Source organism: Rhinoderma darwinii, chromosome 5, assembly GCF_050947455.1.
Source record: "Rhinoderma darwinii isolate aRhiDar2 chromosome 5, aRhiDar2.hap1, whole genome shotgun sequence".
Taxonomy (NCBI): domain Eukaryota; kingdom Metazoa; phylum Chordata; class Amphibia; order Anura; family Rhinodermatidae; genus Rhinoderma; species Rhinoderma darwinii.
In genome coordinates, this window is record NC_134691.1 from 159,473,080 (window position 1) to 159,617,258 (window position 144,179).

The following is a 144,179-nucleotide window of genomic DNA, read 5'->3' on the forward strand; positions in this document are numbered from 1 at the left end:
GGGGGATTTACCGGAAATCACCCTACTGCTCTCCGACCATGGGGTCAGGAGGAAGTTGGACAAAGATGCTTTGGGGCACTGGTCCCGGCCAACATTAGAATGAGCAAAAGGAGCTGGGGCTTTAATTGTAAAGTATGTGAAGGCAAAATAACACACTGAAAAAAAATTGTTGAAGAGGCTGGCAGCCGTAAGAAGGATGTTTGCATGTGATAAAGACAATGGTTTGTGGAAAGTTGAGAAAGGGAGTGGAGTGGCCAGGACAAGGCATAAGTTAAAAGGACAAAGCAGGTGATTACAGGTGGTTACAAGTAAGATGATGTGAGAAAGAACAATTTAAATACAGGTGTAAATTTTCATTGGAAGAGTGAAGAAAACGGAGCAGTCGGGTACATTGCAGTGACTAATGTGGGTCAGAACGGAGGGAGTGTAATGTGGACAGGTGTGATGTAACATGTGTGATGTGATGAGACATCTGTGTGTGTGTGTAATGTAACATGTCTGAAGTTTGAAACTAATGGCCACAATAAAAGCAGAACTATATTGTATGTTTCCTATTTTTAACAGCAGTAATGTCTAAAAATGTTAGTGTTTTGTGTATGGGGTTAAAATCAGTTCCACTTTTTTTCATTTTTTTATGTAACGTGTCTTATCTTCGCGCACGCGCAGTCGTCTGCAACTACGCCAAGCGAAAAAAATATTACAGCTGGCTGGATCTGTTTGTAAAAAGATAAAAGCTATACTGCAGATTAATGTGTTATAATGTGATAAGATTTAATGTTGGAATGTTTTGATGTTGATTCAAATGAATTAAAATACAGATATTGTGAGACACGGGGTTTTGAAAATTTATGTGCCCCCTCTGTTCTCTATTCTTATGTACAGCTTATTGGTTTGCAGTAATTAATATTACCAGATATATTATTTTCTGTGTTATTGAATAATTAATTACATTTGTCTTGTTTTTTTTTTGTTTTCACACATGAGGCACGTGCTATGGTGCTGCCTAAATGTTATTTTTGAAAATGTGAGATGTTTTACAGGTAAATGGTTGCAGGTCATTTTAAAGATAAAATGTATTTTTGTCAGGAGAAAGTAATCTTTTTTGTTCCAGGCTGTTGTGTATTACAGGGGGTTAAATTACTGCCACCCCGATAGAGTGCCTAATTTTATTATGTTGATATGTAGTTTTGAACCCTGCTACATTACTTTCGCAGAGTCCAAATAGGAGGGAATGGTGAAGGGACTGATCAGGTAGTTTTGTTTTGTGTTTTATTTTGTTTTGAATTAATGAATTTGGTTCTAGGAGATCTACAAAATGTGTATGAGCTTCAAGGAGTAATCCAGATTAAATGTGTATGACAGTAACCTACATTTTGAGGTTTTTCTGTGTAGATGGTTAAAGATCCTTCCAGAACGGTGAATATGGCACTGGGTAAGCTGTGCTGTAGTCTCCACCCAATATGAGGTATTGTGTAAGAGACCATCCCCCTCCAGCAAATTTACACAGGAGTCGAGGTGACGTCACTCACAGATGAGTCTTTATAGATTTAGATGGAGAGAAGGCAAAAAAAAAAATAATTGTTTGAATATTGTTTATTTTATGCCAGATTTCAGTAATATATTTTGTTTGTTTTTGTATTAATCAGGTATTTACAGGACCTGGTGGGTGGGATTTATAAGTGTTCTGGATCATCAGATGAATGTGGAACAATAAAACTTCACCCTTTTGAAATGTTCTATCTATATGTGACATGGGTTTCCAATGTAAATTTGTAATGTAGACATACTTCATCATATACAGTATGTGTAGAACAGGATACGAGGCACAAGGTAAATTACCCAGAAACCACTCTCACCTTCTTGTTCATCTCAAGGAGCGGAGCTGGAGGTGCTCGCTGAGGCTTGTAACCTGGCAGAAGGTAAGACGGCCGACATTTACACTGACTCTAGGTACGCTTTTGGCATCGCCCACAATTATGGGCCCATTGGTAGTAGGAACTTTACTGGATCATCAGGTAAGCCAATTGAGAGAGCGAGAGAGGACAGAACTGACAACAAGGGTATATGCAGCCAGGTGTCAGTAAATTGGCTTGTCCCTGGATACAATAATGCCACCACTAGGTTTGTAGCAGCCGGCATGATGTGCGCACGGCATGACATTGGTAAAACAGCAAAGGTACCTGTGAAAAGTGCAGCCCGGCCAGATTACCAGTCCCAGTGACTGCAGAACATACAACTGCCCGAGGTAGAAGTGTATGACAATGTGCTCGTGTGTGTAGACCTGTTCTCAGGGGGGCCTGAAGCCCGGCCTGTATTTTCCCCACTGCAGACGTTGTGTGTAAGTGACAGGGGAACAATGTTATCCCAAGTATTGACCTGATGTTTGTACAATAAGATATCAGCAGTTCTCCAGATGTTATCCCAAAGTTAGTTTGTTTAATAATTGTATTTAAGAAGTGTTGTGGGAATATTAAATACTGAAGTTAAGTTTCATGTAAAGTTCTGGACCAGCCTTAGCATTGGACTATTAGAGTCATGCGTCAGATAAAAGGTACAGAAGTGGAATATTCCCATTTGAAAACATTTTTAGTTATTTGTTTTTTGTCGTTGTTATTGTGAAAGGAAAATTCTGTGCAGTGTTTGTGTGTGTGTGTGTATATGTAGTGTTGCAGGGTGCTGTCGCCATTTTTTTATATCTGCTGTATATCTGCAGTCATAGGTGTTCTTGCACCTGCGTATTTTGTATCATTTAGTTGGAATGTGCTGTTCAATTTTTGTTGTGTTTATGGTATCCATATATGTGGGGTTAGTGACTGCCTCCACTTGTTGTTCTTGCACTCCTCCCACTCTGCCCTGGGTGATTTTAATCAGTTCAATGCTGGATCCTACCATCCCCAGGTATATATGTAGGCTTAGTCCCAGTTCTGGGTGTATGTGCAGCGTAGGTTCCCACCTTACAGAGATCGCCTTGTCGTGGCAGGTGGGCTAACACTTTTTGATCAAAATGTGCACTAAGAACCTCCCTATTTGTAGGTAGATTTAGCTTTAGTGCATATCTATTTATATTTAGTGGTTTAGGTGGCATTAGTGTTGCAGGGTGCTGTCGCCATTTTTTATATCTGCTGTATATCTGCAGTCATAGGTGTTCTTGCACCTGCGTATTTTGTATCATTTAGTTGGAATGTGCTGTTCAATTTTTGTTGTGTTTATGGTATCCATATATGTGGGGTTAGTGACTGCCTCCACTTGTTGTTCTTGCACTCCTCCCACTCTGCCCTGGGTGATTTTAATCAGTTCAATGCTGGATCCTACCATCCCCAGGTATATATGTAGGCTTAGTCCCAGTTCTGGGTGTATGTGCAGCGTAGGTTCCCACCTTACAGAGGTCGCCTTGTCGTGGCAGGTGGGCTAACACTTTTTGATCAAAATGTGCACTAAGAACCTCCCTATTTGTAGGTAGATTTAGCTTTAGTGCATATCTATTTATATTTAGTGGTTTAGGTGGCATTAGTGTTGCAGGGTGCTGTCGCCATTTTTTTATATCTGCTATATATATATATATATATATATATATATATATATATATATATATATATATATATATAAAAAAAGAAGAAAAATTAGTTTGCATGTATCACTTCTAGTTAGTGCTCAATGTGAACGTTTGATGTAAAGATGTTATTTGTTAATGTTTTTCTTCAAATTAATTATTTGATTAAGATCAATTAATGTTTATACAATGAAAAAGCTTGTTCTCCACAGGAAGAGTCCAACTGGGAGCGGAAGGCGTGAGAACCAGATTCTAACAGAATGTGGACGGATAAGGGAAGGTGAACCGGTAACACCCAAGGCACTCTTGATGGCACTTGCATTGATGGTGTATGACCTCACATATGCCCCAAGACTGCAAGGATCGATTTGGTAAGATCTAATTGGTATGTCCCAGGCTTTACAGCTGTAGCTGCTAAATTCTGTTAGAGCTGTTTGATTTGCCTACAGAACAGTCCTGGCAGACCGATGCCAACCTTATCATACCCGCCTCCCAAGAAGAGAACAGACCTTGAGAGGACTTCACATGCAATACAAATTAGAGTAAGAAAAATTGGTTTGCAACATTTGTCAGGTAAACATATGGAATCTGTGTATATTTTGGTGAGTTAGAAATGTTCCAGGCAATCAGCTCAGATCAAGGTACAAATCCTGCTGGAAAGCGTGACACCAAGTGCAAATGAAATGTACCCAATAATTACACATCTTCTAGGTGCCCTGTCCATTGGAACAGAGAAGTTTTTCTTATATAAAAGGTGTTTGTTTGATTTAGTTTAAGGGCCTGATATTGTTATTGTATGTACTTAGAACAACTTTTATAGTACGTAGATGTTATCACCAGATTAGCATTTATTTTAACAATTGACAAGGGTTGGGGTTCCCCAGCAAGTGCCAGTAAACATGAACTAAAAGATTTTTAATACGATGAACTCCATTACTGAGGTGCGGCAGGCGCAGCCGGAGCCAGTACAACGCGTTTGTCATGAACTGACGGCAGTGTCACAATTCCAAGTAGCCGCCCAGACAAATAACTTACCGGAGGAAGAAGACAGATGAGCGGAGGGTTTGTGGTGGTCATAATAACACTCCACTAATCCGCCTACGTGGGATCTCACCCCAGGCTCACAGCATGAGGTGTTGTGTACAGCCCGGTGACGTAAACTAAAAGAGACGGGGTCTGAAAGATGAGAAGGACCAAACCAAGTCCTGATGACATCAGCAAAGTTTAAAGTAAGGACCAAAGACCTGAGTGAATCCATCAGCAGTATCAAGTGTTTTAATCAGAAGACAGGAGAAGAAGAGGACGATAATGTACATGACTTGTCAATACACTGGTGGGACCCCATACCCTAACCGGACATTGGTGATGGCATCATATTAGTTGTGGCCCTATTGCTATATTGTTTGAGTTTCATAATCATAATATATAATTTCTGTAATTTAATATGAGAAAAAGGGGGGTTTGTGAAGGATGATTTATTTGCTTATATTCTCTGTATGAAATTACATTGTGAATTATCAAGCAGGATGCCGAATTACTAAGATATGTATTATGTGAAAGTGATGATAATGTTTAAATGATTTAGTTTCGTGCAGCAGCCATCTTGTCTGGAGTTCCCATCTTGGTTTTATTGTAGTGAATAGAAAAGTCATTGTTCCTTTAATACAAGTAATGTTGATTTCGTATGTTTTATCTTTGACCTTGGTTCCCATGCGAAGTTGGATAGGGAGGGAGATGGGAGGGAGATGGGAGGGTGGCAAGTATGCATGAAGGAAGGTCTCCCCCATCTCCACGAGGACATTCTGTCCAAAAGAGATTAGACACCTGCAAAACCTAATGTGTGAAGAATTATAATGATGTATCTGGGATGTATTTTATTGTATGCTTTTTACTGAATAACAAATATTGTTACATTGTCTCTGATTGGTTTACCTCAAGCCGACACCCCTTCTGAATTTCAGTTTAACAGTTTGAGTTTGGTAATAAATCCTTCAGAGGAGCATTTTGAACATATCAGAGTGTCTGTGTGTTTTCTTCTCCTCTCTCGATATATATCGGTGAAATATCCTAATTAGGATACTCACTAATGGAGTCTGGCCTTGAGAGTCTGTTTGGACTCGTATAAATTTCAGTCTAATATATTTTGAGCGATGGATTTCCACGACAGGGTGTAATGCCAGGGTTACCTCCCCCTGTCCAAACTTTCCTAAAGGAACACTCCAGTTAAACACAAAAGAATCAGCCATACTTTTATTCGCTGTATTTAATTGCACTCGCTTTAGGCCTCAGATGAAATTGTGTTACATGTCTGAACCCCCCAGATCTAGGTGCACAGTATAACATAAAATACTATACCGTGAACTTATGTTACCTGTTCGAACCTCTCTACCTGAATTCACAGTATAGTAACACTTTCAACGTTATCCTAATAGAGAGCAATTAAAACATTGGGCGCAAATACACCACTATCCAATGGTTGATTCTCCAGTTGTTTTCCTGAACTGGTTTTCTATTATGCATTATAAATACAGGCAACACCTATATAGTATAACTACATATTACTGATAACCAGGGATACACCACAATAGAATCTGTGAAGGAACCACAAAATGAAAACACAAATGAACACAAACGGACAACTGGGGACAAACACAACAGACCATAAACAAACATTATTGACACAACACCTGACTGAACATGCAATTCATGGCCAACTTCCTAAACTCCTCCCCAGTTGTGGTTGGTCATTTAGAACTTTGAGCATGTGGCGGAGCACATAAGGCTGTAAGGAGACTCTTATGCAGCCATTTTTCTAAATCCACCGTTTGTTGTAACGTGGCCATTTTCTATTGCCATTTCGCTAAGCTTTCCATGGTTGATTATGCTGTGGCAGTTCCTAGCAATATGTCCGATCGGACCACATTTAAAACATTTAAACAGGACCACATTTCTTAGTACCCAAAAACTTGCAGTACTTCGCAATATGGCCTGAGCCGGCACATGCAAAACATTTAATAGTACATGCTCTACTGGTCTTAGGGCAGTCAACAGTGCATGATCTCTTAAAGTTCTGCATGGCTAGAAACGCACTTCTAAATATCGTACGCTTACATTTGCGTAACACTTTCGTAACAGTGTTACCTTCAGATTTCTGGATGGGATCACGATTTGGGACATCTGATCCATCACTCTTTCTACTCCCCCCCTTTTTGCCCTGTAGAGGGCAAACATATAGCGGAATAAGGCCTTGATTTTTATAAAAAACACAAGTCGGGTAACATTTTTGAAAAATCCTTTATGATATTTTGCATACTGGTTACCAATTGTGACCTAGCAGCAAGCTCATCATTTAACTTGGCAATGATTGCATTCGTAGATGCCGTCTTATCCTTAAATGCATTGATCACAGCATAAGACTCAGTCAGCCGTGCATCAATTTCATCACCATGATTTCTCAAAACTATCACCTGCGATTCCAGCATGCAAATATGCTTATCTCTAACAATTTTACATTGAGCATTCTCTGCCAGTTGTGTCTGCAAAGCACAAACCTGCTTCACATTGCTGACACAACATTGGCAGTGAATATTTGGGGACTCACTCTTCATTTCTGAGTTATCAGGCTTCCACGTCTACTCATAAACACAGATCAGTTTAGCGAGCATGTGGAGCCGTTTAGAGGTTTTATTAAAAATGCTCTTCTTGCTAATGCTTATCATGTGAATAAGCCTTGTCCAGTGGACCACTGCATTTCTGCTGACTTGTAAGTAGTGCGGGTTACTTGGTTGAATGTACTGTTTTTGGCGAGGTGTTTTAGTGTGGAGAAATCCATACTCACTGTTCCAGAAGTCATCTCCGTCTGCGTTGTCCTCCTTGTCCCCCATTGGTTTGAAAAAGGTCCTTTTCTTCCGGAACGCCTTTTCCTGATCAGCTGGACTTCACCGGAAGGACACCGACGTTGATACTTCTGCAAACTCTTTTGTATGTGTTGCTCGTTCGCCCGACGATTTATCGCCGTAGAGCAGCACGCTGCAAAGCAAAATAAAAGATCTTAATAACTTAGAAAAAAAACAATAGTATTAAGTTCGCTGCTCTCAATTCTATTTTGTATTAAGCCTTAAATAAAATTGTGTTACTCATCTGAACTTCAAAAGGTCTAGGCGCACAGTATAACCCAATGCTACACCGTGTACGTACGTTACTGTTCACGCCTCTCCCTCTATCTGCAGTTCACGTTTTAACACAGTTTTATTGTACAAAACACAGAAATAAATTGAAAACAGTTTGGGCTGGCTCGCCATTGTAAAAGGGTCGTGGGGTAATAGCGGGGTTCACCTGCTAGTGTCACCCACTATTACTACTGCCTTTATAATCAGGGTCACTAGGGTTATGCCTAGCTTCCCTACCTTTTCCTTATACGAACGTCAATCTAATTGCTTTTGCTACTAATTAAGGGAATACGATTGTAAGTAAATAAAGGTAATTTTTATTGATACAAACAGTAATCACACTTAGATGAAGTGCACCAAACACAGTTCACCATAAATAATCACAGTATAGTATCAGTGTATCTTAATACACATAACAAGTTAATATGTATTGAATACAATGACACTATACGGGGCACAGTATACACAAGGTATCACAATCCCAATTGTCACGTAGGGTTCGTGGACCCACAGGGCCGTACCGCCTTGGCAGTATGGCAGCTGGCCAACAAGGTGCAGGTCAGAGTCTATAGTTCATATAGGGTACCTGTGGCAGCTCGGACAGTAGCAAGGCAGGCTTGGCTGGTACTAGGCAGCAGGTAGACGTCAGGCGTGGAGTAGCAGGACAGGCGTGGTATACAGCACAGCACGGCAACAGCTCAACATGGCACTAGATCAGGATACAGGTTACAGGAAACACTGGGAGCAGGAAACACTAGGGGACCATTTGCAAGACAAACTTAGGATACGACAATAACCCTCAGGCGTGGGAGGAAGGGGCTGAGACCTTCTCATAGCCCAGGGTGCTCAGGGAGCAATCAGCACAATCTCCCACATGCCTGCACTCTGGCTTCTTGAGTCTGGACTGAGCTCGCGAGCGCACCCTGGTGGTCACTGTGGAACAGTACGGCCGTATGTGCAAACATCTCTGGAGAGAAGGGCGTCGACTGGATGGAAGGAGTTCGTGGTCAGCGACCACTGACGTCACAGTATCCCCACTCTTACGCCCCCTCCTCTTGGGACCAGAACAAGAGAGAAATCTCTTAATGAGGGTAGGAGGGTTGAGATTCTCTTCTGGCTCCCAGGACCTCTCTTCTGGACCAAACTCCTTCCAATCTACTAAATAAAAGGTTCTTCCTCTTACTTTTTAATGTCCAGGATCTCCTTAACCTCGAAGGCGTCTGAAGGACCGCTGGAGGCAACCGCAGGGCTAGGAGTCTTGGTAAAGCGGTTCAGAAACACCGGCTTCAGGAGGGAGACATGGAAGGAGTTGGGGATCTTGAGGGTAGGAGGCAGCCGAAGCTTGTACACGACAGGGTTGATCTGCTGTAGGATCACAAAGGGTCCGAGGAACCTGGGAGTAAATTTGTAAGACGACACCCTCAGTCGAATATTCCTGGAGGACAGCCAGATCTTCGTGCCAGGAAGAAACTGAGGAGGTTCTCTTCTCCTTGTGTCCGCCTTCCATTTCATGCGGTCGACCACCAGAAGGATGGAGGATCGAGTCTGCTGCCAGATGTGCAGAAAGTCCTGTAAAGCCGTGTCAGCAGCTGTTACCTTGGAAGTATCAGGCACTGTGAGAGGAATTTGTGGGTGTTGGCCGTAGACAATGAAGAACGGTGTCTTCTGTGTGGACTTGCTGGTGTGATTGTTGTAAGAGAATTCAGCCCACAGAAGCAACTGCACCCAGTCATCATGCTGCTTGGAGATGAAGTGGCGTAAGTAGTTCTCCAAGATCCGATTGATCCTGTCGACCTGACCATTGGACTGAGGATGGTAGGCCGAGGAAAAGTCCAACTTTACACCTAGGAGTCCACAGAGGGCTCTCCAGAACTTCGAGGTGAACTGAACCCCTCGATTAGACACAATATGCTGCGGTAAGCCGTGCACGCGGAAGATGTGTTGGATGAACAGCTTGGCCAGTAGAGGAGCAGAAGGAAGACCGGTCAGAGGAACGAAGTGGGCCATCTTCAAAAATCGATCCACCACCACCCAGACATCACTGCATCCAGCAGAGAGAGGCAGGTCAGTAATAAAGCCCATAGCTATATGCTGCCAGGGAGCATCTGGCACAGGCAATGGCTGGAGTAGGCCAGCAAGTCTGGAGTGAGCGACCTTGTGAGCTGCACACACTGAGGGGCAATCAGATCTCGTGTATTACGGGTCCCCGCGTGACCTACCAGTCTAGAGTAGTGTTCCCAGCGGAGAATTCTCCCTCGGTCAGCCAACTTGCAGGGGATTGACAGAGACAATGCAAGACAGATCAATAATGTTCTGTGGCATCTCAATGGTGTCCTCTGTCTCGAAAGACCTCGGCCCTCACATTCTTCTCGGCCTGGCCTACATGGAGACTTTTTGTGAAGCAACGAAATAATTTTAAAGAGGCTCTGTCACCAGATTTTGCAACCCCTATCTCCTATTGCAGCAGATCGGCGCTGCAATGTAGATAAGAGTAACGTTTTTTTTGTTTTTTTTAAACGAGCATTTTTGGCCAAGTTATGACCATTTTTATATTTATGCAAATGAGGCTTTCTAAAGTACAACTGGGCGTGTTTAAAGTAAAAGTACAACTGGGCGTGTATTATGTGTGTTACATCTGGGCGTGTTTACTACTTTTACTAGCTGGGCGTTCTGACGAGAAGTATCAGCCACTTCTCTTCAGAACGCCCAGCTTCTGGCAATACAGACACAGCGTGTTCTCGAGAGATCACGCTGTGACTTCACTCACTTCCTGCCCCAGGTCCTGCATCGTGTCGGACGAGAGAGGACACATCGGCACCAGAGGCTACATTTGATTCTGCAGCAGCATCGGCGTTTGCAGGTAAGTCGATGTAGCTACTTACCTGCAAATGCTGATGCTGCTGCAGAATCAACTGTAGCCTCTGTCGCCTGGTGCCGATGTGTCCTCGCTCGTCCGAGACGATGCAGGACCTGGGGCAGAAAGTGAGTGGCGTCACAGCGTGATCTCTCGAGAACACGCTGTGTGTCTGTGCACTGCCAGAAGCTGGGTGTTAACGAAGAGAAGTGGATGATGCTGATTTGTCAGCATCATACACTCCCATTCACAACGCCCAGCTAGTAAAAGAAGTAAAAACGCCCAGATGTACGCACATAATACACGCCCAGTTGTACATTTACTTTAAACACGCCCAGTTGTACTTTAGAAAGCCTAATTTGCATAAATATAAAAATGGTCATAACTTGGCCAAAAATGCTAGTTTTAAAAAAAAAAAAAAAGTTACTCTTATCTACATTGCAGCGCCGATCTGCTGCAATAGGAGATAGGGGTTGCAAAATCTGGTGACAGAACCTCTTTAACTATAGAGCTACAGCTGCAGTACAAAGCCATACATTGAGTGGTATGCAATCTTGTGGACTGCAGCTATTAATCGATAATTAAAACCAATCAATAGTACTACAAAAGTCTCTGTGTAGCCCAGGCTTGATTAATAACTGAGTGTCACTATTCACACTGTCAATAGGATGTGTCCCTACACAGTTTCATACTATCAGCGATGATGGGACACTGTCCTAGTGTGTAGGGACACAGCCCTTTGACAAGGGGAATGTTAACACCCAATTGTTAATTTATTCATACACTTCCAGGAGGAATAACAGAGGAATGGCATAATGCAGAGTTCTAAGAAAAGATGCTACAGAATTATTTCATGGGGTATGCAAGTAGTTACTAAAACAGACATGTTAGGAGAGATGATACACTGCAGACTGCCTGTGTAGAACTAGTATTTAGTACTATGGCTCTGGGGTTGCCCATGACAACACTGTCCATATATGGACAGTGACGTCAGGGGCTTCTCCTGAAGTGGAATCCCCAGCCAGAGTGTCGTCGGCAATGCTCTGGCTGGTGATTCCACTCCTAGAGGGAACCCCAAAGGCGCTACCTACAGGGAGGGTGGCTGTGTCACACTATCTACAGAAAGCACTAAATTTATGGGTGTACAAACTGGGGGTCTACCTTCTATATGGGGGCATTAACAGGGCCTAAAGTCTATATGGGGGCACAAAGTGATGTTTTCTGCCATTTTACTGCCGCTGTGAGTCCCCCCGCAAAGGGGCCTGCTAAGTCTGTGTCGCCCAAGGGCCCACATTAACCATAGTGTTGGCCCTGGAGTGGTCTTGGCGTGACCCAATAAAGCAAAGTCAGCAGCCCCATGCATTGTGTTCTGGTCATTTTTCTGCAATGTTGGGGCGTTATTGTATGTGGGCTGGTGAGGTTTGGGTGCCAGGGCTGCTTTTTAGTACCAGTCTGGACCTGTGAATGAGCCCTTATGGTAACTTGGTATAATGTTTATACTGTTCTCCAAATATAATCAAAGTTTCTCAGCATCTACAGTCATGTTTAATGGGCACGGCCGAGAGTAAAGATACCACCAGCGACCAGCAGAGGTCAGCAATGAGCCTCAATCTGTAAACTGGGAGTCAGCAGAGGAGGAGATAGCGCAGGGCAAGGCGGGCCAAGCGGGAGCAGCTCCAGCTGTTACTGACAAGTCCCAGAGCCAGGGAAGCGAAAGCAGTCGTGATCCCTGGGATAGCAGTGAATCGCCAGGCACACATGGTCTAGCTGCGGTAGAGCTGCTGACGCTTTGCTACCCGTTGTAGGTGCATTTGCGCTCCAGTCACAGCCATGGGTAATGGAATGAACAAGGTACAGTACACTGCATGACTTTTCTCTACTTGGTCTATACGGCGTTTCCATAGGGAGAGGCGCGCAATTGTTATGACGTAATATTGTTACATTGTCTCTGATTGGTTTACCTCAAGCCGACACCCCTTCTGAATTTCAGTTTAACAGTTTGAGTTTGGTAATAAATCCTTCAGAGGAGCATTTTGAACATATCAGAGTGTCTGTGTGTTTTCTTCTCCTCTCTCGATATATATCGGTGAAATATCCTAATTAGGATACTGACTAATGGAGTCTGGCCTTGAGAGTCTGTTTGGACTCGTATAAATTTCAGTCTAATATATTTTGAGCGATTGATTTCCACGACAGGGTGTAATGCCAGGGTTACCTCCCCCTGTCCAAACTTTCCTAAAGGAACACTCCAGTTAAACACAAAAGAATCAGCCATACTTTTGTTCGCTGTATTTAATTGCACTCGCTTTAGGCCTCAGATGAAATTGTGTTACATGTCTGAACCCCCCAGATCTAGGTGCACAGTATAACATAAAATACTATACCGTGAACTTATGTTACCTGTTCGAACCTCTCTACCTGAATTCACAGTATAGTAACACTTTCAACGTTATTCTAATAGAGAGCAATTAAAACATTGGGCGCAAATACACCACTATCCAATGGTTGATTCTCCAGTTGTTTTCCTGAACTGGTTTTCTATTATGCATTATAAATACAGGCAACACCTATATAGTATAACTACATATTACTGATAACCAGGGATACACCACAATAGAATCTGTGAAGGAACCACAAAATGAAAACACAAATGAACACAAACGGACAACTGGGGACAAACACAACAGACCATAAACAAACATTATTGACACAACACCTGACTGAACATGCAATTCATGGCCAACTTCCTAAACTCCTCCCCAGTTGTGGTTGGTCATTTAGAACTTTGAGCATGTGGCGGAGCACATAAGGCTGTAAGGAGACTCTTATGCAGCCATTTTTCTAAATCCACCGTTTGTTGTAACGTGGCCATTTTCTATTGCCATTTCGCTAAGCTTTCCATGGTTGATTATGCTGTGGCAGTTCCTAGCAATATGTCCGATCGGACCACATTTAAAACATTTAAACAGGACCACATTTCTTAGTACCCAAAAACTTGCAGTACTTCGCAATATGGCCTGAGCCGGCACATGCAAAACATTTAATAGTACATGCTCTACTGGTCTTAGGGCAGTCAACAGTGCATGATCTCTTAAAGTTCTGCATGGCTAGAAACGCACTTCTAAATATCGTACGCTTACATTTGCGTAACACTTTCGTAACAGTGTTACCTTCAGATTTCTGGATGGGATCACGATTTGGGACATCTGATCCATCACTCTTTCTACTCCCCCCCCCCTTTTTGCCCTGTAGAGGGCAAACATATAGCGGAATAAGGCCTTGATTTTTATAAAAAACACAAGTCGGGTAACATTTTTGAAAAATCCTTTATGATATTTTGCATACTGGTTACCAATTGTGACCTAGCAGCAAGCTCATCATTTAACTTGGCAATGATTGCATTCGTAGATGCCGTCTTATCCTTAAATGCATTGATCACAGCATAAGACTCAGTCAGCCGTGCATCAATTTCATCACCATGATTTCTCAAAACTATCACCTGCGATTCCAGCATGCAAATATGCTTATCTCTAACAATTTTACATTGAGCATTTACTGCCAGTTGTGTCTGCAAAGCACAAACCTGCTTCACATTGCTGACACAACATTGGCAGTGAATATTTGGGGACTCACTCTTCATTTCTGAGTTATCAGGCTTCCACGTCTACTCATAAACACAGATCAGTTTAGCGAGCATGTGGAGCCGTTTAGAGGTTTTATTAAAAATGCTCTTCTTGCTAATGCTTATCATGTGAATAAGCCTTGTCCAGTGGACCACTGCATTTCTGCTGACTTGTAAGTAGTGCGGGTTACTTGGTTGAATGTACTGTTTTTGGCGAGGTGTTTTAGTGTGGAGAAATCCATACTCACTATTCCAGAAGTCATCTCCGTCTGCGTTGTCCTCCTTGTCCCCCATTGGTTTGAAAAAGGTCCTTTTCTTCCGGAACGCCTTTTCCTGATCAGCTGGACTTCACCGGAAGGACACCGACGTTGATACTTCTGCAAACTCTTTTGTATGTGTTGCTCGTTCGCCCGACGATTTATCGCCGTAGAGCAGCACGCTGCAAAGCAAAATAAAAGATGTTAATAACTTAGAAAAAAAACAATAGTATTAAGTTCGCTGTTCTCAATTCTATTTTGTATTAAGCCTTAAATAAAATTGTGTTACTCATCTGAACTTCAAAAGGTCTAGGCGCACAGTATAACCCAATGCTACACCGTGTACGTACGTTACTGTTCACGCCTCTCCCTCTATCTGCAGTTCACGTTTTAACACAGTTTTATTGTACAAAACACAGAAATAAATTGAAAACAGTTTGGGCTGGCTCGCCATTGTAAAAGGGTCGTGGGGTAATAGCGGGGTTCACCTGCTAGTGTCACCCACTATTACTACTGCCTTTATAATCAGGGTCACTAGGGTTATGCCTAGCTTCCCTACCTTTTCCTTATACGAACGTCAATCTAATTGCTTTTGCTACTAATTAAGGGAATACGATTGTAAGTAAATAAAGGTAATATTTATTGATACAAACAGTAATCACACTTAGATGAAGTGCACCAAACACAGTTCACCATAAATAATCACAGTATAGTATCAGTGTATCTTAATACACATAACAAGTTAATATGTATTGAATACAATGACACTATACAGTATAAACAAGGTATCACAATCCCAATTGTCACGTAGGGTTCGTGGACCCACAGGGCCGTACCGCCTTGGCAGTATGGCAGCTGGCCAACAGGGTGCAGGTCAGAGTCCATAGTTCATATAGGGTACCTGTGGCAGCTCGGACAGTAGCAAGGCAGGCTTGGCTGGTACTAGGCAGCAGGTAGACGTCAGGCGTGGAGTAGCAGGACAGGCGTGGTATACAGCACAGCACGGCAACAGCTCAACATGGCACTAGATCAGGATACAGGTTACAGGAAACACTGGGAGCAGGAAACACTAGGGGACCATTTGCAAGACAAACTTAGGATACGACAACAACCCTCAGGCGTGGGAGGAAGGGGCTGAGACCTTCTCATAGCCCAGGGTGCTCAGGGAGCAATCAGCACAATCTCCCACATGCCTGCACTCTGGCTTCTTGAGTCTGGACTGAGCTCGCGAGCGCACCCTGGTGGTCACTGTGGAACAGTACGGCCGTATGTGCAAACATCTCTGGAGAGAAGGGCGTCGACTGGATGGAAGGAGTTCGTGGTCAGCGACCACTGATGTCACAGTATCCCCCCTCTTACGCCCCCTCCTCTTGGGACCAGAACAAGAGAGAAATCTCTTAATGAGGGTAGGAGGGTTGAGATTCTCTTCTGGCTCCCAGGACCTCTCTTCTGGACCAAACTCCTTCCAATCTACTAAATAAAAGGTTCTTCCTCTTACTTTTTTAATGTCCAGGATCTCCTTAACCTCGAAGGCGTCTGAAGGACCGCTGGAGGCAACCGCAGGGCTAGGAGTCTTGGTAAAGCGGTTCAGAAACACCGGCTTCAGGAGGGAGACATGGAAGGAGTTGGGGATCTTGAGGGTAGGAGGCAGCCGAAGCTTGTAGACGACAGGGTTGATCTGCTGTAGGATCACAAAGGGTCCGAGGAACCTGGGAGTAAATTTGTAAGACGACACCCTCAGTCGAATATTCCTGGAGGACAGCCAGATCTTCGTGCCAGGAAGAAACTGAGGAGGTTCTCTTCTCCTTGTGTCCGCCTTCCATTTCATGCGGTCGACCACCAGCAGGATGGAGGATCGAGTCTGCTGCCAGATGTGCAGAAAGTCCTGTAAAGCCGTGTCAGCAGCTGTTACCTTGGAAGTATCAGGCACTGTGAGAGGAATTTGTGGGTGTTGGCCGTAGACAATGAAGAACAGTGTCTTCTGTGTGGACTTGCTGGTGTGATTGTTGTAAGAGAATTCAGCCCACAGAAGCAACTGCACCCAGTCATCATGCTGCTTGGAGATGAAGTGGCGTAAGTAGTTCTCCAAGATCCGATTGATCCTGTCGACCTGACCATTGGACTGAGGATGGTAGGCCGAGGAAAAGTCCAACTTTACACCTAGGAGTCCACAGAGGGCTCTCCAGAACTTCGAGGTGAACTGAACCCCTCGATTAGACACAATATGCTGCGGTAAGCCGTGCACGCGGAAGATGTGTTGGATGAACAGCTTGGCCAGTAGAGGAGCAGAAGGAAGACCGGTCAGAGGAACGAAGTGGGCCATCTTCAAAAATCGATCCACCACCACCCAGACATCACTGCATCCAGCAGAGAGAGGCAGGTCAGTAATAAAGTCCATAGCTATATGCTGCCAGGGAGCATCTGGCACAGGCAATGGTTCGAGTAGGCCAGCAAGTCTGGAGTGAGCGACCTTGTGAGCTGCACACACAGAGGGGCAATCAGATCTCGTGTCTTACGGGTCCCCGCGTGACCTGCCAGTCTAGAGTAGTGTTCCCAGCGGAGGATTCTCCCTCGGTCAGCCAACTTGCAGGGGATTGACAGAGACAATGCAAGACAGATCAATAATGTTCTGTGGCATCTCCATGGTGTCCTCTGTCTCGAAAGACCTCGGCCCTCACATTCTTCTCGGCCTGGCCTACATGGAGACTTTTTGTGAAGCAACGAAATAATTTTAAAGAGGCTCTGTCACCAGATTTTGCAACCCCTATCTCCTATTGCAGCAGATCGGCGCTGCAATGTAGATAAGAGTAACGTTTTTTGACCATTTTTATATTTATGCAAATGAGGCTTTCTAAAGTACAACTGGGTGTGTTTAAAGTAAAAGTACAACTGGGCGTGTATTATGTGCGTACATCTGGGCGTGTTTACTACTTTTACTAGCTGGGCGTTCTGACGAGAAGTATCATCCACTTCTCTTCAGAACGCCCAGCTTCTGGCAGTGCAGACACAGCGTGTTCTCGAGAGATCACGCTGTGACTTCACTCACTGCCTGCCCCAGGTCCTGCATCGTGTCGGACGAGCGAGGACACATCGGCACCAGAGGCTACATTTGATTCTGCAGCAGCATCGGCGTTTGCAGGTAAGTCGATGTAGCTACTTACCTGCAAACACTGATGCTGCTGCAGAATCAACTGTAGCCTCTGTCGCCTGGTGCCGACACGATGCAGGACCTGGGGCAGGAAGGGAGTGGCGTCACAGCGTGATCTCTCGAGAACACGCTGTGTGTCTGTGCACTACCAGAAGCTGGGTGTTAACGAAGAGAAGTGAATGATGCTGATTTGTCAGCATCATACACTCCCATTCACAACGCCCAGCTAGTAAAAGAAGTAAAAACGCCCAGATGTACGCACATAATACACGCCCAGTTGTACATTTACTTTAAACACGCCCAGTTGTACTTTAGAAAGCCTAATTTGCATAAATATAAAAATGGTCATAACTTGGCCAAAAATGCTCGTTTAAAAAAAAAAAAGTTACTCTTATCTACATTGCAGCGCCGATCTGCTGCAATAGGAGATAGGGGTTGCAAAATCTGGTGACAGAACCTCTTTAACTATAGAGCTACAGAAGCAGTACAAAGCCATACATTGAGTGGTATGCAATCTTGTGGACTGCAGCTATTAATCGATAATTAAAACCAATCAATAGTACTACAAAAGTCTCTGTGTAGCCCAGGCTTGATTAATAACTGAGTGTCACTATTCACACTGTCAATAGGATTTGTCCCTACACAGTTTCATACTATCAGCGATGATGGGACACTGTCCTAGTGTGTAGGGACACAGCCCTTTGACAAGGGGAATGTTAACACCCAATTGTTAATTTATTCATACACTTCCAGGAGGAATAACAGAGGAATGGCATAATGCAGAGTTCTAAGAAAAGATGCTACAGAATTATTTCATGGGGTATGCAAGTAGTTACTAAAACAGACATGTTAGGAGAGATGATACACTGCAGACTGCCTGTGTAGAACTAGTATTTAACCACTATACGGCGGTATTATTAGTTATATAGATCTTTTTTTATAATGGTAGCATACACTTGTCCCCATACGCATGTCCCTGACCATATGTTTCTATGGTCCATATGTGTTGGTGTGGTTTACATATTTTATGGAGTGCTGCAGGGCCGGCATCAGTACCCGGCGAACCTGGGCAAGTGCCGGGGGCCACTACCCTTGGGGGGGTCCACTCGGCCGCAGGGTGCTGACGCTGCCGTCATCACGGCATGGACAGTGATGTCAGGAGGAGAGGAGTCCCAGGCAGAGCGCTAGCGGCTCTGCACCGGGACTCAGTCTCTGAGGAAGCCCCTGACATCACTGTTCATATATGGACAGTAATGTCAGGAGGAGAGAAGGCGTCCCAGGCAGAGCGTTGGTAAAGGCTCTGCTCCAGGACTCCGTCTCTGGCGAAGCTCCTGACATCACTGTCCATATATGGACAGTGTTGTCAGGAGCAGGAGTCCCAGGCAGAGTGCTAGTAGTGCTCTGCCCGGGACTATGGCTCTGGGGTTGCCCATGACAACACTGTCCATATATGGACAGTGACGTCAGGGGCTTCTCCTGAAGCGGAATCCCCAGCCAGAGTGTCGTCGGCAATGCTCTGGCTGGTGATTCCACTCCTAGAGGGAACCCCAAAGGCGCTACCTACAGGGAGGGTGGCTGTGTCACACTATCTACAGAAAGCACTAAATTTATGGGGGTACAAACTGGGGGTCTACCTTGTATATGGGGGCATTAACAGGGCCTAAAGTCTATATGGGGGCACAAAGTGATGTTTTCTGCCATTTTACTGCCGCTGTGAGTCCCCCCGCAAAGGGGCCTACTAACTCTGTGTCGCCCAAGGGCCCACATTAACCATAGTGCTGGCCCTGGAGTGGTGTTGGCGTGACCCAATAAAGCAAAGTCAGCAGCCCCATGCATTGTGTTCCGGTCATTTTTCTGCAATGTTGGGGAGTTATTGTATGTGGGCTGGTGAGGTTTGGGTGCCAGGGCTGCTTTTTAGTCCCAGTCTGGACCTGTGAATGAGCCCTTATGGTAACTTGGTATAATGTTTATACTGTTCTCCAAATATAATCAAAGTTTCTCAGCATCTACAGTCATGTTTAATGGGCACGGCCGAGAGTAAAGATACCACCAGCGACCAGCAGAGGTCAGCAATGAGCCTCAGTCTGTAAACTGGGAGTCAGCAGAGGAGGAGATAGCGCAGGGCAAGGCGGGCCAAGTGGGAGCAGCTCCAGCTGTTACTGACAAGTCCCAGAGCCAGGGAAGCGAAAGCAGTCGTGATCCCTGGGATAGCAGTGAATCGCCAGGCACACATGGTCTAGCTGCGGTAGAGCTGCTGACGCTTTGCTTCCCGTTGTAGGTGCATTTGCGCTCCAGTCACAGCCATGGGTAATGGAATGAACAAGGTACAGTACACTGCATGACTTTTCTCTACTTGGTCTATACGGCGTTTCCATAGGGAGAGGCGCGCAATTGTTATGACGTTATGGCCCCACCCTGTGGTGGATGGAATAGACAGGACCTCGCTGTGACGTGCAGCCCTAACATACATGTAAATAGTAGGGGAGCAGCCATTATGGGCAGAGGCTGAGTCTGTAGTATGCAGCCACTTTACTGCCCGGTGACCTCACACATGGGTGTGACTTGCCTTGGCTGCTTGTGACTGGAACTTGCTAGAGGCTTCCTCATGTCTGCTCTATAGAGTCAGGCCAGTAAGCTGACAGGTCACGTGCTCGGCTCTGACGTCACACTCATTTACATAGAGAAGTCGATGTGTGTATTCAGGTGTCTCCCCCCACATGCCCCCAATGACGGGTTTATAGCAGGATCAAACTGCTGACCCATCTCCATGTGTTACCCCATTTATATAGTAGAATATATCAGGGGTGGAGGTTCATAAACCAGTAGCAGATGGATTCCTAAATTCCTACAGTGAAACTTGAGGGGTTGTCCTCTCCTTTCCTATGAGCTGCCAATGATGAAGTGATCGCGCACGAGAAAGGGCATAATCAGATGGTGTTGGGGGGTAGAGGCTGGCGCTGATGTAATGCATTGAAATGCCGGGTCCTTAAAGAGACACCATCCCTGATCGGGAACACTGATTCCGTTTATCTTTGGGGTCCCCACTCCCAGGTTATTGACTGGAGCATTAAGGCTATGTTAACACGCCTAACAAGAAACGGCTGTCAATACGGAGCTGTTATCAAGAGAAAACAGCCCCTGATTTTCAGCCGTTTTTTAAACAACTAGTATTTTTTACGGCCGTTTTTGTAGCTGTTTTTCTATAGAGTCAATGAAAAACGGCTCCAAAAAACGGCTCAAGAAGTGACATGCAAGTCTTTTTACGAGGCATTTTTTTTAACGCGGCAGTTTTTAAAAACGGGCACGTAAAAAACGCCCCGTGGGAACGGAAAGCTGGTTTTCCCATTAAAAGCAATGGGTGGGTTTGGAGGCGTTCAGCTCCCGTTTTTCGGGGCGTTTATGGGCCGAAAAATGTCTGAAAATAGGCCGTGTGAACATACCCTCAATAGAAAATATCTCATTGCAGGAACAGTTAATAAATGTAATTACATTGATTTGCGCGATGCAATCTCACCTGCAGGCAAACATTTGGGACCCGATAATGTGTACACCGTTCCGGTTTTGCTACAGGTTTCCCCAAGATTGTGATTGACTTTTACTTATACACAGCAGCTAAGAATTCTAAGGCCCGGTTAACATAGCGGTTATTGTGATGCGGAAACCATGTCAGAATCGGCACAAACCAAAATGCCCCAAGACTCCCTCCATTGATAGGGTTTGCAATGCGTTTTTAGCTTGTGTGGTTTCTACAGGTGTTCACCGTTTATTTTACAAGTTTCACCTGTAAAAATCGCACAGGCAAAAACTGCATCGAAAACCGTGGCAAATTGCAATAAAATTGAATGCGTTTTTTACTGCGCAGCCCAAAACTCTCATCTAAATGCACCTTACACACAGTCGTGTTATGGCTCCTACAAGTTCTGGGTTGTATGGAGATGTAATAGGGCCCCCTACAAGTGTATAGGCCCTTACTGTACAATTTTCTATAGCGGCATACAGAGACCTATTGTGACTTGCTCCATCTGATTCCGCGTTAACGGTGGCTTACCACAGAATACATATGCACAACACCCGATGGAGCCTGCGTGGCAGCACACAGATGCCACGTGGCTCCGTACTCGGGAGCCGTACAGCGTCAGCGCACTGTTTTACAGGCCCCTTGCACCATGAGACCTAAAGCATGGGGAATGTAGTCGGAGACTGAAGCTTCTGTTCAGAGACAGGAATCGGATTTTAGGGCATGTTCACACACACCATATGTTTGGAGCCGAAAAAAACCCCGAGGCTGATTTCAAGAGAAATCAACCTGTGAAAAACAGACCATTCCGAAGTAGATTTGTCAAGCGTTTTTGAAGTTTTTTTATTTTTTTTCAAAGCGTTTTTGGCACTGTCCTTTGGAAATGTTCTGCATCAAAAAGGCAGTAAGGGACATGCTACCTCTTTTTTACGAGGTGTATTTTTACGCCTCATATGAACTACACAGATTTTTACCATTGAAATCAAGGGGAAACAGAATTTGTTGCGAAGTTTGCGTGGACTTGGTAAAAATCTGCAGCATGTCCGCAATAGAATGAGCATGCTCTGAATTCTGCACAGGTTGTTTTTGCTACGTGTGGATGGAGTTTTGGAAAACCCTGTCCACTGTGCATTGTGCTGTAAATTGTCGCAGGTTTTTGGTGCAGAATCCACACTGAAAATCTGCAACAATTCTGCGTTGTCTGAACTTACCCATACAGTGCCACATGGCACGATGTTGGCTTCTCTGCGCACCCAAAAAAAAAAAAACTGCATCGGATGTAGAGACATTAGGGGACGTCTGTGGACTATCTTTGCTGCTGCTTATGGAATCATTCAAAAGACAAGGTGGCCTTTGGTATACCAGCAGCGTGCTGTAAAGCGTTCACTTTCCCTCAATGAACTTTGCTATACCTGTTGGGAACACTAGAAGGTCCCTCTGCTCCCAAGATTTCAGTAATGTCTCAAATCAATGTTACTTAGTTAGTTAGTACGGTTGAAAAAAAGACACCTGTCCATCAAGTTCAAAGTCAATTTTTACTTCTCTCTTTTAGACCTTGGGAAATTATATAATTGAGCCTAAAATGTTCACATCATATTTTTGGCCCACCTTTGGTGTATACGCTGGAAAAATCAGACAAATGCCCAACAGTTGCATCTGTCACCCTTAAGCGATAATTGTGTACGCTTAACGGATACGTCATGAACTCCCATAACCCTTTTCATGACTTATTCATTAAACAGCTTCTATGGGTCATGGATTCCACTGTTAGACATCTGTTTAATGCCTCAGTCACACTTAGGCTATAATGGCACCCATTTTACAGATACGTTATGAAAAGCTATTGGAAACCTCATGACGTATCCGTTTAATTCATGCTATACAGTGACATACATCACCCATACGCTACCATGTTACATGTATTAACGTTTCTTTTTTTTTTTTTTTTACTGGACTCCACTCGATAAAGTGCCTTTTGTTTTTTTGCAGTCTACTAACATATGCCGGCCAGACACTATTTTGGCCTCCGTCTAACAATGGAGCTTTATGGACACATTAAGGCTGGGTTCACACAGTGCAGATTTGCTGCAGATTTTGCATGCGTATTGTAAGCCAAAACCAGAATTGGATCCAGGGGAGCAGACCTATAAGGCTTTTCTTTATATATTTCTTCTGTTTAGGTTTCACTCCTGGTTTTTGCTTAAAAATACATGCAAAATCTGCAGCAAATTTTCACTGTGGGAACCCACCGTTGGGTGTCTTGCACAAGTGCAAATATGGTTGCAATTCCTTAGTGTCAAAATGAATCGAACCTTCTATTTGAGTAGTAATGGCTGCTTTCGTGAAGTTGTGAGCATGTTGGCACCAGAGTGGGCATGTCTTTGCAGCTGGTATCATTATTTTCTGATCCTTCGAATTGCCTTTAAGGGTATGTTCACACGGCCTATTTACGGACGTAATTCGGGCGTTTTTGCCCCGAATTACGCCCGAAAATAGCGCCTCAATAGCGCTGACAAACATCTGCCCATTGAAAGCAATGGGCAGACGTTTGTCTGTTCACACGAGGCGTATATTTACGCGCCGCTGTCAAAAGACGGCGCGTAAATAGACGCCCGCGTCAAAGAAGTGACCTGTCACTTCTTTGACCGTAAATAGAGCCGTTATTCATTGACTCCAATGAATAGCAGCGCTAATTACGCCCGTAATTGACGCGGCGTTCAAGCGCCTGCACATTCCGTTACGGCTGAAATTACGGGGATGTTTTCAGGCTGAAACATCCCCGTAATTTCAGCCGTAACGGACGCCCTCGTGTGAACATACCCTAAGAGATCTAGTTGGTGAATGAAGCTGTTTTGTTAGTCGTGGGGAAGTAGCCCCAGCTTTTTCTTCCCTGAGGTGTATGATAGTACAGTCCTTTTTCGACAGCTTGATACGACGTCATTCCACTCATTTGTAGCATCATGTGCTGCTTTTGTTGAAATATAATATACCGCACGCCCGGCCAGCCAATGGCATGTTGAAAGATGAGCTGCCCAACAGCTGAACTCCTGACGGTAGGTTGCTTGCTCCTGTGCTAAGTGGACCAGCTAGTGATGGCTCAGATGGCACAGAGATATGTACAGTAAGGTTCAGCCTCTACCATACTAGTATCAATATTACAACTAGGCCTCATGCCACACAAATCTCATAACCAGCATCTATAGAACTCTCTGGGCCCACATTGTACCTCCTGTGTGCCTACTATTTTATACAAACAAGAAAACCTGTGGCACACGCAGCGCTTATCGGTTGGTACTGTACCACCGTGCAGCCCTCACTAGTTGTTTAGTGTTACCTAGGATCTTGACTCTACGAACAGCGCAATCTTTTGTATACATATAAAACAGTTGCTAATAAGACCAATATCTAGTACTTTTTCAAAAACCGTTAATGTTACTCAAACATAAGTCTTGTCTTCTTACAAACATTTGCATGGCACAAATACAAGGTGACATATAACCGAACTATAGCAAGTACTCCGGCTAGAAGAACACTTGTGGCTGTGCCAGTGCACTTGCTCTCATTGGGCATCTGCTGTTTTAATGTGTACACATGAGCCTGCACTGACAGTTTATTATGAAATAAATGCATGTGTTAGAATAGACATAGCATTCATAAATGAGATCCTGAAAGATATATGGTGTACCTTATGAAGAAGTCGATTGTTAAATTGTTGGTTGTTTAAAGAGTAACTACGCTTTCATCAAGCTTTTGATATGTTTATAGAGACATATCAAAGTTTGGATCGGTGGGGGCCGGGTGCTGACCGCTCAGCTAACCGCTTTGCTCCTTTGGCAGCGCTCATCGTCAAGCTGAAGAAAGACTCTCCTAGAACGTCTATGTAAGCCATCTTTAGGGTATGTGCATGCACAAAATAAAAAAAAACCTCTGAACATACGGAGATGTTTTCAAGGGAAAACTGCTCCTGATTTTCAGACGGTTTTTATTCAAAGTCGCGTTTTTCGCTGTGTTTTTAACGGCCGTTTTTGGAGCTGTTTTTCTATAGAGTCTATGAAAAACGGCCACGTAAAAAATGCCCCGTCGGAACAGAACGCCGTATTTCCTATTGAAATCAATGGGCAGATGTTTGTGGGCGTTCTGCTTCCGATTTTTGGGGACGTTTATGTCCGAAAAACGGCCGAAAACACTACGTGTGCACATACCCTTAGGCTGACTAGTTCTGATCACAGCTGAAGGTGCAGGGTGCTCAGCCGAGTACTTCTGCACCTTCATTTCTCCCTTCACCTCCATGACCGCACCACAGGAGTTGCTTATTGCTCCTAACAGGGACAGGAAAACATGAGGCTAAAAGCCCCTCCCACCTTGCCTTCACCAGTGTTTTCCTGTCCCTACACGGGGACTATCGTGAGGGGGCTGAGGCCTTCTTACTGCTATATGGGCAGAAGGTCGATCGACAGGCTCCTTCCTCCTAGTATATCTGCCGGAGCACCCGTTCTCTGGAGCGGGTTCCCAGCTGACTGTCTCCAGCGCTTCATAAGGAGTATAAGCTGATCGTCTTCCGACTGTGTGCGCGTTTTCGGTCTCCTCCGGGAGCTCCCTCTACACCAGTTCTAGGGGATTACAGAGCGCAGCACTACTCCCAGCCCAGTGAGTATTATGTCTGGGATTTTTTTTTGGCTGACAAGGACCCCTCACAGAAACTACAGGGACGCAAATGTGCCATTTGCTCAAAAAAATATTTTTTTGTACGTAGCAATTTTGTCAGACGTGTACTTCTAAAATTCTGGAAGACGAAAAACCATCCCTAGTTCAAAAATTAAGACAGATGGTACAGGAAGAGATCCAGATGTCTAACTCTGCTCTATGCCTGACGCCCATTGTGGAACAACCATCTGGATCAAAAACAAAGAAAAGTAAATATGTGGTCTCCTCAGAATCCGAATCTGATCACTAACGGCCGCAGCCATGGATCTGTGAGCGCTGGCCCGCATCTCCTCCTTAGGAGACTCCAGCGCTTACTTCCACTTCATACTGCGGTCTCCCATAGGGTGCGCACGCACGCTCGTTCCCGACCTTAAAGGGCACATAAATTTAATATGTAATTAGCCCATACTCACACTGGACTATAAGAACGGCCCTGCCCCTTCCCTCATGGCCTGATCTTTGTTGTGTTTACCCGTGTTAGTCTTTGCAAATGGTCCTTTAGTGTTTTCCAGTTCCCAGTGTTCCCGTACCTGTATCCTGTGCTACCTTGTTCCTGTGCCGTATACTTCGCCTTCCGTGTTACACCACGCCTGGTGTCTGCCTGCTGCCAAAGTTCCATCCGAGCTTACCATCGCTACTGTCTGAAGTTACCACAGGTACCCTTATTCGAACTATAGACTGTGACTTGGTATCCTGCTAGCCAGCTGCTATCCCACTGCGAAGGTATGGCCCAGTGGGTCCACGCACCCATCGTGACAGTCACACTCAGAGGATCCTAGCGAAGTTAAAACTTTCACTACTCCTTCTGAAGACGACGGAAATATGATTTTTCCTCTGAACATACGGAGATTCTTTTAAGAGCCATAAGGAATACCATGAATATTGAGGTCAGGGAACAGAGGTCCGTACAGGGTGTAATTTTTGCCGGCCTTAGAACAAAGAAAAGAGTGGTATTTCCAATACACGAGAGTGTTCACTCCCTTCTTAAAAATGAATGGGAAAAAACAGAAAAGAAATTGTCTATCCCAGGGGAAATCATGAAACGTTTTCCCATTTAGTCCTGAAGACATTCAGGCTTTGGAAGAAGTCCCAAGGATTGATGCACAGGTAGATATGGTCACAAAGAAAACCACACTACCTTTTTGAAGACTCATCACAATCAAAAGACCCCATGGATAGGGAGGCTGAGAGCCTGCTCAGACATTCATGGGAGACATCATTGGCCTTACTGAAAACAAATATTTCTTCCACTTGTGTCGCTAGGTCCATGCGTATAAGGCTTGACCAGCTGGAAGACAATTTAAATGACCGAACACCAAGGGATCAGATCTATTCCCCTACTAAAAATGGCAACGGCTTTCATAGCGGACGCTTCAGCTGAGTGGATTATTGTGGCAGCGAAGTCAGGTGCCCTTACCAATTCAGATAGACGGGCCGTATGGCTAAAAATGTGGTCAGGAGATAATGTCTCAAAATGATGTAGCATTCCATTTGAAGGTAATTACTTGTTTGGACCAGCTTTGGAAAAGATACTTAAAGAGGCTCTGTCACCAGATTATTAGTGCCCTATCTCCTACATAATGTGATCGGCGCTGTAATGTAGATAACAGTGGTTTTTATTTTGAAAAACAATCATTTTTGACAAAGTTATGAACAATTTTAGATTTATGCTAATTAGGTTCTTAATAGACAACTGGGCATTGTGAAGAGAAGTGTATGACGCTGACCAATCAGTGACCAATCGGCGTCATACACTTCTCATTGTTCCAGCCCATCTTCTTTCACTGCACAGCGTGATTGTGCAGTGAAAGAAGCTGGGCTGGAACAATGAGAAGTGTATGACGCTGATTGGTCACTGATTTGGTCAGCGTCATACACTCCTCTGTACAACGCCCAGTTGGTAAAAAGTAAAAACACGCCCAGTTGTCTATTAAGAAACTAAATCTAAAATTGTTAATAAATTTGTCAAAAATTATAATTTTTCAAAATAAAAACCACTGTTTTCTACATTACAGCGCCGATCATATTATGTAGGAGATAGGGCACTAATAATCTGGTGACAGAGCCTCTCTAAGTCCTCAGACAAGAAAAATTGTCTTCCTGAAGGCAGGCTCTTTAAAAAGAGGGAATCCTTTCGTCCCCCTAGAAACTAGGAGAATTTCAGGGGTAAAGGGAAGACTGGTAAATGGAGCTACCTGAAAGGAGGAAATGGCACTAACATTGTAAAGGATCTGCCAGGCACAGCTTCTGTGTCAACGCCCATAGGTAATCAGTCTGCACCTGCTTCTATGTCTGTGAGACTGACTCCATCTTCCACCACTCAGGATGGCAGGCTTAGGAGTGAGAGAGCCTATCACAGCCTGGCCAGACGGAGCTAGCTCCCGCCCTCTGTCTATTTATACCTGCCTTTCCTGTTCCTCCTTGCTTGTGATTCTTCTCGTTTGGTTTCCTGGCCCTGCTGCAGCTTCTGAACTATTTGACCCTGCTTCATATTGACCCTGGCTTACTGACTACTCTCCTGCTCTGCGTTTGGTACCTCGTACACTCCTGGTTTGACTCGGCTTGTTCACTACTCCTGCTCTGCGTTTTGTACCTCGTACACTTCTGGTTTGACTCGGCTCGTTCACCTCTCTTGTTGCTCACGGTGTTGCCGTGGGCAACTGCCCCATTTCCCTTAGCTTCTGTGTACCCTTGTCGGTTTGTCTTCGTGCACTTATTGAGCGTAGGGACCGTCGCCCAGTTGTACCCCGTCGCCTAGGGCGGGTCGTTGCAAGTAGGCAGGGACTGAGTGGCGGGTAGATTAGGGCTCACTTGTCTGTTTCCCTACCCCCATCATTACAAACATCTTCTATAATCCGGGAAGTTATTCTCAGGATAAGCAGTGACGCCAATACAGTAGGAGGCAGAATCTTTAATTTTCTCCAGGATTGGCGAAAAATAACTAATAACCCCTTCGTTTTTTTAACACAATCCACACAGGATACAGAATAGAATTTCTTTCTTATCCTTCTACAAAATTGGTCATTACAAGACTATTATCTTCAAACTCTCAAAAGAATTCAGTAAAAGAAGTATTAAAACTCCTTCAAATGAACGTAATTACTCCACTTCCCAAACGGAGAAATTAAGGTAAGATATTATTCAAGTCTCTTTCTTGTAAAAAAAAAACGCATGCAACATATAGATTTAAAACCTCTGAACAAAGTTATAAGATACAGACGGTTCAAAATGGAATCTATTCGCTCCATAATTTATACCAAAAGATGCAGTCATGGCCACAATCGACCTAAAGGACTAGTACTGATCCTTACAGAACTCCAGAAGTTTCTCAGATTTGCGATCAAGATCTACTACACTTCCAATTCAGGGCTTTTCCATTTGGAATTTCATCTGTCCCACGGACCTTCTCAAAACTGATGGCAGAGATAATAGCATTCCTACATCTAAGTGGGATAAATATCATACCATATCTGGACAATTTCCTGATCACAGCAGATTCTACAGTCGTTCTATCAGACCATCTCAATACAATGTGTCAGACACTACAAAGTCTAGGATGGATCGTAAACTGGGAAAAATCAGACCTTCACATCAAAAAATCTTCCTAAGAATTCATCTGAATTCTCAGAAACCGATGTTTTTTTTTTTACCACCACATAAAAAGACAGGACGCGTGATACAGAGATGCAGGTTCCAGAGGAAAAAAGAGCGTCTATACAATAAGACTGTTTGTCTTTACTAGGATCCATGACGGCGTGTATTCCAGCAGTTCCATGGACGCAAGCTCACTCCAGAGAACTACAAAAGCTACGTTTTGCCAAAGGTCATATCAGACTTCCATAGATCCCAGGATGTTCTACTATCTTCCTTTTGACAGAATCCAAAATCCAGACAAGAAGACCGTTTCCATAAACTAGATGTTAGAAGAGTCCTTTTGGAGTATATAAAGATCACAAAACCGTGGCCAAAGGATAACAATATATTTGTTTCATTTCAGGGAATAAAGGCAAAAAAGTATCTACACATACAATTTCAAGATGAATTAAAAACGCCATTTGTGAGACCTATAAGATCCAGGGAAAGGCAGTACCACCACACTTAAGAGCTCACCCTACCAGATCAATATCAGTTTCCCTTTTAGAAAGAGCTAACGCTACGATAGAACAGATCCGCAGAGCTGCTACCTGGACAAGTCTTCATACTTTCGCAAAACATTATCGCCTCGACCTAGGTTCAAGCTCTGAACTAGCGTTTGCGAGAAAAGTTCTCCAGGCAGTTGTCCTTTAGTAAAACAAATAATTTGGTATTCTCCTGCGGTACGGTCATGGAGGTGAAGGGTGAAAAGTAGAACTAGTCTTACTGGTAATACGGTTTCTACGAATCCTCCATGACAGCACTGAGTTTCCCCATGTATTCTTTCACTAGTAAATTCATTGCTTGAACGTCATATAGGCGATCGAGTAGGTACTTATAAAACACTGGTCAGGGCAGGGTGGGTGTGTGTATCTTTTAACCTCTCTCGTGTTTTCCTGTCCCTATTCGGACCAATAGGCAACTCCTGTGGTGCTGTCATGTCGTAGAAGCCTTATTACCGGTAAGACTAATCCAACGGTGCAGGTCTCAGCACCCAGACCCCCACTTATCCAAACTTTTGATCTGTCTCTGTGACATATCAAAAGTTTGAAAGTGTAGTTCCTATTCAACTATATAGTAACAGCCCCAACATGTTATTCATATTTAAAATTCTTATAGATATGTTTTGATTACCTACCCTAAAATAATCTCAGTCAGCCTCGCTGTGTGATATCTTTATGGGCTTAAAATACTCCATTACTACATGGCAGCTGAGGGGGGGGGAGGGGGTGTCTGTCAGATTTAGCATATATATGGCATGTGTCCAGGTATCACTCGCAAACTCAGCATGATGAGTGGACATAAAGATCCAGAAAGGAACTGTTAGTTCATGGGGTTAATTATCCATACATGCTATACATGATATATATATATATATATATATATATATATCATGTCTTTTTCAATTTTTGTTTAGGCCATTATTATACTTGGGTCACAAGGGTCTTTACACTACAGTTTGCAACCATTTTAATTGTTTCTGTATTTTTAACTAGTGCCCATATTTTATCTGGAGTACAAACTGCTAAAAGTATGTAAAGTACTGTATACAGTAGTTCGGTCCTTGAGCTGATATCAAAGACAGCTGCTGTATGGAAATTGTGTTTTTCTAAAAACATGTTAGACAGCGTAGATTATGGTCACACTTTTCATATTACAGCGGTCTCCGCTGAGAGATTAAATACATGCCAATAAAGAACTCAACAAGTGCCGAGTGCAACAAGTACAGAACTTTCTTAAGGCTTCATTCACACATTTTTGTGGCGTTTTCGTTGGCGTTAATAAAAAATAAATAAAGTCCTCTATTCTAAAATTGGAGGCAGACCACACCGGATCACACACCATTGACAAAAGGTGATGTCACAGTGCACCGCCTCCCCCTCCCTGCACAGTGACCCCTGCATGTCACAGAGCATGCCCACAACACTCTCTCCCATTGAAGTCCGATCCCTTTTCTGATTGAGGTTTCTCATATCCAGATGGCTGCTGTAAAGCAAATCTCTGAAAAGGTGTTCACAGCTCAGGCAAGATTGACGCCCCCAAAATCATCTAAAGAAACTGAATTAGAACATATAAACAGGTTAGAAAAAAAAGGAATATTTCAGTATGTGGTTTCATTTGAAAAAATATATATAGGTGATACTTTCGCTTTAAAAACTAAACAGATATGTAGTATAAGTGAAAGACGCCAGAAAAGCAAAGACTGATGATCGCACAATTACGTCAACTCTGGGATAGATGTGGCACCTTGTAAAGTATACGTTACAGAATGCAGGATCTTTCAAATAATGGAGTGCGTGCAATAAAGCAAGGACCGCTTTGTTGGTCTTGTATTCCCGTTTGTCCTATTAATTATATTGGGATAGATTACATAAATGTATTTACCCCAGTTTTTTATGAAGCCCCTGTATGGCTTTTTCCAACATGTACGAATTGCATATTAACCCCTTCCAGCCACAGACGTTTTTCAGATTTTCAGTTTCATTTTTTTCCTCCCCACCTTCCAAAAGCCATATCTTTTTAATTTTTTCCGTCAATATAGTCCTATGAGGGCTTGATTTTTGCGGGACGAGTTGTAGTTTGTCGTAGCACCATATAATGTACTAGGAAATGGGGAAAAAAATATTTGTGGAGTAGAAAATGAAAAAAAAACAGCGATTCCTCCATTGTTTTTTTGCGCTTCATTTTTACGGAATTCACCGTGCAATTAAAACAACACGTTAACTTTATTCGGTCGGTCAATACGATTATGGCGATCCCAAATTTTATATAATTTCTTCTATATTTTACAAGGAAAAAGCTAACTGTGAAGATAAAATTCTGAGAACCATAACTTTTTTATTTTTCCGTCGATTATTATTAATAGTTCAGACTTTTACGGATGCGGCAATACCAAAGGGTTGTTTTTTTTGGAACTTTTTTAACCCCTTAACACACCTTGACGTGCACTTACGTGAAGGTGCAGGGGGAGAAGTATGGGGCGATCTCACGCGGTGAAGCGCGCTCCATACCCTGCGGGTGTCATGTGTGTTTTACAGCCGACACCCGCGACTAACGGCCAGGATTGTTGATCGCGCTGTTCCTGGCCGTTTTAACCCCCTCAAATGCTGTGGTCAATCGCGACCGCAGCATCTGAGGCGTTATAGAGAGGGAGACGTCCCCCTTCGACCGCTAATCGGTGGCCCCATAGCGCGATCAAGGGTCGCCAATGGTTGTCATGGCAGCCCAGGGGCCTAATGAAGGCCCCCAGGTCTGCCTTCACTCTGCCTTCACTTCCTTCCTGTGGCAGAGCTTAACAGATGCCTGTAAGGGCTGATTCAGACGAACATGACGTTTTCGTTTCCCTTGCTGGAAATCTCACAGAAAAGATTCAGAAGTGTCAGGATTCTGAATACACATGACGTCCAGGCTGGAGGTCACGTGTATTCATTATCAGGACACTTGTGTATGTGGCTGCACATCGTTCTAGTAAGAACGTGATGCTGCTGTGTAAATGAATGGAGAGGAGTGCATAATGCTGACTGGTCACTGATTCATCAGCATCATACACTTCTATTCACAACGCACAGTTAGTAAAACAAGTAAACACGCCCAGTTAAAAACACAATACACGCCCAGTTGGACATACGAAAAAAAACACGCCCAGTTGTCCATTTAAAACCTCATTTGCACATATAAATATAAAATAGCTCATAACTTGGCCAAAAATGAAAGTTTAAAAAAAAAAAAAAAAACGTTCCTGTTATCTACATTGCAGCACCGATCACATGCAATAGGCGATAGGGATTTGAGAATCTGGTGACAGAGCCTCTTTAAACGCTGCGGGCGCTATTGAAACCAGGATTTTTTTTCAGAACTGTAAAGTTCAAAAAGATATTTCATCCTTGAAGGTCTTTGCTAAACTATGTAAACAAGCAAATGCAACAAATAAAAAAAATCTTGTAATGATGTTTACGTTTATAACAGGCATTGTTGCCTATCGCACGGCTTTCACAAATGCTTTTACTAGATCGCAGGTGGCGTTCCTGTCCATCAGATCCATAGCAATGCCTTTCGAAACCACCAATCTGTCATTGCTAGTTTCTGCAGACCATGCGTGTAAATGGGCAGAATTCTGCCTGGAAAAATCAGCTCTGGTTTTTTCACCACACGTGGTTTTTGCCGCGATTTTTGATGCATTTTTTGCCGTGTTTTTTTAGGCTTTTTATTTTTTATTTTTTTTTAGCTACCTCTTCAACAGATGGAATAACAGCGAGCGGCAAAAAAACACGTCAAAAAACGTCTCCCATTGATTTCAATGGGGTTTTTGAGGCGGAAAACGCTTCAAGATGGGGCATGTCGCTTCTTTTTACTGCGAGCGTTTTTTTTTTTGCTCGTGGTAAAAAAAAACACCTCCACCTCCCATTGAAATCAATGGGAGTCAATTTCGACAGATTCTTGCCGCGGTTTCCGCGGCAAAAAACTCAGTGTGAACAGGGCCTTATGACACAGTAAATAGTCTAGGCGGTTGGACCTCCGCTATGTGTTGCTAACTCGCCAGTTTCCGTGTCTTCTCTTCACTGTAATAGAAAGTGGGCATGCATGAGACCACTTTTCTACCCAAATAATAAAGACCGTAGAGGCGCACACAGGTTATTTCTGTTGGACCCATGTTCCATAGGATTCTGTGTTCTTGAGCTATTTTTCTCTGGAAGCATTGCTTATAGGGGAGAATAACTCTCTAATATGGCACGTCCCGACTGTGTGAACGAGGTCTAAAATCCAAATTAGAGTGAACTTCAGAATTAAAAAGGGAGATGAAAGACTAATATTAAATTGCAACTATTGTTAAAGGGAACCTGTCAGATCTTCAGCCCTAAACCCAGTATATAGTCACGAATTGCTTCATGTATGGTAATGGGGATGGATAAGTCCGGTGGGTGTTTTTCTTAAGAGACGAGCCTGGCGTTCTCCTCTGATTCCCAGTTAAATGCACCTCCTCTTGGTTGATTGACAGCCAGCCCCCTAGTTACCTCAAACAGTGGCTAGGATCCACTGAGATGACATCGGGAGATGACGCGACGATGCGAAAATGGACATATGCAGTACCTGAGCTATAATAACCTGGATGAGATTGCACGGGATTTGATGCACGAACTGGAGGACGTGGCAGGTCGACACCATTGTCAATGATCGGTATGGAGGCCGTCTTAGAGCATGAAGAGAGCAGCGCTGATGACGTTAATTACTTCATTTACATAGCGGGTGGGAAAACATGAGGAAAAAAAAGCACTGACATAGTATTTAGATCTAATGCATCGTGATGGTGCTGGCGTTTTATGGGGGTTAATCCTTATGACAAGTTCCATTTAAAGAAAGCCACCAGTTATGGGGAATTTAATTTTTCACATGTTGCTTATTCTGAAATTCACAATTCCACCATAAACAAAAATAAAATAAAAAAAATAAGGCCATAGTAGGCAACAGATAAAAATTTTAAATTGACTACTACGATATGCCTACTGGCAATTTACCCTATTTTCCGCTCCACTAAATTTAAATTGACTAGATTTATTTTATAGTATTTTTAACCCTTTTAAAAGAATATATGCTGTATTACGTATACTTATTCTAGTTCCCCTTGTTCAATATTACATTTTGTTTGAAGATCAGAAACCATTGTATGACAACCATGCAGTAATAGGGGACTTCTGGAAGGGGCAAGTATTTCTCACCGCAATTAGTGTTAGAATATTTTTAGTAGCATTCGTTTTTGTTGTGTACTAGAACGTAAGTGATGTACTAGACACTCTGGGAGGGGGGGGCAGGTATTTTGGGAGTGACTTAAAAATAGAAGCGATCTGCCACCTCCAGTGCTCCAGTTTTCTGAGTGTGAAGTGACATTAGGTTGAATCTGAAATTCCTACCGTGAGCCAGCCCTTTTTTTTTTTTACTATTGTGCAGTTGCGTACAGATTAAAATTCTAGTAGTACGTGAAATTGCACATTTTAAGGGCATTTGTGGATGTCTAAACAATTTTTTTTTGTTTTTTTTTGGGGGGGGGGGGGGTGTGTCAGGGGGATTTGCACCAGCAGAAAACAGCAGTTTGTATTATGTAAAATGTGAAATATGTGGCCTCTAGTGTGTGGAGATTTAGGCCTCCTTTACATGGTGTGGGAATACCCTTCGATAGTGGATCAGCACATATTTGATATACACTTTCTAGTTTACCATGCGGAAACCAAAGGAAAAGGAAAGGAGTGTGGGGAAAAAGAACTAGTGGCCTGAGGCGGCGGTGAAATGCACATTGGCATGTCCTACCTGAGCATAATCTATTCTAAGGCATATCTACAGCCCAAGCTCAAGATTACTGCCCACAAGCAGGGAGTAGAGATAAAGAACTAACTCGGTCGTCACAAAAGTATATTTGTGGGGACTGTTTCAGAATACCAGTATCGTAATTGTGTGAGCACACCCCGTCTGCACTACCATCTGGTGTGAAAAATGCCACAGTCTTCACGTCGATACCAGTGATGCCTGTCTAAAAGCATCCAATATTAAAACTGCAGGGACGAACTGTGACACAACCTCTCTGTAGTGTTATTAGGTGCTTAGATAACACTTATTTTCGGGATACAGTAAGCAATGTATGAGGTCAATCACTGACCTGCACTGCTAAAATATAACGATCGAGCAAAGTCTTCAGAGTTTGGTCTAGGGCTGGGCGCTTTTGCCAAAAAATAAAATCTAGATTTTTTTTCAACCCTATGGGCGATTTTTCGATTTTTGAATCTCGATTTTATTATTAATGTTAAATAAACTGAAAAAAATACCAAGCGATCATTTAATAAATTATTTTCTTGATATAAATAGCTTTTTAACATATATTACTATAATTGTATGTAACTTCACAACTTTTAACCTCTGCAAATACTTTATCAGAAATAGTATTGGAAAAAATGTATATCTAAGTGATTATAATTTTTGTGTTCCCCGGCAGGGAAGAGGTTAACAGAATCTGTAATCAATGATGTGCTGCGTGCACTACCATCCCCCTCTGCCCGTCACCACTTCAGACGGTCTCTGACATTGCAGGCGAGAGCAGTGTAAATTGCAGCAGGGCCAGGCAGATAGCGCCTTGCGGGCATTCTGGGGCGAGATTACATTATAGTGTCTGTAGTGTGAGCAGGACCCTGTGCAGTACCGACCCCACGATGGAGGGTTAAATGACTTACATTAAGGCCCGATTCACGCGACCGTGAAAAACGGTCCATGTGTGAGCCGGATTTCCCAGCCCAAACACGGTACATGTGAACGGGACTCCTGGCATCATAGTCATTTAGGTTGCAGTCACACAACCGTGAAAAAAAAAATGACAATTAAAAACTGATCAATTGTCAGCTTTTCACGTCCATTTTCCATCAGTGTCTCCAAATTGATCACACTCCCGCCCCCTCCCCCTTGTAGATCACAGCACCCTACCCCATCCTTCTTGTAGATAGCGGCCAATGTAGCTGCCTCTAGGGGCTGAATCCCCGGCCAGAGGTTGCCGACACTTTGACCAGGGATACAGCTCCTAGTGGGAGCTACAGTGGCGCGATCTACAAGGGGGGTGGGTGCGATCTGCAATGTGGGGGGGGTGCGATCTGCAATGGGGGGGTGCGATCTGCAATGGGGGTAGTATCTACAGGGCAATGTGGCTATATACTAGGAGTCTCTGCTTCCCCATGGAACTGCTGTTCCCCAATGTATCATTTTGTTCACTACAGAACAGCTGTTCCGTAGGGAAGCAGAGACAGGACGGGGCAGATCAGGCAGTGACGAGGCGTCGGGCGTCAGGCTTCCTCCTGGAGCACGGCTCTACTAAAAAAAAAATGAATTTAACAATTGTTAAAAAAACAGAGGCCTTGAGGGCGAATTAATCAAATTAATTTGATTAATCGCCCAGCCCTAGTTTGATCGGTTATTTGTATTCCTGGAGACATATTCTGAGCACAGTACATGCAGGACTTAGTAATTTAGCAAACGGAGCGTTTTTTTACCAGGACCTCTTAACTACTCTGAAGGGACCAGAGGTTGTAGATGAGCAGTTTTTGTGCACCAAGCATTTAAAGGGTTATTCCCAACATAGACATTTATGACATATCCAGAGCTGCTTGGCTGTTTCCATAACTCCTATAGAACAGAATAGAGAGAGCTGCTCCACCAGTCCCCACCTGGAATTCGCGTTTAGCAGCTGCCTTATTAATCGGAATGGGGGCTGGGTGACCCCCAGACTTGGGACCCACATCTTTAAGACATTTCGATATGCCATAAAGTTGGGAATACCCCTTTTAATATTGTATATGGTGCATGAAAAAAAGTTGTCTTATGATCACCACATCTTTTTTCCCCACACTACTTTCCCTTTTCTTCTCCGTTTCCTCATGTTAAAGGGCATACAGACTTAAAAATGGGGTCCTAAGCATGTGATACCCCACCATTAGCCGGACCGGAGAGCAACTGCAGCTTTGAAGACTATGCATTATTTTCTGATCCCAAGCGGGTTCTCCTTTAGAAAAGGTAGTTGTCCAGCTGGCTCAGTGGTATAGAAATGTGCAGTGCCCGAACACGCTGGGTGTCATTTATATACCTGTGAAATAATTGCTCTAATCTGTTCTATAAAATGACTTGGGGATCTGGTTGGTTGCTACGGGTGACTGCTCGTGCTTTTGTCTGCACACATTTTTCTGCAGGAGTCTGAGCGTGTGCACTGGAGTATAAAATTTATGGGCTTGTGTGTCTCATCTGACATTTGTGCTGTGGTGACGCACCAGACTAAGGGTATGTTCACACGACAGCGTCCGTAACGGCTGAAATTACGGCGATGTTTCCGCCTGAAAACATCCCTGTAATTTCAGCCGTAACGGCATGTGCAGGCGCTTGAACGCCGCGTCCATTACGGACGTAATTGGCGCTGCTATTCATTGGAGTCAATGAATAACGGCTCCAATTACGGCCAAAGAAGTGACAGGTCACTTCTTTGACACGGGCGTCTATTTACGCGCCGTAATTTGACAGCGGCGCGTAAATATACGCCTCGTGTGAACAGACAAACGTCAGCCCGTTGCTTTCAATGGGCAGATGTTTGGCAACGCTATTGAGGCGCTATTTTCGGACGTAATTCGGGGCAAAAACGCCCGAATTACGTCCGTAATTAGTGTGTGTGCACATACCCTAACACTACATAGTCTCCCTGTGTAAACAAGCCTTTAAGTGTAGGACAGAAACGTGTAAAGTAGCAATTTGATACCTTTTTTTTTATTTTTATTTTTATTTTTTTTATTTTTTTATTTCTATTCCTTATTGATGCTCTGCACTCAACATGATGAAGTTCTGAAAATAGCGTTCTCAGTGTCACAACACAGTTACTCACATATGCACTCTGGCACATTTTAAAAGCATTCCTCCCTTGTATGTTGATCTGGTTGTGAAGATATCAAATGGTTGCTATGGCTAGAGGAAGTGTGTCCAGCCTCTGTGGATACCCATGTATTTATAATCTCTTACATCATCGGAGACCGAGCTTTTGTCTTGATGGGCAGGTTTTGCGTGTTATTATTTAGTGCCATTAGTTTATTCATAATACTTTAACAATGTTAAGCTTTTTACACCTTTTGAAAACCAATTTATTTTTTTTTATAGTAAAAATGTATATCCGTGTGATTGGAGCAACTTTGTAATTACGTTTTTATTTTAAAAAAATTAACTTTTTGAGATAGTTGCTTTGTATCCTGTATAACAGAGCAGCTGTATCTTGCGCTGAGACCTGACTCAGTGGGACTGACGAGTTCAGTGACAGCGGGTCCTCGAGCTGTTATCGATCACGTCTGATGGATTCAAGTCTCAGCGCAAGATATAGCTACTCTGTATACATGATAAAAATCAGCTGTATCTGAAAAAGTACAAATATTTTTTTAATAAAATGTAATTACAAAGTTGCACCAATCACACCGTTACACATTGATATTAAAAAAATAAAAATGTTTTCAAAGCTGTACGTAGCCTTCAGAAAGCTTAAAGAGGCTCTGTCACCAGATTTTGCAACCCCTATCTGCTATTGCAGCAGATAGGCGCTGCAATGTAGATTACAGTAACGTTTTAATTTTTAAAAAACGAGCATTTTTGGCCAAGTTATGACCATTTTTGTAGTTATGCAAATGAGGCTTGCAAAAGTCCAAGTGGGCGTGTATTATGTGCGTACATCGGGGCGTTTTTAATACTTTCACTAGCTGGGCGCTCTGAAGAGAAGTAACATCCTCTTCTCTTCAGAACGCCCAGCTTCTGACAGTGCAGATAAGATCGACTTACCTGCAAACGCTGATGCTGCTGCAGAATCAACTGTAGCCTCTGGTGCCGATGTGGCCGTCACGATGCAGGACCTGTGAGTGACGTCACAGATCTGCACTGTCAGAAGCTGGGCATTCTGAAGAGAAGAGGATGTAACTTCTCTTCAGAGCGCCCAGCTAGTGAAAGTATTAAAAACGCCCCGATGTACGCACATAATACACGCCCACTTGGACTTTTACTTTTAAACACACCCACTTGGACTTTTGCAAGCCTCATTTGCATAACTACAAAAATGGTCATAACTTGGCCAAAAATGCTCGTTTTTTAAAAATAAAAACGTTACTGTAATCTACATTGCAGCGCCTATCTGCTGCAATAGCAGATAGGGGTTGCAAAATCTGGTGACAGAGCCTCTTTAACATTGCTGAAATATTATGCATAAACTAATGACACTAAATAATAACAAGCAAAATCTGCCCATTAAGACAAAAGCGAAAACATTTTTTTAATAAAATGTGATTACATAGTTGCATCAATCACACTGATACAATTTTTTTATTTTAAAAAATAGTTTTCAAAGGTGTACCTGGCCTTTAAAGGTGTATTCCCATCTCATTTATGGCATATTCATAGGATATGTCAAATGTCTGATAGATGACCGTCCCAGCTCTGGTATTATATGTAGATATTGCTGTTTTATATACTTGTTATGGCGCCTCCTGGTGTTTTGTTTCCAGCTCTGAACGTCCATATAATGGGGCAGATAACTAATACAGTCTTCAAGGCTATGTAAGCCTTTGAATGAAATTATTTTAACTTTTTGAGATACAGCTACTCTATATTCTCTATACAGAGCAGCTGTATCTTTAGCTATGACCTGAGTCCGTCAGTCCCGCGGACCTAACTGGTTCAGTGTCCGTGGGTCCTGCAAGTCTCTGACAAGCAGAATCCACCTGTAATCTATCACGTTTAAGTTCCACTGAACTCATTAGTCCGGCGGACCTGACGGCAGCGGGATTTAGCAAACGATACAGCTGCTCTGTATACAGTATACAGAGCAGCTGTATATCAAAAAGTAAAAAGCATTTTTAATAAAAACTATTTATAAAGTTGCACCAAAAACACTGACTGGACCTTTTTGTTAATAAAATAAAAATGCCTTTCAAAGGTTTACATAGCTTTTAACCCTTTCCTGCCGCAGCCGTTTTTCAGATTTTCTCTTTCATTTTCTTCTCCCCATCTTCCAAAAGCCATAACTTTTCCATCAATATTGCCGTGTGAGGGCTTGTTTTTTGCGGGACAAGTTGTAGATTTTCACGACACCATTTATTGTGTTATGTAATGTAGTGGGAAACTTGGGAAAAATTATTTGTGGGGTGGAATAGGGAAAAAAAACTGTGATTCCCCAATCTTTCGGGGGATTTTGTTTTTACAGCGTTAACATTCCGTTTTTATTGCACGGTGAACATTGATCTGCAGGTCAATACGATTACTGTGACACCAAATGTATATGTTTGTTTGTTTTTTATGTTTTACTACTTTTACAAGGAAAAAAATGATTAAAAATGAAATTTTAGTTTTGTCGCCATATTCTGAGAACCATAACTTTTTTATTTTTCTGTCGATTGTGCTGTAGTTTCTACTGGTACCATTTTGGAGTACATGAGACTTTTTGATCAATTTTTATTCAATTTTTTTTGTGGGAGATGAAGTGACCAAAAAACAAAGATTTTTGGCATTTTGAATTTTTTATTTTGTACGGCGTTCACCGTGCGGACTAACTTTTTATTTGACTGTATTTAACTTTTTTTACTTATCCCTCTAGGGGACTTGATCCAGCGATTTGTTTGATCGCTTGCATTATATACTGCAATACTAATGTAGGCAGGGCTTCATCAGGCCCCCAAGCTGCCATGCCAACCAACGGCAGCCCGCGATTGCGCCGCGTGGTGGGCGTTACAATGTTACAAGGGGCCACACTCCTGTTTCCAGCTATTTAAATGCTGCGGTCGCTATTGACCACTGCATTTAAGGGGTTAAACGAGCGGGATCCTTCTCTCTACACTGAAGTGTCGGCTAGAAGATAAAGCCGACATGCTTGTTCTATGGAGTGTGCTCAGCCCATGAGACTGCTCCATACTCCCCCACCCGACGTGTGCTGTGTATAATATATATATATATATATATATATATATATATATAATCAATCTATCGGATGTCGGGAAGGAGTTAAATTCAGACAGTTTAGAATGAGACTAAATGCACCATATTTATCAAAGTGGGTCATGCTGGATTATAAACTTGGCACCTCTTTAGACAAAGGTGTGCCAAACCAACTTTATTATTTTAGTGTCAAATGATTGGCACCAAGACGAAAGTACAGATTAGGCCAGAGTTCTGGCGCAACACCCATAATAAATCTGCCCCAATGTGCCTCACCGTCCTTTTGGACATGAGCAAAAGGATATTGTGCATGCCAGCCACGAAGAATCGCTGCACTAGAAGCAGATTCTTCTTGCTGGGACTGAACACATTAGGTGGGTATTCTGAGAAGGTAATCGTGATCTAACAGAGAAATGTAATATTTAAAGGAGTATTCCCAACTGAAATATTTTATGGCATATCCACGGAATATGCCATAACGGTCTAATGCTGGTACCTGCACTTATCACCAGAGCGGTGGTTACCCGACCCCATCCTGCCAGGTGAGCTGGCCACCGAAAGAGGTGGCTATGACTTTCTCTATTTATTCCTATGGGAGTTACGAAAACAGCTGAGTTTTCTTGCTGGAGATGGGTATGGGTCCCAGACATTTATATCATATTCTGTGGATATGCTATAAATGTTTCCGTTTGGAATACCCCTTTATTCGTGTATTAACACTTTTTATGTTTGTAGCCCTGTAATTTTTGCTTGGTGTACTGTATTAATTTGCTTTTCTTTTCTACAGATTCTCCCTGGGTTGTTCATTGGTAATTTTAAAGGTATGTTCACATTTTACTTACTTTCACATGTGTTACAGTATTTATCAGTTGTCAAATATTATAGATGATTTTAGTCCACATTTTATATATGGCTGTGTAGATCCAAAAGGATAAAATTGCCTGTATATTCTGTACACAAATAAAAAAATTTGATTGTGCAACACAGTGGGTTGGCTCAGATGAAACTGGCTTCCAAGACTACAGCAGAAGGCCTATACAAAAGCTTCTTAAAGAGTTTAATGGCAAACGCTCTATTTTAACCCCTTAACGACTTGTCACCTACTGGTAAGCGGTAGCCGTTAAGGGGAAGTTTGGAGTGGGCTCATGGGCTGAGCTCGCTCCATACTCAGCGGGTGACAGCTGTGTTATACAGCCGACACCTTACTGCAATGGGCGGAATCAAAGATCACTTTGATTCCGCCCATATAACACCTAAAATGCCATGGTGAATCGCTAAATTGTTAGAATCAGGGGGGCGTCCCCCCGAACACGGCATCACCCCCCCCCCCTGCGACGGGATCGGCCGGTGACGACGGGTGTTATGGCAGCTTGGGGGCCTAATGAAGGCCCACCCAGGTCTGCCATCTTTGTACTCCCTTTTAGCCCTACCTCAGGCAGGGCTTCAAAGGAAACTGTCAGAATCACGATATACTGCAATACATTGGTATTGCAGTATATCATGCAAGTGATCCAACGATCGCTGTTTCAAGTCCCCTAGGGGACTAATAAAAAAAAAAAGTTAAAAAAACAGTTAAATAAAGATTTTTATAATGTTCCCAAAAAAATTAAATAGTAAAAGTTAAAAAAACAAACAAAACCTTTTCCCATTCTTCCCTAAAGCAATATTAAAAAAATAAGTTAACATAACTGGTATCGCTGCATCCGTAAAAGTCTGTTCTATCACAATATAGCGTTGCTTAACCCACTGGGTGAACGACGTAAAAAATATATATATATATATATATATATATATATATATATATAAAACATTCAAAAATGCTGGTTTTTGGAAACCTTCGCTCCACAAACAAGAGGAATAAAAAGTGATCAAAAAGTCGCATGTACCCCAAAATGCTATCGGTGAAAACTACAGCTTGCCCCACAAAATTAAAGCCCTCACACCTCTGAATTGATGGAAAAATAAAAAAGTTATGGCTCTCAGAATATGGTGACACAAGAATTATTTTTTTTAGCAAATACTTTTTTTTTTTTTTAAAAGTGTTAAAACATAAAACAAAACATATAAATTTGGTATCGTCGTAATCGTATTAACCTGTAGAATAAGGTGAATATGTAGTTTTTACCGCTTGATGGATGCTGTAAAAACAAACCCCCCCCCCCCAATATATGGTGTAATCGCTGTCCATTTCACCCCACAAATAATATTTTTTTAGCTTCCCAGTACATGATGCGGTACAATAAATGGTGCCATGAAAAACTACAACTTGTCCTGCAAAAAACCAGCCCTCATATGGCTGTTGACGAAGCAATAGAAAAGTTATGGCTTTTGGAATGTGGGGAGGAAAAAACTAAAATCAAAAAACGAAAATTGGCCTGGTCTTTAACTGGTTGCCGACACAGGACGAGAATGCTCGTAACACGATCAAAGCTCATAACTTGTATGGCCAGACAGCCCAAGGTCCATTGAAGGACCCCAGGGATGTCTGAACGTATTACCTGTTGATAGGGCATACTGAGGTATTCCCTAACAACTGCCTGTGTACAATCCGTACAAACTACACTAGATATATGCCAGTACATTACAGTTAAAAAATCAAAATGAAAAATACCTTTATGGGATTAAAAAAAAAAGGTAAATTAATGTAAAAATTTTGTTTTATGGGTTTTTTTTTTATGTTCAATAAAAAAAAAAAAGTTAAAAAATACACATTTTTTACAATAAATAAACTTTTCAATATATAAGTCCCAAAACATGAAATATTATAGACATATTTTGTATCGCCGCGACCGTAACCACCTAAACAACAAATGTATAACATTATTTATTATGATCGGTTTATGGTTTAAGAAAAAAAATATTGGAACAGCTTTTTTTCTGAATTTTCGCCAAAATAAAAATTTATATAAATTAAACGATAATGTATTTGTGCCAAAAAATGTTACCTACATAAAGTACAACTCGTCCCGCAAAAAACAGTCTCATACAACTACGTCGTACAAAAAATTTATGAGTGTCGGGATGCAAAAAGGGAAAAAAAAAAAAAATGTTCTGTCATCAAGGCCAAAATTGGCCATGTCCTTAAGGGGTTAAAGGGTACCTGTCATCTACATTATGCTGTCCTTACTGATGTAGTGACAGACAAGCTGATTTCAGTGGTCTGTCACTTATGTGCTAATGTCCATAAATAAAATAAAAACAGACACCACTCACGACTTGAAAAAATAAACATAATGGTTTATAATCCGGTTGGGCAATGTTTCAGCGGGGCAGCCTATCTCAAGCCTTTGCTGAGCCGTGCGATTTCTGACCATGAATAACGGAAACAGCATAGCTCGTTGAGATACCCTGTTTCCTTAGCTCCCATAGTAGTGAATGGCAGTTACGGAAGCAGCGTAGCATGCGAGCTACGCGGTTTCTGTAACTACCATTTAATTCTATGGGTCTTACGCCAACAGCATAGCTCAGTGGGCTATGCTGTTTCTGTAATTTATGGATGGATTTTATGGTCGGAAATCACACGCTTCAGCCACCACATAGAGAGGTAGAACGGGGTTTAGGGGCCCTGTTCTAGAGATAGGTGCGGATCCCAGATGTGGGACCCGCATCTATCTGACATTTATGACATATCCTGTAGATATCCTCAGAAATGTTATCCTCAGCATGGTTGATATCGGGATTTTTGCTGCTTTAAATACATTATTTTTGGATATCCAGTGGATATGTCATAAATGTCTCTGATGGGAAAACCCCTTTAACTCGTCCCCGACCGCTGGCTGTGTTTTTGCGGTCAGGGTCCTTAAAACGCGAGCCATAGACTTTTTACAGCTCGGGTTTTAACTTGCTGCCCAAGCGATCGGGCAGCTGAATGTCGGGTCTCCGGCTGTCAGTGACTGCCGGGGACCCTGAGGAGAGGATAGAAGCAGCTTTTGCTGCTTCTGTCTTCTCTGATGACTTGTACACAGCGCTCAATCAACGCTGTGTATAGGAATAGAGGCAGCGGCCACGCCGCTGTCTCCATTGCTCCCGGTGTTCATGTGACTGGTCTTACTAGACGCAGCACAGCCCTATTAGTGACAATCGTCACTATATGAGGGCTGATCTCCCCTATAACTCAGGCTGCTGTGCAGCTCCAGTTACAGTGGAAAAGCGTGGTGTAAAAGAAAGGAAAAAATATATATAAAGTTCCCCAAAGGTCTTTTTTGACCTTTTGAGGGACAGACCATAGTAATAAAAAAATAAAAGTAAAGTAAAGTGCAATTTTTTTTTATAATAAATACACATAAAAAACGTTCCCCTCTCGCCAATCATTGTCGTAACGCTAGCCCTGGCCCAATTACCCTAATTGGGTAATACATGTAATATATTAAAATTTACGGTAGACAATGACTATCACAAATAAAAGGTCTATTTTAGGGTAAAACTGTGTTATTACCAAAAAAAAAAATAGCTGAAACGTAAAAAAGCTTATTTTTTTTACTATTATTTTCAAAGTTTAAGAATAAAAATTCTAAAATCACAAAAAGGATGTGTATAAAAACGATAAAAAAAGAAACCTGCTCTGTCTACGGAAAAAAACATTGCAAAAATCACGTCGTTAGCCCAACAAATAAATAAAAAAGTTATAGCCCTTTAACTAATGCGTGCTAAAAAGGGCTAAACGGTGTCTGGTCCTGAACTGGTTAATTCTTACTACACAGTAAATATTTTTTTTGCTGTGCTGTTTGCTTGGCGTATACACCCTAGTATGCTGAACCCTTTGCTTTACAACTGATGCCGCATGAACCCAATGATGTGTGTGTGTGTGTGTGTGTGTGTGTGTGTGTATATATATATATATATACATATATATATATATATATATATATAATATATATATACATACACATCTATATTATACAGTGTGTATGTGTATATATATATGTATGTGTGTGTGTGTGTGTGTATATATATATATATACACACACACTGTATCTTCGCACCTGCAGTGAGCATCTGCATTTTTTGTTACTTGCTATGTTACATATAAGTCATGGCAGATTAGCACCTGCATATTCATTTCATGTTTCAGGGGGAGCTGACTAACCATGTGGTTTGATTGCTATCTATCTATCTATCTATCTATCTATCTATCTATCTATCTATCTATCTATCTATCTATCTATCTATCTATCTATCTATCTATCGGAAATGTAAGTTAGAACAAAGTTAGAATTTTGGTGACTTGTCATTTTGAAAATATAATACATTGTATTTATAATTCTAAACAGTTATTTGGTTTACTTTTATCTTGGTTTTATGATTTTGTCGGGCAGATGTTTTCACGCCTTTAATATATAGTGTTACGTAATTAAACCACCTAATTGGCTTTTTATGAGTCATGGTGTGCCATGTGTTGCAGAGACAACCAACGGTTTTGAGCATCTCCACAATGCTGTGCCCTTGACTGCTGCATGTTTGTCGAATGCAAAGTGTTGACTTACACTTAAATTAGCTTACTTATTGTAACAATAAGTATTACTGCTAGACACCTGGCTGTTACTCATGATATACCCTATGAGCTATTCGGCTCCAGTTCACATTACCTCATAAGTAGTGTACCAGTTTAATGAAATGGTTCTATGTATCCTTTCACATTTAAGTTCAATAGGGACTAAAAGGAACATGCCATAATAGTTAGGGTATGTTCACACGAGGGCGTCCGTAACGGCTGAAATTACGGGGATGTTTCAGCCTGAAAACATCCCCGTAATTTCAGCCGTCACGGCATGTGCAGGCGCTTGAACGCCGCGTCAATTACGGACGTAATTGGCTTCTATTCATTGGAGTCAATGAATAACGGCTCCAATTACGACCAAAGAAGTGACAGGTCACTACTTTGACGCGGGCGTCTATTTACGCGCCGTCATTTGACAGCGGCGCGTAAATATACACCTCGTGTGAACAGACAAACGTCTGCCCATTGCTTTCAATGGGCAGATGTTTGTCAACGCTATTGAGGCGCTATTTTCGGACGTAATTCGGGGCAAAAACGCCCGATTTACGTCCGTAAATAGGCCGTGTGAACATACCCTTAGATTCTTGTATTTTAACATGAAAGAATAGCAGCGCATGCTGTGCAATTGTTGCCTGTTAAATGTCAGACGTTAGCAGTGGTTCCAGTATTTCTATACAATACACTTTATAGAGATTTAGCTGTTTTCACCTTTCTTTAAAATGGTGTACGTTATGTAAGGAAGGCCAATAAAAAAATAAATAATTATTCATTATTTTTGACTAAAAAGATTGCTCCCCTTTCCACTGGATTGGGGATAAATGTTTTTGTCCGGTATACCCCATTTAATGCAACCTCGCTACTTTTATTATAATAAAACTTTAAAATGTTTTTCTTCACTACTAACTTTATAACTGAAATCAAGCATGCCACATCTTAGATCAAATAATAAACCTGTGCTCATGAATGTAAGGGCTAGTTCAAACTTTATACGTGGGCATCTGAGGTTTGATCATCTGTGATGGAAGTCTTAATTTGCATGCAATGTTTTATTTTCTCCAGCATAATAAGACATAAAGAATCACACAATGGATACGTGTGAACTTCGCCTTAGCTTAATATTTCATTAGAGAGTTGCAGTTTGTGCTCCAGAGCTGCTCTTCCTGCTGTACCCCACAAGAATCTCTGGACCAAATTGCATGGCTCTAAGAAGAGTACCATAGTACTTTAATAAAAATCATCAGAGGGGTACTTCATCTCTGGACACCCAACGAAATGGATCTATAGATGGAACAGTCTATTGTAAAATAGTCTATATCTTATTGACAAAATGCAATGAGGCCCTTTATATATTATATAATAGTTATAATTATCAAAACATAATCTATGCGTGAAGACAGACCGGGATGTAGTGTTACTTGGCAAAGCTGATGTTCATTTAGCTTTGACGCCACGAGTGTAGCATGAATTCAGTTGGTATTAATTCTGCCTGAAGACCCCTGTCCGTGCAATTGGAAACATCATCTTCCAGCATACATTTCTTACTGGCATAAGTAGGGTCTCATTAGATGTTATCTCGGGCTCCTGGCTATATAACTGGCCTTATGCACATTCGACTTAATTGCTTTCAGTCGGCTGTGTGCTTTCACCGCACAGAAACTACACCAATCAGCCATAACAACAACACCACTAGCAGGTGAAGTGAATAACATTGATTATATTATTACAATGGCACACGCCGAGGGGTGGGATATAATCGGCAGCAAGTAAACAGTTCATTCTTGAAGTTGATTTGTTGCAAGCAGGAAAAATGGGGAAACCTAAGGATCTGAGTTACTTTGGAGAAAGCCAAATTGTGATGGCTAGATGACTGGGTTAGATCTTCTACAAAACGGCAGATCTTGTGGGATGTTCCTGAATGCAGTGGTTAGTACCTACCAAAAGTGGTCCAAAGAAGAACAGCCGGCAACATGTTCAAGACTCTTTGTAGGCTAGTCCGTCTGTTCCGATCCCACAGAAGAGCTACTGAAGCACAAATTGCTAAAAAAAAGTTAATGCCGGCTATGCGGGAAAGGTGTCAAAACACTGCATCGTAACTTGCTGCTTAGTCACAGACCGGTCAGACTGCACATGCTGACCCCTGTCTACTGCCGAAAGCACCAACAAAGGGCACGTGAGCCTCCGAACTGGACTGTGAAGCAATGGAAAAGGTGGCAGGGTCTGATAAATACCATTTTCTTTTACATCATGTGGAAGGCTGGGTGCGTTGCTTACCTGAGGAAGAGATGGCACTAGGATGCACAATGGTAAAAATGCAAGCCAGCGTAGGCAGTGTGATGCTCTTGGCAAAGTTCTGCTGGCAGACCTTGGGATCTGGCAATCCAGTTTAGCTGTTGCATACGTAAACATTATTTCAGACCGAGTACACCCCTTCATGGCAACAGTATTCCCTAATGGCAGTGGCATCTTTCAGCAGGATAATGCCTTCAGAAATGGTTTGAGGAACATAACAAAGAGTTCAAGGTGTTGACGTGACCTTTTAAAGAGGCTCTTTTTCACTAGTTTGGTAATGCCAAATCTCTTAGCTAATCTAATAGGAGCTGTCACACTGATAATGTCAGTGAAAATTGTGTCCCAAAAAGTTTATTATTTTAAAAATTATAAGCTGCTTTCTAAATATGTAAATTGGCCTTTATTAGACAACCGGGAGGTAACACCAGCGATTCTCCTGAGGTGGAGCTACGTCACAGCCTCTGACGCAGTCCTATCAGCATGAATCTGCTTCACACAGTATGAGACATTCTAGAGGGGAGGGGGATCATTTCAATCAGCCATATCTCGGGCTGTGGACCACCTAGAACAGCGGTTGCATATGAAAGAGGAGATTCTAATAATTTTTTCATGACACCAGGATCTCCGTTCTAGCTGTGATACAACTGGAGGTATCACCAGTTGAATACACAGTCGGGAATGGCAGCTGCGTACTATATGATCATGCTGCGTTGCTGGGCAGGAAAGGGAGAGAACAGCGTCATACAGAAAACCTTACAACCCCCAGAGTGAAAAGAAAGTATAACCTCCTATTTGGCTATTCCAGCTAAATTAGCATATTTAGGCCTTATTCACATGAGCGCATTTCACGTCCGTGTGCTGTCCATTTTTTTTCACGGACACCACACGAACCTATGAAAATCAATGGGCCTATTCGGACATGCGTTGTTTTTCTTGCAGCGCGTATCCGTTGCGTGAAACTCACTGCATGTCCTACTATTTTTGTTGCGTTTTTGCGCACCACGCAGCCCATTGAAGATGAGTGCGTGAAAAAAAACGGACAGCACACGAACGTCATCCGTGTGCTGTCAGTGATTCATGCAACAATTGCTAAAGAAACGATGTGGGGAAAAAACTCACCTCCTTCAGTATTTTTTTGCTGAATTAAAAAACGTGTGACATACGGATGACACTTCCGTAAAATACACAGACACGCACCGCACACGGAACTGCAACGCAAGAAAAATGCTGCGTTTTTTACGTGCGCAAAACTGACACGTTCGTGTGAATAAGGCCTTAGGAAAATGCTCATAACTTTGCAAATAATAAATGTTTTTGAAAAAAGTGCCTATTAGACTAGTTAGGAGATAGGCAATTAATAAAGTAGTGACAGTCTCATTAAATGTCCCAGATCTCATTCCGATCGGCCATCGTGGGATTTGCTGGAAATACAAGTCTGATCCATGGAGGCCTCACCTCACAATTTACAGGACTTAGAGGCTCTGTCACCAGATTATCAAATCCCTATCTCCTATTGAATGTGGTCGGCGCTGCAATGTAGATAACAGCAAAGTTTTTTTTTTTTGTTTTTTTTTAAACGATCATTTTTATATTTATGCAAATGAGCTTTTCAATGGACAACTAGGCGTGTTTTCTCGTTTTACCAACTGGGCGTGTATTGTGTTTTTACCAACTGGGCGTGTATTGTGTTTTTACCAACTGGGTATTGTGAATAGAAGTGTATGACGCTGACAAATCGGCGTCATACACTTCTCATCGTTCCCACCCAGCTTCTTTCACTAAAGACACACAGCGTGACGTCACCCACAGGTCCTTCAACCTTGGCGTCACCCACAGGTCCTTCAACCTTGGCGTCGGACAAGAGAAGACACGTCGGCTCCAGGCGTCAGAGGGTACAGTTGAATCTGCAGCAGCATCACCATGTGCAGGTAAGCATAGTAAACTCCCTAGAGACGAACATATTACCTTCTCGGACGGCTGGAGCCCATGTATTTTCTCTGTCCCACGCCAAGGTTGAAGGACCTGTGGGTGACGTCATGCTGTGTGTCTTTAGTGAAAGAAGCTGGGTGGGAACGATGAGAAGTGTATGATGCTGATTTGTCTGCGTCATACACTTCTATTCACAATACCCAGTTGGTAAAAACACAATACACGCCCAGTTGGTAAAAACACAATACACGCCCAGTTGGTAAAACGAGAAAACACGCCTAGTTGTCCATTGAAAAGCTCATTTGCATAAATATAAAATTGCTCATAACTTGGGCAAAAATGATAGTTTAAAAAAAAAAAACAACTTTGCTGTTATCTACATTACAGCGCCGATCACATTCAATAGGAGATAGGGATTTGATCATCTGGTGACAGAGCCTCTTTAAAGAATCTGCAGCTAATGGTATTGCTGCCAGATACCTGTCTTATGGAGTCAATTCCTCGACGGATCAGAGCTGTTTTGGTGGCACGAGGAGGACCTACACAATATTAAGCAGATGGTTTTAATGTCATGACTGATCTGTGTATGTTTTCTCTGTAATACTGTAAACTGACGCTTACAAGAGTGTCAGCATTTGACGGTATTTAGCAGCATGAACGAAGATAGGCCATCAATTTTCTGTCTCCGGAAATCTCCTGTAATATCTGTATAATGAAAATATAGAAAGTTCTGCACTTTTCTAATGTACTTCAAATTTATTAAGACTGGCATTTCATATGCCAGTCAAGAAATTTAAAAGTAAAATGCGCCTAATTTTATTAAAAGGTGCATGCCTCTTAATAAATTAGGTGCATCTCTGGCTGCCCATTCACTAGAAAGTGAAATCTAGATCAGCCATGAACTGGCGTAGATTTGCGCCATAATTTATGCCAGTTTCTGGCATAAATTATAATTAATTTGTTGGGCAGTGGGTAGCCCTCCCCTTCCGTTAAGCTCCACCAAATTTTTAGAAACGTTCCTTAAATGGTGGAAATGTCACAAAAGTCGCAATTTTTACTGCAGAAATCTGGCATAGTAAAGTTAATAAATTCCCCCTTTGTGTTTTAGTTCCTAACCATTGTTAAGATCTTTGTTCTAGTCCATGGATAGGAACGTTATTTACGGAAAACCGATCTAATATTACTCACAGCTGAGCGTTTACTACCATTATGTACGCCCGTTATTTCCAACCTTTTTAAGCATTACGAAACCTTTAAAAAAAAAATCTATATATATATATATATATATATATATATATATATAGATCTCTGGAAACACCTACCAATTTTACATTTTTTTTTTTCAAAAGAAAAAGGCTGCAAATAAGTAATAGTTCTTTTAAATCGCTATACAAACTGGTAAGCAGAATAATAAATTGACCAGACACCTAAGCTAATTTAAACTCCAGCCCAGACCCTTACGCTTTTTTCACACCCTATGGACGGAAATTCATTTAAATGTGTGGTATGTAATGAATGCTACATACTAAATATATGGCCATACACATGAGATAGTAGATGCTCGTTTTGGCGGCAGCTATCACGACTCAGCTATTAATATGCATGCTCCGCTAAGTATGCATGTTTATTTCAGTGGGGTGAGATTAATAAGTCGCTACTATAGGCCTCTGGTTTATTTTTCATGGGAACAAGGCATAGTGATGTTGAAATCTAAAATTAGTGTTGCCTAGATTAGATTACTGTTTGGTTACTTGTGGAAAAACTATACTTCCTAGCCTGGAAACCGACTCTATACAAACACTGAGCCAACAGTTTTGTGAATGCAGCTCCGGACTATAATTCATGCTGGCTCCTAATTACAAATGTTCCAAAGTTATTAAAAAAAATAAAATAAGTTGTTTGTAATTTTGTTTCAAAGGTGATCAAGCCCTTTAAAGTTTTACCACCCCTGCAAATTCTTAAACATGTTTTCTGCATGAATTTTTTTTCTTTTTTTAATTTCATTATAAAATAGCAATTGTCACACAGAACTGTAAATTACAAAAGTGGGTGCCATTAGGGCTGTCCAGGTTAAGGGCTGTTTTTTATACTGATTACCTATCCAAAGTATAGGTCATCAGTATCTGATCGGTGGGGGACCAACACCTAGACCCCATAACGATCAGCTGTCCCGGCTTCCACTGGCGCCAGAATCTATACAGAGGTCGGTGGATTACTGCAGCTCTGCTCCTATTCACTTGAATAAGATCAGAAGTGCAGCACGGCCGCTATACAGTGGTCGGAGTCATCTGCTTCCGGCATCAGCCCCTGCATAGCTTCCGGCGCCTGGATGCAGCCGGAACAGCTAATCTGTGTGGGGTTCGGGTGTCGGACTCCCACCGATCATATACTAATGACCTATCCTGTGGATAGGTCATCAGTATAAAAAAAATCCCCCAATTAATTTTTGACACATTTGTACAGATCAGATACTATACATAATAGAATAAGCTAATTCCATGGCAATCGCCCGCTTGAATTAAACCCCCTCTTTTAATAAATCATAGAAGGAATAGTCGCAAGAAAGAGAAAATCATTCCTGGATGCGTTTTATAGGCATCTGATGCCATTGTGACATTGGAGGTGGGTCAAATAACTTGAGGCACATATCATTGTCAGATGAGCGGTTTGGTTTCTGGAATTCATTTTTTTAGATTGTAAATGTTTAGGGCTCTAGCTCTTTCTTCATGCTTACTACATTGACGTTGTACTCTTAGTCATTCTATTTTCTCATGTGAACTGTGTGGCAACTTATTAAGATTAACGCTTATATTAACATGGATTTTGCCTGCCAATTTTGCCAATAGTAATGCCATGATGAACAAACTCCTCAATTCTCTGCATAATATATCCAGGTCAGAATACTATCTAATGATTTAATCGTAGGTAACCCCTATTTGGCAAAGCTCCATTTGGCTAACTAGGTCATTCCTTTAATCTGAGTCCTAATTTTAGAATATCTCGCTCGAGCTTTAGGCTCCTAGCAATGATTCAGAAATCAAGAATATTTGTTTTTTTCCATTTGGCTGAATGTGACCTTTTTCTTTGTACCTCTTTTCAGATGCTCGAGATATTGAACAGCTACAGAAGAATAACATTACTCATGTTTTGTCTATACATGACAGTGCCAGGCCTATGTTAGAGGTAAGCAGAACTGCCTTATGATTAATTGCATCCTTTCACATGTCCTTGTCCGTAAAATTGAATTTAGAGACTAGGGCGTCTTGAAAATGCCTAAGTTCCACTCTGCAGTTCTCTTTCCAGACTCCTTACATTCTTATTTAAACTGACCGTACAATGTGGAAATTACTGATCTGATTTTACAATGAGCTTTCTTTCATTAAAGTAGTTCTCCATGATGGCCTATCCTTAGGACAGGTCATCAATATCAGAACAGGTATGGTCCGACTCCCGGCATCCCCAATGATCAGCTGACTGAATTGGCCGCGTCGTACACTTTTGTAGCGGCTGTGCCTGGGATTGCAGCTCTGCCCCATTGACTTGTTGAATGGGACCGGACCTGCAATCCCAGGCACAGCCACAATGCAAACTCAGTCTACAGCGTTGTGCCTGTGAACTGAGGAAAGACCGTGGCGACGAACGTCAGACCCCCACCGATCTGATATGGATGACCTATGCTAAGGAAAATGCCCTGACAACCCCTTTTATTGTTTTATGTTTTTTTTTTATATATAAATTATTGTTTTTTTTCTATTTTTTTAAGAACTTTTGTAATTTGACTTTTTTTTTAATTTATTTTTTTTATTTTATTTTTATTCAGGTGTTCTGTATCCTGTATAAATAGAGGCTGTATGGTTTTAAATCAGCCGATTTCAGTCAGTTCAGCTGAAGTGACGGCTCATCTTAGAGCAGGTCCTGCATGTCTCGGACACACAGGATCTAGCTAATATCGATGATTGATATTAGGTGGATTCTGTGTGCCAGAGACATGCAGGACCCTCTCTCAGCCGAGCCATCAGTTCTGCTGAACTGACTGATTCGGCTGAAAGAGATACAGCTTCTTTTTATATAGGATGCGTACAGGCTGTGTCATGAAAAGTAAAAAAAAAATAAAATTGAAAAGTCCATTACAATAGTTCTTAACGCAAAAAACATTACTTTAGTAAATATATATGTATGTGTGTGTGTATGTATGTGTGTGTGTGTATATATATATATATATATATATATATATATATAATATATTTCAAAAGTGCACACAGCCTTTAAGCTTCACATTTGTGTGAACTTTCCACTATTCAGAATTGCCTTTGTTTCAGTCTATATAACTGTGTATCTGTGATATTACATAGTACTGCAGGTAAACCTACTAATCTTTTTCGGTAGGAAAAAGTATCCTCTCTGTTTATATTTGTCAGTCTACAAGAGCTGCAAGCTCCTGAAACGCACAGTTTTTTTTAGATGCCTAGCAAAAGAGGGGTCTGTGACTTTGACTTCCTCCATATGTAACCTTTTAGAAAGAGCGGAGTTTAGTTCTGCTTGTTAATTGCACTCCTAGCACAGGGGAAGGTTTCCACTACCTCCCAGCCAGGACAAAGCATTCGAAGCCCTACCTCCCTTTTCAAACCTGTTGTTCACATACTACAAATTGGGAAAGTAGGATTTAAAGGGGGAAATAAAATGTAAAAAAATGGAGATGGAGACCTTAGAACTGTATTGTGGGATATGCCTACTGATGTAGGTTATCAAGAAGTAGAGGAGAGATTGAAAGGAGTATGACTGCAAGATAAGACTACACATAGGAGCTGCAGACCCAAAACGATGGACATTTTTAATCAAGTCCACTTGCATAGTTGCTTTCATTTTTATTTTAGATGCGTTAGAAAAATAAAATAAAAAAAGTTGGTTACGAAGGTGAACATAGCCTTTAACCCCTTAAGAACATGGCCTATTTTAATTTTTTTAAGGGGGGTAGAAAACAGCAATTTTTGGGGTTTTGTTTTTACAGCATTCTCCGTTTAGTATAAATGATATGTCAAATTTATTCCGCGGTCAGTACGATTAGAGCGGTACAAAATTTATATTTTTATGTTTTACTACTTTTACACAATAAAAACCTTTTTTTTTTTCTTTTTCTTTTTTAAAAAAAAGAAAACTATTTTTGTCTCTAGTCTAAAAATGTTATTTTTCTGTCAACAAGCTGTGTGAAGGTCTTTTTTTTTTGCGAGATGAGTTTACTTTTTTTCATTGGTATAATTTTGAGTTACATACACTTTTTTTTTCTTTTTTTTATTTCTTTATATTCCATTTTTTGGGAGGCATGGACTTGAGGAAGGCCAATGTAATACTGGGGTAGGACTGGAGTTTAAAAAAATAACTTTTACTGATATAACTTTTTTTGTCAAAATTAAAGTGGAGTAAATTACACTACAAGATACCTTTGGTAATAGGTGTTGAAATTCACCACCTATATTCAATGTATTACTGGAACGTTGCCTACACTGTCTATGCATACATTGATGTAATAAAAAACATTTTATTGGCGATCTGGTACCGTGAGTTGGTGGTGCCTGTAGCCATTAATTACACAGATATTTCTAAGGGCTACTTCTACATCAGGATGAACAAAAAAAAGCAATTCTGGCATTGTTTTTTATTTTTGCCATAACAACCCTCCGGCACCCAGAAGTTCTCTCTGATCCTGTTAGTAAGAGCAATGTGCCAACTGTATATTACAGCCAGCAACCGGAAGTCACGGTACATCTCCTTTGCCTGTGCCATCACCTATTGGGAACTATATAGTTACCATGATGTAAATGTATGTCATGGGGTGGCAGGAAGTTAAAGAGGCTCTGTCACCACATTATAAGTGCCCTATCTCCTACATAAGGAGATCAGCGCTGTAATGTAGGTAACAGTGCTTTTTATTTCGAAAAACGATCTATTTTTACCACTTTATGAGCGATTTTTAGCTTTATGCTAATTAGTTTCTTAATACCTAAGTGGGCGTGTTTTTACTTTAGACCAAGTGGGCATTGTACAGAGGAGTGTATGATGCTGACCAATCAGCGTCATACACTTCTCTCCATTCATTTACACTGCAGATAGCGATATAGCTATATCGTTATGTGCAGCTACATACACACACTATAACATTACTACAGTGTCCTGATAATGAATATACATTACCTCCAGCCAGGACGTCATGTGTATTCAGAATCCTGACACGTCTAAATCTTTTCTGTGAGATTTCCAGCAAGGCAAACGTAGTCTCGCGAGACAGGTTCTTCCCACCACATATAGGCCTCTGACAGCGGCTTATTCGCCTCTCCCATTGACATAAACTTACATGCTGCGCTGTGCCAAGCTGCATGTTTATGGGACTGTTGGGGAGATAGATGCCAGCCGAACGAGTGTATAGCCGCCAGCTATCTTGTGTGTCTTAGGTAAGCTGTAATACTGTATGTATTTTCGGAAGGCCAGTGTCTTTTTTTTTTTTTTTTCTATTAGTCAGAGACCTATTCTTTTACTTTCCATGTGAAGTCTTAATTCACAGTTTAAATAATATTCCATTTCTAATGATTGAATATGCAGTACGTGTCTCCAGGAAAATAACTAGCATTTTTTATTTCCCTAATGTACAGGCTTTGTTGTATTCTGCCTGTACTACAAGAAGAATGCAAATTCAGTGATGTTCTAATGTAAGGAGTATAGTACATCTGGTTAGTCAGTGGACCAAGAAGTCTGTGCACAGTATTACTTACTAAAGATATCACAAATCATAGCAAGCTGCCACATCAGGACATTTGGGAAATGTTATTTGTTTATAGTGTACTCTGCTGTACCTAAAAGCTGGCTTCTGGGTATGCGTCTCTAAACTTATTCAGTCTGAATTAGATGTCATACTTTAGTTGCAGTTTTTGGCTGTAATGTAAACTGTGTTTGTGATCCTGGCCTGTAGGAGGCATTAAGTTATTCACCTGTGTAATGTGGGTGTAGGATAAGTTTGCTCCATAAGTAATTTCAGCGATACTTTTAAAGTGTGTTATGTATTTATTTAGGCTTGGTGCACATCATATTTTTGGCCTATGCTTAATGTATACACCGGAGAAAGCTCCCAACTTATAAGATAAACATAGGTTGTGACGGATGCCTTAACAGTGGCATCCGTCACCATAGCATTTTTATGCTGTATGTCAATTGTATATATCATGAACTCTTATGACACTGTTCACAATGTATACGTTAAACGGATACCATTATAGTCTGTTAAGCATCTGTTTAACCCATGAAGTATGCCCATAGACTATAATGGTATCTGTTTAACATATACGTCATCTGTTGAAAAGGCATTGACGTATACGTTAAACGTATACATGTGATGTATGCCATCTAGTAGCATGTGTCACTCAGACTCCCATGTTAAAAAAAAAAGAACCACTTCTACTGCACGGTATATGTATTTGCACTGGATCGAAAAGGGTAGTCTACTACGCTATTCCATACACAAAAAAAAATAAAGGTCTACTGACTTATACCAGCTAAGCTAATGGAGCCATATGGACACGTTAAACGAAGAGCCAAAACATAGTGTGCAGAGAGCCACAGTCTAGATTTACTTAGCCTAATATTATTATTGTGTAATAATTGAAGAGAAATACTTTTCCATATGACTGTATGTATGTTGTCCATTGCTATCAGCCACTTGGATATTGTAGCCAACACAGGCTGACATTTTTCGTCATGACCAAAACTCTGTGTTCCTATAAGTTCCTGAAACATGTCCAGCACGTTCTATACAGACCACCCATCCTGTAAAACATCTCTGTGCCCAGTAAACAATCCGAACTGAATAGGATTCACATGTGTATGCTGAAAAGGTGTATGGTACCGTAGATGTTCCTGCTACTAATGTATACGGAGAAGCCACATGATCGGCTGTACAGTCAACACTTTTTGAAGATCTACTTTTTTCATTATTATTGTTAAAGCATATATCCACCCATTGTAGAAACTTCCTTCCCAAAAGATAAAAAAAACAAAACCTTGGTTGTTTCCTAGCAACTATATTCACAATTCCTTCAGTACTTTCACTATATTGCTAAATAGAAGATTTACACAAAGCAGCTGATTTCTTTGAAATAGTTTTTTCATGGCCAAATAGTTTTTCATAAGAAGGCCATTTTTCAAATTAATACAACCCTAGTGAAGTCTTGGATAATGGCAGCAGAGAAAGGAGGGGGGTGACTGATAACTATTTGCATAATATTTACTGTAAATTTACTGAAAACATACGTATTTAAAGGGATTGTCCAACTAGAAGTACACTCTTTCTTGTGACCACTCCACTGAGGGTGATCTAATCACATGGGGGTCACGCTACTGGCACTCTCTGGAATGACAGCTGCAGGCTTGTCAACGTTTTGTTAAGGGGATATGTAATATTACATTGCACCTATTAAATTTAATGGCTTGACCTGGTTGCACTTGGTTGTGGAGTGAGGGCCAGTCTTTTGCATCAGCTCTCCGCACTTGCTAATGGAAGGAGATGTCCCATTAGGCGATTTTATGACCTCATAAACTCTAATAGAGTATATTTATTGCAGCTGTCCTATGTGTACAACCCGTTTTAAGAAAAAAAACAAGGCTCTGCACATGGCCGTACTACAGCCCCGTGCATGAGTCTAATATTTCGTTCTGGGACAGCCATGTACATAGAGCATAGGGCGAGCGGGATAAGCAACTGCCAGACAACTGTCACCTCCTATCTCCAGGGCAAACAAAGGATCGAGTATATTAACATCCAACGTCTCATCCTTGCCCCCCCCCTCCCAACTTCAAAAGTGACAACAGGAAGAGCAGCCATATTGCTTGTCCTTTTTTAAATTAATCTCTTCGCAACAGATGAATGAATTGTACACGTGTTATTGAGTGATCATTCTGACAAAATGACAATTTACCATCAGATACGAAGAAGCGAATTCATAAGTGACAACCAAAGAGATAAGTGTAGACATTCATATAGGTATTGTGCAGGAGATTGAGCTATTGTTCCTAAGAAGAACAGGAACATTTACTAATCCTTTTATCCATTTTATTGACAATAAGGGGGGATTCACACGAGCGTGTATTCGGTCCGTGCGGGCCGCGTGGTTTTCACGCGCCACGCACAGACCAATACAAATCTATGGGGCAGTACAGACAGTCCGTGCTTTTTGCGCAGCGTTTGTCAGCTGTGCAAAAAGCGCGACAGGTTCAATATCTCCACGTATTTCGCGCATCACGCACCCATTCAGTCCGTGCGAACCGACTGAAACAGCGCACCAGCTGTCAAAAGGATCAATGTAACCAGAAAAGCACCACGTGCTTTTCTGTTTCCAAACATCCAAGTGGAGTGTCTTTGAGATGAGCGAACCCGGACAATCAAACGGAACTTCACCGGGTTCGGCCGAACTCGGCAAAAAAATTTCCGGTACGCGACGTCTGGAGATAGTCACTGTCCAGGGTGCTGAAAGAGTTAAACTGTTTCAGCACCATGGACAGTGACTACCGATCCCAATAAACATGAACCTGTAAAAAAAAAAGAAGTTCTGACTTACCGATAACTCCCGGCTTCTTCCTCCAGTCTGACCTCCCGGGATGACAATTCAGTCCAAGTGACAGCTCCAGCCAATCACAGGCCAAGCACAGGCTGCAGCGGTCACATGGACTGCCGCGTCATCCAGGGAGGTGGGGCCCGATGTCAAGAGAGGCGCGTCACCAAGGACGCGTCACCAAGGAAGCGTCACCAAGGCAACGGCCGGCAAGTTCTCGGTAAGTACGAACTTTTTCTTTTTTTTTAACAGGTTGCTGTATATTGTGTTCGGCATTCACTGTCGAGGGTGCTGAAAGAGTTACTGCCGATCAGTTAGCTCTTTCAGCACCTTGGACAGTGACGGGCGTCGACTAGCCTCATCTCTATGATGGCGGCTGCGCGAAAATCACGCAGCCGCGCATCATACACGGATGACACACGCAGCTGTCAAATGGTTTTTGCGCGCGCAAAAACGCAACATCCGTCTGTATCTGCCCTAAATATCATACAAGCACTCAATGAGGTTCCAGTATTTTGAACATTTACGATTTAGATAATTCGAAGATCCAGACTGTCAATGCCCGTTTTACTGCAGACTGGTGGAAAATTCGATTCTTGGAAGCCTAATATAGAATATTGTCCTAAATTAATGACAATGTGTCCCATAAATACTGTTCTCCAATAACCAATGCGATTTTAACAGCCGTAGGTAGTAATTTTGGGAAGGGTTTATCAAATGTCTGACTAGTATAAGCTCTGCGGACATGATATTTTTTTGCAAGAAACCTAATCCTATCATAATGCCCATCATTTAATATGCTTTTTCATCTTGACACTGATGCATTGACTGCTGGTTGATAAATGCTGCCTCCTGAGCTATACTTTTATTACACTCCAGTACACACTGTCAGTCATGGCTTATGCTTAGAAAATGTTCATGAGTCATGTTAGCTGAGGCAGGCAGATGCATAGTTCTTATTGTGGCATGATGGACATCCTCCAGACTTTCAGTGTTCCCTCATGCAACCACTGACAGATTTCATACTGACAACATATGTACAAAATGTCCTTGAAAATGGGCTATTTTGGTCCCCTGTTGCCGTAAAGTCAAATAAGGGTTGACCAATCTGAAAGGACTAGCCAGGTGGCAAATAGTTATTTGCATATAGCAAAACAAATTAAACTTTCGGGTTAACTCTAGAGCAAGATCTTATGTGGCATGCTTTCCTGAAAATCATTTGTGAAAACTAAATACAATTTTAAATCAAAAGGGACATGTTCGAATTGGAGTGTTATAAAACACTGTCCTTCTCAAATCTATTTATGATTTGTGGTACATATAGTTCTAATTTATCACACGAGCCTTCTTTCAAAATTCCATATGTTTATTAAGACTAGTGTTACAGCAGGGTAAACTGTGCCCTAAATGTACCAGTGTAATTCTGCCTATGCTGTAATATACACACTTTGCATATTCTGTAATCAATTGTTTTGATCTGTAGCTCTTGGTGTTGATGTAGCGAATACTCCTTTAAAAGTATTCAAGATTCATAGCCTATAACTTTCTAAGATGTTATAATGCTTTAATTTTTGTATTCTTTTTGTAAGTTGCTATTACTAATGGTAGCTCATTCATAATACATGACAATGGTCTGTTCTAAGGGTACTATTGCATGGGCCGTGTAAACGAGCGCCGATCAATGAGAGCTCGTTAATAGGGGTTTGTTTTCTCCTATCACATGGCGCAATGATTGGATATGTATGGGGAGAAGGGCTCATTACTACGATCGCCCGTTCCGATACATATCCAATCATGTCGGCTCGTCTTCCCGATTTACACTAGGAGATGTGCTGCCGACAACGATTAATTTTAATTCTGCATAAAAGAGCAGATCAGCCGAAGAATGTGTGTTTGCTCGTTCATCAGCTGATAGTTTCCCTGATTACACAGGGCAATGATCGGGAACGAGCATTTGGTCGCCAAGTCATTGGCCCGTGTAATCGGGCCTTAACTCTGTGCACCGTCAAATTTTAAAAAGGATGTTCAGATTATTTTAAGTGTGAAGAGAGGTTATCTAAGAAAGAGAAAAGTGGTGGAATTTAGTCAAGAATATTTTGAGTAAGGCCCAGTTCACACAGTTTTTTTTTGTTTGTTTTTACGCTGATTTTTATGCGGAAACTGTGTGGAAACCGCTGCAAATAACGTTTAAAACCGCCTCCCATTGATTTCAATAGCAGGCAGGAGGCATCTTTTTTTTTGCTGGCAGTTTTTAGCCGCTCACGGTAAAAAAAAAAACAGAATTCTCTTTCTTGCCACAGTTCCGCCTCCGACCTCCCATTAAAATCAATGGCAGACAGAGAACATTTTCGTGGCGGTTTTTGGCCGCAAGCGGAAAATCACAGCAAGAATTTGCAGACAGGTCAAAATCTGCCTTAAAATTCCTGAAGGAATTTTAAGGCAGATTTTTCTGCCTGCAAAAAAAGAACTGTGTCAACAGGGTCTAAGAAGCTTTGTTGGTAAATTTAATATAATGAACAGTAGAATAGATGTTATCATGTGAATACACAACACAATATTTCCTTATGAGGTCAAAAATAGACATGACCAATTATGAATGGAGTTTCTGAAATAATAATAATCAAAGATTTTTCATATATAGGTATACAGAATAATCATTTAAATAAATAAAGACTATAAACTACCAGCTGGATCCCCCTAGAGATCTTGAACAATATACAAAGGCATATTAAAACCATCTCTACTGACCCGATATTATTCATAGGAGATTTCAATCAAGTAGTAGATGAAAACTGTGACCGGAAACTAAGCATAAAACACTCCCTACAAATCCTAGCAAAGAGGACATAATTTGGGAACTACATAGAGGAGATGGGATGGTAGGATCTGTGGCAGGAGCGGAATCCCGGGGGAAAAACTCTCTTGCTACTCTAAGGGCGGATTTACACTAGCGTGTGCGTTTTGCGCACGCAAAAAAACGCAGCGTTTTGCGTGCGCAAAAGGCACTTAACAGCTCCGTGTGTCATCACATAGGATGTGCGGCTGAGTGATTTTCGCGCAGCCGCCATCATTATGACACTCTGTTTGGATGTTTGTAAACAGAAAAGCACGTGGTCCTTTCCTTTTTAGAAACATACTTTTGACTGCTGTTGCGCGAATCACGTGCGTCCCACAGAAGTGCTTCCGTGTGGTGCGCGTGATTTTCACGCACCCGTTGACTTCAATGGGTGGGTGATGTGTGAAAAACGCAGAAATATATGAGACCTGTCGTGAGTTTTACGCAGCGGACTCACGCTGCGCAAAAATCACTGACAGTCTGCACTGCCCCATAGACTAGCATAGGTCTGTGCGACGCGCGTGAAAATCACGCGCGTTGCACGGACGAATTACACGTTCGTGTAAATCCGCCCTTAGACACACGACACAATGTCCTGAATAAACCTAGTGTTATTATATAATTCATTCATAATTGGGATTAAAAAAAAGGTGAAGCAGAGGGAATTCTTTTATAAGATTAATCTCTTTTGGTTCAAACTAATTGAAAAGAAGATAGATATTAAATAGGAAGTCAAAGCATTTTTGGAACTGAATGTCCCTCGTAGTAATATAAGAGTAGCATGGGATACATTAAGGGACTATTCCAAGTTTAGAGATTTATGGCATATCCACAGGATATGCCATAAATGTCGGATAGCTGCAGGTCTCCGCTCTGGAAGGTGGGTGCTGGTTTATTCCTTGCGTGAGGGGGCTCCCGTACGTTCCATGGGAATTACGGAAACATCCGAGCAGCGCAACAAATAGTCAAACCACCAGGAAAAACAAGGTCTCTCCCTTTAACCTACAGTCAGAATCCAGAGCCAAAATGCACAGCAAACACGAGTACTTTAAGTGTAGCTAAACGTTTGACAAACTTCAGACATGTCATAGTGACATGCCAGAAGTTTGGATTGGTGGGGGTACGATCACTGAGACCCCCACCATTCGTTAGAACAAAGCAGCTGAAGCACTCGTGTGAGCGCTCAGCCGCTTCTTGTCTGTTTGGCTTTTTCCAGAAATCGATGTATTGGTGTACAGACTCAATAGAAAGTCTATGAGCCTGTACTCCGATACATTTATTTCTGGAAAAAGCCAAACGGCTGAGCGCTTACACGAACGAGCGATTCAGCTGCTTCGTTCTAGCGATTTGGTGGGGGTCTCAGAGCTCGGACCCCCACCAATCCAAACTTCTGACATGTCACTATGACATGTCAGAAGTTTGTCAAACGTTTAGCTACACCTTAATGCTTAAAAGCTATGTAAGCCCTTTGAAGGGCATTTTTTTTATTATTTTTTAGTCAGTCAGTGTGTTTGGTCTAACTTTTTAATTCGTCTTTATTAAAAATGTAGTTTTATTTTTTTAGATACAGCTGCTCTGTATTCTTTATACAGAGTAGCTGTATCTTTCGCTATGACCTGAATCACTCAGTCCCGCGGACCTGATGACTTCAGTGTCAGCGGGTCCTGTGTGTCTCTGACACGCCAGATCCATCTGTAATCTATCACATCTAAGTTCATAACTTAGATGTGATGGATAACAGGTGGATCCTGCGTGTCCGAGACACACAGGACCCGCTGACACTGAAATCATCAGTCCCGCTTACCTGACTGGGGCAGGATTTAGCGCTACATACAGCTGCTCTGTATAAAGAATACAGAGCAGCTGCATCTAAAAAAAAGTAAAACACATTTTTTAATAAAGACTAATTAAATTACACCAAACACACTGACATATTTATGAAAAAAAAAATTCCCATCAAAGGTTTACATAGCCTTTAACTTCTTTATAAATAAGTGAAAGTATTACGATACATATGCAACAATAATCAAATCCTTCAGTGCGTATCATTCCTTGTTTGTTTGATCTACCAAAAGTCCATGTGGTGGTTTACCAATAGTCCACATTGCTCTCGGCAAAAATCAGCATGGAGACGTCTAGTTACGTGGAAAGAGTATCTGCACATCTATGTGACGTTTCGGGGGACCTTAACCTTTCTCAAGCATTCACACTGTATCCCAGGTGCATGAAACAATATTCTCTATCAAAAGTTTCCAACGGTACAACCTGCTAAGCGCAAGTCCATGTTTATATCAATATAAACATAAGTTCCATAGAAAGATATTACTCGTATAATTAGCAAACTACTAATATACAGTATTATAAAGCTATCTTTATAAATATCGCAATATGTGATATTTTCAAAAGTAGCTTTAGAATAAAGTTAAGTAATGAGCACTCCCTCCAAAAATGGAAAAATTACAAAATGTACAATTTAAAAATAAGGTACAATTGTCCGTTCATTGCTGGTACCCTGCAGAAGATTTTTCAGTATAAAATAATGTCATTCAAGAAGCTTTTTACTTTATCCCAATAAAGCGTGCCACGTAAAATATTTATTTCGACTACATTATATATTCAGATATCACATGGGTACATCTTGTGTAGTCATTTTTCTAATGTTGCTGTTTGGAATTGCTTGACGTGTAGCAAGGCTTTTATATACCACGCATAGAATTATTTTTTTTTTTATTGTTTCCCATATGTGCAGTAGGCAGATCTAGCAGTCATGATAGAAATTGAACAGTATGTGTATACAAGTAGTTGTCACCACTTCAGCTCTGTATATGGCGTCAGATTTTCTAAACTAATAATAAATATATGTATAAGTGTGATAAATGTATTGTGCTGATCAATCCAATTCCTAACCACCAAAACTAGATGAAATCATTGCCTCTCCTGAAACCAAAAATCAGTTAAACCGAGTGAGAGCTTGAAACACAGAACAAGTTGTAGGATTTTCAGATTGTCAAGACTTGAAACAAGCGAGAGTTAAATGTCTACAACAAAATCACTTTACTCCAAAGCATAAAAATGGTGAAGACAAATGGAAGCAGTGAAATGAATTGCTTTCATGTTCTACCATCAGGTGCTTTCAGCTCCGCTTCAAGTTGCTATGAGAAATGGGGTTAAGCTACGGTAGCTGGTGTGATGACTAGGTCATGCGCGTTTTGGTTATTGGTTAACACATTTGTAGCTTCATTTATTTTAGAAATAAATGCTTTCAAAATAAAGTAATTTGTACAGTGTAATAACCATAAAGAAGTGTTAACATAAAATAAAAAAATATGCCCGTAGTGTTGTAGGCTGTTACATCTGAGATTTTCAGGCTTACAAGCAGTGTGATATGAGATGAGAATAAAATAAATAAACAGTAATACTTCCTTTTAAATGCCCTTTAATTGTATTTTTAGTTCCTGTCTGTAATTGTTAACTGACTGCCCTACATACTGATGTACTTGGAACACGTGTAGGTCCTCTATATGTCACTTAGTTAACACTTACGCAATGTCCTGGCTGTCGGGTTGCCTGGTATCCATTTCTAACATCAATGAAGTAATGACTCTAGGTTACGCTTGCCTTCCTGTTTATTTGGTTACCATTAAAGCGATGAGCTTTATCGCCTCCATTATCTTGCTTTTAAAATAACCTCATTATTGCTTCCCGTTGAAGTCCATCCTGACCTCTCTGCATCCACACAGGTTGCTCCTCCTAAATTGTGTGTTGTGGGCTACAGTGGGAGAACAATTTATCAACCTCATTTCTTCAATTATTGTTTTGTAATTTTTTTGGATTGGGTTGTGTCCATTAGTTTAGCAATGTTCTTTTTTTTTTTATTTTTTTTTTTTTATACTGTATCTATATTAATTTCTCTCCATGCTGCATTTGTAAGATATCGATTTTTAGGTTTTACCTAGAGCTTCTCGGAGCATGGACTATGCTAATACCGTAGTAATTCAGAATGTATATAGCAAAAATAAAATAAAAAATTCTGAAGGACAGAGCTGTAAAGGTTAAACAACTTTTTTTTTTTTTTTTTTAAATGGCAATCCTTCAAAAAAAAAAAAAGGATTGGATAGAGAACCCCCTACTGTAAAGTAAAAGAATATTAAGTCACCAAGAAGTTTCATGACCTTATAAAAACGTGGCTACAGGCAAAGTGCATGTATGGATATATACAGCTCATTGAATGTGGAGGGGCAGCAGCAGCTGGAACACAGAATAGTAGCTGCTGAGGAACCTCTTATTTAAAAAGTGATGGAACACTACTGTTCTAGGCTGTCTGTCAGTGCTGGGGTACAGCAGAAGCACCTACGTAGCGCCACCCATCTCCGTATAATTGTCAGGTTTTGACATCAGGATGGGATGTTTATACAAATATTATTTACTGACCTGTCAATAGAAATTTCCATGAATTGACATGTATTATAATATTGAAGATGCCATCGTAGTGGTTTGATGCAACCTTATGGACTCTGATTTTATTAATTTATTACAATATTTCACAATTTTTTTTCTTCAATATTGGAAACATTATACAAGATTTTGTGGTAACACTATTGTCAACTTCTTGAATTTATAGTAAGAATTAAACAATGCAGAATAAACTTCACGTGCAGCAGACAAACTGTATTCTACCAAACGGATTTTAGCTTTATTTATGAATTTATTTTTAGTCTCCTTAAGCCAGCTGCATACACTCGATAAAGAGTTGATAAAAAGCTAAGGAACCTCCTCATGAAAAGCATATTTTTGATAGAAAGCGTTAACTTTAGGTTTTTTTTTGAGAATTTCTAAGCATATGAACTTTTTTAAAATTGATTCTTAATATGTAAATATCTCTTGGTTATGTAAATTTTGTGGGTTTCGTTGAAATCGGTAGCTATCTATATTGTTGTGCAATGCAAATATGTTTCCATCAGTTTATCTGATCAATAATTTGTTTTATACAACATATGTATATGCGTACATTTAGTTTTCTACATGACACCTTTGGAAGCGCTCCCAGTACTATGCGGCATGTCAACATGTTTACTATAGTGTATCTCTGGGTTGTTGCATTTGTGCAGGCAGTTCTACCACTGATAACCTCACAGCTGCCGAACAGATTCTTGTGCCACAAACACCTGTTTTTCATGTGAAACAAAAGCTCTCGTTATAGCTCGGCATGTTTCACATAGGCTACTTTTTCTTCTCTCGACACTTAGCTTTCGAGTTTCATATGACACAGCTGCCTTACTTTTAAAGTAGTTTCCTATTTATAAACTTTTAGAGGTCTTGATATAAAGTGGTTGTATTATACAGCAGTTTCAAGGTCATCAAACATTGTTCTTGAAAAGTCACTTTGATGTTTAGATTGCTTTGTGATTGGTTATATGGTACTGAGCACAATTTAGGGAAACAACTTCTGAAATAAAAACACTCATTCTCTTCATACAATGATGAAGTATCCTATTATATAGAAAGAAAGTGACCCCCTAACGCACATTACATTGTGGTAAATGGGAAATTCCATTAACAAACTACAGTCGGAGAGCCTAGGCCCCTTTGTTCTACTAATCAGTGTGGTTCACAGGGCACAGATCCATCAAGAACATCTTCTGACAAAATGTTGCCACCAGGCTTCTCTGTATTGAAGTGTAGTTGGTGAGGCTACAAAAAAACAAACTACTAGGTTCTTACTAAGCATTGTTCCATCTCACCCAATCAGTGACTGGCATAAATTTACCCAGATTACCAATCCCAGACACCCAAAACAGACTAATTTAATTGGATTATGCTCAATCAAAAGCTCTCTCGTATTCTAAACGGCTCACAGGCTACAATTCTACAAAATCTGGTATCCATGTACACGTTACCTCTCATGGTGGTTTGCGCTATACACTTTGATTATTCTACAGTAAGCCCTTTTACACACAAAAAAAAGTATTCTATACAATTTTGATATGGGTAATCTATATACATAATCTTCAACTGTATTTTATTTTTATTCTTTTCTGATTCAATTTGAAGAATTGCCAGTGTTTTTGTCCGACAGTTAAGCCTCGGGCATCTTTTGTCCTCAAATGCTGCTCCGCAGTCATGCAGAAAATCACCACAAAAGTTTACTTTTTTTTTCCTTTCAATGCACCCATGTAAATCAAGACAGATCCTTTAAATTTAGGGCATCTAGCAGATACTCTTAGTAAGCACAACCAGCATGTGCTTTTACTTAGAAAGTGTGCCCTTTTATGTTAATTGAGCACCCTAATTGGCCAATTGGGAGCACATAGTTATATCTGTAGCACTTTACATACTAATGCATCCACAAATCAGCCAAGTGGTGAAATGCTTTTTTAGCATAGAGGGCATCTGTTAGGTACCATAGGTTAAAGGGACTTTCTCCATCAAGATACATTTTATATATCTTTGATAATCAATGTGACTCTTCTATTAGTGTTATAACAAAGGGTAAATTAAGTGCCTCCTAACTACAATCAAAACTTTATTTACATCACATTAGAGCCATATGTTGGGTATACGCGCCAAGAAAGCTTCCAGGGTATACGCCGAATGTATCACCAAGTGTGACTGGGCTGGTGTGCGCTGGCATGCTTTTTTTTTTTTTTTTTTTGTATAGAATAGTCTTGTAGACTACGCTATTCTATACAGAAAAAAAAATGATTATACTGTGTGGTGTACATTTTAATGGGAACTTATTACACCTGTATCACACTGTAAGCCTATACAATGAGATAACCGTTGCACCATTTTGTCAGAGGTATGTGTCACGAGATAGTCCCACTTCATCAAATCTTTGCTCTTAATTTACAATAAGTGACTATAGCGTAAATCATTCTGTATGCATAGGAGAAATAGGGAAAGTTAACAGATCATAGGGGGTTTAAAGGGAAACGGTCACCAGCATTTTACCTATTGAACTTTAGTTATCCCTCACTGGCCGCTGCTATCAAAAGTTCATTACCATTATCCCCTCTCCTAAACTCCTCCGACTGTAAATAACGGTCTGCAAACATTCCGCACTTTTTATCGTAATAATCCGGTGTGCCTTTGTGCGCACACACCAGAATAGGAAATCAATGCACAAGTGCAGGATTTTGTGTGCTGGGGGAGGCGAGGAGCTGTCAATCAAAAGTAAGGAGGCGGGGTAAACTCGGAAAGACATGAGGAATGAAGATATGACTCTTTTCAAACTAAGATTTGACTATTTTCAAACGATGTCACTCTCTTATTCTCATTCGCATACGGTGTGGGAACACTAAAAAACTGAATACTAGAGCTACAGAGCCGACTAAGAAGACAATTATAGGTTATATAGAAATATTTTTTCACCCACTACCAACTGGTATTGCTGGTTTAATAGGTGAAATGCTGGTGACAGGTTACCTTTAAACTGGTCCTATTGTGGTTGGCAGGAGCATATTGGGGAACACTATAGCCAACATAAGTCTAAAATTATTCTACCATTTGGTATGTTATGGAAATGGGGCGGAATAGAAAGACTCCTTTTGAGGGAAGGGAAATTTTTGGGAGCAGAACACGTTTTGATTCAGTTTTTGAGCTATACACGGGAGTTTACCAAAAAAAAGAAGAAACTTATAAAACCAAGACTGATTTGGCCTTGTGAACACGACGATTTTTTCAAATCTGACGTTTCACTTTATGTGGTAATAACTCCGGAATGCTTTTACCTATCCAAGCGATTCTGGGATGGTTTTGTCGTGACATATTGTACTTTATGTTACTGCTTTTTTTTTTTTTTAAATTTAATATTTATTTGTCAAAAACTCCATAAGCATTTTTCTAAATTTAAATGTATCTACTTGTAAAACAGATGGTAATACCACACAAAATAGTTACTAGTTAACATTTCCCATATGTCTACTTTGTTTGCATAGTTTTTTTTTACGTCCTTTTATTTTTCTAGGACGTTACAAGGCTTAGAACTTTAGCAGCAATTTCTCACATTTTCAAGAAAACTATTTTTTCAAGGACCGGTTCAGTTCTGAAGTGGCTTTGAGGGCCTCATATATTAGAAAGTCCCCATAAATTACCCTGTTTTAAAAAATACACCCCTCAAAGTATCCAAAACAGCATTCAGAAAGTTTCTTTAACCCTTTATACGTTTAACAGGAATCAAAGCAAAGTAGAGGTGAAATTTACAAATTACATGTTTTTTGCTGAAATTCATTTGTAATAAAGAAAATTCTGTAACACAGAAGGTTTTACCAGAGAAACGCAACTCCATATTTATTTTAGAAATATCCCACATGTGGCTCTGGTGTGGTAATGTACTGAAATACAGGCCTCAGAAGCAAAAGAGGACCTAGTGGATTTTGGGGCCTCCTTTTTTCTATGAATATATTTTAGGCACTATGTCAAGTTTTAAGAGGTCTTGTGGTGCCTACATAGTTGAAACCCCCCAAAAGTGTCCCCATTTTTGAAACTACACCCCTCATGGAGTTTTTCTAGGGGTACAGTTTGCATTTTGACCCCACAGTTTTTTTTTTTGTGGGCTTAGGGAATGACACCGATGCTTCCTGTCAGAGTGACAGGAAGTCAATCGATAGGCCTGTCGATAGGCTTCCATCCATGGCAGACACTGAGGTCATTGTTTGGCCTCCAGTCACAATGCCAACCATCGGCAAAGCCTGCGATTTTATCATGGGGTCTACCGATGTGCTAGAAACCCCTAAAATGTGGTGTTTGCAACCGATCGCTGCATTTAAGGGGTTAATTGCCGAAATCAGCAGCAAGGCACCACTGATTTTAGATATCTGCTTGCTGCCATTCAATAGAAAGTTTAATTGTTCACTTCTAGGGAATAAAAAGCTCCTGGTCATGTGAGCGGACACACAGGTGTATGACTCGGTACGGTACAGTTATCAGAGTTCTGTCTTGTAACGAGCCGTGCACCTGTGTCCATCACATGACCAGGACACTTTTTTTTTTTTATCCCCTAGAAGAATACCATGAAGTATTCCATTGAGTGACCGCAAGCAGAGATTTAGAAAACATGACAAATTGATACAGAAATGATATTGTATAACTTTTCATTATATAAAGAATAAGGCCTCATGCACATAACCGTGGTTTTCACGGTCCGGACATTGTCTGGGACCCCAGACCACAAAAAATAGGACAAGTTTTGCAGTCCGGGCTCCTTGAAGTCAATGCACATCTTGTATGTGCACGGTCCGTGATTGCGGAAGGCCCACGGATGACACTCCTCGGGCCATCCGTGCCGTGATTATAGGCCGTGCAAACCGCTACGGTCGTGTGCATGAGGCCTAACCTTTGTTTACTAAAAATGCACTAAAAAAATACGCCACAGCTGTTTCTGATGATTGTTAACATTAATAATTACAACTTCACATTAAAAAGTGTCTTAAGGTACATATTACATATTCATATAGCGTGTTCTTATCTCCACAGGGCATGAAATATCTTTGCATTCCAGCATCTGATTCACCAAATCAAAATTTGTAAGTACTTACTTTGGCATTGTATGGAAAGGTTCTTGAATCATAGATGAAAAGATGAATAATATAGAAAGCAAACAAGTACTGGATGACTAACATGACTTACTGTTAATCGTAAACCAATTTGCAATAAGGCTAGTTTTAGGCAAGCATTTTGCACTAGTATTTAGCGGTCTGTAATACAGACCTATTACCCCCACTATTCTAATGAACCGAACTTAGATCACCATTGAACCCTGTAATGTGACCGTTGGCAATATGCATAACATATTCGCTTTCTCCTATTTGGTTATTTAGTACAAGCACATTGGGGAAAAATGGTTTATTGAGAAATGGTTCTAGTGATCTAATATTGACTGTTAACTATGGACAGATGTTGAAAATGAGGTACAAATTAAAATACCTTTTAAAAAAGGGAAACTTGGCAAACCGTGAAGTGAAAAAAAAGGACGTTCAAGGTGTTGTAAAGGGAAAGTCCCTCTTAGTATGCAAAAATTAATCCAAAGTGAACTTGATAACGTGACACTAATGAAGAACAATTTGCCCAATGAAGAGGACAACATGTCCTATTTATAATTAGGATGTATTTTCCTATACGTGCATGGGTTGTTAAACATGTCGTTTCAGTTGGGTGAGGGGAAACCTTGTACCCATTAGAAAATAGGGATGTTCAGCATGAACTATGACTCATTGGCATACACCCTTTCATTTAAAATGTTCTATTTCACTTTTATTTCCACAAAACCCAGTTGAAGATGATTTCTTTTTTTTAGGACTAATCTTCCGTTTTGTTAAATTATATTGATAGAGAAGTCCATCACATATCTTTTGGGAAAAGGTCTTGTCATAGTTCTAATGTACTAGTAGCTGAATAAACCTAATATACTTTTCTTGAGTCTAAAATACTGTGCAATAAAATTAAAAGTCCCCACAACAAGATAAAACATGTTTCACTTTATACTGTAACAGTTTATTCTGGATAGTAGTTTGTGAAGATGATTCTGGACTGACATCACATGTGCGCGGATTTGATATTTCCACCGGTCTACGAGCTCCACTCCCAAACAAAGTGGGCTTGTCAGGCAGTAAAGAAGATGTAGGGCAGGTAACATTAATTCTGAACTGTTGCGGTGCAGATAGTTCATTCGAGTGCAGTATGATACGGAATTGCTCTTTAAAGCTTCGTATAGAACATGGACCTTTTAAGTAAAAAAAAAAAGATGGATGCTCCCTCCAAAACCAGCTCAATACAGTTTTTATTATTCAGTTTGCATACATAAATTTTGACCATCCAAATTTGTTCCCCCTGTGACCATATGATCCAGATCTGAGGCAATGGAAATACGCTGCAACGTAAGTAAAACTGAAATAAGAAAATAGTGAGAGGAAAAATATTTTCTCAAATGAAACTAAAATAAGAAAGTAAACAGAAACTGAATCCAACTGTTTTAAAGAAAGATTAAGATTAAGTTTGGTACAGTCTATGGGTTTGGACAACCTACAATAAAGTGGTAATTCTTGAGTGAGCCACCTGCTAATATATTTTGCAATAAAATGAGTATGATCCACTGAAGACTGGCTTCGTTATTGATATAAACTACAGCGTTGTTGTAAGACCTTAGCATTAAATCTGATCAAGCCAAAATCTCACTGAAATGTGTGTTCTTGCATACCTCCCAACCGTCCCGATTCCGGTGGGACAGTCCCGGTTTCTCACCGCTGTCCTGCCCGGTCTTCAAAATGTCCCGCTGGGCGCTGCATCAAAACAGCTGATCGCTGCTGACTGCAGCAGCGATCAGAAGAAGGCAGGAGCCTTGCCGCGGTGTTCTCACTAGGATTGATGCCGGCCCATGAGTGGACCAGTCCTGTCACCTGACTTCACCAGTGAGAACGCCGCTGCAAGACTCCTGCCTTCTGACGGTGAGTGAAAGCTGTATCTGGAGCGATCTACAGGGGGGCTATGTGTGGAACTATCTACAGGGGGCAGTGTGTGGAGCAATCTACAGGGGCCTGTGTGTGGCGCTATCTACAGGGGGCGTGTGTGTGGCGCTATCTACAGGGGGCGTGTGTGTGGCGCTATCTACAGGGGGCGTGTGTGTGGCGCTATCTACAGGGGGCGTGTGTGTGGCGCTATCTACAGGGGGCCTGTGTGTGGCGCTATCTACAGGGGGCCTGTGTGTGGCGCTATCTACAGGGGGCCTGTGTGTGGCGCTATCTACAGGGGGCCTGTGTGTGGCGCTATCTACAGGGGGCCTGTGTGTGGCGCTATCTACAGGGGGCCTGTGTGTGGCGCTATCTACAGGGGGCCTGTGTGTGGCGCTATCTACAGGGGGCCTGTGTGTGGCGCTATCTACAGGGGGCCTGTGTGTGGCGCTATCTACAGGGGGCCTGTGTGTGGCGCTATCTACAGGGGGCCTGTGTGTGGCGCTATCTACAGGGGGCCTGTGTGTGGCGCTATCTACAGGGGGCCTGTGTGTGGCGCTATCTACAGGGGGCCTGTGTGTGGCGCTATCTACAGGGGGCCTGTATCTGGCGCTATCTACAGGGGGCCTGTATCTGGCGCTATCTACAGGGGGCCTGTATCTGGCGCTATCTACAGGGGGCCTGTATCTGGCGCTATCTACAGGGGGCCTGTATCTGGCGCTATCTACAGGGGGGCTGTGTGGAGCGGTCTACAGGGGGGCTGTATCTGGAGCTATCTACAGGGGGGCTGTATCTGGAGCTATCTACATGGGGGCTGTGTGTGGCGCTATGTACAGGGGGCTGTGTGTGGAGCAATCTACAGGGGGCTGTGTCTGGTGCTATGTACAGGGGGGCTGTGTGTGGAGCTATGTACAGGGGGGCGCTGTGTGGAGCCATGTACAGGGGGGCTGTGTGTGGAGCCATGTACAGGGGGGCTGTGTGTGGAGCCATGTACAGGGGGGGCTGTGTGTGGAGCCATGTACAGGGGGGGCTGTGTGTGGAGCCATGTACAGGGGGGGCTGTGTGTGGAGCCATGTACAGGGGGGGCTGTGTGTGGAGCCATGTACAGGGGGGGCTGTGTGTGGAGCCATGTACAGGGGGGGCTGTGTGTGGAGCCTTCTACAGGGGGACTGTGTGTGGAACCATCTACAGGGGGGCTGTATCTGGAGATATGTACTGGAGGGCTGTGTGTGGAGCGATCTACTGGGGGGCTTTGGTGGATGATTTTTCCATTGACCGGTAGCAGAGTTACACAACAAAAAAATCCCCATCATGTAACTGCTACCTGTCAATTGAAAAGTCATCCACCACAGGGACTCCCTCTTGACTTTCATTGTTCTCAGCCTTTTGGTTTGTCCTGCAGCTGCCGCCATGATGAGCAAATGTTATACCCAAGATAGGAAAAGTAACACATAGACTATATAACCGGATCCATAATATCTGTGATATCCAGACAGTCTAGAGAGCCGCAGTGAGAATGTGCGCGCGTTATGTGCAGAAGGATCTGGCCGCGATTTGATGTGTTGATGCCGGATATTGGGCGTGGTTAGGGGGCGTGGCTTAAAATGTCCCTCTTTTCCAAATTCAAAAGTTGGGAGGTATGGTTCTTGCCATGTTTCTGTGGGATTCCTTCTACCGCAGTCTGCAAACCTTACTTCCCATTCAGATATCTGTATGCGTGCCTCTTGTAGAGCATTAGAATATATATACACCTCTTAATCATTGAACTCAGGGATTTGGGTGTTTCATTCAGTCCCATTGCCACAGGTGTATAAAATCCAGCACTTAGTAGCCACGCAGTCTGTCTTTATAAACATTTGTGAAATAATGGGTCATTCTAAAGAGCTCACTGAATTCCAGTGTGGTACTTTAATAGGACGCCACCACTTCGTAAAGAAAAATTTCCCTCCTAGATATTTCAAGATCAACTGTGAGTGGTATTATTTAAAGTGGAAGCGTTTAGGAACCACAGCAACACTGCCACAAAGTGGCAGGCCATGTAAAATTTCAGAGCAGGTTCGTCGATTGCTGAGGCGCATTGTGTTTAAAAGTAGTCAACGCTCTGCTGACTCCATAACTGCAGAGGACCAAGCCTCTTCATTAACATCCGCTCAAAATATGTGCCCCCAGAGTTTCATGACGTGGGTTTCCATGGCCAGGCAGCTGCATGCAAGCCTGACATTACTATGCACAATGCCAAGAGTCGGATGGATGGGTGTAAAGCACGCCAGCGCTGGAATTTGGAGCAGTAAAAACGTGTTGTGTGGAGTGATGAATCACGCTACTCGATCTGGCAATCCGATACATGAATCGAACTTTGGCGAATGCCAGAAAAACGTTACCTGCCTGACTGCATTGTGCCAACTGTAAAGTTTGGTAGAGAAGGGATAATGTGGGTTGGTTTTCAGGGATTGGCCTCGGCCCCTTAATTCCAGTGAAGGGAAATCTTAATGCTTCAGCATTCCAAGACATTTTGGACAATTGTATTCTTCCAACTTTGTGGGAGCAGTTTGGGGAAGGTCCTTTTCTGTTCCTGCATTACTGTGCCCTAGAGCAAAAAGCAAGGTCCATAAAGGCATTTTCAGGTGCATTTGATGTGGAAGAACTTAACTGGCCTGCACAGATCTCTGACCTCAACCTCATCGAACACCTTTGGGATGAACTAGAACTGAGATTGCGTACAGCGCCCCCTCGTCCAACATCAGTGTTTGACCTCACAAATGCTCTTCTGGATAAATGGGCAAAATAGAGCATAAAAGGGCCTTCCCCAAACTGTTTCCACAAAGTTGTCAGCATACAATTGTCCAAAATGTATTTGGTATGCTGAAGCATTAAGATTTCCCTTCACTGGAACTAAGGGTCCTAGGCCAACTCCTGAAAAACAACCCCATAGCATTATCCATCTTCCACCAAACTTTACAGTTGGCACAAAGCAGTCAGGCAGGTAACGTTCTCCTGGCAATCCCAGACTCATCCATCAGACTACCAAACAGAGAAGCGTGATTCATCGCTCCACAGAACACGTTTCCACAAAGTCTAGTGGCAGCGTGCTTTATACCACTCCATCTGACGCTTGGCATTGTGCTTTGTGATTTAAGACTTTAATGCCACACAGCCCCCCTGTAGGTAATGCCACACAGCCCCCCTGTAGGTAATGCCACACAAAAAATCGGTCGTGTGAATAGCCCCATTTGGGGTCTATTGTTCCTACTGCGGCCATGTGACGAACGTTTTTTGAACGGGTGTCACACGTTCGGGAACCCTGTCGTGTGAATAGGGCCTTAGTAAAAAAGCAGCGTAAATCCTGAAAGGACTCCTATGGGAGACGGTGAGCGTCCTGCTTCCTAGTCCACAGGCAGGGATTGTCAGGCTGTACACACGTTGATATAGGGAAAAATGTCACTCCGCCAGTGTGCACAGGGTAATAAGGGACTCATGGTCTCTCCTAGGAGCCCCGTCAGGATTTACTCTGCTTTTTACTCAGAAATCCTGCTTCAAATTACAGCGCCTAGCTTCTTCTCTCCCTCTATCAAATGCTGATCTCAGGAAGAGCAGCATTAATCACCTGACCGGTTCACTTTAAAGGTGAATATCTTCATAAAGTTTGCAAAGAACCATAATTGTTGGATTACATCATAAATATAATTTATATACATCTTGCATAATAAATATCTTAAGTAGCTGTACACTGAAAAAACAAACCTTTTAATGGGTTTTCCAGTCCCTAAAAAATGTATGGCCTATCCTCCGGGTGGGCCATCAATAGCTGATCGATCGACTCTGACTGCCAGGAAACCACCGATCAGCTGTTTTGAATGAGCCGCAGTGCTCGTACAATCAATGCTTCCCCTTCATTACAGTTACTGCTTGTACTCTGAATCACCAATACAGCAGTAGCGGCAGTTCACAGTATTACAGCCTTCTCCCATTCACTTCAATGGGAGAGGGTTGTAATACTGTGAATCGCCGCTACTACTGTGTCGGCGATTCACAATACGAGCAGTGACCGGAATGAAGGGGTTGTTGCAATGCTTGTATGCAGGGCCGCCATCAGGAATTTCTGGAATGATATCAGGAATACAGCCATGATATCTTGGCCCCCCCCCTCCATTACTGCGGGTGGGCAACGGAAAGTGTGGCGCTCACGTTTGTACGTTATTCGCATTAAATGATTTTGGTGCTGATGTCAATTACAGTGAAGGAAACCATGGAGCCGGCAGTGACCGGTTAATGCTCTGGATTTTGATCTATTTAGCTAAAACGTATCCGACTGTATGGCATACAGTGGGATACGTCGCCTGGGGAATGGCCCAGGGGAAACTCCTGAAGTTACTGTCCATGAACAGGGCTGGAGCCTTCTACTAGCGCTCTGCCCAGGGACTATGGCGCCGCTCCGGATTCCAGCCCTGGAGAATCCCCTAATGTCACTTTACATATATGGACAGTGATGTCAGGAGCTCCCAGGGACAAAGTCCACGGGTAGAGCACTTGTGATGCTGCCTGGGGACTCCGGAATAACAAAGTTTACTACGCCATTTCATCCTTCGAAAAGAAGGTAAACCGACGTCCACAAGCACGGAGGCTAAAAGGACATAATGGAGCCCTGTGAATTATCGTCTACGTTGTTTATACTGTAAGGTAGGAGATTTCCTGACTACACGATAAACTTAGGGCAACAATACGATGTGAAGGGGCCTTAAAGAGACTGTCACCACATTATAAGTGCCCCATCTCCTACATAAGGAGATGGGCGCTGTAATGTAGGTGACAGTAATGCTTTTTATTTAAAAAAACGATCTTTTTTCACAAAGTTAGGAGCGATTTAAGTTTATGCTAATGAGCTTTCTTAATGCCCAAGTGGGCGTACTTTTACTTTCGACCAAGTGGGCGTTGTACAGAGGAGTGCATGACGCTGACCAATCGGCATCATGCACTCCTCTCCATTCATTTACACTGCACTAGCGATATAGATATATCACTATGTGCAGCCTCATACACAAGCCCTAACATTACTACAGTGTCCTGATAATGAATACACATGAAATCCAGCCTGGACGTCATGTGTACTCAGAATCCTGACACTTCTGAATCTTTTCTGTGAGATTCCAGCAACGGATACGAAATCTCGCGAGATCTCGGAGCTAAACGAGATTTGGTTTCACTTGCCGGAATCTCACAAAAAAGATTCAGAAGTGTCAGGATTCTGAGTACACATGACGTCCAGGCTGGATTTCATGTGTATTCATTATCAGGACACTAGTAATGTTAGGGCTTGTGTATGAGGCTGCACAAAGCGATATATCTATATCGCTAGTGCAGTGTAAATGAATGGAGAGGAGTGCATGATGCCGATTGGTTAGCGTCATGCACTCCTCTGTACAACGCCCACTTGGTCGAAAGTAAAAGTACGCCCACTTGGGCATTAAGAAAGCTCATTAGCATAAACTTAAATCGCTCCTAACTTTGTGAAAAAAGATTGTTTTTTAAAATAAAAAGCATTACTGTCCCCTACATTACAGCGCCGATCTCCTTATATAGGAGATAGGACACTTATAATGTGGTGACAGAGTCTCTTTAAAGAGGCTCTGTCACCAGATTTTCAAACCCCTATCTCCTATTGCAGCAGATCGGCGCTGCAATGTAGAGAACAGTAACGTTTTTTTTTTCTTCAAAAACGAGCATTTTTGGCCAAGTTATGAGCATTTTTATATTTATGCAAATGAGCCTTTCTTAAGTACAACTGGGCGTGTTTAAAGTTATGTCCAAGTGGGAGTGTATTGTGTTCGTTACATCTGGGCGTTTTTACTTCTTTTACTAGCTGGGCATTGTGAATGGAAGTGTATGATGCTGACGAATCAGCATCATCCACTTCTCTTCGTTAACACCCAGCTTCTGGCAGTTCACAGACACAGCGTGTCCTCGCTCGTCCGACGCAATGAAGTTCCTGTGGGAGGAAGTGAGTGACGTCACAGCGTGATCTCGCGAGGACACGCTGTGTGTCTGTGCACTGCCAGAAGCTGGGTGGTAACGAAGAGAAGTGGATGAGCAAACACGAGTTTTCTTAAAAAACGTCTGAAAATCAGGAGCTGTTTTCCCTTGAATATCTCTGTATTTTCAGACTGTTTTTGCAAATTGTGTGAACATACCCTAAGGCCTTATTTACACGACAGTGCCCCGCCGTTTTTCCCGCCCGGTTTGCATTAGTTTTGCATCCGTTCCGGGCTGGGCATATCTGGACAGTGACATCAGGGGCAACTCCTGAAGGGGAATCCCCATGTGGCCCCATGTGTCGTCTGTGTCCATTTATGGACACTGAACGTTACTGGCTTCTCCTGGTGTGGAATCCCCGGTCACAGAGTGTTCGGGGATTCCGCTTCAGGAGTTTCCCCTGATGTCACTGCCCAGATATGGACAGAGACATCAAGCGCTCTGTCCAGGAGCGGAATCCCCGAACACACAGGGATTCCGGTCCTTCAGGGAGCTAAAGTGGGGCTAGCACATAGCAGAGCAGGGACGAAGCTACAGCAGTAGCAGCCACAGCAGCTGCTAGTGGCGCCATCGGCCATGGTAGGTGTCGCCGCTAGCAGCTGCTATGGCTGCTATAGCTGTAGCGATGCCTGAAGAAGCGCCAGGGCGGAAAGGAGGCTGATTCGCCGGGCCAGGGCGATTTGGGAAGGGAGCCAGCGTTGCGCCCCCTTCCACCTGCTGTACACCCCAGCCCTGCCACACAGTACCCCTGCACATAGCAGAGCAGGGACGTCGCTACAGCAGTACCTCCACAGTGTTACCTCCAGCATAGAGCGCTTCTTCTGAATGAGATACACTCCTCCTCCTCACATGCACTCTGCGCTGTGAGGAGGAGAGAGCGAGCGACGGTAGACACGGCCATCACTCGGGAAACATTCCGGTGATGGCCGTGTATTACCCGGCCCCATAGACTTCTATGGGAGCCGGGCGGCCGGGTAAACGGCCGAAAATAGGGCATGTCCCATTTTTTGACGGCCGGTTTTCCCGGCCCGTCAAAAAATCGGTAGTGTGAATAGCCCTTTAGGGGTCTATTGTTCCTACTGCAGCCGGGTGACGGCTGATTTATGAACGGCCGTCACCCGGCCGGGAAACCCTGTTGTGTGAATAAGGGCTAATAGGGATGCAGCTTATTTAACCCCTTCCCTCCTCAGCCATTTTTTGGATTTTAACTTTTTTTTTTCCTCTCCACCTTCCAAAAGCTATAATTTTTTTTACTTGAGGGCTTGTTTTTTGCGGTACAAGTTGTAGTTTTTCATCGCACCATTTATTGTACCGCATAATGTACTGGGAAGCTGAAAAAAAATTATTTGTGGGGTGAAATGCTGCACGTGCATGACGTTCTGACAAACCCCATTCACATGAGATGGGGCTTATTCAGACTAAGGTGTTAATCGTCCGTGTGAAGGACGTTTTTTTAATGGCCGTCACACGGCTGCGTGTATTTCTATGGGGCTATTCACACGGTTGTTGTTCTAACGGATCGTGTGAAGGGCCTGTAATAAAATAGGACATGTCCTATTTTTGTGCGTTTTCACGGATCCCTCAATAGACTCAAGTCTATGAGGGATGTGTGAAAACCGGGTCCCGCACGGCTGCAAATCGGCCACAAAAAACGGCCGTTCTTCACGTCTGATTTCACACACGTTGGTCTGAATATCGCCTTAGGCTTTATTCAAACGAACGTGTCCGTTTTGCACGCGCAAAAAACGCTGCATTTTGCCCGAGCAAAAGTTCAGTGTGGCGTCAGCATATGGTGCGCGGCTGCGTGATTTTCGCGCAGCCGGCATCATTATGACACTCTGTTTTGATGTTACAACACAGTAAAGAAGGGGGGGCTTTTATGTTTCCCTTCACTTCTTTACCTACTGTATCACGAATCACGCGCGTCACCCGGAAGTGCTTCAGTGTGCCGTGCACGATTTGCACTCACCCAATGACTTCAATGGGTGTGTGCTGCGCGAAACACGGGCAAGTATAGAACATGTCGTGAGTTTTACACAGCGCACACACGCTGCGTGAAATTCACTGGCAGTCTGAACGGCCCCATTCACTAGCATAAGTCCGTGCGACGTAATAAGTATCACGGACGTATAACACGTTCGTGTGAATAAGGCCTTATATTGTAATTTGTAGTGAATTTTCAGTGCGCAATCCGCACCAAAAATAGGAGGCAAGTAAGTGGCTTATTCAGATGTCCATGTTCGGTCTGTGATATAAGGACCATGTATCGGCCATATTTCCCGGACCGACCACAGTTCAGGGAGCCGGGTTTCTAGCATCATACGATATCACGGACCGAACGCGGCCGTCTGAATAAGGCCTTAGTCTAGTTACACAGTGCGGTGAAATTCCATTTTTTTGCCACAATTTTTGCAGAAACGTGACTTGACCGCACTGTGAGAATATAGCCTAATAGCACTTTTCATGTTTTGTATATATATTTTTTTAATGCAATTTTCGTAATTGCGGCACAAATCACGCGGTTTTGCCGCGATTTTTATATAATCGCGGCAAAACTGCGCCATTTTTGCCGCGATTACGAAAATCGCGGCAAAAAACGCTAGGAAAACGAAAAAATACCAAAAAACTTTTTAACCAACTTTATACAATCTACAAATGGGGTCAGGGGGATGGGAATCGGGATGAATAGGGGAACATACTCGCCAGCCTGCAGGTCCTGTCGGCAGTGTAGAGGAGCTGGGGGGCGGGATCTCCACACGCAGCTTCAGCACATGCTGCATCTTCCCCTCCAGTGAAGCTACAACAGGTATGCAGGGGTTGCCGCGTGTTTCGCTAGCGGGGGGTGTCGCTAGGGGGGCCCGTGAGCGTTCCGAGGGGGGCCCGTGAGCGTTGCGAGGGGGGGGGCGCAACAGTCCGAGGGGGGGGCGACGGCAGCCCGGCGGGCCCCTTTTCTTCATCCATGTGGCCGAGCCCCTGACGGGAGTACCAGTAATACCCCCCTGATGGCGGCCCTGCTTGTATGTAGTATAAGCAGTACACTCCACAGAGTAAGGCTTTATGGAAGAGCGGCCATAAAAAAAGTCGCTTCTTAAAGTGAAACAAAAGAAAACATATTTTGAGTTTGCCAAACTGCATGTGGCAGATTTCCCAAACACATGATAGAATGTTCTGTGGACTGCTACATGGATGTAGCGGTCCTTATCCTGACTGATAACTTGCTGCAGCGTGACAAAAGCCATTGAAAATTCAAGTTAAATTTTCTTGCCACTGTATATTTAATGTTTTAAAAGTCAAGGTAAAGATTGGCACATCTGTAAATTAGTAACTTTTTGACCATCATGGGAAATGCGATTTGTGGTGTAAACCCAACACTTCCCGTCACCTAAAGAACACCAATCACAGTGAAGCATGGTGGTGGCAGTATCATATTGTGGGAATGCTTTTAATCTGCAGTGACTGGACAACTGGTCAGGATTGACGGAAAGATGGATGACGGTAAATACATGGCAATTTTTTGCATAGTTAGTACGGTTGAAAAAAGACACATGTCCAACCAAGGGATGGGAAAAGGGGAAGGGATGAAACAAATTCTATACACTCATAGGAGCTGATATTTTTTCGTTCTAGGAAATTATCTTCCTTTTTTTAAAGTCATCTACTGTACCTGCTGTGACCAGCTCCTTCGGTAGGCTATTCCACAGATTCACCGTTCCCACAATAAAGAAGGCTGGTCTCTGGAGAGAGAACCTTTTTTTCTCCAGATGGAGGGAGTGCCCCCTTGTCTTTTGAGGGGGTTTTACATGGAACAGGATTTCACCATATTTTTTTTGTATGTGCCATGCATATATTTATATAAGTTAATCATGTCCCCCCTTCGTCGTCTCTTTTCAAGGTTAAATAGGTTTAATTCTTTTAATCTTTCCTCATAACTTATATTCTCCATGCCCCTTATTAGTTTAGTTGCTCTTCTTCGTATTTTTTCCAAATACAGGGGATCCTTTCTTTGAACTGGAGCCCAGAACTGAACTGCATATTCTAGATGAGGCCTCACTAATGCTTTGTAAAATGGTAATATTCTATACCTGTCCTGTGAGTCCATGCCTCTATTAATGCATGACAATATCTTGCTGGCCTTCGAAGCAGCTGATTGACATTGCATGCTGTTATTTCGTTTATGATCTACAAGTACACCCAGATCCTCCTCAACAAATGACTCCCCCAGTATAGCTCCCCCTAGGACATATGATGCATGCAGATTGTTGGTACCCAGATGCATAACTCTACATTTATCTACATTAAACTTAATTTGCCAAGTGGATACCCAAACGCTCAGTGTGTCCAAATCAGCTTGCAATTTACGAATATCTTCCATAGACTGAACAATACTACATAGCTTGGTGTCATCTGCAAAAATAGAAACCGTACTATTAATCCCATCATTAATAAATAAGTTGAATAATAGTGGTCCCAGCACAGAACCCTGGGGTACACCACTTCTAACCGGGGACCATTCAGAGTAGGAATCCTTGACCACAACTCTCTGGATACGGTCCTTGAGCCAATTCTCAATCCAATTACAAACTATACTATCTAAACCTACAGTTCTTAATTTACTCATTAGGTTTCTGAGGGACAGTGTCAAATGCCTTTGCAAAGTCCGAAAACACTATATCCACAGCGGCCCTTCTGTCTAGGCTTCTACTCACTTCTTCATAAAAACAAATCAGGTTGGTTTGACAACTTCTGTCCTTAGTAAAACCGTGCTAGGTGTCACTTATAATTCTATTTTTTGTCACATACTCCTGTATATAGTCCCACAATAGCTCCTCAAACATTTTCAACGTTGGATGTTAAAGAGGCTCTGTCACCAGATTTTGCAACCCCTATCTGCTATTGCAGCAGATAGGCGCTGCAATGTAGATTACAGTAACGTTTTTATTTTTAAAAAACGAGCATTTTTGGCCAAGTTATGACCATTTTTGTATTTATGCAAATGAGGCTTGCAAAAGTACAACTGGGCGTGTTGAAAAGGAAAAGTCCAAGTGGGCGTGTATTATGTGCGTACATCGGGGCGTTTTTAATACTTTTACTAGCTGGGCGTTCTGATGAGAAGTATCATCCACTTCTCTTCAGAACGCCCAGCTTCTGGCAGTGCAGATCTGTGACGTCACTCACAGGTTCTGCATCGTGTCGGCCACATCGGCACCAGAGGCTACAGTTGATTCTGCAGCAGCATCAGCGTTTGCAGGTAAGTAGCTACATCGATTTACCTGCAAACGCAGATGCTGCTGCAGAATCATCTGTAGCCTCTGGTGCCGATGTGTCCTCGCTCGTCTGACACGATGCAGGACCTGGGGAAGTGACGTCACAGCGTGATCTCTCGAGAACACGCTGTGTGTCTGCACTGCCAGAAGCTGGGCGTTCTGAAGAGAAGTGGATGATACTTCTCGTCAGAACGCCCAGCTAGTAAAAGAAGTAAAAACGCCCCGATGTAACGCACATAATACACGCCCACTTGGACTTTTACTTTTCAACACGCCCAGTTGTACTTTTGCAAGCCTCATTTGCATAAATACAAAAATGGTCATAACTTGGCCAAAAATGCTCGTTTTTTGTAAAATAAAAACGTTACTGTAATCTACATTGCAGCGCCTATCTGCTGCAATAGCAGATAGAGGTTGCAAAATCTGGTGACAGAGCCTCTTTAAATTAAAAAAAGATGCTAATTTTTCTCAATTTTCTCAATTTTGCTATTTTTCTCAAATATACAGTCACTGTATCGACCAAATTTTACTACTAACATAAAGCCCAAATGTGTCACGAGAAAACAATCTCAGAATCGCTTGGATAGGTAAAAGCATTCCAAAGTTATTACCAAATAAAGTGTAATATGTCAGATTTGAAAAATGGGCTCTGAGCCTTAACCCCTTAAGGACGCAGCCTAGTTTTGGCCTTAAGGCTCAGAGCCCATTTTTCAAATCTGACATATTTCACTTTATGTGGTAATAACGTCGGAATGCTTAAACCTACCCAAGCGATTCTGAGATTGTTTTCTCGTGACACATTGGGCTTCATGTTCGTGGTAAAATTTGGTCGATATATTCAGTGTTTATTGGTGAAAAATTGCAAAATTTAGAGAAAATTTTGAAAAAATTGCATTTTTCAGAATTTAAATGCATCTGCTTGTAAAACAGACGGTTATACCACCCCAAATAGTTACTAGTTCACATTTCCCATATGTCTACTTTAGATTGGCATCGTTTTTTGAACATTCTTTTATTTTTCTTGGACGTTACAAGGCTTAGAACATAAACAGCAATTTCTCATATTTTTAAGAAAATTTCAAAAGCCTTTTTTTTAAGGTACCTCTTGAGTTCTGAAGTGGCTTTGTGGGGCCTATGTATTAGAAACCCTGATAAAACACCCCATTTTAAAAACTAGACCCCTCAAAGTATTCAAAACAGCAGTTAGAAAGTTTTTTAACCCTTCAGGCATTTCACAGGAATTAAAGCAAAGTGGAGGTGAAATTTGCAAATTTCATTTTTCTTGCTGAATTTCAATTTTATTCATTTTTTTTTCTGTAACAAAGAAGGTTTTACCAGAGAAACACTACTATATATGTATTGTCCAGATTCTGCCGTTTTTAGAAATGTCCCACATGTGGCCCTACTGCGCTCGTGGACTAAAAGACAAGCCCTAGAAGCAAAGAAGCACCTAGTGCATTTTGAGTCCTCTTTTTTATTAGAATATATTTTAGGCAGCATGCCAGGTTTGAAGAGGTGTTGAGGTGTCAAAACAGTAGGAATCCCCCAATAGTGACCCCATTTTGTAAACTACACCCCTCAAGGAATTCATTTAGGGTTGTTGTTACCATTTTGACCGCACATTTTTTTCACAGCACGTATTTGAATTGGGCTCTGAAATGAAAAAAATGTCATTTTTTCCAATAAAATGTCATTTGTGATCAAAATTTCTTATTTTCACAGGGAACAAAATACCCCATTTTGTTGCCCAATTTGTCCTTAGTGTGGCAGTACCCCATTTGTGGTGATAAACTGCCGTTTGGGCCCATGGGAGGGCTCAGAAGGAAAGGACCACCATTTGGCCTACTCGGGATTTTCTAGTGCGAAGTCATGTATGCAGAAGCCCCTGAGGTACCAGTACAGTTGAAACCCGCAAGAAGTGATCCCGTTTTAAAAACTACACCCTTAAGGCATTCATCTAGAGGTGTAGTGGCCATTTTGACCGGAGACCTACACCCCATAAACTGTAATGTGGGTTCTCCCGGGTATGGCAATACCCTACATGTGGCTGTTATCAGCTGCCTGGACACACAGCAGGGCCCAGAGGGGAAAGACTAGGGGGGATAAGCTGTGCGGAGTGCATCAGGGTAAGTAAAATTGGGGTAAATTATAAACCAAGGGATGTATGATAAATTTTAAAACACTTTCATACAGAGCTCTGGTTATTCGGGACACGTGTCACATTGATATATTGTGTCCTCCCTTATCCCCCTCTTATAGCAGACTTTGCACCTCTTTTGACTTTTTCCCTTCTTGCCAGTTTGGGGAACTTCCCCTGGAAAGTGTTGCCCTGGTACGATGCGTGTGGGCTCGCTTCCAGAAGTACTGGGTGCCCCCCCTTCTTGGTCCCTAAAGATTAGGTTCTTGATAATCACCTCTTGAAATTCCAGGAAAGTTCCCGTCTGGCCTGCACATCGACGTAGCACGTACGCATTGTACAAAGCCATCTATATGATGTTCCCGGCCAGCTTCTTATACCACACCGCATGGCGCTGTAGGGCTTCAGGGCTTGATCTTACAAGTCCATCACTCCCATGTACCTATTGTAGTCCAGGATGCAGTCTGGTTTGGGGGTGGCCTTTCCTTCATATATCCTAAACCTGTAGGTATACCCTGATGCACTCTCACAGCTTATACATCTTCACGCCATACCTTGCCCTCTTACCCGGCAGGTACTCGCGGAATTGAACCCTCCCTTTAAAATGTACCAGGGACTCATCAATAGAAATACACTTCTCGGGGGTGTATGCTTGGGAAAACCGGGCACTGGAACGGTCTAATAAGGGTCTCCGTTTAGACAAACGGTCAAAACTGGTGTCATCTCGGGGTGGGCACGGCTCATTATCAGTATTATGTAAGAAGCGAAGTATTGCCTCATTTATTTATTTTTTTAGGTTCCAGTTCAGTTCTGAAGTTGCTTTGAGGGGCCCATATATTAGAAACCCCTATCAAATACCCCATTTTAGAAACTAGACCCCTCAAAGTATTCACAACAGCATGTAGAAAGTTTATGAACCCTTTAGGTGTTTCACAAAAATTTAGAGCAAAGTAGAGGTGAAATTTACATTTTTTTTTGTCAGAAAATCCTCTTTATACCATTTTTTTTATAACACAAAAGGATTTATCACAGAAACGCAACTTAATACGTATTGCCCAGATTCTGCAGTTTTGAGAAATATCCCACATGTGGCCCTAGTGCGGTAATGGACTGAAGCACCGGCCTCCGAAGCAAAGGAGCTCCCAGTGGATTTTGAGGCCTCTTTTTTATTAGGCACCATGTCCGGTTTGAAGAGGTCTTGTGGTGCCAAAACATTGGGAACCCCCCAAAAGTGACCCCAATTTGGAAACTAGACCCCTTGAGGAATCCATTGTAGTTTTCTTGGGGTGCATGCGGCTTTTTGATCAGTTTTTATTCTATTTTTAGGTGGCGTGGTGACTAAAAAACAGCAATTCTACTATTGGTTTTTTTTCGTTTTTTTTTACAGCGTTCACCGTGCGCTATAAATGACATATTCACTTTATTCTGCGGGGCGATACGATTACGGCGATACCAGATGTTTATAGTTTTTTTTTATGTCTTATGGCGTTTGCACAATAAAATACGTTTTGTAAACAATCATTCACTTTTTGTGTTACCTTATTCTAAGAGCCATAACGTTTTTATTTTTCAATCAATAAAGCCGTGCGAGGACTTATTTTTTGCGTAACGAACTGCAGTTTTGATCAGTACCATTTTTAGGTACATGCGACCTTTTGACCTCTTTTTATTCCATTTTTTGGGAGGTGAAGTGACCAAAGAATTGTGATTGTGGTTCGGTTTATTATTATTTTATTTTACGGCGTTCACCGTGCGGGATAAATAATGAAATAATTTTGTAGTTCAGGCCGTTACGGACGCGGCGATACCAATTATGTATAGTTTATTTGTTTGTTTATATATTTTTATTAATAATAAAGGACTGATAAGGGAAAAGGGGGGATTTTTACTTTTATTACTTTTAAATCTTTTATTTTCTAATTTTTACACATCTTTTTTTAACTTTTTTTTCACTTTATTACTTTGTCCCACTAGGGGACAAGAGGGCAGGAGGCCCTGATCGCTATTCTAATACACTGCACTACATGCGTAGTGCAGTGTATTAGAACTGTCAGCTACTCACTGACAGCAAGCATAGTGGGTCCTGACGTTGTCAGGACCCACTAGGCTTCCGTCTATGGCATAGCCGGACGCCATTGTTTGGTGTCCGGTTGCCATAGTCACCATCGCCGGCCGCTATCGCGTAGCAGGCCGGCGATGGCAGCTTAACCCCTAAAAAGCCGCGATCTCTATAGAACGCGGCTTTTAAGGGGTTAATCAGCGGGGACACAGCGATCGGTCCCCGCTGTAGGAGCTGTGACAGCTGCTGAACAAGACAGCAGCGTCACAGCTCCTGTATGTGTCGGGAGGACGGCCGAAACGGCCGTTACTCCCGAGACGTACTATTACGGCATGGAGCGCTAACGATACAGCTGCCATGACGTAATAGTACGTCAAGGAACGGGAAGGGGTTAAGGTCCAAAGTAGGCTGTGTCCTTAAGGGGTTAAAGTGGTGGGCATGCTGTGTAAATCAATGTTGTAATGCAGAAAAACTCCAAATATTGTTTTTGTTTGGATCTTTTCTAGGATACAACATTTTAAAGAAAGCACAGCATTTATCCATGAATGTCGACTGAAAGGTGAAGGATGCCTTGTCCACTGGTATGTATGTTGACAAATCTTCAAAAATCACGTTAAAAATAATAATTTATTATATCTATATTCTCCATTGTTCATATGATGAACTTCTAGTGTCCTATGAATAGTAAATTACTTTAGAACTGGCCAACCATGACCCTATTCCGACCAATGGTCTGTCATACCTTTATAACATGACTATATTTTATGGTAGTAAATTTTGAAAATATTTGCAAAAAATGTTTTATATATACACGTTTAAACTAGAACTTTGTTTTAAAATAACTTTTTTTTTATTTTTTTTAGCATGACCACATTGAATGGGATTTGTGAAATTTACTTGTTTTTTTTTTTTCAAGCTTGGCAGGTGTGTCCAGAAGTGTCACTTTGGTAGTAGCCTATGTCATGACAATCACAGATTTAGGGTGGGAAGATGCGCTGGCTGCTGTTAGGGGAGCAAGAACATGTGCCAACCCCAATATGGGTTTTCAGAAGCAACTTGAGGACTTTGGAAAATGTGATGTTCACCATGTAAGTAAACATTACCTGTACTTTATTAGTAAGAAAGTGCGAGGCTAACGTGACTTGTCAAACAATTTAAAAAGCTTAAGAGAATACTTTTTTCTTTTTTTAATGCTTTTGTCATGCAATAAGTTTAAATAATTCGCTGTACAGGAAAGGCACAGTGCAAAATAAAGTCTGCTGGCTACTTTGAGAGTCAACTGTTGAAATCTGTTTAATGCTGACTCATTTCCACTAGACATGAAAAATCCACTTTAAGACCAAAATAATCCCCCCTCCCTCACCATTAAGTTTTGTTTAACTGACTGAATTACTTCCTCATCCCTAAAATACACATTTCTGTTAAGAATCAAGGGCTTAACCGTATGTACTGTATGTGGGGCTAAAGACCTCACTTAAAGAGGCTCTGTCACCACATTATAAGTGCCCTATCTTGTACATGATGTAATCGGCGCTGTACTGTAGATTATAGCAGTGTTTTTTATTTTTTAAAAACGATCATTTTTGACAGTTATGACCTATTTTAGCTTTATGCTAATGAGTTTCTCAATGGACAGCTGGGCGTGTTTTTACTTTTTGACCATGGAGGCGTTGTGGAGAGAAGTGTATGACGCTGCCCAATCAGTGACCAATCAGCGTCATACACTTCTCTCCATTCATTTATTCTGCACATGGTGATCTAGTAAGATTACTATGTGCAGCCACATAAACGCACACTAACGTTACTGACGTGTCCTGACAGTAAATATACATTACCTCCAGGCAGGACGGGAAGTGTATTCAGAATTCTGACATTTCGCTAACGTTTGTGGTTGATTTACAGCACAGAAGGCGTAGTCCCGCTGTAAATGACAGTTTACAGTGTAATCTCGCGAGACTACGCCTGCTGTGCTATAAATCAACCACAAACGTCAGCAAATTGTCAGGATTCTGAATACACATCCCGTCCTGGCTGGAGGACTATGTAACTGCCAGGACACGTCAGTAACGTGTGTGTGTGTGTGTGTATATATATATATATATATATATATATATATATATAGTGAACAACGCAGGATCACTAGGTGCAGAATAAATGAATGGGGAGAAGTGTATGACGCTGATTGGTCAGCGTCATACACTTCTCTCCACAACGCCCACTTGGTCAAAAAGTAAAACACGCCCAGTTGGGCATTAAGAAACTCATTAGCATAAAGCTAAAATAGGTCGTAACTCAGTCAAGAATGATTGTTTTTCTAAATAAAAATATTTTATTTTATTTATAATGTGGTGACAGAGCCTCTATTTAAATCTATCTAAAATATGCATAAAATTTTAGCGACTGCTTTTCTTCACTGATCCTGAGTTGCATTGTGTGATATAGTCCATTCTCATCCAGTGCTGTGTTTCAAATACTTCTGAACTGCTATCTCTCAGCAATTATTGTTGGTTCATTGTCTGTCATGCTTTGGTAATTTCCATAAACTGTGTCTCCCCATTGAGTACAGGATAAATTGAGTAATTTGTTTTATATAGACTGGACATTATTCTAAAATCTACACTGACATTTCGTACAATGTAATCTGTTGTAGTACAGTATGCTTCTTGGAACACAACAAGGCCTTCTTAAAACATTTTCACTTCCATCACATATCCACACACAAATAATCCGCATTCTGGGATAGTAGGCGGAGACATGCAAATTGTTCCTTTCTGCCCCTAGTGGCCAAGTATGCAGTAATCATAGTAAGCAACAACGATGCTCCGCATTACTGAATCCAACCCTTCTATTCGCGTTTTCGAGGGATTCAATATTGAGGAGTATTGTGGCAAGGAGCAACTCATTGCCAACTTCTAAGATGGCTACTTTGGAGTGCATGTACTCGGTACATGCTTCCAGTCTGGCTTCAAGTGTTATGAAGATGCGAACGGCGCATGGTCATGCACACTTGGTGTCTTCTGGATGCCAAATCATATTAGGGGTGTGATGGTAATGGCGGATGGACATGTGCTACTTAAACTACAGTTGGTGTTTATGAACTGGAGGTAAGCCCACCCACTCTCTGTATTAGGTAAAGCATCTACTTCCCCCACCATCTCTGTACCTCCAGAGAAAGCTTGATGGCGAAATGTGTGTCAGGGTCTGAAGTGGTGGTTGGGAGAACCACCTACAACTGTATGGCTTATTCTGATTAGTACATATATTTTTTGGCTAAGGTTCATATTACTTTGACCCATTTGGGTATTAGATTTGATATTTATTATTGCAGCCTATGTTTAACTATGTATTAGCTCTAATATTGAGTTTGAGTTTATACTGCTGGTTCTGCCCAACCAACCTGGCTCTTGATTACTATTTGTTATGTGCATTTAATAAACACACGTTTTTATATACTATGTCATTATTTACTTGTGACGCTGTGACTCTTGTTGGTTCTATAAAGGTTAGGGTATGTTCGCACGCACTGTTTTCAAACGTAATTCGGGCGTTTTACGCCTCGAATTACGCCTGAAAAAACGGCTCCATTACGCCTACAAACATCTGCCCATTGCTTTTAATGGGTTTTACGATGTTCTGTTCCCACGAGGTGTAATTTTACGCGTCACTGTCAAAAGACGGTGCATAAAAAGACGCCCGCGAAAAAGTGCATGTCACTTCTTGGGATGTTGTTGGAGCCGTTTTTCATTGACTCCATTGAAAAACAGCCCCAAAAACATCTTAAAATCAGGAGCTGTTTTCGCCTGAAAACCGCGCCGTAATTTCAGACGTATTTTGCTAAGCCGTGTGAACATACCCTTAGCAGTAGTCCACCTTTTGCTGTGCCTAATAGAAGGGGCCCAAACGCCACTATTTTTTTTTTTCTTTGGTCTTTCACTGAAGATTTTTAAATTTACCATATAGTGCATTGGAATACCTATGTATTCCAAAGCATTATATTATGTCAGTATAAAATTGACAGGCACCTATTAGGCCATGCCTCTGGCACAGCGTAATAGGCATTGACTGACGCAGCCTTGGGAGCCTTTGTTAGACTCCGTGTGGCCATAGAATGGCATCAAACCTCCCTCTCCCCAGGATGTACCTTGGGTTGTTCTGTGTCTTCGCCAACAGCACTAAATAAGTTCCCTAGACCTGGCTTTCTACTACTACTACAGCTCTCTTACGTCTCTGGAGCACCCTCCTAAGAATGGTGACTGGTTATTTACATGTGTAGTAAAGATAGAATTTGTGTGCAAACTTAACAATGTGCTTTCTCGTTTTTATCTTGGGAACCCCTGATACCTTTTGGTGGAACCCTGAGGTCTCCTGGAACCCGGTTTAAGAAACTTTGTAGTAGTAGATTTAACGATCTCCTTTCATTTTATGTTTAGTTACTTAGCTGGGACTATTTCTCTACTTCGTATTAGTATTAGTTACCGCCCCACACCCTCAAGGAGCTTGCCAACTTGCAGCACTGCCCTTTCACAGTTGTTGCACACCCATTATTAGTGTTTGGGTGTACCACTCACATGTTACAGTCCTTTCTCTGTACAAACCGTTCTCTCAACCAGATTCAATGAATTACCTCACGCAAATTCTGGGACTACTCCAGCAAGCTAATGACATAGTATTTAGGAATAGCAACAAAAATAAATGTCATTACATGGCCTAATTTCTGACACTGCTGCTCATGTTATAATTTATTGCATCTGAACAGCTTAAACATTTTTGTCCCAAAACACTGAGAGTTGTGAACCGTGAAGAGTCGTTTGTAAAAGTTTTTCCCAATCACACTCAGTCTGTTGGGTTTAAAGAAATTGATGAAAATAGGTACTTTCCATCTCCTTCATTTCTTATGAAGGGCCTTAGTCATTTATGTGGTGTGATAATGCATAAGCATTGCAAAGCAAAAAAAAATAATAAAAAAATGTGACAAAAATCATTGTAGGTGATTGAATTTGATAAGAGCTTCCCAGTTATCTTGAGTACAAGTTGTACATCAGTGTCACCAAAATTGCTTATAGGATTTATATAAAATATTTTTTTATGTTCTGATATGTTTATTTAGATTATCTAGTGATAGTTTTTGTTTTTATAGGGGACATTTTTTAAGAAATCCTAAACTGCATTGCCCTTTTTCATTGTGGATTCATTTGTGTAGTTATCTATGTTAACATATCTGCTATCTTAGATATCCATAATTCATTCAACGTATACATTTCTAGTCCTATCTAGTGTGGAATACACTATACGGAGATCAGATGTAGCTTAGCTGTATCTTTTATTCAACTGCTTCTTTTGTTCATCAAGATAATAACCTGGAACTCTGAGAACAAACTCCTGCTGCATTGACATCTCTCTTTTTTTTTCTTCTTCTGTACATTAGATGCCATTTAATATTTGCGGAGCTTTTTCTGATATCCTATCTAAAATCTTGGGGAACCCCTGAGACCCCTTAGTTGAACCATGAGGTTCCCTGGAACATAGTTTGAGAAACGCTAGAATTTATATTCCATGCAGCTTATCCGACAGCCCATATAGTGCCCATAGCATGACAGACAATGGCAGGAAGTCAATCTCCAGACTAAAAAAGAACATTTCAACTTTGGAAGGCATGTAGAGCTCCATATCTCTACCCAAGTTTGACTTGCCTAAAGAACGCCGTTCAGGAGATCTCAAGCTGTCCTCTACTAAGAAACCTGCTCTGTTATTTGAATGCTTCTGATAATACATGCACTTTAGGGGAATTCATGGAAAAATTTATAAAAATTATTTACCTTCTGTACATTGCCGCTCTCAGCCCTCTGCCTCATACTATTGTAGCCCCTGCATTTGAATCGTCCTTATTTGTAAGTGACTACTGAAAATCTGCATTAAATTTTTGAATATTAACAATCCAAGCACCTAAGGAAACTTCAGCTAAAAGGGAATGTGTAATCTAGATTTATTTTTACTAAATAAAACCAGATAGTGAAAGATAATCTTTTTAAAAATTGTATATTTTTTAATTCTATTTTCTGTACATGATTATGGGACAGCATTTAGAGATATACTTGTCTTCTATAGGAGAGTGTTCTAGGCATGCTCAGTGACCTGAGGTAGGAGGGGAGCGGTGTCCATCACCTATTATGATGGTGGATGCTGGGTTATTTGTAAATAGATGTTACCTTTCATTGTAATCCTGCCTGTGATGTTAATGAGATTAATGCTGAGAAGGGATCCTTACAGAACAGGAAGTGTCAGTCTACTGTGAGGCTCAGTGGTCAGAGTGAAAACTGTAAGATTTTAGTTTGTTTGTTTTTCCATAAAGATAACCTGGAAATTAAAAATAAAATCACAGAAAATTCTTTAAAAGTATGATGAAAAACTTGATTTAAACAATAGATTATTTTCTGATGACATTCTTTTTAAAGGGGTTATCCCACAAATCATTTTCCTACCAAAATAAAAAAAGCTTTTGTTTTAGGCCTTGATCACACTGCATTAAAAAAACAAAAAAAAAACAAAACTTAGTGTAAACGTGTCAAAAACTGCATCAGAAGATGCAACATTGCTAAAAGACCGAATTGGGGCAGTGATAAAACTTGGTTTTAATGTTTTTTTAATTTATTTTATCTTAATGTTACTTTTTTCAGCTAAGAAATTGGTTGAAGGAGACATATGGCGAAAGCCCTTTCCTTGATGAAGAAGAAGCCAAACAACTTGTTGTCAAACATAAGCAACATGAAGAAGAATCAAGTGCTGGGAGTTCAGGAAGACAATGGAGCAGTCACTTAACCTCTCTCTCATCAATGGCATACAGCAATTACACTACAGAGACTTAAGTTTCTTTTATGACACTTGTATCTACTATCTAATGTACCTTAAACAGTCACTTCTCTGAAGGTGATTGCCAATCAATGAAAAGAGAGCTTAGATGAGTTAAGTGGTCTTAAAAATGTATGTTTCTCTCTATAACCTTGCAGAGATGAGCGGTGCATTACAAAATTGAAGTGCAGCTCTTGAATCGAATTCGAGTTTGACGTAGGAAAAGGTTTAATTCCACTATAGTGTTTGATTGGCATCTTGGCACTTTATTATATGTTTATCTTAAACACAAGTCCCCTGAAAGCATTGTTATAGGTAAGAACTGTGTCATCGCTTTTACTGTTCTATTGTTTTTAATGTATACTTTAACATTTTCTACCTCAAGATACCAATTATTTGTACAGTTACCAAACACAACCACTTGTACCCTAGCCAACTCAATAAATAATTGACTGTATTTCTCAGGTAGGTAATGACAACAGAAATGGTTTTAACATTAAGTTCTAAACAAATTTGCTGTAACGTCGGTGCCGATAAAGACTCCGGTAATGAAAAAGAGACTCGTTGCCTGCATAAAATATAAAATCATTTTTGTGGCTTAAAGCTGAGCGCATCAATGTTCAGAATAGATATGGACATGATTAATAAGGATGTCCACTATAAAAGAATATGTATTTTGCTGAATGGAAGGAAGTATGGGTTAAAAAGAAAAATGACACGATTACACCTTGACTCAATGTTACGTCTGCCCTGCTACTTTCATACTGTGATATGTAAGGTAAGCTTATACCCACTTTTATATATACAGTGGTCTATTGTTTTACATTGTTGCAATATGGCAAAAGGTTGGTGTGGAAAATATTTATACATTTTTTAATTTTAATTGAGGAAGTCATTTATGCATAAAGTATGTGAGTAAAATTGCAGGAAATAAGGACTTTGCACTATGAATTAAAATGACTAGCACACATTTATAGACTTTACTATAATAACTCACAACAATGGGATCAAAAATTGCAAGTTTGTGTACTACATACTCCTCTGGATGTCTTTATCTAAAATCATGAAATGGGCATCAGATAAAAACAAAATTACTGTTGCTTCTAGTATGTGGTTAAAATAAAAAAATATGTATTTACCAGGTCAAGATTGTTTTAGTTCACATGTGAGTCACTCTCACTTCTATGCGTATGCAAAATCCCTGTAGGTCACGGTCAAGACTACAAAGTTTGTAATGTATTTTGTGTATTATGGTGCCATTAAAGTGGACCAACATATCAATATTGCCATGTTATGTTCCATGCACTGTAGTATTATGGACAAGACATCCATTAATTCAAGTAATATCATCAATCGGTATACCATTAAAAATACCTTTTATTAATATAGAATTTTTTTCTGGCAAGACCATCATATAATATAGGTCTAAAGCCATGGCACATGACTATCATACCTTTGCTGGGTTACTTACCTTATCTTTCAGTAGATTGCCCAGTTCTACACTGGTTTTTGCCCATATTTTACACCCTGTTGCATCTTATTGTCAAGTGACAACCATACTGACCTGGTTCTTGATGTCCCTCCAGAAATTCTTAAGGTACAGCCTTTTTTAGGCTGGCAAATGTTGAAATACAGGTCCCCTGAAAATAGGCTTTATCATAGGCTGTCTCGCTGGTGAGACACTAAACAATCAGCTGTAATCTGCAAGAGAACCTGGCAGCAAGCGTTCAATTACTCTGCAGCGCCACCACAGGGGAAAATGAAGCATTACATGGTGCACATTGGAATTAAGTTTGTTTGTTAAATGCATGGATAGGCAGGGTCCTCCAAAGAGAGGGGCACTTTTATTAGCTGCTTTTTGCCTTAATAGGGTATTTGAACATTTTCTAAACCTTTCAACCCCTTTAAAAGCAAAGGAGTGATGGGAAGATATGCAACTCGAAGGGGAGCATGGGACATGGTGATTTATGGAAATGCTGAATCCTAGGTAATAAGCTATGACTGCGAGGGTAAACCCCATTATATTAGGGAATTTATGATAATTCCTATTGAGATATCAAATATAACCAATGTATTTGCTGCATAATTACTCTGATATATAACTTTCCTATCTCTGTGTGTAAATATAAACTGAAATTTTGTTTTAATGTCTTTAGGTGTGGATTTTTATTTAATTTAACAAATGGGGAACCTGCCAAATACATGACATTTCTTCAGTCTATAGACTCGGGACCAGAGTGCAGTTCTGTACCATCAGCCATAATGCTTTCTTAATGATTGATCTGTGGTCTGTTTGACGCGTACCTCCAGATTTAGAAAACCTCTCGTGTGATATCAAAAGTCTTTATCAATTGGGGATCAGGTTCTGAGAACTCCACATTCACTAGAACAAATCTGCTAAAGTGCCCCTGTCAGCTGTATAGCCAACAGGAGCTAAAGCTGCTATGACCCAACAAATAAATAAAAAAAAGTTAATTTGGTAATTTGAACTGATCTTGAGCTGACGCTGCTATAAGCAGTTAAAATTAACAAATATACTATATTTTTTTAGTCCATAGCAGCTTAGATTCCCTTTGGCTTCTCCAGTTTCACTCAGGGGCATCCCCTGCTTAGAACCTACTCTGTGAGCCATCTCTGGCAGACTCGTCCACCCCCCCCCCCTCCCCCTCATATTGCCCGGGCGCCTGGACCGCAAAAAGATAGGATGTGTCTTACTATGGCCGCATTTCACGGTCTAGGCTCATTGAAATGAATGCATATGGCCATGTGCCCGGCCCGTGATTTGCGGACGGCTTGCGGGTGACAATCCGCGGCTGTCCGAGTCGCAAATCATGGGCCGTGCACACCACCACGGTCCTGTGCACGAGCACTTCTACTTTAGTCATACTCCCTTTTACATCTCTACGTTTTGTCCTTATACGTCTGATTGATAAGTTTAGGATCGGTAAGTTATAGATGTGTTGGAGCAATAACAAATAGTTGCAAGTGTTTACATAACATTTTATCATTATATATGAAAAGTTATGCACCTTATATACTTTATCAATCCTTGACTATCTCTCAAGATCTTTTTGCTGTCAATAATTAGAAACACTTGTGTACATTACTGTACAAACCTAATAATACAGATGAAAGTTTACGCTGGATACAATTGTAAAAATTGTATCCAGCCTAGGCAAGCTTCTGTAACCTAAAAACATTAGCAGCAGCGCCACCAATCTGTCTTCTGTTTTGATAGTTGTTTAGCTCACAGAGGATTCTCTGGACTGGATACAATTATAGCAAACTCTCCGCTGTGAGAACTATTTGGTCAGTATGCATTTTTAGTGTTTAATACTGTTATTAAAGGGTTATTACCACATCCAACGTGCGTTTTGCTGAGAAAACCAGCTTCTGAATGCCTGAGGTTAGTATCCATCTTCTCACTAGAATGGCAATGACACCTGCCACCTTGCTTTACCTAATGTAGGGAGTTCAGGTCAAGTACCAGCTCTGTTTAGCAGATGAAGTGGGATGCATTTAGCTATGCCAGCCCAGCGGTGTGCTTTTGTTTGTTTCAGAGCATATCCCACCGGACAGGCTTTATCACAGGGGTATTGCTGTTTGCGATACAGGATCAGATTCAATCCACTGACCGGGATACATCCAGCAGCATTGTTATTTCTTATGTTGAAAAATGAAGAAGGAAACCTGGACTGCACATCCACAATACACACTGATCTGTAACTACTAAGCCAAAAAGTATTTCTATAAACATGAACATGAGGTTCTTTGTTAACATTTTGATCAAATTGTATAAGCCTACTTGCCACTTCACGGCGACTTCTTTTAAAGTGGGTCCCTACTCTATTGGCTGCATCCGCTACCGCGACACTGCACACGCTGAAGGAGTCAACCCAGTGGCCCACTTTAAAGAGGTCGCCGTGAGTTTGATCAAAATGTAAACTAAGAACCTCATGTTCATACATTGTTTCATTTTGCCGATCCTTAATAGATTAAGTATAGCACAGTGGATGTGCGGTCCACGTTTTCTCCTCTCCCATTGGTGTTACATATATTCTTTCTCTTTTGCTGGTACCAACACTCCACCCATTTGGCCCAGGTGGTTTTAAATAGCAGGAGAATGCATGAGGATTTCTACCCATCTTTTTCTCAGTTTGGCCACAGAGACGACAAGGAGGGGTGAGCTTTTTCCATCTGTTCACTTTTTTGTGGTGGTCAGTGTTGCTGTGTCTGTGGGGGGACATGGCCCAGAGCCAAGGTGGCTTATACTGGCAGCATGGGTGCTGTTGGTCTCCTGGTTTACTCTCTGTGCAGGTACTGTGTGGCAGTGGCACTGGTTGCCATGGGATACTACACTTGGTAGAGTAGGGACCCACTTTAAAGAGGTCGCCGTGAAGTGGCAAGGGAGCTTATACAGTTTGATAAAAATGTAAACTAAGAACCTCGTGTTCATACATTTTTTAATTTTGCTGATCCAGTATAGCACAGTGGATGTGCGGTCCAGGTTTTCTCCTCTCCCAGAGCTTCCGTTTTACAAAGCACCACCTATTAAGTAAAATCTGTGTCTTATGCGCATGCTCTGACTACTGTGAGCCACAGTGATTTATTCTGACCTAAGAGTAACTCAGCATTACTATCAGTGGAACAGCTCTCACTCTGCACCGCACCTCAATAATAGCAGTGCCAGTAGCCTGAGTTAGTGTAATCCCAGGTCACTATTACCAATTATGAACTGGGACGTACTCACATCGCTGCTGGTATCACACTAATGCATGTCAGGGACTATATACACGCCACTAGCTTGGTCTGGGAGTACAAGGACAGCTACATAATTAATTATTTGTTTCTAATATAATCACAATAATTGATCCTTTACATATTTGAGATATGATCTATCCGGAAATAACAACCCCTGATATTAAGGGCAGATTCACACGAACGTTGCGTTTTTGCGCGCGCAAACAACGCAGCGTTTTGCGAGCGCAAAAACCATTTGACAGCTGCGTGTGTCATGCGTGTCTGATGCGCGGCTGCGTGATTTTCGCGCAGCCGGCATCATAGAGATGAGGCTTGTCAACGCCCGTCACTGTCCAAGGTGCTGAAAGAGCTAAATCTTTCAGCACCCTCGACAATGAATGCCGAACACAACAGCGAAAAACCTGTAAAAAAAAAAGATAAAGTTCCTACTTACCGAGAACTTCCCGGCCGTTGCCTTGGTGACGAGTCCTTGGTGACGCGTCCTTGGTGACGCGCCTCTCTTGACATCGGGCCCCACCTCCCTGGATGACGCAGCAGTCCAAGTGACCGCTGCAGCCTGTGATTGGCCTGAGCTGTCACTTGAACTGAAGTGTCATCCCGGGAGGTCGGACTGCAGGAAGGAGACAGGAGTAATCGGTAAGTTAGAACTTCGGTTTTTTTTACAGGTTAATGTATTTTGGGATCGCAAGTCACTGTCTATGGTGCTGAAACAGTTTAACTCTTTCAGCACCATGGACAGTGACTATCTCCTGACGTCGCGTACCGATAATTTTTTTGCCGGGATCGGCCAAAACGAGTTTGGCCGAACCCGGTGAAGTTCGGTACGCTTGTCCGGCTTCGCTCATCGCAAAGACACTCCGTTTGGATGTTCGGAAACAGAAAAGCACGTGGTGCTTTTCGGTTTTCATTCATCCTTTTCACTGCTGTTGCGCGAATCACGCTCGTCCCACGGAAGTGCTTCCGTGTGGTGCGTGTGATTTTCACGCACCCATTGACTTCAATGGGTGCGTGATGCGCGAAATACGCAGAGTTATTGAACCTGTCGCGCTTTTTGCGCAGCAGACAAACGCGCAAAAAGCACGGACTGTCTGTACTGCCCCATAGACTTGTATTGGTCCATGCGTGCCGCGTGAAAACCACGCGGCCCGCACGGACCGAATACACGCTCGTGTGAATCCCCCCTAACAGTGCATCAGCATTCGAGCAGTTTTGTTTGTGTGGATCTCAGAAATTTCCAGTGGGGACAAGAGGTCCAATCGAGAAAATGTATACAACACAGGACGTTTGACAACAGAGCTTCTATTTTTAAGCGCAGCATTACCTTACAAATATAACCTTTAGGGTATGGCCACACGGAGCAGCCCAGACACGGTCGCAACGCGGCCAACAACTGCGCTGGCACTATGTAGGCGTGGCTGTCAAATACCTCGTTAAGAGGTATTCCGGTTACATGCGCATGCGCATGCGCACTGCTGCTCCATTCATTCTCTAATGGGAGCGCCGGAGATAGCCGAGTTCAGTTTTCGTCTTTTTCCGGCGCTGACATAGAGAATGAATAGGGGGTAAGTTGTTGTAAAGTGCAAAATCGTGTGGCCCTAAAGGGTGTATTAATTGATGGCCGCACGATTTTGCAGATAAAGGGACGGTTTACCCGCGTTAACATGTGGCCACTAACAGGCTGTTTGACAGCTGCACCGAACATGGTGCCAGCGCGGTTGTTAGCCGTGTTGCGACCGTGTCAGGGCCGCTCCGTGTGGCCCTACCCTTATTGAATTATAATAAATCACCGAATAGGCCATACTTACTCATGAGGGCAAGCATAACACCTCCTGGCAGGATGCAGACAAAACACAATGCTGCATAGAGGGAGATCACGCATGTGCAATATACTGATGAAACACCCACTCACACGGCAATTATCCAAGAGAGGGTCGCTGCTTAGTATTATCATTGTACAAATATAGCTTTTATGAGTGTGACATGGGTACATATAGTGCACCATGCTGGCTTACAGCCTATTAGTCACACCCATAATATTAGACAAGGCGGGCGTGTGAGTGGGTGTTTCATCCGTATATTGCACGTGCGTTTTCTCCCTCTATGCAGCATTGTGTTTTGTCTGCATCCTGCCAGGAGGTGTTATGCCTGCCCTCATGAGTAAGTACGGCCTATTCGGTGATTTTATTGAATTATAAAAAATTTGAACGTTTTAGAAAATCATCACATTATTTATCTTACCTCTATATCCCCGGACTGCTGAGGCCCATAGTGTATAAAAGTCGCCAACACTCAAACTCTGAATAACTGCAGAGTTACAAACCTCCTCTGGCATTAACATCTGCGCAAAAACTGTGCCTGAGAATTTCATAGCATGGGTTTCCATGGCTGAACAGTTGCATGCAAGTCTTACATTACCAAGCACAATGCCAAGAGTTAGATGGAGTGGTGTAAAGCACGCTCCACTGGACTGAAGCAGTGGAAACATGTTCTGTGGATCGATGAATCATCCTTCTCTATCTAGAAGTCTGATGGACGATTGAATGCCTTTGAAATAAACTACAACGGAGATTGCAAGACAAGCCCTCTCGTCCCACATCAATGACTTACCTCACAAATGTACTTCTGGATGAATTGTCAAAAATTCCCAAAGAGACACCCCAAAATCTTGAAGAAACCCTTCCGAGAAGAGTGAAAATAGTTTTAGCAGCAAAAAATGGGGCCAAATCCATATTAATTCCAATGGATTTAGAATGGGATTTAATAAAAGCTCCGGTAGGTGTCCCAATATTTTTGTATCTATAGAAGATTCAGCAGGATGGTGGAGCAGTGTAGCTGTGAATTCAGCCTGGGGTGAAATATAACACTTAGGGTATGTTCACACGGCCTATTTACGGATGTAATTCGGGCGTTTTTGCCCCGAATTACGTCTGAAAATAGCGCCTCAATAGCGCTGACAAACATCTGCCCATTGAAAGCAATGGGCAGACGTTTGTCTGTTCACACGAGGCGTAAATTTACGCGTCGCTGTCAAATGACGGCGCGTAAATAGACGCCCGCGTCAAAGAAGTGACCTGTCACTTCTTTGGCCGTAATTGGAGCCGTTACTCATTGACTCCAATGAATAGCAGCGCTAATTACGGCCGTAATTGACGCGGCGTTCAAGCGCCTGCACATGCCGATACGGCTGAAATTACGGGGATGTTTTTAGGCTGAAACATCCCCGTAATTTCAGCCGTTACGGACGCCCTCGTGTGAACATACCCTTCGGGTATGTGCACACGTAGTGACCAAAAACGTCTGAAAATACAGAGCTGTTTTCAAGGGAAAACAGCCCCTGATTTTCAGACGTTTTTTGAGCAACTCGCGTTTTTCGCGCCGTTTTCACAGCGTTTTTTACGTCCGTTTTTGGAGCTGTTTTTATTGGAGTCTATGAGAAAACAGCTCCAAAAACGTCCAAAGAAGTGTCCTGCACTTCTTTTGACGAGGCTGTATTTTTACGCGTCGACGTTTGACAGCTGTTAAACGACGACGCGTAAATTACAGGTCGTCTGCACAGTATGTCGGCAAACCCATTCAAATGAATGGGCAGATGTTTGCCGACGTATTGTAGCCCTATTTTCAGACGTAAAACGAGGCATAATACGCCTCGTTTACGTCTGAAAATAGGTCGTATGAACCCAGCCTTAAAAGGAAGCTGCTGCAGCGTCTCTGTGTGTCTCCTGTTTCTCTCTAAGGGTATGTTCACACGAGGGCGTCCGTAACGGCTGAAATTACGGGGATGTTTCAGTCTGAAAACATCCCCGTAATTTCTGCCGTAACGGCATGTGCAGGCGCTTGAACGCCGCGTCAATTACTGACGTAATTGGCGCTGCTATTCATTGGAGTCCATGAATAACGGCTCCAATTACGGCCAAAGAAGTGACAGGTCACTTCTTTGACGCGGGCGTCTATTTACGCGCCGTCATTTGACAGCGGCGTGTAAATTACGCCTCGTGTGAACACACAAACGTCTGCCCATTGCTTTCAATGGGCAGATGTTTGTCAGCGCTATTGAGGCGCTATTTTCGGACGTAATTCGGGGCAAAAACGCCCGAATTACGTCCGTTAATAGGCCGTGTGAACATACCCTAAGGGTATTTGCACACGACAACGCCAAATACGCCATTGAGCGCCGCGGGCATAAAACAGCGCGAAATACGCTTTCTCTGCCTCCCATTGAAGTCAATGGGAGGTCAGAGGCGGAAGCGCCCGAAGATAGGGCATGTCGCTTCTTTTTCCCGCGAGGCAGTTTTACTGCTCGCGGGAAAAAGACGCCGACGCCTCCCATTGAAATCAATGGGAGGCATTTTCGGGCCGTTTTTGCCGAGTTTTGCGAAGCGGTTTCCGCGTCAAAAAACTCAGCAAAATACGTGTGAACATAGCCTTACTCTCCTCCTGATTTTCTCCTCCCCTGTCCACAGACTTTTATGGGCAGCTGTAAACTGATCCTTCAGTAATCTGAGAGTCTGTCTTGTCTGAGATAAGACAGAGAAAGCCGTAAATTCAGAGTGATGAACAGTTAGGGTATGTTCACACGGCCTATTTTCAGACGTAATTCGGGCGTTTTATGCCTCGAATTACGCCTGAAAAAACGCCCCTAATACGCCTACAAACATCTGGCCATTGCCTGCAATGGGTTTTACGATGTTCTGTTCCCACGAGCCTTTATTTTACGCGTCGCTGTCCAAAGACAGCGCGTAAAATGACGGCTCGTCATAAGAAGTGCAGGACACTTCTTGGGACGTTTTTGGAGCCATTTTTCATCGACTCTTGAAAACCGCTCCAAAAATGGCCTTAAAAAACGCAGTGAAAAACGCGAGTTGCTCAAAAAACGTCTGAAAATCAGGAGCTGTTTTCCCTTGACAACTGCTCCGTATTTTCAGACATTTTTTGTTAAGCGTGTGAACATACCCTTAGGAGGGGGAGGGTAGCCTGACAAGTGGAGTAAGAGACCGGTTTCCCTAATAAGATATATTGCAAAGTTTCATATTCGCTTATGCTATTGTTTTATGTAAAGTTTACTCAAAATTCAGTGCCTATTGACATATCATAATAAAGCATGTTTGCCCCTATTTGACATCCTTCTATGGCTATTATGCTACCCTACAAGAAGACAAAGTTTAGAATCTTGATTACATTTGTTATATTCACAATATTGGCATGCTGCTTGATGTTTTTACTATAGTGTTTTAAAAAAATTCAAGCTTCATGCAGGAATTTCAATATATTTTGATGTCTCTGAGAGCTGTATTATAGGGAGGACAAATTGGGCAAATGGCTCTAAAGCATGACTATCACCTGTTTGCTAATGTTCAATAGTCTGATTTTTAATCAAAACACTTCATTAACTTACAGAATAATGTTGCCAAAATATTATTTTATTTCCTGTTGTTAATATAGCAACATTATATACTGTAGCACTGTACAGAGATTGTTAGCACTCACATCCGTCCCTGTCAACAATAGAACTCGCAATATCTAATATCAATATCTTAGACACACACTAGCGACTATTTCTTACAAAGCCAATTGACCTATCAGTGTGTTTTTACATGAATTATGTCCAAATTACTGGCTGGAAACGACACCAAAAGATTATTTCCAGTGTTGCCACTTTGTGTTACTGCAGGGTGCTACCCAAAACAGCATTATTTTTATTCTGCACTGTGGCTGAATATAACAAGTAATATTGGATCACGACGGTATTTCTTTTGTTCAAGAAAATGTCCCTTATTTTATGATCCACCAACACTGATATGGTCCAAATGTCTCTTCATACTTTACAGGCACAAACTGGGCAGACCAAGGAAAAATAGTGGGGTCATGTTTAGTATATATGAGCGATTGCATTAAATAAGATTTCCTTATGTTACAAAAGTAAAGTAAATATAAAGTTAGGCAGTTTCTGCACATTGTTCTTTTGTTAGTTTCTCGCTATAATTGATCTCTAAAGCAACTTACTGTAAGTACAATTTATATAGTCTGAGTTTTGATTAAATGTTAATACCTTCGGTTGAGTAGTTTAATGGTTGTATGGATCTATATCCTTTAGATTGCTACAGTAGGCATTTACATTTTGAGTTTTAGTTTTCTGTTTTTCTCATGTTGGTATTTCTGTATCCCAAACAGACTGATTTATACTCTTTATGAATACAACCAACAGCTCATTCTTTTCATTCTTATTTCATGAGAAAATAACTTCCACCAGTAGTTTTGGCCATCAGCCACTATGTTAAGCGTGCACTGAATAACTTGTTCATTTGATAAGCTAAATATATACTTGTTTTGTGTACCACAATTTAGTACCTAATAAGGGTAGACAATCCCTACATGCCGTTTTGTCAGACACATTTCTAGAGAAAGATTATGCAAAATGTAATAAATTGTGCTAGCCACAAAAATGTTGATTTACAGTGCCATGAAAAAGTATTTGCTCCTTACCTGATTTCTTATATTTTGGCTAATTTGTCACATTTAAATATTTCAGATCATCCAAATAATTTTAAATATAAAATAAAGATAACACAAGTAAACACAAAATGCAGCCTTTAGATGATCATTTCATTTGTTGAGGATAAATATTTTTTTGAAACCTGTATCATCCATGTGAAAAAGTAATTGTTCCCTGAACCGAATACTGGTTGTGCCAACCTTGGCAGTAAAGGGATTTTTACACAGGACAATTTTAGGGCAGACGAGCGTTAATATAACGCTCGTTGCAGATAATTGACCTTTGTAGTAAGGGCAGTGATCAGCGGATGACGTTCAATCGCTCGATCATCTGGTCGTATAGTTTTAAAAAAATAAAAGATTATAGTTGTCGGCAGCACATCTCCCTGTGTAAACAGGGAAATGTGCTGCCGATATGATAATAATGGATGGGGATGAGTGATCGGAGTAACGACCGCTCGTCCCCATCCATAGCTCCGTATGACAGGAGCAAGCGAGTGCCAATCAACGATAAACCACAAAAAAGACCATACTTACTAAATGGGTGGGTGAAAACCAGTCAAAAAATGCTGCAGAAGGAGGGTGCATTAAATAGTGATAGCCACTCCCACTAGTCTTGAGGGGAGTGGCGAACTAAGTGCTCACAAGTGTGCGATAAATGAGTGTTAGTGTAGTGCTAGGGTGTGAATGTATGGTTAAAAAGAAATGTTTATGTATGGAAGTGTCAGAACTGTGTGATAACGTAATAAAAAATAAATGAGTGTGATGAATAGGGATCAGTGCTGTGAATAGTACATGGGGTGTCAGTACTATGTGTAATACGTGGAGGGATAATGTGCTGGTCGTCAGGCATAGCATATCTTGCCGGATCACAGCCTATTTGTAACGCTGCTACTGTTAGCTAAGGCGGGCTGCTCTGCATGCCAAACCAAACACCAGCACATCATGCCCTCCCAGCATATAAGACCTGGCCGCGTCCTGGAAAAAAGTATACATAGTAAAAATATCCATGAAACATGGGGTATTAGTTGTTATTTTGGCCAAAATACCTAAAGCTCGCAACCCAACGTCAAGGGTCCCCAGTGCCTTGCGAGTCTCTAACATGATGTCTCGTTGATCAGCACTCGCTGCACTGGCCTAGTGTCGGCCGGTGTAAAAGGGCGTTTTGAATTTCAATCAAATGTTTACGATAAATTGCGATGAGTTTTTACACCTCTCTGGAGGAATTTTGGCCAACTCTTCTTTGCAGAATTGTTTTAATTCGTCTACATTGGATTGCTTTTGAGCACGAACTGCCAGTTTAAGGTCTTGCTATAGCATTTCAATAGGATTCAAGTCGAGACTTTGACTCGGCCACTCCAAAACCTTATTTTTTGTTTCTTTTGAGCCATTCGGAGGGGAAAGGTGAAATTGCTTGTGTGCTTCGGATCACTGGTGTAACGTCTATGGCCGCGGACCGTCATCCTGACACCCTCTGACGTCCGCGGCCATAGTCGAGCGAGTTGCCGGCGGCATCTCCCTCCTGGGAGACGCCGGCACTCGCTTCCTGGTCCGGACACCCGCAGGGCGCGCGCACGGCCTTAAAGGGCCAGTACGCGCACATTTGCAGAATAACTGCAATTAGCCCAGAATGCTTCTGGACTATAAAAGGGGCTCTGCCCTCTCGATCTTTGCCTGAGCGTTGTTGTGTTACCTTAAGATTGTCCTTGCAAATGGTCTCCTAGTGTTTTCCAGTTCCCAGTGTTACACGTTCCTGCTGCCTGTACCCTGTAACCCTTGCTACCATGCCTCTGTGCCTTCAAGAGTTGGAGTCGTGTTGTGCCATCCGCTGCATCTATGGTGTCACACCCCGCCTAAATCCACCGCTACTGTCTGCATTGCCTCAGGTACCCTTTCTGAACTATAGGCATTGCATTATACCTATTTGGCCAGCTGCTATTCCGCTACGCGGTACGGCCCAGTGGGTCCACACCCCACGTCGTGACAATTGGCCTGTTTCATAACCCAACTGCGCTTAAGCTTTAGGTCATGAACTGCTGGACATTCTTCAGGTTTTTCTGATAGAGAGCAGAATTCATGATTCCATCAATTTTGACACGTCACCCAGGTCCTGCAGAAGTAAAGCAACCCATATCCATCACATTACCACCACCATGTTTGTATGTTGTATGATGTTCTTATGGTGGAATGTGGTGTTAGCTTTACACCAGCTGTAACGAGAGCCATGTCCTCCAAAAAGTTTCACCTGTGATTTATCAGTCCACAATATATTATCCAAAAAGTCTTGGGGTTCATCTAGAAGTTTTTTTGGCAAATGTGAGACGGACCCTTGTGTTCTTTTTGTTCAGCAGTAATTTGCGCCTTGCAGCTCTATCGTTGATGCCATTTTTGCCCAGTTTCCTTCTTATTCGTGTACCTTGACTTTACAGGCTATATACACCTTTGCAGGGCAATTTTATTTATTGTTTTTAATAAAAAGGTGTATCAGTGTTATTGGTGCAACTTTACAAATCCTTTTTATTAAAAATGATTTTAACTTTTTTTAGATACAGCTGCTCTGTATTCTCTATACATGCAATTGTAGGGGTGCTGACGGCTGCTATGGCAACAGTTTGCCTAACCATGGCTTCCTGGTATGCCGATTAGGTAGTGCAATGTATTAAACAGAAATCAGACAGTTAGACCTTCAAGTCCCCTAGTAGGACTAAAAAAACAAAAACGTAAAAAATAAAATAAAAGTTTCAAATAATAAAATGCAATCTACCTTTTTCCCTTATCAAGTCTTTTTATTTTTGTATTAAATAAATAAACCATACATATTTGGTATGGCCGTGTCCATAACAGCCTGGACTATAAAAATTATGTTATTTATCCCGCGCAGTGAGCACCGTAAAAATTTCAGAATTGTTGTTTTTTGGTCACCTTCCCTTCCAAAAATTGGAATAAAAAGTGATCAAAAAGTCGCGTGTATCAAAAAATGGTACCAATAAAAACTATAGCTCACCTCTCATAAATAAGCCCTCATGCAGCTCCGTGGACAAAAAAAAATAAAACGTTATGGTTCTCAACATGGCGACATAAAAAAACATTATTTTTACTAAAGTCATTTTATTGTGCAAAAAGTTGTAAAACATAAAGTGCTATAAATTTGGTATTTTGTTGTTGTTTTTTTTACAACATTACTATACCACCTTATTATGCCCTAATTTACTCTACCCAGCTACATATGCCCCTACGTTATAAACTGAAATACCAGTAAAACTCCAAACAAAACTACTACCAAGCAAAATCCGCATTCCAAAAGCCAAATGGCGCTCCCTCCATTCTAAGCCCTGTACTGTGCCCAAACTGCAGTTTACTTCCACATATATGGCATTGCCATACCTGGGAGAATGATTTTTAAAAAATTTGGGGGTTTGTGTCTCCAGTGGAACAAACTAAGCACAACATGTTTGTTACTGAAATGGCATATCTAGAGAAAAATTAAAATTGTTAATTTGCACCATCCGCAACACACAATCATTTATGAAAAAAACCTGTAGGTTAAAGTGCTTACTACACATCTTAATAAATGCCTTGAGAGTGTAGTTTCCAAAATGGGGTCACTTCTAAGGGGTTTATTTTATTATCAGATCCTCTGCAATTACTCTACAAATACTTTGTAAATCGCCAAATTAGTCCTCAATTTTGCATGGTACTCTTTCACTCTGGCCCCTGTTGAATGTCCAGACATTAGGGCCACATGTAGGGTGTTTCTAAAACTGGTAAACACAGCATAATAATTCTAGAGCGGTCTTTTCATGGTGGCACAAGATGGGCACCACATATTAGACATGGGGTCTTAAACACGCAGGCCGCATGCGGCCGCTGAGGCTGTCATCTGCGGCACGTGGGACATCGCAGCTCCCTCAGGAGAGGAGAGAGCAGGCCGGTGAATGACGAAGCCCCTGATGTCACTGTCCATATATGGACAGTGATGTCAGGGGCTTCCCCAGAACCGGAGTCCCAGAGCAGAGTTTATACTAGTGCTCTGCTCCGGGACTCCTGCGCTGAGGAAGCCCCTGACATCACTGTCCAGGGATGTCAAGAGCAGAGGTGGAGTCCCAGGAAGAGCGCATTTATGATGTCCGGGGCTTCCCCAGAGTTCCGGAGCAGAGCCTATACCCCTGACGTCACATTTCGGTCCAGGGGTATCCCCTGACATCACTGTTTATGGACAGTGATGTCAGGGGCTCCTCCAGCAGAGGAAGCCCCGGCCTATACATCGGCAATGCTCTGGGGATTCCACTCCTAGAGGGAGCCCCAATGGAGCCATCTACAGGGGGGGGGTGGCATTATCTATAAAGGGGCTGCCCAATCTTCATATTCTTGTGTCTGCCAAACGCTGCCAACTGAGTAGCCAGACTGCATTTAGCGACACTTAAACAGGAAAACTGGATTGTTATCATAAGCACGTGGAGTAAACTCGCAAATTTCTGTTAGGTTTAATTTGAGCGCTATTATTATAATAATGTAATGTAGTATTGCTATAGTAATGTAATGTAAGTATTGTTATAGTAGTTCAAATAACTAATTGATTAATAATAATTTTGTATTGTATCGAATCTGAAGGAAATGCGGCCCGTCAACTTCAAACTTTTTCTATATGCGGGCCATGTACCTGGCCGAGTTTGAGACCCCTGTATTAGACAATGAAATGGCATATCCATGGAAAAATTGCCATTTTCACTCTGCAACATCTAGTGCACACTAATTTCTGGAAAACACCTGTGCTCACTACACCCCTAGGTGAATACATTGAGGGGTGTAGTTTCTGAAATTAGGTCACTTCTGGGGGTTTCCACTGTTTTGGTCCCACAGGGGCTCTTCAAATACGACATGGTGCTCAGAAACCAATCCAGCAAAATCTGCATTCCAAAAGCCAAAGGGCGCACCTTCCCTTCTGAGCCCTGCCGTGTGCCCAAACAGCAGTTTACGACCACATATGGGGTATTGTCGTACTCTGAAGAAATTGCTTTACAAGTCTTGGTGTTCTTTTTATTTGTTGAGAAAATTAAAAATGTTGAGCTAAAGCTACATTTTTATTTTATGCTCACTACACCCCTAAATGAATTCCTCAAGGGGTGTAGTTTCCAAAATGGAGTCACTTTTGGGGAATTTCCACTGTACTGGTACCTTAGGGGCTTTGCAAATGCGACATGGTGCAGAGAAACCAATCCAGAAAAATCTGTGCTCCAAAAGCCAGATGGCGCTCTTTCCCTTCTTGAACCCTGCCTTATGCCCCGACAGCAGTTTATGACCACATATGGGGTATTTCCATACTTTGGAGAAGTTGCTTTACAAATGTTGGGGGGATTTTTCCTTGTGGAAATTGTTGTTGTTTTTTTAGCTCATTTGTTCATTTTCACATCCAAATTCAAATAAAATCTATGAAACACCCCTGGGGTTAGAATGCTCACTACACCCCTAGATGAATTCCTTGTGAGGTGTATATTCCAAAATGGTGTATTTGGGGGAGGGTGTTTCCTTTGTTTTGCCACCACAAGTTCTCTTCAAACCTGACATGGTGGCTAAAATATAATCTAATAAAAGGAAGGCCCCAAAATCCATTAAGTGCTCTTTTACTTCTGAGGCCTGTGTTTCAGACCATTAGCATACTAGGGCCACATGTGGGATATTTCTAAAATCTGCAGAATCTGGGCAATAAATGTTGATTTGTGTTATATATAACATATAGGCCCCTCAAAGCCACCTTCTTCAAAATGTGAGAATTTTCTTCTAAACTTACAAGCTGTCACGATCACAGGGACCCACTAGGCCGCTCTGCCGTAGCGGAGAGGCAGCTGGCCTAGTCACAGTCTATGCAAGAGTCTATAACAGTTCGTAGCACAAGGGTACCTGAAATAGTCCAGACAGTGGCCGAGGCTTCAGTACGGATGGAGGTGGGTGCGCAACCTGCGCCAGACGTGGCGGATAATACTGGACGTGGCGGATCAGACTGGTGCAGTAGGACACGACTCCAACACTGACAGGCTCAGGAACCAGGGCACGGGTAACAGGAACAGAATAACACTAAGGGACCATTTGCAAGACAGACATGGGATAAACTAACAACGCTCAGGCATTGCGCAAAGGGCAGGGCCCGTCCAGGAAATCATGGGCAGTTGATGATGATGATTTCCTTTGTGTGTGCGCTAGCCCTTTAAGGCAGGGCACAAGTGTACGTGTGCACCCTATGGGACACAGCGGCCTGGAGCGGAAGTGAGCGCTGGCGTCTCCTGGGAAGGAGATGTGAGCCAGCGCTCACAGATCCATGGCTGCGGACGCCGGAGGGTGAGTCACAGTATCCCCGCTCTTACGCTCCCTCTTCTTGGGGCCAGAGCGAGAAAGGAACTTCTTAATGTGAGCAGGGACGCTGAGCTTCTCTTCTGGATCCCAGGACCAAACCCTCTCCAGTCCACCAAATAGAAAGTCCTTCCTCCTACCCTTTTGCAGTCCAGGATCTCCCCCACCTCAAACACATCAGATGAACCGCTGGGAGCAACTGCGGGACTGGAAGTCTTAGGGTATGTGCACACATACTAATTACGTCCGTAATTGACGGACGTATTTCGGCCTCAAGTCCCGGACCGAACACAGTGCAGGGAGCCGGGCTCCTAGCATCATACTTATGTACGATGCTAGGAGTCCCTGCCTCTCTACAGGACAACTGTCCCGTACTGTAATCATGTTTTCAGTACGGGAGAGTTGTCCTGCAGCGAGGCAGGGTCTCCTAGCATCGTACATAAGTATGATGCTAGGAGCCCGGCTCCCTGCACTGTGGTCGGTCCGCTACTTGAGGCCGAAATACGTCCGTCAATTACGGACGTAATTAGTGTGTGTGCACATACCCTTACTGTAGCGGTTTAGGACCACTGGTTTCAGGAAGGACACATGAAAGGAGTTGGGGATTCTGAGGGTAGGAGGCAGCTGAAGCTAATAGGAGACAGGGTTTATCTGTTGCAATATCTCAAAAGGTCCAAGGAACCTGGAAGCAAACTTGTATGAAGGCACCTTTAACTGGTTGCCGACACAGGACGAGAATGCTCGTCCTGAGCGGCGAGTACTTAGCGCATTAGGACGAGCATTCTCATCCTGTGTGACAGCCGTCTGTGCGCGCCATCGAGAGCAGGGCAACGGCTGTAATACACAGCCACGGCCCCGTTCTGACAGCGGATAGAAGGGAAGCATCATCTCTTCGCCGTTAACCCTTTGAATGCCGCAATGAAAGCTGATCGCGGCGTTCAAGGAGAGGGGACTGCACTTTGATCGCATCACAGAAAATAACTGACGCGATCAAAGCCCATAACTTGTATGGCCAGACAGCCCAGGGTCCATTGTAGGACCCCAGGGCTGTCTGAACATATTTCCTGTTGTTAGGGCATACTGAGGTATGTCCTAACAACTGCCTGTGTACAATCAGTACACAGGCTAATGTACTGGCATATAGATCTATGCCAGTACATTACAGTTACAAAATCAAAATGATAAATCCCTTTATGGGATTAAAAAAAAAAAGTTAAATGAATGTAAAATAAATTAATGATAAATAAATAAAAAGTTACAAAAATACACAAACACATTTTTTTTATACTAAATAAACTTTTTAAAATATAAGTTCCAAAACATTAAATAATATAGACATATTTGGCATCGCCACGACCGTAACAACCTGTACAACAAGTGTATAACATTATTTATGATGATCGGTGTAAAAAAAAAAATATTAAAACTGCAGCGGAACTGCTTTTTTTCTGCATTTTCGCCAAAATCAATATTTATAGAAATTAAACGATAATGTATTTGTACCAAAAAATGGTACCTACATAAAGTACAACTCGTCCCGCAAGAAACAAAGTCTCATACAACTACGTCGTACAAAAAATAACAGTTATGAGCGTTTGGATTCAAAGAGGGAAATATAAAAAAATTGTTCTGTCCTCAAGGCCAAAATTGGCAGTGTCCTTAAGGGGGTTAAACTAATGTTCCATGAGGACAGCCAGACTTTGATACCTGGAAGATACTGAGGCGGCTCTCTTCTTTTTATATCCGCTTTTCGCTTCATGTGATCGACTGCCAGCAAAATAGAAGACCGGGTCTGTTGCCAGATTTGCAGAAAGTCCCCAAATGCAGTCAGCAGCGCGTACCTGAGATTTAGTCGACACAGGAAGAGGGACTCTAGGATGTTGACTGTACACAATGTAGAATGGTGTGGAAGTGGTGAACTCACTTGTGTGGTTGGATACGACTCCAACACTAACAGGATCAGGAACAAGGACACCGCACGGGATACAGGTAGCAGGGCACGGGTAACACTAAGAGACCATTTGCAAGACTGATATGGGATAAACTAACAACCCTCAGGTAATGAGAAAAGGGGCAGGGCCCTTCTTATAGTCCAGGAAATCATGGGCAGTTGATGATGATTTCCCAAGTGCGCGTGCTGGCCCTTTAAGGCCATGCACGAGCGTGCACGCACACCCTACAGGACACAGCGGACCAATGGCTGCGGCCTCTGGGGGGTGAGTAAACCCGACGGTGCGCGGCCATGGACACAACACAAGCCTTGTTGAATCCTATAAAAGGATGTTCAAAAAACAGTGCCAACATAAAGTAGACATATGGGAAATGTTAATTAGTAACTATTTTTTGTGGTTTAACTGCCTGTCTTACAAGTGGATACATTTAAAATTAGAAAAATGCTTATTTTTTGCCAATTTTACCTAAATTTTTGTGTTTTTCCACAAATAAATGCTGAATGCATCGACTGAATTTTACCTCTGAAAAAAAGTACAATATGTCACGAGAAAACAATCTCTGAATTGCTCGGATAGGTAAAAGCATTCCAAAGTGCTTACCACATAAAGTGACACATGTCAGGTTTGAAAAATGAGGCTCTGTCAGGAAGGTCAAAAGTTGCTGCAGCGGGAAAGGGTTAAAGTAGTTTGATGATATGAAACTTTCAAGTGTGACAAACATGCAAAAATAGAAGAAATACTTTTTCACAGCACTGTAGTAAGGATTTGACTATTCAACAGCACTTGACCTCTCTTAATCTTCTATGGACATTCAGACTGAACACGAAATAAACATTCAAATATTTAGAAAATAGAGACGACACCTTTCATGTCTCAAGTATCTACCAGAAGCAAATGTTTGCGGATTGTGGTTTGATGCACTTGGCAAGAAAAATACATGTTACCACTATATACTGAATGGGGAAAAAACGGTGTAAAACTGAGATGAAAAAGGACTTAGGAGTTTTATTTGACCGTAAACTTAACTGTAGCAAACTGTGTCAGGCAGCTGCTGCTAAGACAAATAAAATCATTGGGGTGCATCGAAAGAGGTATTGATGCACATGATGAGAACATAGTTCTACCACTTTATAAATCTCTAGTCCGACCGCACATGGAATATTGCGTACAGTTCTGGACACCAGTGCACAAGAAAGACATAATTAAAGCTTGAGCAGGTTCAAAGGCAGCAACTAAAGTAATAAATGGAATGGGTGGACTACAGTCCCAAGAAACTAGAGTAATTTTGTTTAGAAAAAAGACAACCGAGGGGTAACGTAATAACTATCTATAAATATATCAAAGGTCAATACAAAAATCTCACTCATGATCTATTAATACCCAGGACTGTAACTATATCAAAGGGAGCATCCTCTAGAAGAGAGCATCCTCTAGTAGAGAGAGAGCATCCTCTAGGTCTAAAGGAAAAAAGTTGTTTTTTTAAACACAGGTATTTTCTTTACTATAAGAGGAGTGAGACTATGGAACTCTCTGCCAGAGGAAGTTGTTATAGTAAATTCACTGAAAGTGTTCAAAGGCGGCCTGGATGTTTTTCTTGAGTGTTAGGATATTACAAGTTATGGGCACTAGATTACTGTAGATGGGTCGTTGGGATTTAGTCCGATTGCCATATTTAGAATCCGAAGGGAATTTCTTCCCTAAGATAAGGAAAATTAGCTTTTGCCTCATGAGTGTTTTCACCTTTTTCTAGATCAAGATAACAGGATAGTAAGCTGAACTAGATGGACGTATGTCTTTTATTAATTATTTTTTTATTTTTTTAAGGCTCACATACTATGTTACTATGGGACTGTAGGTTAGGTGTTTTCTTAGAGTGATTGTAAAGGATCTGCCAGGCACAGCTTCGGTGTTAACTCCCATAGTTAATCAGTCTGCACCTGAATCTACGTCTCTGAGACTGACTCCATCTTCCACCACTCAGGATGGCAGGCTTAGGAGTGGGAGAGCCTATCGCAGCCTGGCCAGACGGAGCTAGCTCCCGCCCTCTGTCTATTTTATACCTGCCTTTCCTGTTCCTCCTTTGCTTGTGACTCTTTCCGTGTGGTTTCCTGGCCCAGCTACAGCTCCTAACTATTTGATCCTGCTCCATACTGACCCTGGCTTACTGACTACTCTCCTGCTCTGCGTTTGGTACCTCGTGCTCTCCTGGTTTGACTTGGCTCGTTCACCACTCTGGTTGCTCACGTTGTTGCCGTGGGCAACTGCCACTTTCCCTTTGCTTTGTATTCCCTTGTATGTTTGTCTCGTGCACTTACTGAGCGTAGGGACCGCCGCCCAGTTGTACCCCGTCGCCTAGGGCGGGTCGTTGCAAGTAGGCAGGGACAGAGTGGCGGGTAGATTAGGGCTCACTTGTTCGTTTCCCTACCCCCGTCGTTACATAATCACAAGCCCATACATAGTCTACCCTGGTCCCTGACACCACTATGGACCCCCTTGAGACCCTGGCTCAGCAAATGCAGGGTCTCTCCCTACAGGCCCTGGCTCAGAGGGTCAACCAGCCTGATGCTACCTTGGTAGTTCCCCTCACCTCACCTCCTGAACCCCACCTCAAGTTGCCCGACCGGTTCTCAGGGGACCGGAGGGCTTTTCTCTCCTTTCGGGAGAGTTGTAGGCTTTACTTTCGCTTAAAGCCTCATTCCTCAGGTTCTGAGAACCAGCGGGTGGGTATAATTATGTCCCGGCTCCAGGAAGGGCCCCAAGAGTGGGCCTTCTCCTTGGCTCCTGACGCCCCTGAACTTTCCTCCGTTGATCGTTTCTTTTCTGCTCTCGGACTCATTTATGACGAGACTGACAGGACTGCCTTTGCCGAGAGTCAGCTGGTGACCTTACGTCAGGGTAAGAGACCTGTTGAGGAGTATTGTTCTGACTTTAGGAAGTGGTGCGTAGCTTCTCGGTGGAATGACCCTGCCTTAAGGTGCCAGTTTAGGTTGGGTCTGTCGAATGCCCTGAAAGACCTGCTAGTTAGCTATCCCTCTTCTGACTCCCTAGACCAGGTTATGGCTTTAGCGGTACGACTTGACCGACGTCTCAGGGAACGTCTTTTTCTCCTCTGACTCCCCCATGATGCCTCCCGAGGTTCCGTTGCTTCGTTCCTCCCCGGAAGACTCAGAGGTACCTATGCAACTCGGGGCCTCCATGTCCCCCCAACAACGTAGAGATTTCCGCAGGAAGAATGGTCTCTGCTTCTACTGTGGGGATGACAAGCATCAAGTGAACAACTGTCCTAAGCGTAAGAATGCAGCCGGAGAACTTCCGCGCCTAAGTGATCATTGGGGAGGTCACTTGGGCGCACAGGTATTTCCCGTAAATATGAAACGTAATAAGATCTTGCTTCCCTTTCAGGTCTCTTTTGGTGGTAGGTCTGCTACCGGCAGTGCCTTCGTGGATTCAGGGTCCTCTGCTAATATCATGTCTGTGGAATTTGCTATGTCTCTTGCTATGCCCTTGATTGATTTGCCTAAACCTGTCCCGGTAGTGGGTATCGACTCCACTCCTCTTGCTAATGGTTATTTTACACAGCATACCCCTGTTTTTGAACTCCTTGTTGGCTCCATGCATTTGGAGCAGTGCTCTGTACTGTTGATGCAGGGATTATCGTCCGATTTGGTTTTAGGCCTTCCCTGGTTGCAGTTGCATAATCCCAAGTTTGACTGGCATACTGGGGAGCTTACCAAATGGGGTAATGAATGTTTGACGTCATGTTTTTCTGTTAATTCTATTTCTCCCCCTGAGGAGGTGAACACTCTACCTGAGTTTGTTCAGGACTTCGCTGATGTTTTCTCTAAGGAGGCCTCCGAAGTGTTACCTCCTCATAGAGAATACGATTGCGCTATCGAATTGGTACCAGGAGCTAAGCTTCCTAAGGGTAGGATATTTAATCTTTCTTGTCCCGAACGTGAAGCAATGAGAGAGTATATCCAGGAATGCCTGGCCAAGGGTTACATTCGCCCCTCTACTTCTCCGGTAGGTGCTGGCTTCTTCTTCGTAGGGAAGAAGGATGGTGGTCTTAGGCCATGCATTGACTACCTTAACCTGAATAAGGTCACTGTAAGGAACCAGTATCCCCTTCCTTTGATTCCTGATCTCTTTATTCAGGTTCAGGGGGCCCAATGGTTCTCTAAGTTTGATCTACGGGGGGCGTATAACCTTATCCGCATCAAAGAGGGGGATGAGTGGAAGACTGCGTTTAACACGCCCGAAGGTCATTTCGAATACCTCGTCATGCCCTTTGGGTTGTGTAATGCTCCGGCGGTCTTCCAGAATTTCATAAATGAGATTTTGAGTGATTACCTGGGGATATTTCTTGTAGTGTACCTTGATGACATACTGGTGTTTTCCAAGGACTGGTCCTCCCACATTGAGCATGTCAGGAAGGTGCTCCAGGTCCTTCGGGAAAACAAACTGTTTGCAAAAACTGAAAAATGTGTGTTTGGGGTACAGGAGATACCATTTTTGGGTCAAATCCTCACTCCTCATGAATTCCGCATGGACCCCGCTAAGGTTCAGGTTGTGGCGGAATGGGTCCAACCTGCCTCCCTGAAGGCGTTACAGTGTTTTTTGGGGTTCGCTAATTATTACAGGAGATTTATTGCTAACTTCTCGGTCATCGCTAAGCCTCTTACGGACCTCACTCGCAAAGGTGCTGGTCTCCTCCACTGGCCTCCTGAGGTGGTCCAGGCTTTTGAGGTCCTTAAGAAGTGCTTTATCTCGGCCCCGGTGCTGGTTCAGCCCAACCAAATGGAGCCATTTATCGTGGAAGTTGACGCATCCGAGGTGGGAGTGGGGGCTGTCTTGTCCCAGGGTACCAGGTCCCTCACCCATCTCCGCCCCTGTGCCTACTTCTCCAGGAAGTTTTCGCCCACTGAGAGTAACTATGATATTGGCAACCGCGAACTCTTAGCCATTAAATGGGCATTTGAAGAGTGGCGCCACTTCCTGGAGGGGGCTAGGCACCAGGTAACGGTCCTTACCGACCACAAGAATCTGGTTTTCCTAGAATCTGCCCGGAGGCTAAACCCGAGACAAGCTCGATGGGTGCTATTTTTTACCAGATTCAACTTTTTGGTTACCTATAGGGCTGGGTCTAAAAATATTAAGGCCGATGCACTGTCGCATAGCTTCATGGCCAGCCCTCCTTCGGAGGAAGATCCTGCTTGTATTTTGCCTCCCGGTATAATCATTTCTTCTATTGATTCTGATTTAGTCTCTGAAATTGCGGCTGATCAAGGTTCAGCTCCAGGGAACCTTCCTGAGGACAAGCTGTTTGTTCCCCTGCAATACCGGCTAAGGGTACTTAGGGAAAATCATGACTCCGCACTATCTGGTCATCCAGGCATCCTGTGTACCAAACACCTCATTGCCAGAAACTATTGGTGGCCTGGGTTGCCTAAAGACGTTAAGGCCTACGTCGCCGCTTGTGAGGTTTGTGCTAGGTCCAAGACTCCAAGGTCCCGACCAGCGGGCTTACTACGTTCGTTGCCCATTCCCCAGAGACCTTGGACACATATCTCCATGGATTTTATCACCGATTTGCCTCCATCCCAAGGCAAGTCGGTGGTGTGGGTGGTAGTAGACCGCTTCAGTAAGATGTGCCACTTTGTGCCCCTCAAGAAACTACCCAACGCCAAGACGTTAGCTACCTTGTTTGTCAAACACATCCTGCATCTCCATGGGGTCCCTGTCAATATTGTTTCGGACAGAGGGGTACAATTTGTTTCTTTGTTTTGGAGAGCCTTCTGTAAAAAGTTGGAGATTGATCTGTCCTTCTCCTCTGCCTTCCATCCTGAAACCAATGGCCAAACTGAGTGGACTAATCAATCTCTAGAACAATATTTAAGGTGTTTTATCTCTGACTGTCAATATGATTGGGTCTCATTCATTCCCCTGGCTGAATTTTCCCTTAATAACCGGGTCAGTAACTCGTCAGGGGTCTCCCCCTTTTTCTGTAATTTTGGGTTTAATCCACGGTTCTCCTCCGTTTCACCTGGTAGTTCCAACAATCCCAAGGTAGAGGTCGTTCATCGGGAACTGTGCACAGTCTGGGCCCAGGTTCAGAAGAACCTAGAGGCGTCTCAGAGCGTACAAAAAACTCAGGCTGATAGAAAACGTTCTGCTAACCCCTTGTTTATGGTCGGGGATCTGGTGTGGTTATCGTCTAGGAACTTGCGTCTTAAGGTCCCGTCCAAGAAGTTTGCTCCCCGGTTTATTGGGCCGTATAAGGTCATTGAAGTCCTCAATCCTGTCTCCTTCCGGCTGGAGTTACCCCCATCTTTTCGTATACACGACGTGTTTCATGCCTCCCTCCTTAAACGCTGCTCCCCGTCCTTGGCTCCCTCGAGGAAACCTCCTGTTCCCGTTCTCACCCCTGAGGGGGTGGAATTCGAGGTGGCCAAGATTGTGGACAGCAAGATGGTCCAAGGCTCCCTCCAGTACCTGGTCCATTGGAGAGGATACGGGCCTGAGGAGAGGACTTGGGTACCCGCCCGGGATGTTCACGCTAGGGTATTGGTCAGGAAGTTCCACCTTCGTTTCCCCAGTAAACCAGGTCCACTTAGAAAGGGTCCGGTGGCCCCTCATAAAAGGGGGGGTACTGTAAAGGATCTGCCAGGCACAGCTTCGGGGTTAACTCCCATAGGTAATCAGTCTGCACCTGAATCTACGTCTCTGAGACTGACTCCATCTTCCACCACTCAGGATGGCAGGCTTAGGAGTGGAAGAGCCTATCGCAGCCTGGCCAGACGGAGCTAGCTCCCGCCCTCTGTCTATTTATACCTGCCTTTCCTGTTCCTCCTTTGCTTTTGACTCTTTCCGTGTGGTTTCCTGGCCCAGCTACAGCTCCTAACTATTTGATCCTGCTCCATACTGACCCTGGCTTACTGACTACTCTCCTGCTCTGCGTTTGGTACCTCGTGCTCTCCTGGTTTGACTTGGCTCGTTCACCACTCTGGTTGCTCACGGTGTTGCCGTGGGCAACTGCCCCTTTCCCTTTGCTTTGTATTCCCTTGTATGTTTGTCTCGTGCACTTACTGAGCGTAGAGACCGCCGCCCAGTTGTACCCCGTCGCCTAGGGCGGGTCGTTGCAAGTAGGCAGGGACAGAGTGGCGGGTAGATTAGGGCTCACTTGTTTGTTTCCCTACCCCCGTCGTTACAGTGATTTTGGAAATTGATATCATAGTTACAATGGTGGCTTACCAGTTGTTCTAGGATAAATAATGTAATTGTAATACCCAATTAAAGTTATTGACTTATATAAACCGTGTTGGTCCTCCTCGTATTACCTAAACCGCTCTGACCCATCGAGTGATCTGGTAGTGTCCTGTGGTATCTGGCACTAAGGCATTAGCAGATCCTTTAATTAAGTCCAGTAAGTTGCGAGATGTGGCCTTCATGGATCAGTCAACACTTTGAACTCTGTCATGTTCATCAAACTGTTCCTGAAAGCAATATCCTGCTATAAGAGGCCACTGCACTTAGGGAATACCATTGCCATGAAGGAGAGTACTTAGTCTACAGCAATGGTACTTGTCAAAATAACATGAATGCCACGTGATTTATCAGATCGAACCCCCTTCTTCCCCTGCTCCATGGTCAACTTCTGATGCTTACGTGCCCACTGTATGCACTTTTGGTGGTAGACAGGGACCGCATGGGCACTCAGACCAGTCTGTGGCTACAGATCCCCAAATGTAGAAAACTGTGATACACTGTATGTTTTCACACCTTTTTACCATGACCAGCATCAATGAGCCATGTGTACCCATGATCCTGATGCCAGTTAACTGGTTGTCCTTCCTTAGACCACTTCTGGTTAGCACTAAACACTGCATACCGGGAGCATCCCACATGACCTGCCATTTTGGAGAAGCTCTAACAAAGTCATCTAGTCATTACAATTTGGCCCTGGTCTCATTTGCCCATTTTACCTGCTTCCAACACGTCAACTTCAAGAACTGACTATTCACTTTGTGGTCAATATATCCCACCACTTGACAGGTGCCATTGTAATGAGATACTGATATGCTTTTAATGCAATGGCGTGTTCATACCATGGTGTATTGGCAGTTAGGATATGTATGTATATGTATATGTGTGTGTGTATATAATATTATAATATCTCAGATGGGCTGACCTATAAAGTTGTTTACTGCTTCGTAATCCACGGTATTGACTTGGATAAAAGAATTCTACAGCCACAAGACCCTTGTCCAAAGTGACTAAGAGGAGCTATGGCGCAAAAACAATGTAGTCAAACTTGCTCCTTAGATTTTTTTTATTGCTGCAAAGAATGATGTAATTTAGACCTGGAATTCTGTAATAATGTAATAAAAAAGAAAAACCCTTTGTGACAGTTGATGTATTTATATCCTTCCACCACGGTGACTACATTCTTGTCCTTACATGACTGAACATACAGGATCATATCTTATTAACAGATATGCAAATTTAATTGCTATGTGAGTACACCATTCTGTCCTTGTGACACAGCAAATTTCCCATTTCATTTATAGATCATTATTAACTTTGAATTTAACATTGATTTTTAAGGGGATTACTAAAGTGCCATGGTATTAAATATATTGTTTCATTAATTGAATGTAGATGTGATCTGTAAAATGCATATTTGCACAAATTTCTTCAGTACCTGTTAAAACCAGTCGCTATTTTTTCTTTCATATTGTGCAAGAACAGAGGACAGTAGGAGGTAAACCTGATAAGAACATTAAGCAGACCATAATCGCCCCAGAAATTCTTCCTACGATGCTCCCCACCAGCGGGAGGGTGGCATGTGGCTGCTGGCAAACCCAGGGACTCTGCCATAAAAGAGAGTTGAGTACAGTAATGTAGTTTATAGTACTATGAACATTGGTGTATCAATAAATGTGTACCATTAAATCGGGTAGTGGGAGAACCACTATTAAAATCTTTATTTTACTGTTCAGCCAAAGTACATAGTGTCCAGTGATGTTCTCAAATATATTTAGAAAGCGGTTCAGATGGTGTCAGGCACCAATCAATGAAGTGTTTAAAAGGATCTAGAGCTAAAGGTCCTTTTACATGGGGCGTAAAAACGAGCGCTGATCAACGAGACCGCTCGTTGATTGGCGCTCGTTTGCTCCTTTTACAATGAGCAAAGCTTAGAACTCTATAATGTACAGAACGAGCGATCATTACTACATTTGTTTGTCCCCATACATTTCCATCGTGTCGGCAGCACACAGAGAGATGTGCTGCCAACGACGATAATACTTATTGTTGCATACATTTATTGCTCGTTCATTGGCTAATCGTTGCCCTAATTTATGAATGCTCATTTGCCTGATCATTGGCCTGTGTATAAGGGCCTTTAGGTTTGGAGATTTCCAGCTACTAGCGAGCTCAGAAGCAGGGAAACAGCAGCTGCCAGGGCCTTGCCCAGCTGAAGATCGTTGGGAATCGTTGGTAAACAAAAGATTTAAGTTTGTCTGGATACTAGGTGGGTTCTCATCTCAAACGTGTGGCAAAGCCTGGAGAGATGACAACTTCGCTCTACCAGCGACTAGCAGCAGAGGCCAATGTAACTTGTTATATAGTATGTTTGAAAAAAGACACAGTACTGCGCAAAAGTTTTAGGCAATTGTGGAAAAATGCTGCAAAGTAAGAATGCTTTCGAAAATAGAAGTGTTCGTAGTTTTTTTTATCAATTAACAAAATACAAAGCGAATAGAAAAGATATCTGAATCAAATCAATATTTGGTATGACCACACTTTGCCTTCGAAACAGCATCACTTCTTCTAGGTACACCTGCACAAAGTCATGGATTTTGTACGATTATAGTCAAATGTATGATTAACCAATTATACCAAACATGTGATGATGATCATCATTTTCATATGTAGGTTGAAACACAGTTATTAACTGTAACAGAAACAGTTGTGTAGGAGATTTAAAACTGGGTGAGGAATAGCCAGACTCTGCTGCAAAGGTGATGTTGTGGAAGACCGTTTCATGTCACAGGTCCACCATGGCAATACTGAGCACAGCAACAAGACACAAGGTAGTTATACTGCATCAGCAAGGTCTCTCCCAGGCAAAGATTTCAAAGTAGACTGGTTTCAAGAAACGGTCGGCCAAGGAAACTTAGTGCAGCAGATCAAAATACATCATGCTTACTTCGCTTCGGAATCGGAAGATGTCCAGCAGTGCCATCAGCTCAAAACTGGTAGAAACCAGTGGCCAGAAGTGGTCTTCATTAAAAAATTGCGACCAAAACGCCATCCTTTCGACGTGGAAACAAGGTCAAGCGACTCAACTTTGCACGAAAACATAGGAACTGGGGTTCAGAAAAATGTCAGCAGGTGCCCTGGACTTATTAGTCAAAATTTTAAATATTTGTCTGTAATAGAAGGCAGTTTGGTCGCTCAAATGCGGTACAATAATGATTGTCTGCAGGCAACAGTGAAGCATTTTTATCAATTAACAAAGTATAAAAACTTCTATTTTTGAAAGTATTTTTACATTGCAGCATTTTTCCACAACTACCTAAAACTTTTGCACAGTACTCTATGTCCATCAAGTTCAACCATAGGATGGGACAGAACTTTTAGTGTATTTAATTAGGACAAGAAAGAATAGATTAGCGGTGTCTGTTTCAGGAGGTCTGTGGGCACTGTAGATGCTGTGTGTGCTTTGGGCTTTGTTTGGTTCTATGTGGTCATTTATATGGCTCTTTGTTTGCATATTTTAGCTATGTGCGTACAATGTTGATAAAGAACAGTATGACGTTCTCTGAGCATACATAGTTCAGCACTGTGTGGACACTATACAGCTCTAAGTGTGGAAAGTGTGGCACGCTCTGAGAATAGTTAACCTTTATTTGTATAGAGTATGAAAAAAGGTACTGTTTTCGACTTTATGTGGACACTGTATTACACTGAACAAATTATGGCACTCCGGGCAATGTAGTGTCTATCAATTTAGACAATGAATTGCAATAACAGGGCACTGTATGTAGTAAATGGGTCCTGTATTGCCTGGGCACTGCATGGCACTCTCTCTGAACAGTGAAAATTTGTATAATAAATATGTGCACAAAAAACACACACCGCTTCCTGACCGGAGGAAACCAGGCACTGCTCATCACCTGCCTAATATTATCCCTACAGTCAAGCATGGTGGTGGCAGCATCTTGCTGTGGTGTTGTTTTTCGGCGGCTGGGGCAGGGAGAATAGTCAGGGTTGAGGGAAAGCTGAATGGAGCAAAGTACAGAGATATTCTTAATATAACCCTGATCCAGAGTGCTCTGGACCTCAGACTGGGGTGAAGGTTCACCTTCCAACAAGACAATGACCCTAAGCACACAGCCAAGACAACACAGGAGTGGCTTAGGGACAACTCTGTGAAAGTCCTAGAGGGGCCCAGCCAGAGCCCTGACATGAACCCAATTGAACATCTCTGGAGAGACCTGATAATGGCTGTCCACCGACGGTCCCCATCCAACCTGTCAAGGCTTGAAAGGATCTGCAGAGAAAAATTGCAGAAAATCCCCAAATCCAGGTGTGCAAACCTTGTGGCATCATACCCAAGAAGACTGGAGGCTGTTATCACTGCCAAAGGGGCTTCAACTAAGTACTGAGTAAAAGGTCTGAATACTTATGTCAATGCAATATTTTCGTTTTTCCTTTTCAATAAGTTACTAACATTCTGTTTTCACTTTGTCATTATGGGTTATTGAATGCAGAATGATGGGGAATAAAATGACTTTATTTTTTATTTTATTTTAGCACAAGGCCTCAAAATAATAAAATATGAAAAAATTGAAAGGGTCTGCAGACTAACTGAATGCATTGTATACACACACATACATATATTCAAAACTACATACTGTGACATACATACACTGTGACACAAACATACAGACTGTGACACATATACACACTGTGACACAAACACTCCGGTGGTTTTCCATTACAGAGGGGCTGGGCACAGCAGGACAGAATTGCTCAAGCTAACAGTGATATGGAGATGCTGGAGCTCTCCCTCCCCCTTCCTCTCTGACCCGACTGCTGACTGTGTGTAATGCTGTCTGCCATCTGCTGGTGAGAGGTGAAAATCTCCCATGTAATGTTCAACTTTTACCAGCAGATCTGTGATTTAATTACCTGCAGACTATGTACAACAGCCCAAGGAGGAGAGCTGCATGATTGGGCCAGGAGGAGTGAGGGCACATGGGGTAGGCATTAACCCCATAATCCTGCACACTGGCACTGAGCCTGTATGGCTCTTTATTATTACGCTATGCAGCCTGCGTGAACTGCTGTACAGCCAGGGTTGGACTCCATGTGTACAGAAGCATTGCTTCTAGGAGTACTTTTTTTTTCCTGCCAGATTCGTATGGAATCTAACAGAAAAAAACTTCTGTATGCCTCTGCATCAGATTGAAGCTTACAGAAGTACAATAGAGGGCTCTCATAATATGGCCAAGTGCATGAACTCTAAAGCATTCATGTTTTTCTACAGAAGGGAAAAAAAGACAGCTGTTTTAGTTTAATACATTATTGCTACGTTATTATTAGTGTTTTATTTTCAATTATATAACATTTATATTTAGTTACAATGAAGATTAAACGTTGATAAGTCCACATATGTTAAAAACTAAAAACTTCACATGGGAATGTCTAGCCAGTAAAATCTTATCTATACCACATTCCATTTTTATATATAGCAATCAGGTTGAATAAAATTAATATAAAGACAAAACCAGACAAAAAGTACTACAATTTCCCCTTCGGTATTCAGCCAAGCTTTAATATTTGTTACCATAAAAAAATTCAGAGATAAGTAGTTGTTTTATTTCAGTAAATGCACATGCTACTATCAACTAAAAATAAACCACTTGTGCAAGACAGAGACCATATTTGAATACTTACATGTCATATGTGGCGTGAAGCAGACTTTTTCCCCAACGTGTGGGTGGTCTCTCGTGATGGCTGACTGTAGAAGGCAATCGAAAAGTGGGTCATAAGCACCAATGAGTAGTGGAGAAAATGCATAAAAACTGATCAGTTCTTCTTTACACAGCCAGATGTCGGGGAAAATGTGTAGAAATTACCCAAACAGCTTCTAGTTTGTAACTGAATAAACAGATATTGATTTTGAACTTTAACATGACCTACTTCTTGATAAAATGGTAAACATTATTACGTAAATGTCCAGTTTTAGTTAAAGTGGTTTTCCAGGATTTTTATATTGATGGCCTATCCTTAGGATCAGGTCGGTGGTGGTCCAACTCCCTCCCCACTGATCAACTGACAGAGGGGGCCACAGCAACTAACGCCACGCGCTCTTCATAGTTTACCAGGCACAGTGCCGTACAGATCTATAGAAGCTTTGCCTGGGATTGCAACTCGGTTCCATTCACTTGAATCAATATAAAAGGAAATTGCAATTATTGGCGCTTTGCTTAGAATATTGTGTCAGATTTCCAGTAAATTAGATCTCTGAGCGCTTACTTAGGGTTTTTAATCGATCTATAGAGCTCCACAGCTCATTTATTCTGGAAATCAGGGGTTGTCATGGGAAATGCGATATTCTAACCTGTGCCACTGACATGTTAGTTCATTTTTGGCTGGATTTCCCCTTTCAATTATTTTAAAGTTTGAACATGTTGAATATTTAGTATAGTTTCTGATTGTTTTACCATACTCTCCTAATTCTGATCCTTTGTGGCATATGTATATATATATATATATATATATATATATATATATATATACTGTATATGGGAAGTGACCCCTTGTCATTCAAAGGTCTTTACTCACTCTTTTTGCAGGCCTCATGCCTCCCACCACTTATCCTCCCCTTTTCCATTTACATATTTTGATATTTGTTTTCAGTAATTATTCACGTGCATTAATCATGTAACCCCTTATTATGGTATTGGATGCATATGATGGATAGCAGCTAACTATATTGGATTTTTCTGTGGATTTACATTATTGCTATTTATTTCAGTTCTACTAGATTGTTATCATTGTTGAGTACTGTTTCTTTATGGTACTGTAATATAATACCATGTTGAGTCGAGGTGTATTTCTTTCGGATTTTCAGTGTGGAATTCTGCATTGAAAATTAGCAAAAGAGTGCTGTACAACATTAGTTTTAAAAAATTCCATTCACAATTCTGCAAAAAAAAAAGCTGTGTCGATTTTAGGGTACACTGTAGATCATCAAATCTGTAGCATGTCCTTTATCATATTTGTTTAAAGTGTAGCTAAATTTTCGACAAACTTCTGACATGTCATAGTGACATGTCAGAAGTTTGGATTGGTGGGGAATCCGAGCACTGAGTCCCCCGCCAATCGCTAGAACGAAGCAGCTGAAGCACTCGTGTGAGCGCTCAGCCACTTCGTGTCTGTTCCTCTTTTTCCGGAAAGCAGATGTATCGGAGTACGGGCTCATAGAATTTCTATTGAGTCCGTACTCCGATACATTTAATTCCGGAAAAAGCCGAACAGACACGAAGCAGCTGAGCGCTCACACGAACGCTTCAGCTGCTTCGTTCTAGCGATTGGTGGGCGTCTCCGTGCTCGGACCCCCACCAATACAAACTTCTGACATGTCACTATGACACTATGTCACTATGACATGTCAGAAGTTTGTCGAATAGAGTGAAATAAGCTGCAATATCCACATGAAGCATGAAGATTTAAGGTCATGCCACAGACACATGTGAACATGGTCTATTACTCTATTTATTTTAATTGTACATTAATTTGAAAATGGCGCCATATACTGTGCTTATGCAATATAGTTGCCATTGTTTCCAAACTGTAAACAATAAAGAAAAAAGAGGCTGATATTTTCTAATTTATTATTGTTTGGCAAGTATGTGGAGAAACATAGTTCCATAGAACCATACAATAGTTGATAAGTTTGAAAAAAAGACACATGTCCATCATGTCCAGCCTATAATTCTACCGTGTTGATCCAGAGGAAGGTAAAAACCCCTATGAGGCAGATGTCAATTGCTCCTTATTAGGGAACAAAAATTCCTTTCCGACTCCAAATATGACAATTATAATAAATCCTTGGATCAACACTCCATCAACATTCCATCAACATTAGAATCCATAACTTGTAATATATTTAGGCATTCAGGCCTTTCTTGAACTTGTTAAATGAGTCAACCATGACAACGTCCTCTAGCAAAGAGTTCCATAGTCTCACCGCTCTTACAGTAAAGAATTCCCGTTTATGATTATGGTGAAAACGTCTTTCCTCTAGACATAAATGATGCCGCCTTGTCAGGTTTACAGACCTAGGTGTAAAAAGATCTTTTGACAGATCTCTGTACTGTTTATTCATATATTTATATATAGTAATTAGATCGTCCCTAAACTGAATTTTTCCTAAATTTAGTAATCCCAAATTTGATAACCTTTCTTGGTACTAGCAAAACTCAAATGCCTCTTTTGATGCATTCTTTGATTATTTGCCTTGGCAGCAGCTGACTGCCACTGGTTGCAAAATGTAAGTTTAATGTCCACCAATACCCCATGTCTTTTTCCGTGGTAGTTTTACACAGTGTATTACCATTTAATACATAATTGTTGCATTTGTTTCCGTGGCCCAAGGGCATAACCTTCATTTATCCACATTAAATTAAATTTGCCATTTCTCCGCCGACGCATCCATCTTCTTCAAATCCCTCTGTTATATTCTATTATCCTCCTTTGTGTTGATTACTTTACAGAGCTTAGTACCAATGGCGGATCATAACAGAGGCATTTTGGGCGGCCGCCCGAGGCTCCTGGGGGGCACATGGCCTCCCAAAGTACATTGCCGTTTTGCCGCGAATTGTGTCAGAAACCGCAACAGAACTGCATTGTCTATGTCCTGCAAAATGACCTTATGTTTGCAATTCTTGCTACTGTTTAGAGACCTGCAGATCACATGACCGCAGGTCCTAGAACAGCAGCAAGACTCCAGAGAGAAGAATGAGCTGCTCTGTAAGTATAGGGGGATGGATTAGTTTAAGGGGTCTGTATTTTGCCGGTCTGTATTAGTTTAAGGGGTCTGTATGTAGCGGGTCTATTAGTTTCAGGGGTCTGTATTTAGGAGGTCTGGTCTGGGGTATGTATTAGTTTAAGGGGTCTGTATTTAGGGGGTCTGGTTTGGGGTCTGTATTAGTTTAAGGGGTCTGTATTTAGGGGCATCTGGTCTGGGTCTGTATGAGTTTAGGAGTCTGGTCTGGGGACTGTATTTAGGGGGTCTATATTTAGAAGTCTGTATTTAAGGGGTTTGTATTAGTTTAGGGGGTCTGGTCTGAGGTCTGTATTTAGGAGTCTGGAGTCTGTATTAGTTTAGTGTCAGGTCTGGGGTCATTATTAGTTTAGGGGCCAAGTCTGGGGTCTGTATTTAGGGGGTCTTGTCAATGGTCTGTATTTATTTAGGGTGCTTGTTCTGGGGTCTGTATTTGTTTACGGGGGTCTGGTCTGGGGTTTGTGTGTATTCTAGGATCTGGTCTGAATTTATTGGTCGGAGTAAAATGGGTTGTCCGGGCAGCTCTGCTTCTATTCAAGTGAATAGAAGCAGAGTTGAAGTTCTGCAGCACTGCCGCTATGCAGTATATGGAGCCATCTGCTTCCAGCACTACGGGCACTGAACACTGCACAACATCTGGTGACCCGGAGGCAGCCACAACAGCTGATCAGTGCGGGGTCTGGGTGTTGGACCCGCACTGATCATATACTGATAAACTATCCCGTGGATAGGTCATCAGTATGAAAAACTGGTCTGTGCCCGGACAATCCCTTTAATGTATGGGTCTGGGCCTTCGTGTCTGAATTTTTGTGTTTCTATAGAGGCTGTAAATGGCTGCAGGAGCAAGGGGCAAAGATTTCTCATAACTCTGCAGTCATCAGGAGAAGTCGCCATAGCCAGAGGTTCTCCAGCACCCGGGGCAAAGATTCAGTTTGGCGCCCCCCCCCCCAACCTCTTTCACGACATCTCCTTCCCCCTCGCCATCTTTGTTTTTTCTACCAATCAATGACGTGTCATTTCTTTTCCACATTTCTTTTTATGTAACTCGAGCATAAAAACAATTGTACATTTTACAAGCAATATAGTTCTATACACAACACCAGAATAGTGCTGAGTACATAAATACAGCCCCAGAACCAAGCTCAGTACTTATATACAGCACCAGCACAAATACAGCTCTATTTAGTGCAACCCCTGACGTATAGGTTCACACTAAATTGTTTACAGCTCCCAGCATGGCCCAAACAATGGTGAGGATATGCTGTGCGTTGCTGTTCCACAAAAAAAAATAAATCATCATAATCATACCACCCATCATCTCGCTACAGATTATACAGTGACTACATTACTTATTAGAGGCAGAATAAACATTTACATTAAGTGACTCACCGGTGACGTCTCAGATTCTAGTTCTTTTTCCCCAACCGGTCCAGACCTCTATGATGACTTCTCCCGGTCACAGCCCATTTCTGCAGTTTGCCGCTCAGATGTTTTCAGCTTCTCACTTTTCCTACATTTCTACACCTATAATTAAAGATAAAGTTCTCATTATACCACATACTACGCCCCTAAATATAATAGCGTACCATACACCATACACTGTGTCCCACACACACACACACACACACACACACACACACACCGTGCCCCCTGTAGATAGTGCCTGCCATGGAGCCCCCTGTAAATAGTGCCCCCCATAGAGCCCCCTGTAGATAGTGCCCCCATATAGCCCACCCCTGTCTAGCGTCCCACATATAGCTCCCCCTATAGTGATCTACAGATAGCCCACCCCTGTATATAGCCCCCTGTAGATATAGCCCACCCCTGTATATAGTGCTCCACGTATAGCCCAACCCTGTATATAGCCCCCCTGTAGATATAGCCCACCCCCGTATATAGTGCTCCACAGATAGCCCACCCCTGTATATAGCTCCCCTGTAGATATAGCTCACCCCTGTATATAGTGCTCCACATATAGCCCACCCCAGTATATAGCCCCCCCCTGTAGATAGAGCCCCACCATAGAAAAAGCCCCGCTGGTAGATAAAGCCCCCCCTGTAGATAAAGCCCCCCCTGTAGATAAAGCCACCCGCGTAGATAATGCCACACACTTTTTTATTACGATAAAGTAACAAACTATTCAAACTCACTGTAATCCCGTTCCCACGCCGTCCGGCAGCAATGGAGACCTGCTCTCTTCTGCGCAGGTCTTCTGGGGTTGAACGCTTCCATGTCAATCAGCGCCTTTCAACGACGCAAGCGGCGCAAAGTATCGTGCCGCCTCACACGTAGAAAGGCGCTGAATGGCCGGCAGTGGTGGATTAAGTAGACCATAGGCCCTGGGCTGTTCCACAAACTTGGGCCCCCCTTCCCCATCGCCGCTCTGCCGTGTCTATAGTGAACACCACCTTTTTGTGTGAGCCTTGACAAATGGTTGTTACGATTCCCCTTGTCAAAGGACTGTGTCCCTACATACTGACAGTCTCCAACCATCGCTGACAGTATCACATTGTGTAGGGACACTTCCTCCTGACAAGTGGAATGGTAACACACATTTGTCTATTAGCTCTGGGTACACAGAGATATGTAGAATAAAAGGATTACCTGCAACAGACGTGTCAGGAGAGGAGATCCCCTATAGATCCAGTGACGTCTTCTCTGATGGGAGCCATTTTCTTTTCTTCTCCATCTGACGCAGACCGTTATGGCGATTTCTCCTGATGAGACATCTTTGCCCATCACTTCTGCAGCCATTTCAAGCAACTATAAAAACACACAAATTTAGACACCAGGCCCAGGACCATACATTAAAGGGGTGGTGCGGGCACAGACCGTTTTTTATACTGATGACCTATTGATGTGCCCAGACAACCCCTTTTACTCAGACTAATAAATTTGGACCACAGACTAGATCATAGAATACATACAGACCCAGACCTTATAAACTATTGCAGTCCCCAGACCAGACCCCCCTAAACAAATAGAGACCCCAGAACAAGCACCCTGAATAAATACAGACCTTAGACCGGACCCCTAAATACAGACACCAGACCTGACACCCTACACTAATAATGACCTCAGACCTGACTCCCTTAATACAGACCTCAGACCAGACCCCTTAAACGAATACAGACCCCTAAATACAGACCCCATAAATGAATACAGACCCCAGACCACACCCCCAAATACAGACCCCCTAAATACAGACACCAGACCTCAAACTAATACATATAGGAAGGCAAGAAAAAAATTTGCAGTCTAATTAAGGGCATCGGCGCCAGGCTCAAGAGGATAAGGAATGGAGTCAGGTAAGTATGATCAAGGAGATCTTTAATTCAGAGGACAACGCATTTCTGGACCGGACTGGTCCCTTCGTCATGTCAGTATACACTGGTTGCACGTGTAGTGTTCACATATACACTACCGTTCAAAAGTTTGGGGTCACCCAGACAATTTTGTGTTTTCCATGAAAACTCACACTTATATTTATCAAATGAGTTGCAAAATGACTAGAAAATATAGTCAAGACATTGACAAGGTTAGAAATAATGATTTTTATTTGAAATAATAATTTTCTCCTTCAAACTTTGCTTTCGTCAAAGAATGCTCCATTTGCAGCAATTACAGCATTGCAGACCTTTGGCATTCTAGCTGTTAATTTGCTGAGGTAATCGGGAGAAATTTCACCCCATGCTTCCAGAAGCCCCTCCCACAAGTTGGATTGGCTTGATGGGCACTTCTTGCGTACCATACGGTCAAGCTGCTCTCACAACAGCTCTATGGGGTTGATATCTGGTGACTGAGCTGGCCACACCATTACAGATAGAATACCAGCTGCTTGCTTCTTCCCTAAATAGTTCTTGCATAATTTGGAGGTGTGCTTTGGGTCATTGTCCTGTTGTAGGATGAAATTGGCTCCAATCAAGCGCTGTCCACAGGGTATGGCATGGCGTTGCAAAATGGAGCGATAGCCTTCCTTATTCAAAATCCCTTTTACCTTGTACAAATCTCCCACTTTACCAGCACCAAAGCAACCCCAGACCATCACATTACCTGCACCATGCTTGACAGATGGCGTCAGGCACTCTTCCAGCATCATTTCAGTTGTTCTGCATCTCTCAAATGTTCTTCTGTGTGATCCAAACACCTCAAACTTCGATTCGTCTGTCCATAACACTTTTTTCCAATCTTCCTCTGTCCAATGTCTGTGTGCTTTTGCCCATATTAATATTTTCCTTTTATTAGCCAGTCTCAGATATGGCTTTTTCTTTGCCACTCTGCCCTGAAGGCCAGCATCCCGGAGTCGCCTCTTCACTGTAGACGTTGACACTGGCGTTTTGCGCGTACTATTTAATGAAGCTGCCAGTTGAGGACCTGTGAGGCATCTATTTCTCAAACTAGAGACTCTAATGTACTTGTCTTGTTGCTCAGTTGTGCAGCGGGGCCTCCCACATCTCTTTCTACTCTGGTTAGAGCCTGTTTGTGCTGTCCTCTGAAGGGAGTAGTACACACCGTTGTAGGAAATCTTCAGTTTCTTGGCAATTTCTCGCATTGGAATAGCCTTCATTTCTAAGAACAAGAATAGACTGTCGTGTTTCGCATGAAAGCTCTCTTTTTCCAGCCATTTTGAGAGTTTAATCGAACCCACAAATGTAATGCTCCAGATTCTCAACTAGCTCAAAGTAAGGTCAGTTTTATAGCTCCTCTAAACAGCAAAACTGTTTACAGCGGTGCTAACATAATTGCACAAGGGTTTTCAAGTGTTTTCTAATCATCCATTAGCCTTCTAACACAGTTAGCAAACACAATGTACCATTAGAACACTGGATTGATGGTTGCTGGAAATGGGCCTCTATACACCTATTTAGATATTGCATTAAAAACCAGACTTTTGAAGCTAGAATAGTCATTTAGCACATTAACAATGTATAGAATGTATTTCTGATTAATTTAATGTTATCTTCATTGAAAAAAACTGTGCTTTCTTTCAAAAATAAGGAAATTTCTAAGTGACCCTAAACTTTTGAACGGTAGTGTATGTAGTAAAAAAAAAACGGGAACACACCGGTACACAGCAGTTCACTAACTAAGGAATTAGCACCGAGGGACCGAAGTGGTGGCAGCCGGCAACCAGCATTTTTCCACCCCATATATAGTCTCGGAGGAGCGCCGCCATTCCCTCATTTTTTTGCTGCACAACTCAAACTAATACAGACCCCCTAAGTACACCCCAGACCAGACCCCCTATTCTAATAGAGACCCCAGACCAGACCCCATAAATACAAACCCCTAACGTAATACAGACCCTAGAACAGGCCCCCTAAATAGACCCTGTAAACTAATACAGACCCCCTAAATACAGACCCCTAAACTAATACAGATCCTAGAACAGGCCCCCTAAATGGACCCTATAAACTAATAAATTCCCCAGACCTCAAACTAAAACAGACCCCCTAAATACCGACCCCATACCTCAAACTAAAACAGACCCCCTAAATACCGACCCCAGACCACTTAAACGAACACAGACCCCTAAATATACAGACCCTAAACCCCTTAAACTGATACAGACACCAGACCAGAACCCCTAAATACAGACCCCTTAAACTAATAGACACCAAACCTCCTAAATACAGTCCCCAAACCAGGCCCCCTAAATACAGACCCCACACCAGACCCCCTAAATACAGTCCCCCTAAATACAGACCCATTAAACAAATCAATCCCCTTATACTTACATAGTCAGTCTTCTCTGTGGAGTCTTGCTGCTGCTGCTGCTAAAGTCCTGCGGTCATGTGACCAGCAGGTCTCTAAGCAATAGTAAGAACTTCAGAGATGAGATCATGGGACCTTTAAAGGTCCTTTTGCAGGACATACACAATGCAGTTGCGTCCGGTTTGTGCCGCGATTTGCGGTAAAATCGCGACAAAACTACAATGTACCATGATAATCCACTATTGATGGCCGGGCACGGAACGTACCCAGCCATTCATTGGTTCTAATTGTACCTGTGTCCTATAGACGCAGGTCCAATTATAGTGCAGGAGGGGTTGGCGCTGGTGCCCCCTCTAAGTTGCGCCCGGGGCTCATGCCCCGCCTGCCCCCCCTAGCTACGCCCCTAGCCATAGCGGTCTGTGTCAGATAGAGAAGAAAAGAAAAGAGAACGACTCCCATCAGAGAAGACATCACTTGTGAGTCACTGGATTTATAGAGGATCTGTCACCTCTCCTCACATTTCTTTTATAGGAAATCCTTGTATTCCACATAAAGTCTTTGTGTAGTCCAAGACTAATAGAGAAATGCGTGTTACCATTCCCATTGTCAAGAGGATGTGTCCCTACACAGTGTGATACGGTCAGCGATGGTTGGAGACTGTCAGTATATAGGGACACAGCCCTTTAACAAGGGGAATCGTAACACCCATTTGTCAATGCTCGCACAGAAAGGTGGTGTTCACTAAAGGCACGGCAGAGCGGCGGAGGGAAAGGGGGGCCCAAGTTTGGGGAACTGCCCAGGACCTATGGTCTACTTAATCCGCCACTGCTTAGTAACGTTTGCAAATATTGAAATTATACCCTGTAAACCTTCTACAAGGTCATTAATAAATACATTAACAAGAGGAGGGCCTACTACCAACTCCTGTGTTATCCCACTGGTAACTCTGACCCACTCTGAGGATGTACCATTAATAACCCCACTCTGTTTTCTGAGCAAGTTGGTAACCCGGTAACCCAATAACACATATTTTCCAGTTCTCAGATTATGTACCAAACTTTTATGTGGCACAGTATCAAATGCCTTTGAAAAGTCTAGATACACCACATCCACAGTCTGATCCCTCAAAATCCCATGCTGATTCTGTGTTTTAAGTTTTGTTTTTATTGAGATACTCCAGGATAGCATCTCTTAGAAAACCTTCAAATTTTTTTCCAGCAATGGAGGTTAAACTTGCAAGCCTATAGTTTCCGGTCTCACATTTTGACCCCTAATTTAAATATTGGTACCACATTTGCTTCGCATCAGTCCTGTGGAACAGACCCTTTCATTATAGAATCTTTAAATATAAGATGTAAAGCACCATCTATCACAGTACTTAATTCCTGCAGAACTTGCCAAAAGGTGATTTATCTATTTTAGTGTCTTTAAGCCGGCGCTGCACTTCTTGCTGGGTCATGTAGATGACATGTAATGGAGAACTTACGTTATCCCTAATCATGTCATCTGTCATTGGATTTTCCAGTGTAAATACAGTAAAAAAGATTGGCCTTTTCCTCCTCCTCCACTACACCCAAATTATTTCTGGTGTCTGGTGGTCATTTGTACGCTTGACCCCTTCCCGACATTTGACGTATCCATATGCCAAAGTCGGGTAGGGGAAGTATGGAGCGGGCTCACGCAGTGAGCTCGCTCCATACGATGCCGGTGTCGCTGTATGTTACAGTCGACACTTCATAGTAACTAGCGGCATCAATACCGACCGCAGCATTTAAATCGTCAGAAAAGGGGGCGACCCCCTCTAACAGCTCATCGCACCCCCCGCAACGCAATCGTGGGGGGGGGGGGCCATGGTTGCTATGGCTGCCTGGGGGCTTAATGAGCGCCCCCAGGTCCGCCATCTTTGTACGGATATTCCTTTAGGATGACATCTATGCATGTTTTATGCTGCATCAAGAAGCAAGTATGGCAGATGACTAGCTTAATTACGATCTACTTGGAATGTCTGGACATGTGATCAGCACTTGATGACGCTGCTTGCGGTCACATGATCATGGCTGCTAGGCAACGGGAACACTGCCGTGATGCGCACTAAATCTGGCGCATGGGCAGTAGGGCTGAACGCCAATATATGAAAGATTGAACAGTAACAAGCATTTGACAGCTCGTTTTAGATGGTCCGGCCATCTATCCACTAGGTTATTGTTTATATTATATGTAGAGATTTGAATTGTACTTTTTTTTATATATATATTGTGTGTTTTGTCCTTGATAATGCTACACCTGTACTGACATTTGTAATTAGTGTCATGATGTAATTTCCTATAAACTGCACATTTGCACTTTGTTTAATGCTTGAAAAAGACCCACATTGGGGTCGAAACGTCACGTTTTAAGGTGAAATAAAGACACCTCTTTTTTGATACCTGGATAACGAGTGTGCTGCAGTTATTTCTACCTTTTTGTGTCTGCTTTGGAGTTGGAGAGGCTACAACTTGACACTGCTTGCACCGACTGTTTTTTCCCCTATTTGAATGCTCCCTGTGAATGCTCTCTGGGACTGTGATGTGCTGCTGATCTCTTTCTGCTGATCAATCAGCGTCATACACTTCTCTTCATTCATTTTTAGCTGTAATCGCAGCACAGTGTGATCTCGTGAGATCACGCTGTGCTGTCACATACTCCCACATTAACTTTACCGAAGTGCCTTGAGAGTGAATAGACATCGCTTTCAGCCAGGATGCAGTCTATTTACACTCCCGACACGTCGGTAAAGTTTCTGTGGGACTTACTCACACAGCACAGCGTGATCTCGCGATATGCAGGATATTAAATAGATAGAAAGAAATTAATGCAAAGCTAAAAATTTAGAAGACAAAAAAAACTGTGTTCTTCAACCTATGGCTCTCAAGCTGTTGCAAAACTACAATTCCCAGAATGCCCTGATGGCCGGTGGCTGTTAAGGCATGCTGGGACTTGTAGTTTTGCACCAGCTGGAGTGCCACAGGTTAGGAAACACTGCTTTAACCCCTTCCTGACATTTGTCGCAAGTATACGTCATGGAAAGCCAGTGCTTCCCGCAAAATGTTGTATACTTACGACAAAGGGATGGCACCAGCTCAGAAGCTGAGTCGGTGCCATCATCCCTGGATGTCAGCTGTATCTTACAGCTGACACCCTGCTGTAATGGAGGGGACCAAAGTTAGCTTTGATTCCCGTTATTAACCCCTTAAATGCAGTGGTCAAAATCGATCGCTGCATTTAAGGTGTTTACAGCTCATCGATACCCCAGCAATGAAAGCTCTAATAGTGGCCTCCCGGTCTGCCTAGTACCGAAAACTTTCAGCCCCCGCCCGGAGGCTCCAATAAGTCAGGAAATAAAAATATGCGGGTGTGCAGGCCCGAGGGAATATTTTTTCTGTTTCAAGAAGCGATTTATCGGGTCCCTAAAATTAGGGAACCAGGAAGGGCCCAAACATATCTGCTGGAAGCGAGGGTGCCCGTATTATACCAGGACAACACTTTCTTAGAAAAATTCCCCAAACTGCAAAGGTGCCGAGTGTGGACCAAAAGGGGGATAAGAAATTACATTTATCAGTGTGACACTGGCCTGTGCAGAAAGGATTGCTTCACAGCGCTACACACATCTATGGATTATTTTATTGTTCACCCCATTATTATAGCATCAGCACTTGGCGCAACTAGACGCCTCACCTGTCTTCTCACGTGAACCTCTGCAGGATTCCTCTTCACAGATCTACCCGCAATAAGGAAACATCTACCGGACGATTGTACACATGAGGACTCCAGCATATTGGGTGACTTTTTCTATTACACACTAATGCATATGTGTGTTTGCTATGTATATCACAATTTTTATCTGAAGAAAAATATATTTATTTTTTCTATCTTAAATACGGTTGTCATCCTTGCGTGCATCTTTACATTTTTGGCCATTTAAAGACTTTGAAAGCGTCTTTCCCTTCTGAGCCCTACAGCATGCCCAAACAGCAGTTTACTTCCACATATTTTGCACCGCCATACCTGGAAAAACCCTTTTAACAATTTTTCGTGTATGTGTCTCCAGTGGCATAAGCTGGGCATTACATATTTGCCACTGAATTGGCATATCTGGGGAAAAATGTAAATTTTTACTTTGCACTATCCGCAGCGCATTCATTTATGGAAAGACCTGTGGGGTGAAAATGCTCGCTACGCCCCTTAATAAATGCCTTGAGGGGTGTAGTTTCCAAAATGGATTCACTTTTCAGCGGTTTCTTTTATTATTTCACATCAGAGCCCCGCAATTGTGAACCAATACTTTGTAAATTGCCAAATTGGGCCTCAATTTCGCATGGTACACTTTCACTCCTGAGCCCTGTCAAATGTCCAGGCAAAAGATTAGTGCCCCATGTAAGGTGATTCTAAAACCGGGAAAGAATAATAATTAGAGAGCTGTCTTGTTATGGTGGCACAAGCTGGGCACCACATATTGTCATATCTATGGCAAAAATCCCATTTTCACTCTACAACATCGAGTGCACACTAATTTCTGCAAAACACATGCGGGGTTAACATGCTCACTACACCCCTAGGTGAATATCTTCAGGCGTGTAGTTTCCAAAATGGGGTCACTTCTGGCGGGTTTCCACTGTTTTGGTCCCACAGTGGCTTTGCAAATGCGACATAGCGACCAAAAACCAATCCAGCAAGATCTGTACTCCAAAAGCGAAATGGCGCTCCTACTCTTCTGAGCCCTGCCATGTGCCCAAAAAGCACTTTATGACTAAATATGTACTCTAGAGAAGTTGCTTTACAAATGCTGGGGTTCTTTTTCTCCTTTATTTTTTTAGAAAATGAAACATTTTGTACTAAAGCTACGTCTTATTGGAAAAAAAAATCATTTTTATTTTCATTGCTCAATTCAAATAAAATCGATGAAACACGTGTGGGGTCAAAATGCTCACTACACCTCTATATTAATTCATCA

At 42.3% G+C, this 144,179-nt stretch overlaps 1 protein-coding gene across 1 annotated transcript; it reads left to right on the forward strand.

Moving 5' to 3' along the window:
* Positions 1-19,704: 19,704 nt before the first annotated feature.
* DUSP22 (dual specificity phosphatase 22) lies at positions 19,705-99,997 on the forward strand. The gene is made up of 7 exons (XM_075826690.1): positions 19,705-19,924; positions 42,713-42,746; positions 54,741-54,823; positions 73,544-73,593; positions 91,507-91,581; positions 91,917-92,088; positions 97,675-99,997. Exons 1-7 carry the CDS (start codon positions 19,904-19,906, stop codon positions 97,861-97,863), a joined length of 624 nt encoding a protein of 207 aa, XP_075682805.1. The 5' UTR covers positions 19,705-19,903; the 3' UTR covers positions 97,864-99,997.
* Positions 99,998-144,179: the final 44,182 nt, after the last annotated feature.

Coding starts and splice junctions, on each gene's coding strand:
- DUSP22 (XM_075826690.1), top strand. CDS start 19,904: ATGGGTAATGGAATGAACAAG. Junction 42,747..54,740: donor GTTCATTGGTAATTTTAAAG/GTATGTTCACAT, acceptor ACCTCTTTTCAG/ATGCTCGAGATATTGAACAG. Junction 54,824..73,543: donor GTGCCAGGCCTATGTTAGAG/GTAAGCAGAACT, acceptor TTATCTCCACAG/GGCATGAAATATCTTTGCAT.